General features: G+C 49.7%; 9 protein-coding genes across 19 annotated transcripts in view; 4 read left to right on the plus strand and 5 right to left on the minus strand.

Annotated features, from left to right (window-relative positions):
- The first annotated feature begins 9,027 nt into the window (after positions 1 to 9,027).
- Positions 9,028 to 21,231, plus strand: Aars2 (alanyl-tRNA synthetase 2, mitochondrial). 3 transcript variants are annotated; one of them, XM_005318619.5, is made up of 22 exons: positions 9,028 to 9,296; positions 10,274 to 10,465; positions 11,196 to 11,341; positions 11,538 to 11,705; positions 12,361 to 12,505; positions 14,393 to 14,538; positions 14,709 to 14,817; positions 15,166 to 15,204; positions 15,303 to 15,414; positions 15,865 to 15,998; positions 16,432 to 16,576; positions 16,793 to 16,965; positions 17,084 to 17,197; positions 17,296 to 17,436; positions 18,067 to 18,204; positions 18,305 to 18,414; positions 18,564 to 18,672; positions 18,973 to 19,095; positions 19,315 to 19,425; positions 19,990 to 20,073; positions 20,183 to 20,293; positions 20,667 to 21,231. In XM_005318619.5, the coding sequence occupies exons 1-22, from the start codon at positions 9,054 to 9,056 to the stop codon at positions 20,829 to 20,831; spliced, it is 2,958 nt and encodes a 985-aa protein (XP_005318676.2). In that variant the 5' UTR covers positions 9,028 to 9,053; the 3' UTR covers positions 20,832 to 21,231. The 3 variants fall into 3 exon arrangements, 2 of the variants coding, with proteins under 2 accessions (XP_005318676.2, XP_077876071.1); XR_013425134.1 differs by lacking the exon at positions 18,305 to 18,414 and having other exon boundaries at positions 20,667 to 20,696; XM_078019945.1 differs by lacking the exons at positions 18,305 to 18,414; positions 20,667 to 21,231 and having other exon boundaries at positions 20,183 to 20,364.
- A 2,267-nt stretch (positions 21,232 to 23,498) lies between these two features.
- On the plus strand, positions 23,499 to 49,126 carry Drc5 (dynein regulatory complex subunit 5). The gene is made up of 6 exons (XM_005318863.4): positions 23,499 to 23,699; positions 26,103 to 26,151; positions 32,118 to 32,547; positions 33,564 to 34,132; positions 39,117 to 39,566; positions 41,461 to 49,126. Exons 3-6 carry the CDS (start codon positions 32,211 to 32,213, stop codon positions 41,668 to 41,670), a joined length of 1,566 nt encoding a protein of 521 aa, XP_005318920.2. The 5' UTR covers positions 23,499 to 23,699; positions 26,103 to 26,151; positions 32,118 to 32,210; the 3' UTR covers positions 41,671 to 49,126.
- Tmem151b (transmembrane protein 151B) lies at positions 42,405 to 50,824 on the minus strand. The gene is made up of 4 exons (XM_078019946.1): positions 50,805 to 50,824; positions 50,453 to 50,707; positions 47,568 to 48,008; positions 42,405 to 46,409 (listed from the first exon to the last, which is right to left on the minus strand). Exons 2-4 carry the CDS (start codon positions 50,567 to 50,569, stop codon positions 45,282 to 45,284), a joined length of 1,686 nt encoding a protein of 561 aa, XP_077876072.1. The 5' UTR covers positions 50,570 to 50,707; positions 50,805 to 50,824; the 3' UTR covers positions 42,405 to 45,281.
- Positions 50,825 to 55,250: 4,426 nt separating this feature from the next.
- Nfkbie (NFKB inhibitor epsilon) lies at positions 55,251 to 62,309 on the plus strand. Its single transcript, XM_005318865.5, has 6 exons — positions 55,251 to 55,897; positions 58,214 to 58,316; positions 59,006 to 59,228; positions 60,267 to 60,355; positions 60,512 to 60,751; positions 61,617 to 62,309. Exons 1-6 carry the CDS (start codon positions 55,530 to 55,532, stop codon positions 61,680 to 61,682), a joined length of 1,089 nt encoding a protein of 362 aa, XP_005318922.3. The 5' UTR covers positions 55,251 to 55,529; the 3' UTR covers positions 61,683 to 62,309.
- Positions 62,310 to 63,512: 1,203 nt separating this feature from the next.
- Positions 63,513 to 66,976, plus strand: Slc35b2 (solute carrier family 35 member B2). Of its 6 annotated transcripts, none has more exons than XM_013355744.4 (4): positions 63,513 to 63,670; positions 64,183 to 64,379; positions 64,568 to 64,722; positions 65,497 to 66,976. In XM_013355744.4, the coding sequence occupies exons 1-4, from the start codon at positions 63,660 to 63,662 to the stop codon at positions 66,433 to 66,435; spliced, it is 1,302 nt and encodes a 433-aa protein (XP_013211198.1). In that variant the 5' UTR covers positions 63,513 to 63,659; the 3' UTR covers positions 66,436 to 66,976. The 6 variants fall into 6 exon arrangements, with proteins under 6 accessions (XP_013211198.1, XP_040138665.1, XP_005318677.1 ...); XM_005318620.5 differs by having other exon boundaries at positions 63,517 to 63,670; positions 64,186 to 64,379; XM_040282731.2 differs by lacking the exon at positions 64,568 to 64,722.
- A 135-nt stretch (positions 66,977 to 67,111) lies between these two features.
- Positions 67,112 to 73,696, minus strand: Hsp90ab1 (heat shock protein 90 alpha family class B member 1). The gene is made up of 12 exons (XM_005318621.5): positions 73,536 to 73,696; positions 72,049 to 72,195; positions 71,503 to 71,709; positions 71,243 to 71,402; positions 70,747 to 70,880; positions 70,312 to 70,620; positions 69,703 to 69,868; positions 69,311 to 69,501; positions 68,947 to 69,094; positions 68,556 to 68,824; positions 67,617 to 67,950; positions 67,112 to 67,494 (listed from the first exon to the last, which is right to left on the minus strand). The coding sequence occupies exons 2-12, from the start codon at positions 72,193 to 72,195 to the stop codon at positions 67,385 to 67,387; spliced, it is 2,175 nt and encodes a 724-aa protein (XP_005318678.2). The 5' UTR covers positions 73,536 to 73,696; the 3' UTR covers positions 67,112 to 67,384.
- A 10,162-nt stretch (positions 73,697 to 83,858) lies between these two features.
- Slc29a1 (solute carrier family 29 member 1 (Augustine blood group)) lies at positions 83,859 to 99,478 on the minus strand. Of its 4 annotated transcripts, none has more exons than XM_013355805.4 (13): positions 99,184 to 99,478; positions 92,268 to 92,353; positions 90,326 to 90,407; positions 89,997 to 90,199; positions 89,777 to 89,916; positions 89,267 to 89,401; positions 89,073 to 89,170; positions 88,856 to 88,934; positions 88,297 to 88,421; positions 87,775 to 87,883; positions 87,463 to 87,548; positions 86,932 to 87,131; positions 83,859 to 86,582 (listed from the first exon to the last, which is right to left on the minus strand). In XM_013355805.4, exons 1-13 carry the CDS (start codon positions 99,205 to 99,207, stop codon positions 86,471 to 86,473), a joined length of 1,479 nt encoding a protein of 492 aa, XP_013211259.2. In that variant the 5' UTR covers positions 99,208 to 99,478; the 3' UTR covers positions 83,859 to 86,470. The 4 variants fall into 4 exon arrangements, with proteins under 4 accessions (XP_013211259.2, XP_040138661.2, XP_013211260.2 ...); XM_040282727.2 differs by having other exon boundaries at positions 99,275 to 99,476; XM_013355806.3 differs by lacking the exon at positions 99,184 to 99,478 and adding an exon at positions 95,715 to 95,811.
- An 811-nt stretch (positions 99,479 to 100,289) lies between these two features.
- Positions 100,290 to 101,855, minus strand: Mymx (myomixer, myoblast fusion factor). Its single transcript, XM_078018592.1, has one exon. The coding sequence runs from the start codon at positions 100,942 to 100,944 to the stop codon at positions 100,690 to 100,692; it is 255 nt and encodes an 84-aa protein (XP_077874718.1). The 5' UTR covers positions 100,945 to 101,855; the 3' UTR covers positions 100,290 to 100,689.
- Positions 101,856 to 125,389: 23,534 nt separating this feature from the next.
- Capn11 (calpain 11) overlaps positions 125,390 to 137,392 on the minus strand; it is a 12,188-nt gene continuing 185 nt past the window's right edge. Inside the window, exons 1-21 of the mRNA XM_005318866.5 lie at positions 137,074 to 137,392; positions 136,674 to 136,743; positions 134,964 to 135,082; positions 133,515 to 133,648; positions 133,270 to 133,438; positions 131,202 to 131,285; positions 131,023 to 131,108; positions 130,735 to 130,809; positions 130,430 to 130,590; positions 130,067 to 130,242; positions 128,861 to 128,872; positions 128,339 to 128,550; positions 127,998 to 128,037; positions 127,834 to 127,899; positions 127,692 to 127,749; positions 127,531 to 127,592; positions 127,024 to 127,092; positions 126,556 to 126,634; positions 126,345 to 126,461; positions 125,930 to 125,988; positions 125,390 to 125,813 (exon numbers count right to left, since the gene is read on the minus strand). The exon at positions 137,074 to 137,392 is cut by the window's right edge and continues 185 nt beyond it. Of these exons, the coding sequence (XP_005318923.1) occupies positions 125,790 to 125,813; positions 125,930 to 125,988; positions 126,345 to 126,461; positions 126,556 to 126,634; positions 127,024 to 127,092; positions 127,531 to 127,592; positions 127,692 to 127,749; positions 127,834 to 127,899; positions 127,998 to 128,037; positions 128,339 to 128,550; positions 128,861 to 128,872; positions 130,067 to 130,242; positions 130,430 to 130,590; positions 130,735 to 130,809; positions 131,023 to 131,108; positions 131,202 to 131,285; positions 133,270 to 133,438; positions 133,515 to 133,648; positions 134,964 to 135,082; positions 136,674 to 136,743; positions 137,074 to 137,301 (2,100 nt within the window). The 5' untranslated portion in view covers positions 137,302 to 137,392 and the 3' untranslated portion in view covers positions 125,390 to 125,789. The remainder of the gene's footprint in view (positions 125,814 to 125,929; positions 125,989 to 126,344; positions 126,462 to 126,555; positions 126,635 to 127,023; positions 127,093 to 127,530; positions 127,593 to 127,691; positions 127,750 to 127,833; positions 127,900 to 127,997; positions 128,038 to 128,338; positions 128,551 to 128,860; positions 128,873 to 130,066; positions 130,243 to 130,429; positions 130,591 to 130,734; positions 130,810 to 131,022; positions 131,109 to 131,201; positions 131,286 to 133,269; positions 133,439 to 133,514; positions 133,649 to 134,963; positions 135,083 to 136,673; positions 136,744 to 137,073) is intronic.

Consider the following 137,392-nt stretch of genomic DNA (forward strand, 5'->3'; position numbering starts at 1 on the left):
CTCAGGAAGCCAAAACAGGAGGATCACAAGTTTGAGGCCAGCCTGAGCAATTTAGCAAGACCCTGTCTCAAAATAAAATAAAAAGGAGATGCAGCTCGGTGGTCAAGTGCCTGAGTTTAATCTCTAGTAACACACACACACACACACACACACACACACACAAATAATAATAATAATACATAAATAAACCAAACTAAATAATAAAGTGTACATTCAATAATATTTTTTTACATCACAATGTTCTGCAACTACCACCTCTCTCTGGTCTTAAAACATTTCCATTGCCTGAGCCCAAGAGTTCAAGGTCAGCCTGGGCAATGTAGCAAGATTCCAAAATAAAACTCCATATCCATCAGGCAGCACTCCCCGTTCTCTCCCTCAGCACCTGGCAACCACCAATCTGCTGCCTCTGTTCCTTTGCCTATTCTAAACACTTCATATAAATGGAATCATGAATATGTGCCTTTTTCTCTCTGTTTTTTTTCATGTTTCCAAGGCTCATCCATATGAAAGCACATATCAGTGCTGCATTTGTTTTTATGATTCACAAATCCTGTTGAATGTATATACATACCTTGTTTATCCATCCATCCACTCCTGGGCATGTGGGTTGTACCAGCTTTATAATGAAGAGTGCAGTGCCATTATCTGCATTATTATTATTATTATTATTATTATGGGGGGATATCAGGGATTGAACTCAGGGCACTCACACATCCCCAGCCCTATTTTGTATTTTATTTGGTGACAGGGTCTCAATGAGTTGCTTAGCACCCCGATTTTGCTGAGGCTGGCTTTGAACTCGAAATCCTCCTGCCTCAGCCCCGCCAAGCCACTGGGATTACAGGCGTGTGCCACCGCACCCGGTTCACTGCATTATTTTTGAGCAGTTGTCCAAAGCAATAATTTTCAAGTGTTTAGTTTCAGGTCATACTCCTAAAAAGTACTGAAGACCCCCATGAGCTTCTATGTGGGTTATATCTACTAGAAATTAAACTGAAAAGCTTAAACTACTTCTTTTTAATTAACTAAAATAAAATGATAAAGCCATTTCATGTTAACCAAAATAATGCATTTTTATAAAAAATAACTAGATTTTCCAAAAAAAATTAACTCTTTTGCATTTTTGCAAATCTTTTTAATGTCTAGCTTAATAAAAGACACATGGATTCTCATATCTGCTTGTGCAATCTGTTGCCATATGTTCTTTGGTTGACATATGTGAAGAAAATTCAGCCTCACACAGATATGCATTTGGAAAAGGGAGGACTTTGCAGACCTCCTGAATGGGTTTCAAGGACTGCCCCCACAAAGTCCTTGTACCATACTCTAAGAGCTTCCGCTTAACGTTGACATTGTACAGAAGTGCACTGTGGGGGTTTGGTCCATGGACCACAGATAGAGAGTGGCCCCATAAAATTCTAATGGAGTCAAGAAATTCCCATTGTATAGTGATGTCGAAATTAGTAGTGATGTTGATGTCAACAAATCTACTGGTTGCCTATATATTATGAACAGTAGTACATAATGTTCGATGATGATAATGAATGACTATACTACTAGCTTATATATTTTACTATACTATACTTTGATCATTAGGATGTACTCCTGTTACTTATTTTATTTTACATTTACTATAAAACAGTATGCCATGTTATATTAGCAGCAGTCTCATACATCCCCGACCCGATTTGCATTTTTTATAGTGAACAGCTACATATGTCATCTTGCATATATTCAAGTATATCTGAAGGAGACATTCCTAAAAGTGAAATTGCTGGCTCAGAGAATATGCATTTCACTTTTTTTCCCCTCTCAATACTGGGAACTGAACCCAGGAGTACTCTACCACTGAGCTACATTCCCAGCCCTGTTTATTTTATCTTATTTTTGAAACAGGGTCTTGGTAAATTGCTTAGGTTGGCCTAGAACTTGTGATCCTTCTGCCTCGGCCTTCTTGAGTCAGGGATTACAGATGTGCACTACTTTACCTTGCTATCTTCTCTCTTGGCTGTATCCTGAGGCCACATCAAGGAACCAACCCTACAGTCTAGGTTTGGGTAAGCACATTTTAAACAATGACAAAATCTCCTAACAATGCATTTGTCAACTGTATCCTCATTAAGCAACATGTGACTATATCCCCTTAAGTCTTTGGAATCTACCTCAAGTTAATACACCACTTCACATAAAATGTAAGAACTTTGCAAACATCACAGTTTCATTCACCACCCCCATTCTTCCTGTTGTCACTATATATATATTACATAACATAAAGGGGAAGAAGGAGAAACAGAACAAGTGTAAGATTCTTATGATTCACACAGTTAAGTATATTTTAAATAAGTTGATGGATAAAGGATAGCCTTTCTATTTATACACATTTTCTCATTTCTGGTGTTTTTCATTCCTTCCTAAAGATTCAGCTTCCTATTTGATAGGGATTTAGTTGTTGGTTTGGGGTTTGAGTTCTGTTTTTTGATTTTGGGGGTTTAACCCAGGAACACTTAATCACTGAGCCACATCCCCAATCCCCAGCCCTTTTTCATTTTGAGACAGGGTCTCACTAAATTTCTCAGAGCCTTGCTAAGTTGCTGAGGCTGGCCTCAAACGTGTGATCCTCCTGCCTCAGCCTCATGAGTCGATAGGATTATTAGTGTGTGCCACCACACTCAGTTTATCTGACAGTATTTCTTATCAGTAGGAAGAACTCCCTTATGGTATTGTCTCTTGGCTATAACTCTTTTAATTCTTTTTCCTGTTCACTTCTGTTTGTTTGTTTTTTTAACTCTTAATTTTTTTTCTGAGTTTTTAAATCTAGTCATCCATGAAAGAGGTATTTGCTGGTTATAGATTCAGTGTTGACAGATTTTTTTTCTTTCACCCCTTTAAAGAAACCTTTTAACTGTCTTCTGGTCTCTAATGTTCCTGATGTCTAGCTCACTTAAAGATGAAGTCTTCCTCTTGCTAAAATAGCAATTACCTCTTTTACATAATTTTTTTCCGGCAGTGTTGGAAATTGAACCTAGGGCCTTGTGCATGCTATAAAAGCACTCTACCAGTGAACCCTATACTCAGTCCATAATTTTTAAATGTTATAGAGTAACAGTCTCTTACCTCTTCTCTCCACCTTAAAAAAAATAGTAGCCTGTTTTCTCAGGCCCTTCTACAGGAGTCTCCTCTTCCAGCTCCCCAAGAAATAGATCAGAACCTGACCCTCCTCCCTTCTCCTTCATCTCACTTTCTCTGGAAGACCTTACCTCCTCCAGGGCCATGGATGTGCTCGTAACTCTGGAATCTATAGCTGCAGCCTGATCTTGCCTCTATCTGTGCTCTGGGTTTTTATATCCAACATCAGGAGGCATCTGCCCCTAGATGTGTAGTTTCAAACTTAACATGGTCAAAGCCAACTCAGTTTCCCTTCCATAGTCCTGCTCCTTCCCCAGGCTTTCCAGTCTCCAGACGAACAGCATCATCATCCACCAAATGACCCAAACCAGGAACTTAGTCTTTTCCTCTTTCCCTGAATCCACTTACAGTACTACCTCCCATTTCTCATGTCCGTTCTGTCTATCACCTCTCTCCTAGACATCAGCAACATCCTAATGGGTTTCCTGCTTTCCCCCCACCCCCACAGTCATTCTCCCTCAGTGGAATGATCTTTCAATGGCATAAATAAGATCATATTTTCCCCTATTTAAAATCCTCTAATAAAGCATTTTATCTGGAAATACATTAGTTTCCCCTTATCTATAGGGAATTTGTTCCAAGACCCCCACTGAATGCCCAAGACCATAGATCATACTGAACCCTATATACACTATATGTTTTCTTCCTATGACAATCTTTCACGTTTTCACTTAAAGGAAGCATTTTGTGGTTTCTCATTGGCATATCAGAATTGTTGGCATCACTAGTCTTGCAATTTGGTGCCATTATTAAATAAAATAAAAAGGGATGGGGATGTAACTCAGTGGTAGAGTATTTGCTTAGCATGTGTGAGACCCTGGGTTCAATTCCCAGCACTGAAAAAAAAAGTTATTTGAACACAAACACTGCAATATCACAACAATCAATCTAACCACCAAGATGGTTTCTAAGTGGTTAATGGGCAGGTAGAATATAGAGTGTGGATACATTGGACAAAGGAATGAGTCATGTCCTGCACAGGATGGAATAGTTTAGCAAGAGATTACATCATGCTACTCAGGAAGGCATGCAATTTAAAACATACAAAGTGTTTATTTCTGGAATTTTCCATCTAATATTTTCGGACCATGGTTAACCACAAATAATAAAGCCACAGAAAGTGAAACTAATGGTAAAGTTGGACTACTGTATATATTCTCTACAAAAATCTATGAACAATGATTAACACATAGCAAAAAGCATCCCAGGTACCTAGATTATAGTTTTGAAATACTATTAGATTATATTTTGAAATACTATTCCAAGCCTAGGAATACACAAAATAAGCCAGAAATATCTTGCCATGACAAAAAGCAAGGCAATCTACCAGACTATTAGAATCATATCAAAAAGACTCAGCAGCCAAATCAAAGAAGTCTCCACTGACCAATAATGGGATAATTTAAGCTTAACAGAGCTAGTAATTGCAATGGATTAAAACCATCAAACATATTGAAACCAACATGTTCTAAATGATGTTGGAAATATAATAGCTCACTTTTGAAGGGTAATAGGAAACAAATTTATTATCTCAAACACTGGTAAGTAAAGGGGGAAAATCAAACATTCAGTCTTTTCTACATTAACTGTACCCCTAGTTAACAAATAATAGCTCAGGGAAAGCATCTCTTTATAAAAGATTCCAACTAATAAAAAAAATATGAAAGAAATAGAATACCACCATATTGAAACCTCTAATGAATTCAAAGATACAGGCATTATGCTATCAGTGGCTGATAAGCCTACAGAAAGACAGACAACCAAACATTAATGTACCTTCTGGGGAAACAGCATCTAAAGTTTTGCTAAAAAGGCCCAAACCTGTGTCCAACAAATCTCTAGATCCAGGTGCTAATTTGTATGAAATAGCGAAAACAAAGAACATGTAGAATGTGAGCTGAATGTTGAATAAACAGAAAGCAAAAGCTCAGAACTGGGAAACTGTATAGGTCGAGCCTCCCTTTAAAGAAAAGAAGAAGATGGAGTAAGAATCTACAGCATGAAAGACTTAAAACACATATCAACTTTTTGGGGGGAAGAATAAATGGGCAAGACCATAACACCTAAGGATATGCACTTGGGTGAGTGACAAAATTATAAATAAATGCAAAGCGGTGGTTACTATGAAAGTCACCTTTGGGAGGAGGAAGGTGATTGGGGTTGGGGCAGAAGCAATGGAGGGCCCCTTGGATAGCTGCCAAGTTCTAGTTCATGACCTGGGTGGTGGATACAAAGTTGTTGGGGTCGGGGAGGGAGTACCATTGAGTGCTAAGGATTAAACCCACAACCTAGAGCAGATAAGCAAGCCCTGAGCTACATTCACAGTCAAGATGTATGCTTTTCTAACAATTAAGTTATACATTTGTTTCAGTTGGTTTTCTACATGTTTTATTATGACTTATAAATGAGTTTTTAAAACCCACCTCTAATGGAGAGATCAGCAAACATTTTTAAATATTTTAGGTTTTGCAAGTCAAAAGAGGCAAAAGAGTGAATACTATGTAAGTACTTATATAACTATCTAAAATGCAATTATTTTCAAGTAGTTTTAAATTATTTTTAAATGCATAAGGATAAACTCAAAGCATTCCGACCCTCGAAGATCCAAAAGCCTTGAATGCCGGGTCTCTGCTGTCTAGCACCCGCCAGTCAAGAGCTCCCAGCACTAAGTTGTCTGGGGAGAGTGACCCTCCCCTCCGCTGCTAGACAGCAACATCCTCCGCGTTTCTAAGCAACTGGCGGAGAGGAGCGAGCACGCACGCGCAGGAGCTCCAGCCTCCACCACCGGCTCAAAGAGAGCGCCACCCCCCAAAGGAGAGAACCTAGGGGTCCCTGAGCCTTAGAAATCCAGAACTGGCAAAGGCACCCTTCTTAAAGCCGAAATCCAGATTCTCCCCTTAAGCCCTCTACTACATCCTTGTCACTCAAGGTATGATCTAGTAGACCAGCAGCAGCAGACCTGGGAACATTCGAGAAATACAAGAACCTGCTAGAATCAGACAGGAACCTTTCTTACCTGCCAAACCAGAACCCCACCCCAGACCTCAGTGTCTGCATTTTTAACAAGATCCTAGGAGATCCACATGCGTCTTAACGTTTGACAGGTGTTGTTTCACAGTCCACATAAGGCAATGCTATAATAAACACATCAAACAAGGAACACCTTTTATAGGTTAAACTTTTAACCTAGACACTAAAGGATCGCTTTTATGATTTATAAAAAGAAGGTTCCGAAGCTGGGTTCCCTATACTGAGCATGGGTGAAAAGTATCCTCTGTCCATCAGTCCAGGACAGAATATACCACTGCACTCTGATTTCTGCTTTCAAAGCCAAAGGACAGTTTCTACTCCCAGAATGAATGTATCGCTTCTTTAAACAAGGTGAAAGGGGGGGGGGCTCAAAATATGAGTGCTTGCACCTGGCAGGATAAGTAGGTCAAATGGCAACATAAGAGAAATCTCAAGACTGAGGGAAGACACAGCACACTGTCTTTAACAAGAATAGAGGCAGCACCCAACATGGTGCTCACAAAATGCAGCTGAAGAGCCCCCAGAAAACAGACCTCATTTTAAACTGCAAAAATGAAATTCCTGCAAACGCTAAGACAGTGGCTCTGTACTCCCGAGAAATGTTCCCACATTGCTAACTTCCCTGTCTGATGAGTTCTCTCCCCCTCCATCTGTCTTGGGAAGCTGCAGACCTTGAGTTTTACTTCCTCATCAGATGATGGTGGCAAGTCAGAATAGACACATTCCAGTGCTAACAGAATCACTTTGTTTCACCAAGAAATCCTAAACAGAAGTGATTCACCAAAGAACACCACATTTATAGAAAAGAAAATGATCATATTTTTTTAAAGGCCAGGACAAAATTAAAAGAAACAATTAAACAGAAAGCAATTTTAAAATAATTTTTATTTTATTCTTTTTAAATATTTATTTTTTAGTTGCAGTTGGACATAATTTGTTTTATTTATTTACTTTTATGAGGTGCTGAGGATTGAACCCAGGGCCTCAAACATACTAGGCGAGCACTCTACCACTGAGCCATAACCTCAGCCCCTAAAAATAATTTTTTAAATACATGATACATATTATAACATAGATGAACCTTAAAAACATCATGCTAAGTGAAAAAAATTAGTTACAAAAGAGCTCGTATATGATTCCACTTATATAAAATGTCCAGAATTTGAAAATCCATATATATATGTGGGGGGAGATTGGTGGTTAATGGCCAAAGAATGCCAGCTTTGTTTTGGAAGTAATGAAAATGTTCTAAAAGTGATTTGCAGTAATGTTGCACAATTCTGTGAACATACTAAAAGTTATTTGTGTACTTAAAATGGGTGAATTGTATGGTGTGTATATTTCAATAAAGCTGCTTTTTTTTTTTTTTTTAATTCATGGTACCACACAAGATACAGGCAAGTCTAAAACATGGAGTTCCTACTATAACACAAAGACTCTCTGAGCACGATCTGGAAAAAAGTAGAGGCCCTGCTATATTTATCCGGGGAAACACTCCCATCTCAGTTTGGGAAAGAATTTCACAGTTTTTTCAAGGTCATCAATCTCACAGAAATCCCCAGCTGGTTTTAGGTTCCTGTTCCAGACACACTGGAAAAACCAAAACAGGCAAAGCACTTAACAAAACAGCACCTTTAACCTACGTGGGCTACATGAGAAACAGAATCATGGTCTAGACATGATGGGCTCTGTCAGAAAACAAAGTTGAGGATTCTCTATTGCTATAGAAACTCAAGTCCAAAATAGACTACACAGGAAATGGTTTCAAAAGGCCCCCAAAAAACAACTCACAAAGAATGGTGGCCAAAAGAACCCCTTCCTCTATAGCCAAGGCCTTCTTTGTCAGCTCTGCTAACCTTAATGGGCCTTAACCTTGACCCAGTCTCTGTTTAATTTCCCAAACCTACAGCAGAGGTCATCATGAGAAGCCTTGTGAGGAGTCCGCCTGCACCCACAAGGATCTGTGTTGGCCTTACAGTCACAGCTGTTACAATGGAGAGAAAGACACAAGGGGAGTTGGGAAAGATGCCTCTTGCCCTGAAGCAAAATATACAAAACTCCAGGGCATCTGGGAGCCTTTGGAGATCAATCTCTGCAGCTTTCAGCCAACAGCTTTGTTCTGACCTGGTGACCTGGATTCTCTCTTATCCCCAGGCAAATTAAAAGACCAAACGTTATTAAGCAATTAATAATGAAGCAGATGCTGTTTGCCTTCTGTGTCTCTGACAGAAACCTGCTCCAAAAGGCCTACTTCAGTCTCTAAGGAGAAAATGACCATCTCCAATGCCAAGGGCAAAGGGAATTGGCAAGTGCCTAGAACTGTGCCTGGCACATAGTATTCAATGCCCCTTGAATGAATGCTGATATTCCCTTGGCATTCTGTACCTTCTTCCCTCGGCCTGGAAAAATACACAGCACACACACGCAAAACTGAATCTACACCTCTTCATTGTAACCCCATTTATAACCTTGCAAAATCTAAAAGCATAATATATATATTTTATATATATATATATAATATGCTAGAATATAGATTTCAGAAGGCTGGACATTTTATTAATTTTGTTACTAAAATACCTAAGCGCCTAAATCAATGAATAACTCATAGGAGGCGCGTTCTTGATAAATATTTGTTTTATGCTAAGTGAATCGAGGGCCCACTGTATGCCAGGCGCTGTGCTATTCCAACTTCTGCAGCGTCCCCTTCCTTCCCAACCACTTCCACCTCGGCAGAGGCTGCCCTGAGTCCTCCTGTCGCCAGAGGCCGCTGCAGGAAAAGCACGATTCCTTTCACGTCACTCTTTGATCCCTTGAGGCCGCTGCCCAGAGCTACGATGGCGGCGCCGGTGGCAGCTGTAGCCCGGCGGCTGCGGCGGCCCATTCGAAGGTCGCCCGCATGGCAAGGCCCCAGCCGTCGGCCAGCCTCCACCAAGCCGCCTCCAGCCCAGAGCTCCGCCGTGAGGGACGCCTTCCTGAGCTTCTTCCGGGATCGCCACGGCCACCGCCTAGTACCCTCTGCCTCGGTGCGGCCCCGCGGCGACCCGAGTCTGCTGTTCGTCAACGCGGGCATGAACCAGGTGGGGGCGGGGCCGTACTCATCAGGGGCGGAGTTCGTGAGTTTGCCCGGAAAAAGGCGCCGCGAGATTGGGCAAAAGAAGTGAGGGGTGGGGCTCACGGCTTTGGGGAAAAGGGGCGGGGCGAAGTTGGATGACGCGTTGGGGCGGAGCTTACACCTAGATAGAGATTGGGGAGGGCTTGACTGGTCAGGGGCGGGGTTTTTAGTCTCAGAATGGCAGGTGTGGAATCCAGCGGAGTTATGAATAAAGATAACTTGACCGTTAATGTTTATTGAGCACCAGCTGTGTTCTCGGTAATGTTTTCTATTGTTTGATTTTGAGCAACACTTACTCTTTCTAGACTTCGTTGTTCTCATCTATAACTTGAGGATCGGGTTGGAAGTTTACTTTAAAAGCCGACTAAATGCTGATAGTTTGGACAGTGCCCAGAACCAGTTTTGTTTTGTTTCTTGTTTGTTTTGGTATTGAGGATGGAACCCAGGGATGCTTAACCCCTGAGCCACATCTCCAACCCCCCCCCCTTTTTTTTTTAATTTTGAGACAGGGTGTCCTTAAGTTGCTTAGGGCCTTATTAAATTTCCCAGGCTGGACTTGAACCTGTGATCCTCCTGCCTCCAGCTTCCAAGTTGCTGGGATTACAGGCATGTGCCACCGCACCTGGCCTGTGATCAGTTTTGTTCCCTTAAGTTACTGAGTGTGTTTGAAGACGCTGAGATAAAGGCATCACCTTTCAGTGCACTGTCTCCAGCCACGGTACATTTATCGTTCTTGATTATTTTACTAGTAGAGGGTCCCTAGCTGTGCTTCACACACACCAGAGATGGCTGCCACAGGCTCCCAGGTTGTCTTCCTAGGCCAAGACCACACTGTGCTCTCAAGGTCACAATTGGCCTTCAGTCTGAACAGCTTTTGCTATGTCCACTCCCCACTTTTCCCTTCTAAGCAGTTATCTGCCTTCTCCCTTCACATGCTTCTAGTTCAAGCCCATCTTCCTGGGCACTGTGGATCCTCGAAGTGAGATGGCAGGCTACCGGCGTGTGGCCAACAGCCAGAAATGTGTGCGAGCTGGAGGTCGCCATAATGATCTGGCAGATGTGGGCCGAGACCTTTCCCATCACACCTTCTTTGAGATGCTTGGCAATTGGGCCTTCAGGGGTGAATATTTTAAGGTGAGTCTCTAGGAAGTTCTGGAGTTAAGAAAGGATCAGAATAGGAAAGGCAGCAGAATACAACATATTGAGTATGTCAATATGTAAATCAATGGAAGTGTAACTGATGTGATTCTGCAAGCTGTATACGGGGTAAAATGGGAGTTCATAACCCACTTGAATCAAAATGTGAAATATGATATATCAAGAACTATGTAATGTTTTGAACAACCAACAATAAAAAAAAAAAAAAAAGAAAAGAATCAGAGTTAAGAAAAGATCAGACCTGATCCAGAAAGAGGCCAAGGTGAACTCTACCTTCCCTCCCTGTCTTCTTAGGCAGGGCCTCATACTAGATGTAGAGGCAAAGTGCTGGATAAACAGGTATAATGGGACTACACCTCATTTCCCTAATTGGATTGTTTCCATGCCCTCCAGGGACTGTACCTCTCATCTAGTGGATGTGTTTACATTATCGTATGAATAAATGGCCAGACAGCAGTGCTAAGGTGCTAACTGGAATTAAAAGTCACCACAGACTAGGGTGGGTAGAGGATTTCATGAAAAAGTGGGATTCATTCTAGAACTTGAAAGAAGGCAGGCAGATGAACAGGGAAACTCTCTGGACAGGAAAAAAAAATAAACTTCAGAGTCAGAAATGGTCTTGATTTATTCCAGAAACAAGATAGGCAACGGAAATGGTTTTGTCTTCACCTAAGATCTGAATCCCCCCCGCCCTCTTCTGCTGCAGGAAGAGGCTTGCAGCATGGCCTGGGAACTTCTGACTCAAGTCTATGGGATTCCTGAAGATAGGCTTTGGGTCTCCTACTTTGGTGGAGATCCCAAAACAGGACTGGACCCAGACCTGGAGAGCAGGGACATCTGGCTCAGCTTAGGGTAAGTCAGTCCCCTCTTTATATTCATTCATGGAGGGAAATTAAACTGGAAAACAGACTGCCAGCATAGGTCCTTAGTCTCAGGGTCAGCCCTGTTCCTCTTCTTGCTGAGTTGGGACTTGGAGGAGGGAATCTCATGACAAAAGTGTCTCAGCTTCTGAATCTATCTCCCACCACTTACTTGGCTTTCTCCCCAGGGTGCCTGCCAACCGTGTACTTTCCTTTGGACCACAGGAGAACTTCTGGGAGATGGGGGACACTGGCCCTTGTGGGCCCTGTACTGAGATCCACTATGACCTGGCTGGTGGGGTGGGAGCCCCTCAGCTGGTGGAACTTTGGAATTTGGTATTCATGCAGCACAACAGGTAATGGGATGCTGAAGCAGGAGAATTCTCGGCTAGAGGTTAAAAAGGTGGCAGTCAGGGGCTGGGATTGTGGCTCAGTGGTAGAGTGCTTGCCTAGCATGTGTGAGGCACTGGGTTTGATTCTCATCGACACATATAAATAAATGAATAAAATAAAGGCTCATCAACATCTAAAAAAAATATTTTTAAATAAAGGTAGTAGTCTGAAGACTCATCCACTTTTTATAAAAACACACACTTAAAAGGCACTTAGTATGTATCAGACATATTTTTAAATACTTTTCAGATAATGAATGATTCAATCCTAGTCTTTGTCCATGCCAATTTAAACTAGTCTCTGGTCTGTTTGGATACAATGGAGTTGAACTTAATGCTCTTCAAGATTTTCTTCTAGCCTTGACATGTATTTCTAAAGGCAAAAAATTCTTTCCTACTGGGGGATGTCTGGGTCCAGGCAACGGTGAGGGTAGAGTTAGTACCGTATAAGAAAGGACAGGACTCAAGGCCACTGTCATGTCCACTGGGTGGGGGTGGGGGGCAGAAGTATCCTGTTCCTCCCAGTGTTAACTTCCTTGGACTTCTCCTTACTCCACCTGGGCATCTGCCTCGAACCTGTATCCTGATTAACCTCATCTTGTACATCTTCCCTGGTCAGAGAGGCCGATGGAAGCCTACAGCCCCTGCCCCATCGGCACGTGGACACAGGAATGGGCCTGGAAAGGCTGGTGGCGGTGTTGCAAGGCAGGTGCTCCACCTATGACACTGACCTCTTCTCCCCACTTCTTCATGCCATTCACCAGGTGAGCCTACCTCTGCCCTTCCAGAAGCTCTCTGACCTGCTTGTCACTAGCGCTCAGCCCCACTGGCTTGTCATCTTTGTTGAGAATTCAGAGTATTTCCAACACCAACACGTGGGGACAATAACCAGCCAAGAATCCCAGGGTTTCAAACATGAGGCTGAGATTCACTGTTCCTTGATGTTGCTTCTAACTCCTTCCTTCCTTCAAACACTGAGTTGAGGCCTACTTTGTGTTGAGTCCTTTGTGCTTGGTACAGAGGATACAGCCATAAACAGAGAGATCGCAGAGATTACCCGCTAGTATGAAAGACAATAAATAAATATATGAACAAATAAGATTATAGGTTACAAATTGTAAACAAGTGATAAACATGGCTGATAGTAATCAAGGGGGATACCAAGGAATACTAGATGAGGTATGTGGAAAAAGCTCACTAGAGATGACCTTTGAACTGAAACCTAAAAGAGGAGTCAGCAACAGGAAGTTTATTATTTCAGGCTGAGGGTACAGCTGGTACCAAATCCTTGAGGCAGGAAAAGGCTTGACATGTACCAGGGACCAAAGACGGGCAGCCTGCTAAAGTAGAGTCACAGGAGATGTAACTGGCCACGTGTCAGTTAGATTTTTGCTATATAATAAAATACCCAAATGTTCCTTGACTTATAACTGCCATTGAGCTCATGAGTCTGAGGCAGGCTGTTTGTTGGTTAGCTGGGTCATTCTTTTGGTCTTGTGTGAGGTCACCATACATCTGTGCTCAACTATGAGGCAGCTCTGTTTCGGGGTTTGGCTGACTTCCAGTTGGGGTGAATGGGCTGTATGTCCATCATCATCCAGCTGGCTAGCTCAGGCTTGTTCACATCACAGTTCCGCAAGGTTCCGGGAAGGAAAGCAGAAGTGTAGGCTTGGGATGGTGTCCTTTTCACTATATTCCATTGACCAGAGCAAGTCACAAGGCCAGCTTCAGACGCAATGGAGAAATCGATTCTGTCCTTCCATGGGAAGTAGCTGTAGTTTCATCACAAAGTGCTGTGTGCTCGGGAAAGGACTGTTTTAGCAAACAACCCATCGCAGAGAAGAAAGCAGGAGTCAAATCTTGTGAGGCCTTGAAGTCCAAAGTGAGGCTTTTATTCCACCTGTGGTGAAAAGGACTGGGGTGTGGAGTTACAGGTCCCAGATACGCACGCTTCTGAAGGGCCACTCTTGTTGCTGTGTGGATCACGGGCTAAAGGGTGATAAGAGTAATGGCCAAGAAACAGTTAGGAGGCCATTAGCAGGCCAGTCAAGACACCATGGGGCACAACGAAGGTGGCAGCAGCGGAAATAGAAAAAGCAGATTGATTGGGGAGTTCTCATGGAGGTAGAAGAAAAGGACCCGCTGAGGGATCAGATAGGGAGGGGCAGGGTTAATGACTTGCCAGTAGTGAGTGACAGGGCTGTTTACTGTTTTGAGGAAGCCTGGGGAAGGGGTGGAATCCAGCGAGCACTCCCATGTGTAGATTGTAAGGCCTGCTTCAGAGGTCAGATCTGCACCTGATGAGTTCTGTGGCCTGTGTCCCTTAGCTCCTCTGAGCCTCAGTTTCCTCTTTTTAAAGGTAATAATACCTCTTGAACAGGGCTATTTGTAGGATGATGTCATTTTTCAATGAGGCACCCAGTTCTGAGAGTAGAAATTCAGTAAGTGATCACAGCCATGATCACTGTTAATGCTGATGTAAGCCCCATGTAGGCAGGACTAGCTCTCATTCACCTGGGTAGCTTCTCCAGAAGCCCACTCTGGAAGTGGGTGACTGTAGGGCTGAGGGCTGATGCTGTGGAATCAATGAAGAACATCTACCTGGGCAGATCAGGCAGGGCCAACAGCATGTTTCCTCTCCTGTTTTCCAGAGCTGTGGGGCACCCCCTTACTCAGGCCGGGTAGGAGCAGCAGACGAGGGACGCATAGACACAGCATATCGCGTGGTGGCTGACCACATCCGCACACTCAGTGTCTGCATTGCTGATGGCGTCTCCCCAGGAATGTCAGGTGCCCCGTGAGTCTGGAAGGGCTCCACAGAGTGGCAGGAGCTATTGGGGGCTACAGGGCAAGGAGGGAAGGACATGGAACAGTGGGTCAGGTGGAGAGCACAAGACAAATGGGGGACAGGGCTTACTGTGATCAGGGGCTGCTGGGGGCTCATATCTGGGCTCTGAACCCCGCTAGGTTGGTTCTTCGTCAGATTCTTCGGCGAGCTGTGCGCTTCTCCACGGAGGTCTTACGGGCACCACCTGGCTTCCTGGGCAGCTTGGTGCCAGTGGTGGTGGAGACACTGGTAAGGCCTCCCTAGGCCCTGAAAGACCCTACGACTGAGCCCAGCTAGTACCCCTGAGCCTGGGTCCCCAGGGTTCCTCATCCTAAGTGTCCAGCCCAGCATCCTCTCTGCCAGAGTTGCTTACAAGAGGCAAGGAGGCTGCCTGAGGGTCCTGGCCCAGGCCACTGAGCCTTTGACCTTAGGGTTCCCTTCTGCCTCTATTCCCAACCCACAGGACAACCAGTGGCCTATATATGTCCCTTCCCCTGTCCCTCAGAGGGCTTGAGCCTCCAGGGCAGTTGTCCTCAGGGAGGCCTAAGGTGGGCTGGCTGCCCATCAGGCCTCCTCAGCCCTCTTTACCTTTCCTAGGGGAACGCTTATCCTGAACTGCAGAAGAACGCGGCACAGGTACTAGATTCGGGTGGAGAGGGAGGGACGATGGGAGATTGTGGAGAGAGATCCCCCTCCAAGGAGACCCAGCTCCACTCCTGCCCTGCCCTGTTCAGATAGCCAACCTAGTGTCAGAGGATGAGGCCGCTTTCCTGGCCTCCCTGCAGCGGGGCCGGCAGATCATTGACCAAGCTCTGAGGCGCCTGGGACCTTCTGATTTGTTCCCTGGTGAGTAAGGTACCTAGCTGGAGTGTGAGGAGTTCCCAGACACTCCAAGGTAGGGAGGGGAAGGAGCTCTGGGCCAGTCCTGTGGCTCCTGTCCACATCCTGCCTCCCTGTGCCTCCTCTCCTGTCCCCACAGCAGTCAACTCACTCCACGTCTCCCTACCCTGCATTACCCAGCCAGCCCTGCCTCATGTCCCTCTGATCCAAGGGGGCCTGCATGCTTAGGCGGAGCCTCCCCACTCCTCTAAATACCCCAGCTCCAGCCTTGGAAATGAAGCTTGAAGGTGACCCCTCATTGAGGAGTCCCTTGTACAGGGAGGGGGCACTTGTGCTTGGCACATGGTTGTCTCTATGTGCTTAGAAAAGCCCTGGCCCCTTACTTCTCCCTTATGTCTCTCCCCTTCCTTTGCTGTACCTCTGTCCTCCTCAACACTCTGTCCTCCTTCCTTAAAGCCGAAGTGGCCTGGTCCTTATCACTCTCTGGGGACCTGGGGCTCCCCCTGGACCTGGTGGAGCTGATGCTGCAGGAGAAGGGAGTGAAGCTGGACTTTGCAGGGCTGGAACGACTGGCCCAGGAGGAGGCCCAGGTACAGCTGGGGCACCCCCGTTCTGGTTCTCTTGGGACATGTCAGCCTCTTCCCCAGCCCTGAGTTCCTGGGGCAAGATCTATAGCTATTGAGAAGAATCCAGAGGCTGAGATAGTCTGTCCCCTCATCCATGGGAATGATGGAACAGAAAGCTCAGCCCCTGCTCAGAGCCTATGGAGAAGAACTCTAGCTGGCAGTAAGCTGAACGGAGAAGAAGAGGAGAGGCCAGAACAGCATCCTAGAGAGGGGGCTCCAGGGGTGGTGTGTAGGAAGGCCCGGCCCAAGGAGCCTGCGTGAGGGAGGGTCCACCAGCCAACCAAGCCCTGAGGTCTTATTCCATACCCCTCTGCAGAGTCCGTGGGGACAGGGCTTTCCAAGGCACAAGTCCCATGGCATTCTCTGTACTTGTTTCTTTCATGCATGGGTCCTACAGCACCGGGCTCAGCGCACTGAGCCAGAGCAAGAGCAAGGACTGTACCTCAATATCCATGCACTGGGGGAGCTGCAACGCCAAGGGGTGCCCCCAACCGACGACAGCCCCAAGTATAGCTACTCCCTGCAACCTGATGGGGGTTATGGTGAGAGCCTGGACCCAAGCCGGTGGCCACAAGCTTGCCTGACCATGATTGGGGAGGACATCAAAGATGATGGCTCCCAGCCCTTATGCATTCCCCAGGCTAGACACCAGGGGTCGCTGCGGCCCCAGCCTGGTGCCTGCTGGCCTCAAGTCACAGACCCACATTCCACATCCCCAGCCACGGCCTACCACAGATAACCCTTCTGCACCCTGGCAGAGTTTGGAACCTGTGAGGCCCAGGTATTGCGGCTGTATGCAGAGGACGGGACAGCTGTGGCTTCTGTGGGGGCAGGCCAGCGTTGTGGCTTCCTCCTGGACAGGACCAACTTCTATGCTGAACAGGGGGGTCAGGCTTCTGACCGAGGCTACCTGGTGCGGGCGGGACAGCAGGTGAGTGTTCCCCACCCTAGGCTAACTTCTGTGGAGGCAGACCTAAGCCTGGATGGGGGCCAAAGGGAGGGAGAAGACACAAGCAACGCTCCCGCATCTTGGCCCTGCTCTCCCTCAGGATGTGCTGTTCCCTGTGGCCCGGGCCCAAGTCTTCGGGGGCTTTGTCCTGCATGAGGCAGTGGCCCCTGAATGCCTGCAAGTGGGGGACCAGGTGCAGCTTCATGTGGATAAGGTAAGGACCCCAGCCCAGTTATGCTCAATATCTGTGACCCCTTCAACCTCCCCAGGCCCCATCCTCACTCAGGAGCCTGAATGACAAAAGCGTTACAGGCCTGGCGTCTGGGCTGCATGGAGAAGCACACGGCCACCCACCTCCTGAGCTGGGCTCTGCGGCAAACCTTGGGCCCCCACACAGAGCAGCGGGGCTCCCATCTCAATCCAGAACGACTGCGCTTTGATGTGGCCACCCAGGTGAGCCAGGCACAGGAAGACAGGCTTTATATAAAGCAAGTGGTTTAGAGAAAGACAGTCCAGTGTGCCGGGATTGACCAGACTAGACAGTGGGCCTCTCCCAGCTCTGATGTTGGGTTCTGCAGGCTGCAGCTAGGGACACTCCCTTCACCTCCAGCCACCCACCTACCTTATTCCCACTGTCACCCTAGCTATTCTTCTTTACATTGGGCTGCCTTTTCCCTTCTCTGTTCCCCTTCTCCCTCTCTACCCATCAGCTCTAATCCTTCCACCAAAATGCACTCATTGACGACTCCCAGTCCTACCTGCTGACCCCTTGCTCCTGTAGTGCCCTCAGCTATATTTCTCTCCCATTGGGCCTCTTGTAAGTTTTCTAAGGACAGAAGTTGCTATTTTCATCAACTTCTGATGCCCAGTGAAAGGGCTGCAGCTTCCAGTAGGCCCAACTCCCAGGTGGCCTTCTAAGGAAGATAATTATTCCTCTACCAACGTTTATGGAGAACCTATTATGTGCCAGCCACTGTTATAGAACCTGGGGATAGTTCAGTGAACATCAACTGCTCCTTAATGCATTAGTTACAAGGATAAGGCTAATGCCTGTTTCCATGTCCATTTCCCCCAACCCTCCAGGTCCCACTGACCCCAGAGCAGCTCCGGAGAATAGAAGATACTGTGCAGGAAGCCGTGGGGCAGGACGAGGCTGTATACATGGAGGAGGTACCTCTGGCACTCACTGCCCACATCCCTGGCCTGCGCTGTCTGGATGAGGTCAGTTGATGGAGATGGCCTGCTCCCTTCAGTCATATCCAGAAGGCTTCCTCCTTGTCCTTTACAGGCAATTATAGGCCTGTCCCCTCTTAACCCTCAGGTGTACCCAGACCCAGTGCGGGTGGTGTCCGTGGGGGTACCCGTGGCCCGTGCATTGGACCCCGCCTCCCAGGCTGCACTGCAGACCTCCGTGGAGCTCTGCTGTGGGACGTGAGTCTCTCTCTGCTGCCCTGACCCGGGGCCCTAGATCTTTACCTTTCTATGGTCTTTGGAGCCACCACACCTCCACTTGGGCCTCAGGCTTCTCCCTTCTCTCCAATAATCCCTTCTGACTTTGTCCTGCCTCCTCCTTCCCATAGGCACCTGCTACGCACAGGGGATGTGGGGGACCTGGTTATCATTGGAGAGCACCAGCTCACCAAAGGCACCACTCGTCTGCTGGCCGTCACCGGGGAGCAGGCCAAGCAGGTCAGTGCACCAGTAGGCCCAGGAGACTCCAGGTGTGGACAGGGAGGGCAGGGGACACACACAGCCAACACTGCTGGGCTCAGGGATGCCCCACAGTGGAACCAATGTTCATATTCGCACACTGGTGTGGCCAGGCCAGCTGTTGGCAACTGGCACCTGGTAAGATTATTTGGTGCTATTACCTTGATGAGCTCTTGGCTGTTAAATATTTCTAATTTGACCTTGACCAGCTGCAAGCCCCTGTCCTAGGGAGGTGACAGTAAGCCTGGAAGCTCTGACCATCTTGTCTCCTCTCTGCAGGCCCGAGAAGTGGGCCAGAGCCTCACCCAGGAGGTGGAAGCAGCCACAGAGCGGCTGAGTCGGGGCACCCAGGACCTGGGGGAGGCACAGCGGCTATCCAAGGACATGGGACGGCTCACGGAGGTAGGGACCATCCCCATAAGGGAGCTGTTTCCCACCTTCTCTTGGTCCTGTTCCCTTCCCGGGCTTCCCTGGACCCTTCCAGTCTCTACCCAGCACTCCAGTTGGTTTGGGCTCCAGGGGTTTGTCTGCAGGGAGGGTGAGGTGTCCGCCCCATCCCTGCTGCTCCCTGCCTCAGAGGCATGACCCGGGGAAAGGGTAAAATGACACACCCTGGCACAGGCTGTGGACACTGCCACGATGCCCCAATGGCAGCGGCGGGAGCTTCAGGCCACATTGAAGGTGCTCCAGCGTCGCGCCAACACAGCCATCCGCAAGCTGGAGATGGGCCAGGTAAGAGGGGGTGTGGCCACGCCCCTGTGAACCCCAAGAAGCTTTCCCCTAAAAAGGCTGGGGTGGTGGGAGGCAAGTCAAAGCCTATGCAGGGACAAAGGGGAAGGGGCTGGTGACCACTGCTTCCTTCACCTGCCAGCCAGGAGCCATCTCAAACTGTGTCCCCATTTTTCTCTCTGCTAAACTGTCTTTCCCCCAGCTTTTCCTCCAGGAAACCTAACTTGATTAACACCATTGAACCTGCATTGCCCTGTGACTGTCATTCCCCTCCTGGTCCATCTGTGCTCAGCCTTCCTCCTGTCACCTTCAGTGACTTATTTGTAGGGGCCTAGAGCTATGATGAAAGGGAAGAGGCAAGGCAGGCGGGAAGGACGTAGGTGGAGCACAAAAAATGAGGACATCCTTGGCAGAGCCCCTGCTGCCACCACCACTCAGAGCTGATGACCTTCACTGAGGGAGGGCACAGAAGCACATGGGGATCTGGACTGGGGCTTAATTCTGAGGTGGGATGATGGGAAATCTGGCTCTCAGCTTGACCCCTCTACTGTCCTTCTTGCCTCACAGGCTGCAAAGAAATCCGAGGAGCTGCTCAAGAGGCACACGAAGGGGCCTCTGATAGTGGACACAGTCCCTGCTGAGTCCCTATCAGTGAGTGCTGGCACTGGGGGCTGCCTCAGGGCCCGAGGAGGACACGGTCCTGGCTGGGAGGTATCTGAGAGTCTAGGAAGCTAGGCAATCCCCTGTGTCCTCTCACCAGGTGCTGGTGAAGGTGGTGCGGCAGCTGTGCGCACAGGCCCCCAGCACATCCGTGCTCCTTCTCAGCCCCCAGCCAGTGGGCAACGTGCTGTGTGCCTGTCAGGTGGCTCAGGTAAGGGAAGCGGGAGAGCACCCCACCCCTGGCAGCTCCTAGTCCAGCTCTCTGATTCTGTATCTTTTATTCCTCCCAGACAAGAAGGTCAGGGCTGAGTGGAGGTGCCTAGGGGACATCCCAGAATGGGCATAGGGCAGTTTCCTTTTCCCTAAAGATAGCCCTTTGCTGCCCCAGAAGACACTGTGGGACTCCCTAATCCCCACCCCTCCCAGGCTCACTTCCCTGCACCAAGTCACAGATGGTCATCAGCCTCTGCCCACAGCTATAGAGGGGCTGCTGGTCACCAGGATGCCACTCTTGCGGGTCCGCTGAGTGGAGGCTGGCAGCGAGGGCTGCTGTGTATCCCTTCCCCTTCTGATTCTGTCCTCAGGGTGCCACACCCACCTTCACGGCAGAGGGATGGGCGCTGGCCGTGTGCAGCCACATGGGGGGCAAGGCCTGGGGCTCTCGAGTGGTGGCCCAGGGCACTGGAAGCACCACAGACCTGGAAGCTGCCCTCAGGACAGCCCGAACCTATGCCCTTAACCAGCTCTGACCCAGGTCCACCCTGGCACCCATATGGACTAAAGGCATGCAGCTGGCACCCCGAAAGGGCCAGCAGAACCTCCAGTAAGCTGAAGCAGAGAGGATTCGAGGCTGGAGGCCAAGTGGCTGAGCGGAATTGGGCCACCTCTTCTGGGCCCTGCATGACACGAGGAGACGTGGGCCAGGGGAAGCAGAAGTGGGCCCAGAGACACACCATCCCCACCCAATGTGAAGACATGAGCTGTTGTGGCTGTGATTGCTTATTAAAAAGTACTTCACAGGCTGGGGATGTGGCTCAAGCAGTAGCGCGCTCGCCTGGCATGCGTGAGACCTGGGTTTGATCCTCAGCACCACATACAAAGATGTTATGTCCGCCAAAAACTAAAAAATAAATATTAAAATTCTCTCTCTCTCTCTCTCTCTCTCTCTCTCTCTTTAAAAAAAAAAAAAAAAAAAAGTACTTCACAAAGGATAGGAAGCTCTGGAAGTTTCTTCTACTTAAAACAATGTCCAGTGCTTGCCTCACATGCACAAGGCCCCTGGCTTCAATCCCTAGCACCATCAAAAATTTTTTTTCTTCCCAGCATGGCATTGGTGCCCCATCACCAGTCCGACCACTCACACAGAGCAGAAAGGCCACACAGGATCCCAGTCTGGACCATCCTCATCCTCAGAGTGCTCAGACAGGTCCTGAATGGTGGGCTTAGCTGGGTGCCAACTAAGGGCTTCCTGGCTATCGGAATCTAGAAGTGTCATATGTGAAAGTCATGACAGCAGAGCCAACCCTCTCAGTGACTTCTTGTTTTAGTTCAGGTCCTGCTGACTTGTTGAGAACACTGAGCAACGGGAGCTGCTCAATCATTGAGACCGTGGCAAGCACCAGACAGTTTCTGCTTGGAAGCAAGTTTCAGACTTGCTTTTAGTGGGAGAAATAGGCAAGAAAGAGAAACAAGAGCCAGGTACAGTGACACAGGCCTGTAATCCCAGCTTCTCAAAAGATTTAGGTAGGAGGAGGGCAAGTGTGAGGCCAGCCTGGGCAATTTAGTAAGACCCTATAACAAATTAAAAAGGGCTGAGGATGTAGCTCAGAATTAGAAAACCTGCCTGGCATGTGTGAGTCCCCGAGTTCAGTCTCCAGCACAGAAAAAAAAGAAGAGGGTGTTAGACAGTGATGAAACTAAAGTGAGACTGGGGGTTAGGAGGGTGGGGTGGCATTACTGCCTCACCTTCAGGTGGCATCCGAGCTGGGAGCCCGAGGTGAGAGTAAGAACCCCACAGAAGTCTGAGACAAGTGTTCCAGGCAGAGGGCAGCCAGTGCAGGCCCCTGCAGTGGGGTGAAGAGGCCAGTGCCACTGAGCAGGGAGCTGGGACAGTAGGTGAGAGGTCAGAGAGAGCATGGGGTCAGACCAACCACAGGCTTTTTAAAACCAGTTACACAGCACCTGCCCCAGCCAGAGCTGAAGCAAACAGCTGCCCAGAGCTGGAGGAGGTCAGGGGCTGGAGGGATGGCCTCCTCCCCACCCCAGTATGAGTTCACCCTGCTCCAAGCCAGGCACTAGAACTGCCTGTTCCCAAATCCTGTTGCAAGATGAAAAACAGAACCTCTGTGGACCCATCTTCAGTGCAGGGATCCCCTGGCTACCAGATTTTGGGGTTGTCTAGTTTAAAAAAAAAAAAAAAAGTGTTGGAATGCAGGGTGTCATTCCTGGCACAGTGTCTCATTCTGATTGAGTCATGATGATTTGTGGGTAAACCCATGCAGGGCTTGAAGGGGCTGATAGCCCTGGTGCCTGACTTTGGACTGCATAGCTGTACCTTAGGAGTGTCCCAGCTGCTCCTGTTCATTGATGCTCACCACAGGCCCAGCTCCTCCCTGGGCACCGCAGTGCATTGTGGTATTCCCATTCTATTGATAGTGGAGCATCTGAGATATTCATTTACCCAAGGTAACTAAGTGACAGTAATCCACAGAGTTGAAGTTAAAGCTGAATTTGGCCTTCATGAGACACCACCCCCACTAGGCTGCCTCTCCCCTCCAGAAATATGTTTTTCTTTTTGGTTTCTTTTGTTTGTTTGTTTTTTAAGTAGCCAGCCCCTTGGAGATCAGGGACACCAACCACATTGGTCATTCCAGGTCCGGAAGTGGGGGTGGCACTCAGCTTGGGGCTGGGAAGGCCTAGATGCTTCCTGCCGGGGGGGGGGGGGGGGGGGGGGGGGGGGGGGGGGGGGGGGGGCCTGTTTACATCTTGGAGAAAGGTGTGGGTCTGCAGGAAGCCTTGAGGAAGCTCAGTGACTCCTGGGGGTGCCCAGAAAGAGCCTTCCCATCCTCGCTTTCCACCATGCTTTTCCTGATCCACCTCCCCGCCCGACCCCAACCTTTTCATACAACGGTATCCAGAGGCCAAAGCACCCATTGCAAGAGCTCTGCCGTCACCTCTCCACACAAAAAGTCCACCCATTCCCAAACTCGCCCCCAGAAGCACCAGGCCTCGCCCAAGGTCACGGAGCTCCCGCTACCAACCGCCCCACGCAGCCGATTCCCCAGGAAGCCCCAGGGCGACCAGCGAGCCGCGTGCCCGCCCGCAGGACCACCGTGGGGGCCGCCCCCTGCGCTCCCCACATCTCGCTCTTCGACGGCCGCACGGCCCGCCCCCTGGCGACGCAGGCGTCCCTAACGACCCTGCGGCCAGTGAGGGCGAGTGCCCGGCCTGCGGAGCTGGAGAGGGACCTCTGGGAGAGGGGACACCCACCCAGGGCTCCCCGATCGATCCTACGCACGGGAGCGGGGCCCAGAAGCCCCTGGGGCTCCAGCGCCCTCCTCACACACAGCCCATCGCCTCGGCCCCACACTTCCAGCAGCGGGGAAGCGCTGGTCCAGGTCGGCACGTACTGCTCTGTCCCCACCCTACCCGGGTCCCCTCGCGGGGATCCGCCCCTACTTCTCCGTCCTACGCCCTACCCCGTCACTATTTGCAAACTGGCCCCAAGGCCTGGGGTCCCCGTGAGGGGAGTGGGGAACTGTGGGAATAGGAGGGGGAAGGTGAGACATCGGGTAGGTGGCGAGGGACAGCATTCCTAAGTCCTGGGGCCCCAGTCCTCTTAGAAAGACTGTCCCTTCATCCCCAGCGGGAGGGCTGCAACCCTGCAGCTCCAGAAGCTTCCCTCCTGGTTTCCCTTGGTTACCGAAGAGAAGCCAGAGCCTCTTCACCCCAGGTAGGATGAGGGAGGGACCCGCTGGCCTTTGGAGCCAAGCTTCCCTACCGCGGTGTCTGAGGGAAGATGAGGATGAGGGATGGGGAGAGGAGCCTCCCCCTGGAGTCCTTTCTGAGACAACAGGCCTTAGTGAGCCCAAGCTGGGGGAGGGGTCCCAGAGCTTATGAACCCGCTGTTTCACTGAGACAAAGACCAAGCCTGGGCTCTGTCAGAGAAACTCTTTTTCCCTTCTTCTTGTGACTCCACAAACTGGGAATTCCCAACTGGGAATTCAGGAGTGACATCCTAAGGTGAGACATGGTGGCCATGAAAGAGGTCAAGGCAGGTGTGGGCCAAAGCCCAGGCCCCTGAAGAGGGCAATCCTCAGGGAATCCTGGTGTGAGGTTGTGGTGGGGTAGGGACTAAGAAGGCAGAGGACGCTGAGCAGGAAGAGCCACAGGGGCTCTAGCAGGCAGGCCATCACAGCTGGGGCACCTCCAGGGGCTGATAGAGGGCTGGACACCTCTGTTTCTAGTTCAGAGGAAGGGATGCAAGGACAGTTGAGGACCAGGGTGTGAGGAGCCAGGTGAGGAAGCTCCCCCACAATGTCATCTACTTCCCATTTGGGCAGTGGGAAGAACCTCTGCCTGGAGCGGTTGAATTTACCTGGGGACTTGAGAAACGACAGAGAAGGTCCAAGACTTCCCCTGTGAGGAGAGAATGTGCTAGAGACTGAGGCATCGACTCCCCGGTCTGTGAGGAACAAGGGCCCTGCATGAGTCATGGGGCGGGAGAGTCAAAAGAGGCAGGCAGGGTTCCAGCTTGGGGGAGGCTTCAGAGTCCAGCAGTGAATGGAGACAAGGAGGCCTGGGCTGCCTAGGTCAGCACCTAAGTGGGTAACCCTGGGTTCCATGCTAGTGACGAGAACTCGTGAGCTAGAGAAGGCGGGAGGCCAACAGGGCAAGTGCTGTCAATCACCAGGTTGGGATCAATCCAGCACCTCATGGGAGGAGAGGGAGCACTGGACAGACAGAAATTCAGACCTCAGCCCTCACTATCTAGGGGACAGCAAATAACTGAAACTTTCTGAGCTTTAGTTTCATTTGTGAAATGGAGATGATAGTGTTTTAATAATAACAATCCTCTGTAATATATTTGAGGAGTGAATAAATTACATAGGTGAGGCATCTGGCATCTTTGTCATAGTATCCACACGTGCCCCCAGTGCTGTTTCTTGGCCTGGCACTCTGAAATGTCACACACACACATTAACTGCTTAGTCCTCTAGATAATCCCATGAAGGGAAGTGTTGCCACCTCCATTTTACAGATAAAGAAACTGAGGCTTAGTGGGGTTAAATGTCCCACAGATGCAAGGGACAGAGTAGGGATGTGATTTGAGGCCCAGCATCCGAACTTTGGGCCAGTTGTGTGCTCCTGCATGCTATTAAGTACCTACAATTCAAAAAATGATGGTTCTATCTAGATAAGGATATGGTTTCCAGAACAAGCCATCAAAAAACTGGGGTAGTACTTTTGTTTCCTGTGCTTACGCATGTTAAGAATGGACCCTTGAGGTTATGACCTAGTGTGTCCCTTTGTGATTTCGGGATCCTGACTAAGGACATATTCTAAGGACAAAGAGTGGGGGCCTGGAGAGGGTTGGCCTTTCCCCAGGGATCATGGTCCTGGGTTGGCAGTGCTTGATGTTGGAGACTTCAATACATGAAGCCCACCTTGCCTGTGAGGCAGGCCCCAGAGAAAGATGAAAGTCCACAGCACACCCCCCACCCTCCTCTCTCCTCCTCCAAGGGCATCCCTTAGATGGGGACACCAACTGTGCCCCAAGAGCCACCCTGCTGGTAGCTCTGACCTCTCTGGAATGTCAGAGAGGATTCCTGCCCAGAGTCAGGAACATGCTTCCAGGCTTCACTCTGGGATCCCCTGACTGCCCCAGAGGCTCCCTAAGGAGATGAGGCTCCAGAGAGGAACTTGAGCCCTTTCGGGGACTGTCCTCTCCTCTGGGGACCTTGAACTCTCTGGGTTTCCCCCTAGGCCCTCAACTAATGGGTGTCTATCCATCCCTGCAGGCTCCCAGGGAAGACAGTGCTGCTCACTGACACCCTCAGCTGCAGACTGGTGAGTCCAGGCCAGACTGAGGCCAACCTGTGAAGTAGGTGGCTATGGCAGGCCTCCCGCCTCCAGCTCCTGTGGTCCCTCCACCATTCTCCTCTCGGTGGGACATTCCCTTCCCCTTTTCTAATGGGGCTCTGAAATTCATTCACACTGAGATGTAGATTTTTTTTTTTTTTGGCAGTACTAGGGATCAGAGAGGTAGCTCTTATATAAACATGGATGTCCCTCTTATTGTATATGTTACATAGAATGTGCCACTCTCCTGGGTGTCCTAGAGCCAGTCATTCCCTGTTCTGCCATCAGTGTCTTCTGTAAAATGAGGATGAAGTTACCACCCCGCCTGCATCCTGGGATGGTGGAAGACTCAGATCTGAGTTCCCGAGGGACCTTGTAACTGTCGGGTGCTGAACAGCTGTGGGTTGCTGATACCGCCTCAGGCTGGCAGAGCTTGGATGTGACAGTGACAGTGCAGCGTGTTGTGTGATGTGGAGAGGAAGGGGTCCCAGGAGTTAGACATTTGGTCCCTCTCTGCTCCCCCACTGAACTATTTCATCTACCAATTTAGGACTTTTTTTCCCATCGTTTCATTCACCAAATTGTGAGCTTAGCAAAAGACAGGACCCCCTGGTCACAGAAGCCCAACTCTTAGCGACTGCAAAGAAGACTGCCAAGTTAGGTCTGAGAGCTGCAGGAACTGTGAGGAACCAGGCCGTTCTGGGTGCCTTGGGGACAGAGATGGGGACTGAAGTTCTGGTGCCCTGGACCCACCCTTCCTTTCTGCTGCCTCCCCCAGGCTTCCTTCCCTCCTGCTCCAGCAGCGGGGGCTCCAGATCCTTCAAGGACATGTCCTTCTGGCTGCCTCCACTTGGACAAATCCTAAGAAGGGCTCTGATTGGCTGGCATCAGGCAGCCAGCCCAGAACCAATTGCTCTGGCCAATAGGAATCTCCTCTTGGTCAGAATCTATTCTTAGAAGCAAGTGGGACAGCCAATAGCAGCTCCCCCATGGCAGGCCTGGCTGGGTGAGGGACGGGAGACAAAGGAGTAGGAAGCAGCCCCACACCTTGAGGAGCTGGGTCTGGCCTGGGTGTGGGGAGAGAGGGTAGGCAACTTGTCACTGAAGGGACACAGGTTCTGGGAGGCTGGGGCTCTGACAAAAGCTCTGACTAGAAAGTCTGGGGGGAAAGATGCTGGGGTTCAGATTCTGTGAACCATGAATAGTCTTCTTCCTGGATCAAGGTGGCAGGAACAGTGTTTTAGGCCCAGGGAACAGCCTGAGCAAAGGCAGGGAAGTGTGAAGTAGCCCACAGCGTCCCAGATACCGAGAGGAGTTTATTGCCAGGTGTGGAGGTGCACTTCTGTAATCCCAACGACACTGGAGACTGAGGCAGGAGGATGGAAAGTTTGAGGTCAGCCTGGGCAACTTATCTCAAAATAAAAAACAAAAGGGGCTGCAGGTGTAGCTCAGTGGTACAGTGTCCCTGGGTTGGGTCCCAGTACCAACAGGAAAAAAACAAAAAAGAGTTTATTTCAGAGAGCACCCACTAGTCAGTTGTGCAGGGAGGAGCTGAGGAGGCTGACTTCCGCCCATGTGCAGCATGAAACACCAAAGGCCTTACACAGAGACCTGGGTCAGGGTTAGATGTAAGAGCACCAGCCAGAGGCCAGGTGCCCAACAGCTGAAGTTATGATGTGTTGGACAAGGAGTCCCTGAGCAGAGGCAGCAGCAGGAAAGGCTCAGAGGTGCTGGTGCTGGAGGTGAGGTAGAGTCAGCAACCAGAGGTGGGGCCTGCAGGAGGCTGGCGCCCAGTTCTGCTATCTAGATGGATGGAACCTGAAGGAGCTGGGAAGCTTTCCTGCCTGAGCCTGGGAACTCAGAGGAGGGATGTGAGCTGGGACCCGGAACAGGAGTGAGGATGGCAGAACCCTGAGGGCCCTCAGCCTGGGAGGGGGGCGGGCAGAGCGCCAGAAACCTGTGATGGAGACTTCTGAAGTGAACTGTCAGAGCAGTGGGAGGGCCAGGTGGTGGTGACCAAGGGCAGGGGGCAGATACCTGGCCTGCCGAGGCAGGAGCTGCGCTTCATGCTGTCTTCACAAGAGCCACATCAGGACAAGGAGTTGGTTTTGCTCATTAACCTTTTAAGTATATTTTTGTTTGCTCTATTGTTAGTTTTTTAAAAAGATTTTTAAGCTGGGCACAGTGTTGCACACCTGTAATCCCAGTGGCTCAGGAGGCTGAGGCAGGAGGATCGAAAGTTTGAGGCCAGTTTCAGCAATTTATCCATGCCCTAAGCAACTACTTAATGAGACCCTTTCTCTAAATAAAACATAGAAAGGACTTGGGGTGCTGGTGTTGTGGCTCAGTGGTAGAGTGTTTGCCTGGCATGCATGGGGTACTGGGTTCGATCCTCAACACCACATAAAAATAAAATAAAGACATTGTGTCCACCTGAAACTAAAAAATAAATATTAAAAAAAAAAAAGGACTGGGATGTGGCTCAGTGGTTAAGCACCCTTGGGTTCAATCTCTAGTAACAAATATATGTATACATATATATTTTGGGTTTTTTTTAATATTTATTTTTTAGGTGTAGATTGGCACAACACAATGCCTTTATTTGTATGTGGTGCTGAGGATTGAATCCAGGTCCCACCCGTGCTAGGTGAGTGCTCTACCGCTGAGCCACAATCCCAGCCCATGTATACATATATTTTTAAAAAATATTTGGAAACATTTAAAAACTAAAATCTTGCTTCGAAAAATCCTCTGTGTCTGATAATAAGGTATTCTGCCAAAAATTTTCATAAAGTCTAATTTTTAGAAGAGTTGATTAAGTGAAAATTATTATGCAGTTAATGTCTTCAACATTTGCCTTAAAATGACATTAGACCCGTGGCCTTGCTGTTTCTGTAAACACGGAAGGTGGCAGGGCCTATTTCTATTCCAGCCCTGCAGGTGGCAGCCTCCCAGAGTCAGGCTCCGCCCCTTCCTTCTGAAGAGTTGGCCAGGGCCCTGGGGAGCCTTGGTGGGTCCCTTGCCTCACGCCACAGCAGGGGCAGACTATAGCCCCCCAACAGCAGCGAGAGTTGTCTGGACCAGGCCTTAGGAAAAGCTGCCCATTCCTGAGAGAGTGGGCTACAGGCCGTAAGCCTAGGGCTGTCCTGTCCCCAAGGGCATCTCACCTGGCCCAGGTAGGATTCCTCGAGGTGTGTCCCCCCCCCAAGGAAGGAGCAAGGCCTGCCTCCCAGAATAGTGAGGCCGGGTGGCATTGTGAGTAATGACAGATGCACCTCCCCCAAGACAATGCCCACAAGTAGCCCCGGTGCTTCCTCTGCCCAGCCCAGTCCTGCTTGGCTGAGAAGTGTCCCAGACAAGGGGAAGGGCAGAATGTTTTAAACTAGAACCTTAGAAAGAGCCCAGGAGTCCAGATGCAGGGCTGGCAGTGGCGGGGCTGACCTGTTAACCTGTCACCTCTGACTCCCTTCCATTACCTATCTCCTGCTTGCATCTAGCCCCCAACACCACCACTGCCCCTTGTCCTTCATCTCTCCCTGGAAATAGAAAAGGGCACTCATTCAAAGGTGCCAGGTCAGCATCCCTGCCTTCCATAGTATCTCTAACACCCCTCCAGCACCCTTTTCAATTTTCATCAATATTCAGCAAGTATTATCACAGAGGAATCTCTACAGTAGTCTTCTTAGGAAGATATTAGTATCCCATTTTACAGATAAGGAAAACTGAAGTTCAGATAGGGTAAGTAACTTGGCCAAGGTTACACAGCAACCAGCAAAGCCAGAAATGCAAAGTCAGACCCCTGCCTCCACACAACACCTGCTTCCAGCCCCACCCTCTGTCTGAGAAGCCATTAGCCAAAAGGCTGGATGGACCCAATCTGGAAATTTGCATTTGATCTGCATGAGGGGTGTCACAATGCATAAATATCTTCCCTACACTGGCCCTGTCCCCAACCCCCTCTCAGCCAGGCTTTTCCTCCTTGAGATGCCTGGCAGGCTTGGGGAGCACCATCTGGTTCCTCCCTCTGCCAAGGACGCGTTTGTTGGATCAGAATGTTCCTTCCCGCCGGACGCTGCACAGTGCACTGGGTCAGGGCGCCACCGGAGGGGGAACTGCCCCAGGAGCAGCCAGCGCTGGGGCAGCCGGTCTCCATCTGCAGGTCTCAGGACAGGGGCGCCCCGCAGCAAGGTTGGAGGAGTGGGCGCACGCCTTCTGTCTTCAGCCCCAGATTTAGCTGCCTTCTCCCCTCCCACGCCAGCCCACTGCTGTCTGGAGAACCAGAAGACTGGGCGGAGGCTGAAGGGAGGGGCCAGAGCTGGAGCCCCTGGCAGGGAGGAGGTGGAGAGCCTGGCGGCCTGGGCAGGCGTGTGTGCGGCTCCTCTCTCCTGTCTCAACCCGCCCTGCCGGGCCCTCAACAGTCTCAGACACTCAGTGCTCCTATGGAGTATCAGATTCTGAAAACTGGGTATAAAAACAATGGGGGGGGGTGTGCCAGGGATTGAACTCAGGGGCACTTGACCACTGAGCCACACCCCAGCCCTATTTTGTATTTTATTTAGAGACACGGTCTCACTGAGTTGCCTAGCCCCTTGCTGTTGCTGAGGCTGGCTTTGAACTTGTGATCCTCCTGCCTCAGCCTCCCAAGCCACTGGGATTACAAGCATGCACCACAGCACGGGCTAAAAACATATTTTTAATAGTTTTGTTGATTACATATTTAAATGGCAAAATTGTGGACATACTGATTTAAATGCAAGATTAATTTCACCTTTTTTTTAAACTTTTTTTTTTTTTTTGCCATGCTGTGGATAGTAGGCAAGCACTCAACCACTGAGCTACACCTCCAACCCTCTTATGGACATAATATCTTTATTTTGTTTATTTATCTTTTATGTAGTGCTGAGGATCGAACCTAGGGCCTCACATTGTGTGAGGCAAGCGCTCTGCCACTGAGCCACAACCTCAGCCCAGCCCTCTTTACTTTTTGAATAGGGGTATTAGAAAATTTAAAATAGCAAACATGGCTTGCATTTGGGGTCACCTTGTTTTTCTGTTGGTCATACTATTCTCAGCCCAGTCCTCAGGGTCAGGCAGTTACTATTCTTTCTGTGCAATGTTTAATGCACAGAGCTGTTCTGAACTAAGTGGTTCTTTTGCAGACCTCCGTCTTTTAGCAATACACACTGAATCCCCGCACCTTCGGAGGCACAGTACATGTAGGGTTCAGGTTATGAACTTAATAAAATGAATTCATTATTTATAAACTGTGTGACGTTGAACAAATCAATTAGCTTCTCTGTACCTCAGTTTCTCATCAGAATCATGGGGAAAATACAAGTACCTATACCTAGAAAACTTTTGTAAGGATGAATTAATATACATTAAAAAACTGAAGCTGGGCACAGTGTCACACACCTGTAATCCCAGCAGCTCAGGAGGCTGAGGCAGGAGGATCACAAATTCAAAGGCAGCCTTAGCAACTTAGCAAGGCCCTAAGCAACTCAGCAAGACCCTGACTCTAAATAAAATGTATTTTAAAAGGGGGTGCTAGGATTTGGCTCAGTGGATAAGAGCCCCTGGGTTCAATCCCCTGTACCAAAAAAAAAAAAAAAGAGTGGGTGTATAGCAATGACTGTAATTCCTGTGTAACTATTATTATCTAAAAATTTGGGCTGCTCCTTGCTACAGTTCCATGTATTAGACAATATACAATACCTCTTTGTATTATTTTATTCACTCCTCCAAATAATCCTATTGGTCCTGTAACCCTTATTTCACAGGGTAAAATTTCATTTAACCTCTCTGAAACTCAGAGAGGTCCAGTAATTGGCCCAAGGCCACACTGGGATTTATACCTGGATCTACTCCACTCCAGACCCTGACAGCTAAGCACCACTCTGCTGAGATCCTCCAAAGTAACACCTGTACCCCTCCCTCCCATTCTTTTGCTCTAGGTCCCCATCTGAACCAAGGACCGGCCAGTCTGAGAAGTTTCCTGTTGCAAGGTCACCAAGGGGCTTTGTGTTCCTTCCTTGCCACGCCCCAGCATGCAGGGCACCCTAACACCACCATTAGTGTCCGTCCCCAGCCAGTCTACATCCTCCAACCAGGGCCCGCCGCCCACTGCAAGCCAGATTTCAAACGTAGGCCCACAGCCTTCGAAGACCTTGTCCCCCTCAGGCCCACAGCCTTCGAAGACCGTGTCCTCCTCAGGACCACAGCCTTCGAAGACCGTGTCCTCCTCAGGCCCACTCCCAGCAAAGAGCAAGCCCACAAATGTGCGTCACATGCGCCGGATCATCGCTGAGGATGCTGAGTGGTCACTGGCCATTGTGCCCCTCCTCACAGAGCTCTGCATTCAGCACATCATCAAGAACTTCGAGAGTGAGCCTGCCCAGCTTGGGCTTGGGAGGGCAGGAGCAGACCAGGAGGGAGGCAGGAGTGGAGGCTTCCTGGTGTGGAGACCCCCAGAAGCAAGGTCCTGGGGCAGTCTGCACCCGCTGGTAGCATCCTCCTAGCTGTTGGGCACTTCCCTTTCACCAGGCACCCAGACAATATCTGGTGCTGCCTCACTTTCGGGCCCCACCAGACTCCCACCCACACAGCAGCACCCCCACCCCCTCCACAGCAACCACCCCCCCACACAGCAAACCCCCACCCCTGCGTCCTTTCCCAGTCTTGTCCACACTCTCCAGCAAAACCTGACCTGAACCAAATTCACCTCCTCCTCTGGAAGGCCCTCCCTGGTTAACCCCTCCTCCCAGATGGAGTCTCCCATGGTTTGTGTGGGTTCCTCCTCATTTGTTCTGTACCCTCTGATCCCAAAATTTTAATCTTTTCCAAAGAGGACTGCCAGCCCCTCCCATAGCAGGGGGGCTCTCTGAGGACAGGAGCATCATTTGCCTCCAGCAACTACTGCCACCTGGCCTCATTTACTGTGGCCCTCTGCTGGCTGGAATGTCAACTCTGAGGGGGAGGGGCTTCATCATGTTTATATTTCCAGCGCTTAGAAAGTGTCTGGCACATAGTAGGTACTAAAGCAAATATATTTGCTTTCAAATAAATGAATCAGGTCAGACTGGGAGTCAGGAGTTATCTCCTCCATCTGAAGAGGTTGTCATGGAGGATTGGAGTGGAGATTTATCCTGGACCTGGGTTCCCTGAGCCCAGATACTGAGCTGTCCAGCTGCAGGCAGGGAATATTCTCGGGCTGTGACTTCTCATCTCCCCTCCCATTGAGCCTCCTAGAGCAAAGGCTGTCCCTCCTTTCGGAGTGGAGCTCCCCAAGGGCAAAGAGGGTCTTTCCTTTCCTCAGTGCCCCCAGGAAAGCCAACCCCAGGGAACCATGTTGTCATATCCCCAACACTGAGACCCCTGTTTTCCTTCCTCTACTCCCCAAGAAAACCCTATCCTGAAGCAGCTGCTCCCAGAGCACCAGCAGAAGGTCTTGAACCACCTGTCCCCTGATCTGCCGCTGGCTGTGACCGCCAACTTGATCGAGGATGAGAACTACTGGCGTCGCTGCTGCACCAAGCGCTGGCCTGTGTGCCACGTGTCCAAGCATGGCGGCAGCTGGAAACACATGTTCTTCGAGAGGCACTTGGAGAACTTGCTGAAGCACTTCATCCCGGGTACCACGGACCCCAGCGTCATCCTCGACTTGCTGCCCCTCTGCAGGAACTACGTGCGCAGGATCCGTGTGGATCAGTTCCTTCCACCCGTGCAGCTCCCAACCTCGCCGCTGACCCGGGAGCCGTCCGAGTCGGAAAGCGAGGTGGAGTCGGAGGAGCCCACCATGGACCACTACCAGCTGGGCGATCTGGTGGCCGGCCTGATCCACCTGGAGGAGCTGGACCTGGTGTACGGCGTCAAAGACTGTGGCATGAACTTCGAGTGGAACCTCTTCCTTTTCACCTACCGAGACTGTCACTCCTTGGCGGCCACCATCAAGGCATGCCACACCCTTAAGGTACCACCTGCCCCCTGCGTAGCCCCACCTCCTCTCCCCAGTGTCTTCCGGATTCCCTCCTCTCCCTTCTCTACTACCATCTGCTTCTTCCCAGTTTTATTTTTTTTCCCATACATCCACCTAGGAGTTTGGGGGGCATTTGCTGGGGTGCTGGGGATTGGACCCAGGGCCTCAGGCAGGCATGCTAAGCACAGGCTCAGACCCCCAGACCCAGACTTGACTGTTTTTTAAAATGCATCTTGCACCAAGCGACTAGTTTCAGGGTATGTAGATGAAGGAGACTCAGTTCGCCAGCCAGTTAGTCATCCTACAAACATCTGCGCTCCAGACCCTGTCCCAGGTGCTGAAGATCCAGAGAGCAAAATTATACTATTTGTACCCTCTGCAGCTAACAGTCTGGAGGGATGAATGGCACTAATGAGCAATCATATAAATGTAAAATTGTAACTAGACGAACCGTTGCCAAATTTAGCGATTAGAAATACAGGATGTCCAGTTAAATCTGAATTTCAGAAAAATAACAAATTTTTTAGAAGCTATGTCCCAAATATTCCATGGGACATACTCGTTCATCTGAAATTTAAACTGAACGGGGCATCCTGTTTTAGTGCTTTTTGTTTGCCTTGTTTGTTTGTTTGTTGGACTGTTGGACTGTTAGAAATCAAACCCAAGGTCTCTTGCCCACTAAACACCTGCTCTACCACTGAGCTACCCCCACCGGGCCATCTTGTATTGCCTCTGGCAACCCTAAACTGGGATGAAATGTATGCTTTTTAAAAAAAAAAAAGGCATTCTTAAAAAAAAATCTTTATTTATTTATTTATTTATTTATGCGGTGCTGAGGATTGAACCCTGTGCCTCACACATGCTAGGCAAGTGCTCTATCACTGAGCTACAGCCCCAGCCCACAGAAAAGACATTCTTATGAGAGATTATAAAAGGGACATTTGACCTTGTTCAGGAAGGCTACCCTGAGAAAATGTCACTTGTGTAGAGATTATAAGGAAGAGTGGGAGTTATAGTCTTGAGGAAAGAGACAAGCTCACTCCGGGCAGAGGGAGCAGCACATACAGGCCCCTGGGCATGGTCAATATAGCTAATTCCAGGGCCTGAAGAGAAGGCCCTGTGGCTGGAGCCATGAATATGGGGGAACAGGGATGGGGTAAAGAGAGAGCCAATCAGTGGCTGGAATCACTGGGGGAAGAAAGCCTTGTCAAGGAATCTATCTTTATCCTGAGGAGCTCTGGGGCACCATCTGGATCAGTCAGCTTTCTGTTGCTATACCAAAATATCTGAGGCTGGGTACTTTATGAAGAAAAGAGGTGGAGGCTGAGGATATAGCTCAGTGGTTGAGTGCTTGCCTGGCATGCATGGGGGTGGGGAAAAAGTGTATTGGGTTCACAATTTTGGTGGCTGAAGGGTCCATACAGCATGACACCACCCCTTGTTTTTCCTCTCCACAATGTGGTAGAGAAGCAGAAAAGGAAACAGGTAAGGAAGAAACCAAGCGCATGGGGTGGTCTCACTTTATAACAACCTGCTCTTATGGGGTCCCAGGAGAACTACATTAATCTCTTCTGAGGGAAGCACTCTCGGTGACCCCACCACCATCCACTAGGCTCCGCCTCCTAAAGGTTCACTACACTAGTGATGAAGTCTCCAACACAATGAGGACAAACCATAGCACTATCTGAGGGTGTCAGTCTAAAGGATGCTCATGTTATTGGATCGTACCTATGAAAAGATGACCATGTTTGGGAAGGAGAATGGGAAGGGCAACAGTGGACATGGCAGGTGACCTGGGAGACCACTGCCAAACACAGATGAAATGAGGGTAGTTTGAACCATGGAAGTGTCTGCAGAGGTGGGGAGATTCAAGAGGTACGTAGGCAGTATGATCAATAGGGCTAGGGTTAGGGTTAGGGTTAGGGTTAGGTCTCGCTGGCCTCAGAAGGATGTAGAAGAGAAGGAAGCAGCAGGAGACATCAAGGATTCTCGCTCCTGAGACCAGATGGTTGGAGGGGGCTGCAGGCAGAGACAGGGGATCCGGGACCCCTGTCTTGAGGGGGACCCCTGTTTTGAGTTCCAGTGTGAGACATCCTAGAGCAGGGGTCATCTTGTTAGTTGGATAGAGGGTCCGACACTCAGCTGAGGAGTCTGAATTGAACATGGAAACGGGTGCCGTGTTCTCAACATGGCTGGTGAAGGCCTGCATTTGGATGGAGTCTCATAAGGGAGAACCAAGCGTGAGGAAAGGAGAGACTTGGCATGTGGTGTTGACGGCAAGAGCTTGCAGGCAGGTAGAGGGGGAGATGGCATTGTGTCACGGAGCGACAGAGGCACGTGTTTCAAGTAGAGGGAATGAGCAATGGGGTAGGGTGCAGCCAAGGACTGGCCTTTGCAAACCTGGACGTCCCTGAGAGGAGGTTCAGAGGCGTTCCAGGAGCACAAGCTGTGAGCGTGGTTCATGGGGAGAGTGGGAAGTGAGAAAGGGGGCAGCTGAGACCAGCTTCTTGGAGAACTCCACTGGGAAGCAGAGATGAGGAGAGCGGTGATAGATGAGGGCTTTGGGTTTTCTTAAGAAACTTGCATGTTTAGAATGAAAGCAAGGCCCCATCCACCTGCATTAAAAGGGGAAAATGCAGAAGAAAGGTACCAGTAGGACTGTGTAACTACAAGTCCCACCATTGTGTGTGTGCAACTATAATGCACCAATTTAAAAAAAGTAGAAAAAATTAAAAAGATAGTTTTAGAGGAAGAATAAGGAAGAGGAGGAGAAAAAGAAGGGGAGGAGGGGGAGAGGGAAGAGGAAGAGTTTAGGCAGCTGAGGATGGAGGATAGCAAGTTTGAGGCTAGCCTCAGCAAATTAGTGAGGCCCTAAACAATTTAAAAACAGCTGGAGGACCAGGCAAGGTGGCGAATGCCTGTAATCCCAGCGGCTTGGGAGGCTGAGGCAGGAGGATCACAAATTCAAAGCCAGCCTCAGCAACAGCGAGGTGCTAAACAACTCAGTGAGATCCTGAGGATGTGGCTCAGGTTGAGTGCCCCTGAGTTCAATCCTTGGTACCCCCCCCAAAAAAAAAAAAAAAAAAAACAGCTGGCGGGGGAGAAGTCCAGGTCCATGGATCAGGGAAAATTCTGAAAAGGCAAGAACAGTGGGACCTAGCACTGATGTGAGGCAGTTGGCCTTGGGCAGTGGAAATGAGGATGTGGTGAGGAGCAGTGGGTGTGTGTTTGATATCAGATATAGGATCCCATTTAGTTGCTGAGAAGTCAGGAGAGTCCACAAGTTGAAAGGGAGTTCTGTAGGGAGGCCCCTTGGAGTCTGAGGTTGGAAAAGGTTAAAATAGTTATTGTAGCCAGGCACGATGGTGCATGCTTGCAATTCCAGGGGTTTAGAAGGCTGAGGATGGAGGACAGCAAGTTCAAGGTCAGCCTCAGCAATTTATTGAGGCCTGAGCAACTCAAAAACATCTGGGCTGTAGCTCAGTGGTAAAACGCCCCTAGGTTCAGTCCCCTGGTACCTAATAATAATAATAATAACAACAACAATAATTGTTGTAAAGCTGGGTATGGTGACTTATGCCTGTAACCCAGGAACTCAAGAGGCTGAGGCAGGAGGATCACGAATTCAAGGCCAGCTTGGGCAACTTATTGAGATCTTGTCTCAAAATGAAAAGTGCTGGGGATGCAACTCAATGGTAGAGAGCCTCTGGGTTCAATCCCTGGTACCAAGCAATATTTATAAGTAAAATAAAATAAAATAATCATTGTAGATTATGAGAGAGTTTGTTGTCCAGAGAAGTAAAGTTGCATAGGTACACAGCACTGAAGGCCTGCTGGTGGAGCCAGTGATACCAATCAGTCCCATCAGGTGACATTTTCCATTCTGTTTGTTGACTGGGCACAGGCATGCAGAAAATAGAGAGCGAGGCTGATCCAGATTCCGGGCTTCATCAGGTAAATGCAATAAAAATACAAGAGGATTTTAACCAAGCTTTAACCTGGCTAAGAGGGCAGTAAAGGAAGGAAAGAATTAAAAGGTAGAGAGAGAGAGGCCAGCCACAGAGAAGTCTGAAGGGAGACAGAGGATAGGGACCAGCCAGTGGGAAGCAGAGGGTGGGGCTCCTATCCACAACATTCATAATATTATCCCCACCATCTTCCTTTTATTTTTTATTTTTTTATTGATTAAAAAAATAAGCAACAGCAGAATGCATTACAATTCTTATTACACAAATACAGAACAATTTTTTATATCTCTGGTTGTACCTTTTATTTTTTCATTCCATTATTTAGTGTTTCTCACCCTCCCTTCCCACTTCCTGTCTCCCCAGCTAACCTCTTTCAAGAGTTCCTGTCCTTAGGGTTGGCAGTGTAGTTCAATGGTAGAGCATGTGTCTAGCAAGAGCCAGGCCCTAAGTTCCATTCCCAGCAGTAAAACAAAACAAAGCAGCTCAGCCGTGGTGCCGCCTGTAATCCCAGCAGCTCGAAGGCTGAGGCAGGAGGGACTATGAGTTCAAAGCCAGCCTGAGCAATTTAGCAAAGCCCTAAGCAACTTAGTGAGACCCTGTCTCTAACTAAAATGTAAGAAAGGGCTGGGGACGTGGATCAGTGCTTAAGAGCCCCTGGATTCAATCCCCAGTACCCCCCCACACACAAAAAAAATGAAAATTAACAAAGGGATGGGGATTAAAAAGGGAGGATGGGGATGTAGCTCAGTGGTAGAGCACCAGTAGGTTCAATCCCCAGTATTGGGAAAAATTAAAAAAAAGGAATAACATGTCCCTCTGCCACCTACCACCAATTCTGTACCACTAGGTAGACCTGTCCTGTCCAAGAACCAGCTGGGTGGCCAATACCAGTGGAACAGAGTCTCAAACCTCCTCGTAACTACCTTTGGTACCTTCTCTACCTGCAAAAGCGGGGCAGGTGGGCAGCCTGCCCTGTTGGCAGGTGCTATAGACCCTCCACCTACCCGCAGATCTTCAGGCTGACTCGAAGCAAGGTGGATGATGAGAAGGCCCGCATCCTGATCCGCAGCCTGCTTGACCACCCAGCCCTCAGGGAGCTGGACCTGTCGCACAACCTCATTGGGGACCGTGGTGCACGTGCTGCTGCAAAGCTGCTCAGCCACAGCCGCCTGCGCGTGCTTAACCTGGCCAACAACCAAGTGCGTGGGCCGGGCGCACAGTCGTTGGCTCACGCCCTGGCGCACAACACCAACCTCATTTCCCTCAACCTACGCCTCAACTGCCTGGAAGATGAGGGCGGCCAGGCACTTGCCCATGCCTTGCAGACCAACAAGTGCCTTACCACACTGAACCTTGGTGGCAATGAGTTGTCGGAGCCCACAGCCACGCTCCTCGCCCAGGTGCTTGCCATCAACACCACGCTCACCAGCATTAACCTGTCCTGCAACCACATCGGGCTGGTGAGTCCTCTCTTTTGGGGCAGGCAGAGGGTGAGTGTGGAATCCACTTACCATGGGAAACCTAGCACAGTGGTGCAGGCCTGTAATCCTAGCAACTCAGGAGGCTGAGGTAAGAGGATTACAAGTTCAAGGCCAGCCTCAGCAACACGGCTAGGCCCTAAGCAATTTAGCAAGACCCTGTCTCTAAAAAATATGAAAGGCTGGGGTGATAAAGCAACCCTGGGTTGCCTTTATCACTAAAAAGACAAAACAAAACCCAACTGCCATGGGACCCTTGCAGGACAAGTATCGAGAGGTTATAGATGGGGGCTGGTGGTATGACTCAGTGGTGGGGCATTTGCCTAGCATGAATGAGGCTCTGGTTTGATCCCCAGCACTGCAAAAAAAAAAAAAAAAAAAAAGAAAAGAAAAAGAAAGAAAAAGAAGAAGAAGAAATCACAGCTTGAATTACTACACTCTGCACTGAATATGCATACATACTATGCTATAATATATGCATATGCAATAATATTCAATATTTTTCCTTTAATCTTTAAATCTATATAATCAAATGGGGGGTTGTTTTGTTTTGTTTTGTTTTTTGCTCTGTTTTGACAAAGCTGGGGTTCAAGCCTACCACTATATTTCCAACCCAGCCTGAGTCCTTTCTGACAGTGCTTCTCAAACTTCCTTGACCAAGTCCTGGAATAAGAAATACAAGTTACAGGGCTGGGGTTGTGGCTCAGTGATAGAGTGCTTTCCTGGCACATGTGAGGCACTAGGTTTGATCTTCAGCACCACATAAAAAATAAATACATAAAAATAAAGGTATTGAGTCATGTACAACTAAAAAAATATTTTAAAAATATGCAAGTTACATCCAGGTTTGGTGACACATGCCTGTAACTTCAGTGACTTGGGAGGCTGAGGCAGGAGGATTGCAAATTTCAGGTCAGTCTCAGCAACTCAGCTAGACTCTGATTCAAAATAAAAATTGAAAAAGGACTAGAGATATATATAGCTCAGCATCTCTGGATTTAATCCCCAGTACCAAAAAGAAAGTGGAAATTCAAGTTTCGTGAACACCCAGTGGACATGCACAAAAACATAATATCATTGAAATTCATATTTACTGTCTGTGATTTACCCTATTTTCCTTTAGATTCTATTTTATTTATTTTTTAAAATGCTTCTGTGACCCATTAAATTGACTTCACAACACACTATTGGGATACAACCACAGAACAGCAATATTCCACCTCCCAAGGTGTCATTCTTTCATATGAACCTTCCATGAGAACAACCTTGCACTCTCGCCCACTATGCCTGTCAGGCATGCACCATGTGCACCATAGATATGCTCTTGGCTGCAAGTAACAGAAAACTGAGCCAGGAAGTGACTTAAACAGGAGGAATATTTAGGATCTCACATAACCAGAAGCCCCAGATCCTGGAGCTGACAAATCCCTCCATTCAGTGCCTCTGCTTTGCCCAACCCAGTCCCATGGCCATGGCCTCTCTGATGCTCCCAAGATGGCAGCTGAAGTTTTAACATCTCATATGGGGACATGCCCAGAGGCAGTAAAGGGGAGAGCACTGTTCCTCTCTCCTTTTTTTATTTTTGTCACCCTGCCCAACTTCCCCCTCACATCTCCCTAGACAGAATAGTCCCACATGTCCAAGACCTACCCAGATGCTAGACATCCAAGTTTTTCAAATCACTGAGACTGAAAAATAAATTTAGGGATCTTGACCACCATTTTTCAGGTAGAATGGGACCGAACGGGTCAGCATGCATAGATAGGTTAAGTATGGCTTTGTGAAATTGTTTCAGTTATATCCATATTAAAATATGTGTGTGCATGTGATCCTGGGTGATGATGAAAATGACCCTTCCCTTTTCCTACTGTCCCAGGATGGTGGCAAGCAGCTCCTGGAAGGCATGTCAGACAACAAGACCCTCCTGGAATTTGACCTCCGCCTATCAGATGTAGCCCAGGAGAGCGAGTACCTCATTGGCCAGGCCCTCTGTGCCAACCGGGAAGCTGCCCGTCAGCGGACCTTGAATCCTGGCTATTTGACGTCTCCCATCATTGCCAATGACCCTGATCATTCTGTGGAATAAGAGGGGGGACAGGGACCTGACTTGGGTCATTACCTCAGCTCCATCCAGAATTTCATGCTTTTGCTGGGCACTCTGCTGCAGATGTCACAGTGGTTCAGAGGAAGGGGGAGGGGAGACCAATCCTTGAAGTGAGTGATAGAGGGTCATAGGCAAACTGATGGGAGGTGGGGAGGGGAACTGGGATAGAGAAAGAAGAGGTATAAAGCAGACACCTAGTTTGGGGACCCAGAAAAAGGATTACTGGACCCCACGAATAACCAACTCCTTCCAGCAATAGGTAAGGCAGAGAGGACTCTGAGGACTGTGCCTGATTAGATTTTCTCCTGTGAGGGCTGCCCACCTCCCTGGCTCACCACTCCCATATTCCTCTCTGCTGCGCAGACCCGTAACCTTCAAGTACATACACACATTCTCTCCCTCTTCCTCTCTCTCACTCTCTCCTTTTCCCTCTCCTTCTCTCTCCCCTCTGGCTACAGCAGAATCATGTCTGGCTCTTTCTGCCACCTTCCTGTTGCCTGATTCTATAAGGTCGGGTTCTATAGGTCACACCATCCCCTAATCCCCAACTCTCAACTTGAGAAGGGGACAATGGGTGACAGGAGCTCAGACCTCCCTTGAGTAGGCAATCAGAGAATGACTGCTGGTGAAGTGTGATATTACTCCTGCCATCCACCCCAGGGAGCTTCTTGCAGGAGAAAGGAGATAGGGAAGGAGCGCACACTGGGAAAGAGAGGTCAGTGAGTCATCCGCAACTTTATTATCCACCAGTTTGATTTGTACAATCTTTGCGCTTGGATATCCACAACAGAAAGGCCACAGTGTGATGCACCCAATTGACAGAGACCTGTCTTCTCCCCAGCCAGGCCCAGCCCACCCCACAAGCCCTTGTCCCCAGGACCATGGAGCCTTCCAGGTGCTCTCCATGAATCCCCAGTACTCTGTGGCTGCCCAACCTGGGACCAAACCCACAGGAATCACATCAGCCCATGGGGCCACAAGAGGATCTGACTGATGGATTCAGGCTGAGCTTCATCCTCCATTCTCTTTGAGCTGAGTGGCCCAGAGCCTCCAAATCCATGTCCCCATAGGGCGGGCCATGGGCTCTAACCACAATCCAGGAGTGCCTGCCTTCTAACAAACAGGCGCTGAACAGAGCACCAAAGGGGGCTTGGGAGTGACTGCAGCATGTGCCTGTCTGGGCCACCTAAAGTCCTTCCATGCCTGACACCCTCTGACAGTTCCGGAGTGCAAACGTGTAGGTGTGAGGGTAGGTGTGTGTGTAGCCACAGCTGCTAGCAGAGGTTCTAATTAGAGAAACAAGAACATTCAGTGTAAAGTTTAATTTTAGAGATTAATTAATTTTCTGGTTTTCGTTTTCCCTGGCAATCAATAAAGTCACCAAGAAAATAGACCAAAGAATTGGTTTCTCTCTAAGTCTGTGCGTGTGTGGGAGCTGAGTCTGTGTGAGAAGACCTAGGCAGAAATGGTCCATTCAGGGGAAAAGTATAACAGGGCTCCTCTTCCCATCTTCTGAGGCCAGGCTGTGGTCTCAGGACTGGGCCTGAGGGAGGAGCCAAGTACCTCCAGCCTTGGAGCCACAAGGTGGCCAGGATGACCCCATATGAGGACAGGACATCCATGTGCCAGGCCAAGAACTGGGGCCTGAGGCCACAACTCACCACCTGTACCTCACAGATGTCCATTCAGAGGAAAAGAGGGTGTTCCTGCTTCCAGATCCCTGAGAAGCACAGACTCAGGGTCCAGGCAGGTTTCATACTGGCAGGCAGGTGAACATTGATGCCCAGGAAAACTCAGTGGGCAGCTGTTCCCTTCTGCCCAAACCTCTCCCTCTCTGACATCCCCTCCCTCCTCACTCAGCTATCTATGTAATTGGAAAGTTCAACTCCTTAATGAGCCATGGGCTATGATGTCTCCACAATTTGTCCATTCCCTCCACCCCCATTTCCTCCTGGGAAGGAGGGAAAGGGAGCCAGGGTGATGTTGCATAGGTGGAGGCCACACCCCTCTATAGGGCAGGCCTGGCTGGGCTGGAAGAATATGGGAGAGACTGGAGGTGGAGATCTGATGGCTGAGGCAAAGCAAGAAGCAGCAGGGGTGGGCCGTGCCTGGGTGGCCCCAGGGAATCCTGTCTAGGCTGAAAAGTGAGCTCAACCCTGGGATGCTAAATCTGCCGGGAAAACCTTAGCCAGGGCAGTTGGGAGGGCATGGGTTGTACAAGACATGCACACTGACACACACTGGAGTGGAAGAGCACAGGGGGAGAGAAGTTGGTGTCAGAGCTTTAGGGGAACAGGACAGGAGGCCAGCGCCTTAGGGCAGTGGCAGGATGCCCTTCCGAAGACCCTGGAACACACAGCAGGGCTTCAGCTTGTGGGATAGAGGAAGATGGAGTGGTCAGGCAAGATTCAGAGAATTCCTGCCTCTAACTCTGCCACTGGAATTGAGTATTTCTCCAGCTGGGACTTATGACACCATCCTCAGCCCCAGAGAGGTGTGTAAAAGGGGCAAGCACATTCCACTCCTCCGCATGGTTCTGGGGGAGGAAAGGGCTGCCACCCAGGCACCCCTATCTTTAGAGGTCCTTTCACTGTACCCTCGGCTGCCCTCTGCTCTTTAATTCTTCTGCTTGACACACAAGTATCTCGTGGTCTCTCCACTTAGTCACTCACCCTGGCCAGCTCTAATGAGTATTGCCAGGGTGGCACCTGAGTCTCTCTAAAGGGAGCACCCGCCCAGAACCCAGGTGAGGAGGTTGCTGCTGGGAGGCTGCGGGAGTTTCCAGAGAGGACTGAGACGTTCTGCCCTCTATGGCTCCCCTCCCCTCCCCCCTGCACCCTGGCAACAGCTCTTCAGAGCCAGGGATGAGTGACGTAGGTGTGGTGAGCACAGTCCCTCCAGGATCTGGCTCCTGGGGCTCAGTGAGATAAACAACAGCGGAGGGAGTGGCAGAAAGGAAACCCCAAGCTTTGGGGCCAGCGCCAAGAAAAGGACAGCAACATTTCCACGACGTGGAGATGGAGTATTGGGGCTGCCACCTGGCCCTGGCCTCAGACCCGCTGAATTCATTAGCTGGTTGGAAGCCAGCCCTCGGGTTCACCAAACCACCGCCCCCTCAATAGAGGCCTCAGTGGGGCCATGAAACGGAAGAAGGAAAGCCCCAACTGCCCTTCCCCGCAGCCTCTACACCTCCCAGCTGCACTGCCAGAGCTGCTCCCTTGAGAGGAGGCCCAACAGCACAGTTGCCAAATAACAGTCAGGAGACCCGTTGACAGGCTGGACGGGAAATCTCGAATGTGCGTGTAGGAGGAGGAGGCATCTCCTTAGGAACTTGAGTGGGGCTGGAAGAGCGACTCTGCCCAGGTGGGTGGGATTTCAGAAGAGGTGCTGATCCCCTCCCACCCTGCTGTCTCTTTGTAGAGGGAAGGCAGGGGTCTCAGTCCCACCTGGGACGGTCTGGGCGCTCTCCCTTTACCCGCTTCCCGCTGTAACCCGCCCAGCCTCAGTCATCGTGTCTCCCCCTGCTGCACGCAGGGAGCCCAGGCGGCAAGGGGCAGGAGGGAGGACATTGTGGGCCTCTCCAGGGCTGGAGGTCACAGTGAGGTCTCCACGCAGGAGCCGTGGCGGTGCAGCGGCCGATGGCTGTGGCCCAGACACCCCTCCTGCCTGTGGACGATGAGGACTGGAAAGTAGAGGGCGTCGTGATAGGGCGGCGGCGGGCCAGCCTCCTCCTCGTCGTCGTCTTCGTCGTCCCCCATGCTGGCCTGGCTCGACAGCCGCGTCTGCTCCGTGGGGCAGCTCGCTTCGTTGACGCTCCCGCTCCGGCTGCGCCACAGACAGCTGCGTCGGGAACCGTAGAGACGGCCGAGCGAGAAGCGACTGCCCCCGCAGCCCGCGCCTCCGCCGGGCCCAGGGCCGGCCCGCGGGCTGGCGCATATGCTCAGCGCGCTGCGTGAGAAGATGGACGAGCTGCTGACCGCGCGCTGGCAGTGCTCGCAGCTGCGCCGGTATGGGGCCACTCCCGCCGCGCCCGGGCCGCCTACCCCGCCGTAGCGGCAGGTGGGCGCGAAGCCACCGCCCGCCGCCCCGCTGCAGCGCGTGCCCAGCCCCGCCAGGTCCATGAGCACCGCCTCCGAGTAGCTGGGCACTAGCTGCTGGTTGGAGCGAATGTGCCATTCAAGCTCCGTGCTGTCCACCGTGTTGACGCGCGGCAGGCGGTGGGTAAGCGGGGGCAGGAGCTCGTCGCTGGGGCTGAGGCCGCCGCCAGCGCTGCTAGCCGAGCCCGGGCCCTCCAGACCGAAGAGCTTCTCCACGTGGTAGTGCGCGTAGGCCGTGCGGTACTCAGCCAGCACGCGAAGGGGCCACGACAGCGTGAGTAGCGCCGCAGCCCAGAAGGCCGACGAGCAGGCGTACCAGGGCGGCCTGGTTGGGTCCGGGAAGGCCACCATGAACTCTCGAAAGTCCACGTTCTTGAGGTGCATGCCCTCGCGCGCCTCCATATAGTCGTCCAGGCCCTCGTTCTCCGCAAAGAAGCGCGCGCGCTGGCACAGGTAGGCGTTCTCAGCCTCCACGCTGGCAAAGCTGAAGCACTTGGTGAAGCGCAGCCTCGTAGCGGGCGCGCCCTCCAGCCCCACCAGCGCCTTAGACACGTCTCGGACGCCACAGCGCGCATAGTCGAACTCGGCCTCTGCTACATGCGTGTTGACACGCTCGTGGTAGACCTGCAGCACGGGGAGGCGGCTGGAGTCCCCAAGAGCCGGTGCCACGGTGCCCTCCTCTATCTGCTCCTGCTGGCCCTCCCGACCACCCGTTTGTCCCATTGCTGTTCTTGTTGCCTGGTCCATCCCTAAGCCTGTCCCGTTTTAAGCAGCGGCAGGAGCAGGGAGATCTTACCGTCTTGGCTATGGAAACACTGAGCTCTTTGCTTAATCAGTGAGTTAAGAGATGAGATTGGACTACAGTCAACCCTCCCTGACTGCATTCAGTAAGCTCTGCTTCCTCTTGATCCCTGGTTTGTCTGATCCTTTTCTCACTGCCTGCGCTGCTCCTCACCACCACAAGCTGCCTCCCCGTCTTCATTTTTACATGTGTTTCCAAATGGGTATCCAAAGGAGCCCGGGAAGAACCCCTCTGTCACTAGGCTCCCCATTCTGGCCTTACTTATCACTCAACCTCCTTCTTTCCTCTCATAGGTCCCAGGCTTTTGTCTACTCATCCCAATTCTGAAACAGAGGTCACCAGCACCACAACTCCTCCAGGACCTCACAAGGTCTAATTCTCAAAGTGGTGATTGTTTTGTGGACTCTCCATAAATTCCCCCACACCATCCTCTGGGATGAGTAGCACCTGGGAATCCAAGCACCTGGTTTTGAGTCTATCACTCGGGAGTTGCAAACCTTGGGCCAGTTTCTAAGCTTAGGTCTCCTTACCTGTGAAAGAGAACTCAGTGGCAGTCACCTCACTGAACAGGTGAGCACATGCTGTGAGACTGGACCTGTGAAGTCATCTGTAGCCAATAAGCACTGAATAGTATAAACCTTGGAACAGACAGCTTGGGGCTGACTCCCATCTCGTCCACATGCTAGCTAAGTGACCTTGAACAAGTTATTTAAGCTCATGGGGTCTTGGCCTCCTCATCTGTAAGATGGGGACATACCTTCCTCATAGACTTGCTCTGAGTATTAAAAAAATGCTTTAATATTTGTAAAGTACTCAGAGCCTGGCTCTTTCTGCGTTTGCTATTATTAAGTTATTCTTACCACCCTCTTATTGCAGCACCCATTTGAGCTCACAGCTGCCTTGTGCTCTTTCACACACAGGTGCAAGTCTGAGCACCCTCTCCCATCTTGAATGGTCTGCTCTCCCCTCCAGCCTCTCACCTGGGTAGTAGTGTAGGCATCTCCGTTGCGGTATCTGGTGACCTGACGGGTTCGACGGACATAGTGATAGCTGATGGCCTTCCACCAGATGCAGGGTGTGGCCTGCTGCATGCGGCCCACACGCTCCCGCACGCTGCTCACATCAACACGGTGCTGCAGCTCATGGCGAGCTTGGCAGTGCCAACACTCCACCAGGTAGACGGCGTACAACATGAGCAGGAAGGCCAGGGGGATGTAGACATAGCCGTTGGAGCAGGGGCTGTCATGGTACATGAGGCTGTTGCCCTGGTAGGCGCTGCTGAAGGTGAGGCGGGTCACTGTGGTGACATGGCACCAGGCCACTGCCCCCAGGCAGCCGTACATGAGCAGCGAGAGCAGGAGGCACTTCCAGTGGGACTCACGGCAGAGGGACTTTGTGAAAGAGGGCTGGATGGGACGCTGCTGCTCAGATGGGCAGGGAGGGGGTCAAGATGAGTGGGAAGTCAGACAGAGTGGCAGGACCCAGCAAAGAGATGGATGTAGGAATGGAGGGGAAGAGACCAGCATCAGAGACACAGACAAGGGTGTAGGGAGAAAACATAAGACCGAAATGGGAACCACAGACCAGAGATAAACACAGAAGTGATCCAGAGAGAGCCACAAGGACAGTAAAAGGGACCAGAATGCCAATACAGGAAAGTGTGGAGAGACACCCCAAGAGGCAGAGAGGGATCAAAACCAGAAATGGAGGCCCAGGAAGCAAAGACACAGATGGATAGGATGGCACCCAGAGAGAGAGAGTGCAAAGACAGACACAAAGATGGTAATGAAACAGGAGGAGGTGTGGATGGGGAAGAAGGGAGGACAGACAGATAGGCATCAGCAAAGGTAGGACGCCAGCCTAGACCCCTTCCAGGTGTTCCAGGAAAGGGGGGAGGGACCCACGTCACCACCTACTTATCAGGTGGGGGCCCTGACTTTTTTTGGGGTGTATTGGGGATTGAACTCAGGGGCACTCGACCACTGAGCCACATCCCCAGCCCTATTTTGTATTTTATTTAGAGACAGAGTCTCAATGGGTTGCTTAGCACCTCGTTTTTGCTGAAGCTGGTCTTGAACTCTCAATCTTCCTGCCTCAGCCTCCCGAATCACTGGGATTACAGGCGTGTGCCACTGCACCCGGCTGGGCCCTTACTTCTTGCAGATATTTTCAGTCTAGGTTCTAGAGGAGCCACTCCCCTTTAACCAATCCAACTCCTTAACAATCAGTCTAATACTTCTTTGGAGGAGGATCCAGAAGAAAGCCCAGGCCCCCTTCTGGATTCCTCCAATGAGTCTTCCTGCTACACCCTATTATTGTTTCCCTCTGTTCTAGGATGAGAAGGAGGGGAAGGGGTCCCTAAGCAAAAGGCAGTCCAAAGGGAGGTATTCAAAAAGGCAGAGTTGGGGCCAGGGTTATGGCTCAGTGGTAGAGCACTTGCCTAGCATGCATGAGGCACTGGGTTTGATCCCTAGCACCACATGAAAATAAACAAATAAAATAAAGGTATTGTGTCCATCTACAACTAAAAAAAAAATTTTTTTTTTTTTTAAAGGCAGAGTCATGTGGCTAGGGAAAGAATGGGATCAGGGGATATGGGGCAGGAGTAGGAAGAAAGACATTTGAAACCCAGCCATTTGTCACAGAAAACAGTTTTTAGTGCTCCCTTAAAGCATTTGGCACATTCTGTCCCATGGTTGGCCCAGTGAGTTGTTTACATGTCTGAGCCTCCTCTAGACTGAGCACCCCTGAGGGCAGGGCCCATGCCTAATTCTTTGCATCCTGGATGCCTACCATGGTGCTGGCACTCAGCAGTCATGTAATATATGACCTCTTGCTGGAATCCTGACTTGTCCCTTCAGTTCTGCAGGCCTAACTTGGAGGCCAGCCAGGAAAAGGAAAAAAGGGGTGGAAAGAAAGAGCATAGTAACAAGCAGCAGGCCCTGGACTTAGTATGGACAGGTAGGTGGAATAGGAAATAGCACACAGCATGTACCTATAAGAGCACATACCTATGTGTGCCTTTTGGAAGCCTTGTCTCTGGGAGTGTGTGCATACGTGCACCTTTGTGCCAACCTGGCTATGTGCTTGTCCCAGTGTGGGCACAACCAGAAGGAGCTCTACCTATAGTTCTGTCCCTCTTGCTGAGCTCCTGGTCTAGTGCAGTGTGCATGTATGTGCATAAGTGTGCATGAGAGGCCCACGGTGGGGGGGGGGCTGCTTCTGGTAATTTCCTCAGTTTCTTTGTCTCCAGTTTCAGAAGACTACCCTATGGCCCTCAACTAGGGATATGCTTAGTACCAAGACTCTGAAGGATTCTTGAGCTTAGGGACCCCTAGGGAAAGGAGCAGAGGGTTGGGAGATAGGGTGCTCCCCACATACACATTCATACCCCTGTGACCCCAGGAGGTACAGCTTCCATACACATCTGAACTTCCCAGGGCCCTAGCCTAGGTAACCTCACCATTTCCCTAAGGTGCCTTCCTGACTCTGAAGCCCCTATAAAGTCCCCCTTCATGGCCATCAAGAGAGCATGCCCTCTGTAAGATAGGATCCCACCACCATGCTCACCCCACCCTGGGATAGCCTACTCCCCGGCTCCAGCCCCGGGGTCCGCGAGGCCCCGCCCCAGGCCCCTCCCACTGCCCAGGACCCCCTGGCCCCGCCCCCGGTGCGGCCCCCTCCTCGCCACCGCGGACAGCTCCGGCCGCCAGGTGGGGGCGGCGGCGCCGGACTGCGGCTGTGGCGGCCGGCTCGGGGTGCGGGGCGCCGGCCGCGCTGCGGCGGAACCGCGGGGGCCGCGCACGGCGGGGGGGATGGGGACCAGGCCGCGGCAGCGCCCGGGGAAGGGGCCGCTGGCTCTCACCTCCTCTCGGGCGGGGCCCTCGTCCGCCGCTGCCATGGGCTCCTCCGGGACCCCCGAGCCGCCACCGCCGCCGCCGCCGCCGGCGCTCTCTCCCGCGGCCGAGCCAGGGGGGGACATGGCGTAGAGGGGGCGCGTCGAGCTCAAGACCTCCCGGGGGGCTGCCAGGGGCTGGGGGCATCCTGCGCTGGCCCTGGGGAAGGGGTGGGAGGGGGCGGAGCCCTCACTGCTCCCCACCCCCCGACGGGGGGAGGGGGCCTGGAAAGGGCACCGGGGGTAAGGGGATGGGGGCCGGGGTTGGGGGGCAGGCTAGAGGGGCCGGGCTGGGGGGGCCGGGGCCGGGGGCGGGTGTCACCTTGAGGCCCTCGCGGCGCCGCTCCGCCTCCCGCCCGCTCCCGCCGCCGCCTTTTGTCTGAACGGAGCTGGAGCCAGCGCGCCCCCCCTCTTCCTCCCAGCGCAGCCCAGCCCCGCCCTCGGCCCCCCAAACTCCGCCTTCCTCAAGCCTTCCTAATAACCACCCCGCAAAGAGGAGAAGCAACAGGGGCTCCGCGCACCCCTTCCCCGGTCCCAGCCCTGCTCTCCACACCTCCCTCCTGTCCGCCCGCCCATCCTGGGAAGATCTTTGCCGCAACTCCTCTCCTGTCCTCCGTGGAGGGGGCGCCCGAGGGTCAACCAATACCCCTCCCGAGCCGGCTCCCGCAAGTTCCCTAAGGTGCGGGGGGGGGGGGGGGGGAGGAAAATGAGACTTGGTATCATAAAGATCCTTATTAGTTGCATCATAAAGGGTTAAGGCAAGAGCCAAACTTCAAACGATGGAATAGGGTGAAAGGGGAGAGAATGAGGCTAGTTGTAAGAAAAGGACTAACAGAGGACAGAGGAGAGGACATTGGAACCGGCCTTCACTGAACCTTCTTCCTCCCTTAGAAGAACAGCCCCAGAAAAGCAGTGAAGTATGTACAATGCCCTAGGCTGGAGGTCAAGGAAACTTGAGTTCTAATTGTTAATCTTGGCTCTGCCATTAGAGAGTTGTCTGACCTTGGGCAAGTGCCTTTCCCTCTCTCAGCCTTTATTTTTTCATCAGTCCAGTGAGAATATTGACTAGATAATCTCTAAGGCTTCTGGTCTGTGGGTGTAGGAGGCAGAATCACAGACCACAAACCAGGTTGAGTGACTGCAGCCAGCCTGCCCCCACCCCATGTTGTCCATCTCACATTGCTTTTCCCTACACCGGGTAGGACAGTTAAGGAAGGGAACTGACATTCATTCATTCATTCATGCATTCCTGGATGGATGTATCCATTCAATAAACAAGTATTAGGCAGCCAATGTGTGCCCTGTATAAAATGAAACACAATTTCCTACCCTCCAGGAACTTGAAGTTTACAGGGACTAAAGGACATGGAAACCAATCATTATGATAGGATGTAATATCATAATGCATAATGCATGATCAATTTGTTCATTTCCAGTCACTGGGGGATCCTACTTTGTGTCATTAGGGTCCTTGACACCCAGTAACTGTTCTTATTTATCCTCAAGGAACCAAGGCAGAAGGAGAGCAAGTGACTAACCTGTCATCTGCTAACACTCAACCAAGCTAGCTAGTCCTAGAATTCAGATCTTTCCTGTTCAAAAATTCAGGGGAAGCCAGGCACAGTGGCACATGCTTGTAATCTCACCTACTTAGGAGACTGAGGCAGGAGGCCACAAGTTCAAGGTCAGCCTCAACAATTCAGTGAGACCATCTCAAACTAAAAACTGAAAAGGGCTGGGAATGTAGCTAGTGATAAAGCACCTCTGGGTCAATCCCCAATACAAAAAAAAAAAAAAAGTAATTCATAGCAAAGCCTGGATATCTGATCTCTGGGTGTAGGATACAAGCAAATCTATGTGCAGGGGCTATTCCTGCACCTCATCTGGGGCAGAAGAAGCACTTCCTCCACCTGGTCTTGCCTCCGTTTTCCCTTCTCAGGCAAGGTGAGGTTCCATCACTTCAGAACCATCCAACCTGAATGATCCTTTCCAGGTTGGTGAGTGCATTCTCCCTGCCCAAGTAGAGAAGGGTGTGGTACTGAAGAGGTGGGGCCTCTCTTCACTCCTGTGGCAGAGGACAGAATCTCTTGGTGGCTATTCCAATGTCTTACACCCATGCTTTTTGGGTGATTTCAGCCCATTCAGACTGAAATCAGGACTCCAGTCCTCCATGCAGACAAAGAGCCAAGGTCCTAACACAGCCTTCCTAACCTGCAGGATTCTTCACTTCCCCATATAGGTGTTTATAATCTTCCTTCTGACACCTACCCCACTGCCTTTCCACCTCCCATCCAAGAGCCTTTGGAGGAAAAATAATCCAACTCCTTTTGGCCAATGCCACAGCTCCCAAGACACAAAATACCACCTTGCCTTCTCCATTCACACACACTACCCTTCCCTTGAAGCTCCAGGAAAAGGGTAGTGAGGGGGGATGGTGGGATGAGCCAGCTGACCAGCTGGTCACCATGGAAACTAGAACTGTTTCCCAAGATGAGCCTGGCTAGGGTGGGCAGAGATGGGGAGTGAAGGCAGGACAAAGGGAACCAGAGAACTCAGCAGAGGGAGAGAAAGACTTCAGGGGCCTAGCCTCCGGCAAGACTGTTACTGAGGAGCAAAGTCAGGGCCGTGAACACGCTATAACCTGAGTCGAAGTTCCTAGGGCATCTTTCCAAATAACACCGCCATGGTCCCTTTCCCCATTCTTGGAATGACAGGGGGGCTTCCTGTCAGAGTGCAGGTTCTAGTGCTGGTGGCAGTACGTGACTCGATGCTGACCTCATGTGGCCATGAAAGGGGCTGATACACACCTGTTATGGCTCAGGGCCAGACATCTAGCTGGGTTGGGGTGGGTTTTTCTTTAAATTTGGCCTCTGTGTCAATTAGAAGGGTGGTCACTGAACTCTCTTGAGTTCTGTATCCCTGAACATGGCTCAGATGCCATCCACGCATGGCTTAGATCTTGACAAAGGAAGACAGTTTCACTGAAATGAATTTCAAGGTTTGAGTTAAGTCAGAAGAACCCAGCATTGCATTTCCTGACCTTTGAAACTTGGGCAATTCAACTCACTCGTCTGGCCCTCAGCTTCCCAACATTAAAATGGGGGTGATAGTACCGGATTTTGAACCTGTCTGTTCTAGGTCTGGAGTTTATACTTTTGCTCTAGACTTTGAGGATGGGAGAGAAGCATGCAGGGGAGGAGATTAAGAATATCTGAAATCACACTGACCCAAGGGAAGGAGAGGGGTTGGGGATTTTGGTAATGTCTTGTTTGTTTTCAGGGTTGTTCACCTGTTGGGCAAGCACTCTACCACTGAGTATACCCCAGCATCCCCAAGGGAAGGAGATGCCTCAGTTTCCTTGGGCTTTTCCCTCATGACTCCTCTCTGCCTCATGCTCAAGACATCCTCCCCATTTTAGTCCTCCACGTGGATGGAGAACAGTGGATAAGAGCAGGCCCTTCTCTTCCCCTATCTACCCTTTTCCCTTCCCATTTTCAGCTCAAAAGAAATGCTCCCTCATCTCACCCCACTGAATAACTGTCCCACCGTGTGTCTCCCAACACTGTTCTGTGTCCTGTCTTAACACAACCACCTTGAGTTGCAATTGCCAGGAAGTTTTTTTGAAAGCTGGGACTTTGGGATTTTCTTGGTGGGGGCGGGGGAATTGTTGGTTATTACTGTGATGGTTGGTTTTGTTCCCAGAAGAGATAACAATGTCAGGCATATAGCAGAAGCTCTATACATAATGTCAAATGAGTGAATGGATGGATGCATAAAATGAGGTTGGTGAGAAGTGGGGAGAGCTGGTTAGGAGCCACCTCACCCCAGCTTCCTTCCTCCCAGCCAGAGATGAAAAAAAAAAGCTGTTACCTTCGGGATGATCCTCTGAGACCATTGCTAACCCAAGGTCAGTGGCCCTTGGAGTCCCAGGAAGTAGCATGAAAGGAGCAAACTATGACCAGTGGCATGGAACTCACCTGGGAGATGTTCTCCCATGGCCTCTGTGGGCCCAAGGAAAGCAGGAACTGGGAAGAAAATATGTTTGGGGGCTGAGACTGAGGAAATGGAAGGGGCCTCAGCAGTGTGTCTGGGGCCTCTCTACCCTGGCCCTACCTTGAGGAACTAAATTTCCCTGACCATTGGGGGTGGCCAGATACTATAACCACTCAAGGTCAGTGCTCGCCTTGTGAGGAAGAAGAAACCCATGAGCACTCTGCCTGTTAAACAAGTCTGCCTGAGAAACCCCATTTAATAAAAACATATTCTCCTGCCCAATTCTATGTGATCTGGAGAAATGACTCTCTATGTGGGACTACAGGGAAGAATTTCTTCTCTAATAATAATGGATCCCTTTTCTACCTATACTCCTGAACTTGGAAAGATGAAAAAGCAAGAAAAATAGAGAGAAATAAGCTGAGAATAGGAAGCAGTGCTTCCCAGCCCACCACCAATGTGCTTTCCCCACAAGACTCCCACTTGTGCAGAAAATTAATATTCCTTCAAAACAAAGAAACCGAAGGAAGAAAAGAATGACTGCATGGAATTAATGAATGGAATAAAGGAGGAAGGGGGAAAGAGTGAGAGAATGAACGAATGAATGAATGAATGAATGAATGATGAATAGGCAAATTAATCCACGAAGGAGTGAGTCAGGGCGGGTAACCATGGACTCTGAACTTACGCACAGAGGCGGCAAGGGGGATTCCGGAGGGGCGGGGCCTTTGCCCGGAAGCGCCGTCAGGGGCGGGACCCTGGGTGGGGCCATCCCAGTGCGGCCACTTCTTTGGCCCGAGTGGGCGGGGCGAGAGGGAGGACCCAATTGGACTGCCCAGCTGCCCAGAGTAAACCGCTGCCGTGGACCGGGTCGACGCTGCTAACTTCGTCCGCGCTTTTCGTCCACTCTTTGCGCCCGCACAACCTGGAACCGAGGCAACTGAGAGCCCAGCGCTGTCTTTACCAGGCGGACCCGCAACCCGGAAAGGCCGCGCGGCGTAGCCCGGAGACCGATCCTGCTCGAACCCGGCCCCAGCGGGCTGGCGCCGCGGGCATGTCGGAGGCGCGGAAGGGGCCGGACGAGGCGGATGAGAGCCAGTGTGACTCCGGCATAGAGTCTCTACGCTCTCTGCGTTCCCTACCGGAGCCCACCCCGGCCACAGGCTCCAGGCCCTCGGACGGCTGCAGCCCCCAGCCCTGGACCCATCCTCCGAGTTCCTCCAAGGAGCCGCGGGAAAAGGAAGACGGGGACGGGGAGCGGGCTGACTCCACTTATGACTCCTCCTCGCTCACCGAGCCCTTGCCCTTGCTGGGGGATCCTGAGGCTGAGGACCCAGCCCCAGGATCGTCACTGCCCTCCGCGAGGGCGCTGAGCCCTCAGCAGCTCGAAGCATTCACTTATATCTCTGAGGACGGAGACACGTGAGTATGGGGGCTAGGCTGAGATGGAATACTAACTCTGGGCTTTCCAGGAGCTGCAACTGTCCAGGTACCCCACCACTACCCCCAGAGTACACCCCAAGGAACCCCCACGGTAGAAGGGACAGTCCCCACTCTCTTCCAAACTCCCTACTTAACTCTTAGCCCACTTTTGTACTCTAGCAAGGTCCAGACCAGAGGACTTGTCATCATTTATTTGCCGTCTTTTTGGGAAATGATTAGAGTAAGCACATTTCTTACCCAGGCACCTGGAACCCCAGCTAGTATCTTGGAAATCTACCAATAACCCACCCCTGGGAAGAGAAAATTCCCCTGACCAGTCCAGTTTTTTTTTTTTTTAACTTGCTGGGGGAGGGGGCATCCGTGTTTGCTCAATATCTGGGATTCCCAGCTCCTGACCTCAGAATGCCCTGTCTCAAGGAAAAAGAGACACCAGTTACAGGTTGCCATTCAGTGCCAGGAAGCTTGGGATGGGGGTGCTGGCAGGGTGCAGGGTTGGGACTGGCCCTGAGAAGAAGAGAGTGACTAGGCTGGGGCCAGAGTGCCCAGGCAGACAGGGGACTGGCTGCCCCAGCTTACTTCCTCCTTTACTGAGAAAGGGGAAGTGAGGGCTGAAGTCAGCCCCCAACACCCTTCATTCCTGAGCACCCCAAATCCTCCCTACTGTTCTGTCTTACCCCCTCATTCTATTCTTCTTCTCCCAGGCCCAGAGGGAGTTTGATGGGCACTGGGCCAGGGGACAGCTGAAGTTACAAGTGATTGTGTGGGATGGGATGGTCAGTTGAGGACTTGAAAAGAAGAAAACACTGGCAGCTGGGATTTGGGGGTGAGAAATGGGAGAGGAGGGTTGGAGTCCCAGATCAGAGATGCTGGAATGAATAGGCATAGGGGAGGCGGGGGTGCCTGTTCTGACCTGCTTTTTGGAGATGCAGAAGTTGTAATCTTGGGTGGATGTTGACAAAGTTATCCTCTGGACCCAGTGAGTGGGAGAGGAGAGATCCTAGGGCTTTTGTACTCTGTACCTAGATCACTACCCCAGAATCCAAGGTTTCAGGGGCTTCATGCAAGATATCTATGGCTGACCTTTGATCCAGTGAATGGGACTTCTGATACTTCCCTCTTTCATTGGCCTCTCAGCCTCAGCTTTTACCATATCTAGTTAGAGACAGGTGGTGTGTGTGTCTGAGAGAGAGAGAGAGAGATGTGCAAGGACTCCCCAGCAGGTCCCTCAAGAGAAGGTGGGCATTTTCCTCCCTTGGAGGTGGTTGGGCTTTGGGAGGTGTGGAAGTGGGAAGAGGAAGTGGGAGGAGGGGAGACTGAGGGAGAGAGGGAGGTGGCTGCAGGAATGTGACCCAGAGAGCAGGCCCTGGCCGAGGGGATTTCCAGAGCGGTTCCTCCCTCCCTCGTCACTCTCTCCTGGGCCTCTCCTGCCGCTTGCCTGCAGCCAAAGCCTGCCCCCTCTCCTGCCTGAGCAGCCCCCTGCCCAGCCCAGATGGGCCTTTTAGCCAAGATGTGCCCCTCACTAATGCTGCAAGGCAGTTGTCCAGGCCGAAATCCTCCAGCTCCGGCTTTCATTTTCCCCACCTGATGTGGGGAAACCCCGAGACTGGAACTTCCCTTGCCCGATGCTCCCCCTTACCTCGAGGTTAAGACTCTTGTCCCCTTTATCAAACAGACCTTTTCTGCATTGCACAGATCTCCTCTTAGAAGTGCACAGGGCCACTAATCAGGCCCCGTCTGGCTTGTGCCGTCTGAGGAGTGGCCCTCATGACTCCCTTAGGAAGGGCAGCAGAACAAAATGCTGTCTCCTGCCTGTCTTCCAAGAGCTTCTGTCTCCCTCCCTTGGAATGCATAACACTGAGTTACTGGGGGGAACCCCACATCTGCCTCCTCCTGTCCTCCCTGTTGTGGGGAGGTGGGGAGCTCAGTCCTGGAAACCCCCTCTGCACCACTCCCGCGGCTTTCAGTTTGGCTTTGAGCTGCAGCTGGCTTCGCAGGGCCCTGGGGGCAGGGGGGAGCGGGGTGTGGGCAGGCTGGACAGGAAGGCCCTTGTCCTGTCAGCACCCTGCCTACGTGCCCACCCAGCCAAGGCCCTCCTCAAGGCCACCAGTGGGAATGTGGGCCTCCATCCCCAGAATCCTGCCATTCCACATCAACCCTCACTTCCTGGCCCAAACTCATCTCCTGCACCTACCTTTCAGGTTGCTAATTAGAGGGTAACACAGTCCCTCTAAACCCAAGACCCCAGTCACCCTCTCTGGCCTGGGCCCTGACCCCAGGCACTCCCCTGCTCCCCAGGCTGGTCCACCTGGCAGTGATTCACGAGGTCCCAGAGGTGCTGTTCTATTGCCTGGCTTTGCTGCCCCAGGAGGTCTTGGACATTCAGAACAACCTTTACCAGGTAGGTAGAAGGAAGAGTCTGTGTCCATAGTAGCCATCCCCAGAAGCCACACCAGGGTTCTTAGGCTGCTCATTTGGGACCTATATGCCAGATGCTGGGCTTGAAGTGGAGAATGCAGAGATGAGTAAGACCCAGCCTCTGCCCACAGGGCACAGTCTGGTCTGGAGGACCCAGTGTAAATGCCTAATTATACATCATGATGACAAACGGTGTGAGAAAGACTCATACTTGCTACTGTTGGGTCCAGTGTCTTTATGGAACAGGCAGAGAAGGCTTAGTACAGGAGGTGACATCTGAATGAAGACTTAAGGAAGGAAGGAGTTTGCCTGGGGAGACTGCCTAGTGCCAATTCCTGCAGCCTAACCCCAGGGGGTAGCATAGGTCTCCCTAGAAGGTGAGTGACTGGACTCTGATCCCACATGTTCTTTCTCTAGGAGTTGAGCAGACCTATGAGAAGAATACGGGGTCATTTCCCTCACTCTGCTTCCAGAACTGGGGTCCTAAGAACTTGGTGGTAGGGTGATAGAGGGAAGGACTTGCTAGTACTTTCTTAGAAGACCAGGGCTATGGCCTTTGTAAGCTGCTCTCAAAGAAAATGATGGCATCTGGATATTGCCTTAGCATCTAGCATGGTCCCAGAGGTGGGAGCATGCTGCAGTAGCTGACTGACCCTCTGTTTGTGCCTGCAGACAGCACTCCATCTGGCTGTTCATCTGGACCAGCCGGGTGCAGTTCAGGCCCTGGTGCTGAAGGGGGCCAGCCGGGTGCTACAGGATCGGCATGGTGACACAGCCCTACATGTGGCATGCCAGCGCCAGCATCTGGCCTGTGCCCGCTGCCTGCTAGAGGGGCAGCCAGAGCCAGGCAGAGGAACATCTCACTCCCTGGACCTCCAGCTGCAAAACTGGCAAGGTTTGGGTAGCCCCAGGGCCTTTGGGGAAGAGGAGAGGGCAGGAAACAGGGACCCCACTCCTAGGAAAGGGGGATACCCAGCTTGTCTGTTGATGTTCCTCCAGCTCTAAGCACCTAGACACTTAGTACATCTTTGCTAGATGAAGGAATAGATGATGGATGAATGATTTGATTCAGAATTGACCCAACACCTACTGAGTGTTGAGCAGAAATCTAAGTTTTGTCCTTAAAATATATAGTTTAATAGAGATTAAATGAACTCCTTCATTCATTCAACAGAAATGTCCTGAGTGCCTTTCTGTGTGCCAGATTCTACCCCAGTAGCTCAGCTCCCATCTGAAAACAAAAATGAGAAAGATAGAGATGGACAATAAATATAAGAAGTGAATTATATAATATGTTAGAAGGAAGTAAGTGCTATGGTAGAGGGAGTAGAGCAGAGGGAGGGGAACTGGAATGTTTGGGGGGGGGAGGTTGATGTGATTTTTAAAAAAACGGTAGTCAGGAAAGGCCAGGGTAATTTGAACAAAAACTTGAAGGAGATAAAGGATGTATATTTGAATCTGAATCTCTAGTATAAGCAGAGAGTGGGGGAGGGAGAGTTATAGACCAGAAAGGAGATAAGCAAAGAAAGGCGGGGCACACAGAAGGAAGTGGCCCCTGGAGAGAGTCTGGGGCTTGAGGATCCCCAGATGGCTCCTCGGAGAAATCTGGATTGAGCTTGAAGGCAAGTAGAGTTCTAGAGTATTTGTGGGCTTGAGGGGTATGTGCCCTGGAGGAGGGTGTGTTTGGGGGCTGTCATTCAGCAGCCTGACCCCTGAAGCATGAAAGTTTCAATAACATGACTGAAAGGTGGAAACTTGCAGTTCCTTTCCCCTCAGACTTTTGAGGGGGTTTTCGGGGTTGCATTTTAAGAGTCCTGTGATTAAAGGCATTGAGTGGGCAGGAGTCCCTTGGGGCTGAGGGTTAGGGAGGTCCCTGAAGAGAGTGAAAGAGAGCTCTGAATGCCAATCAGTGTCCCTACCCACCTTACCCCAGGTCTGGCCTGTCTTCACATTGCCACTCTGCAGAGGAACCAGCCTCTCATAGAACTACTGCTTCAGAATGGAGCTGACATTGATGCCCAGGTGAGGTAACCCATCAAGGCACTGCCTGCTCATGGCACCTGACCCAGCCTTGCCCCTGCAAGTTCCCCTACCCCACCTGGCAAGTGGTGCCTCTGCTCTCCTCCCAGATCCCACTGCCACTTCAGGGCCTTGGCTGACATCCTTATGCCTTTCCAGGAGGGCACCAGTGGGAAGACAGCATTGCATCTAGCTGTGGAAACCCAGGAGCGGAGCCTGGTACAGTTCCTACTCCAGGCTGGTGCTCAGGTAGATGCCCGCATGCTCAATGGGTGTACACCGCTGCATCTGGCAGCTGGACGGGGCCTCAGTGGCATCTCATCCACTCTGTGTGAGGCCGGCGCTGACTCCCTGCTGCTGAATGTGGAAGATGAGACACCGCAGGACCTGGCTGAGGATGTACGAGGCATAAACTTCTCCATTCTGGTTCCAGGGCCTCTCACACCCATAGCAGAGATAGGGACTGTCAGTAGTTGGAAGGACCAGAGAGTTAGGAGTCTTGGGGTACATCCGGGACTCTGCCACTTACCAACCAGTCATGCAACCATGGACCAACCTTTATCCCTCTCCAAACCGGTTTCCTTAGTTGATCAGGACCAAGAGCCCCAACTTTATACTCCTACAGGGGCTCCACAACTAGCGTGAATCAGTAAAGCTGGCCAGGTATATGACCAGCGAGTGGTGAGGCCTGGGAGAGAGCAGAGAGCCATACCTCGGGGTCTCTCCTTGGCTCCAGCAAATGCTTAGGCATAGGAATGTAGGCCCCATGTTTCTAGGTCTTGGAAATTTTCAAGAGGTGAAACCCAGGTTTTCTGTATAGTCTTCCTGTTTTTAAATGTTAAGTATAAAACAAATGTTCAGAATGTTGTGCCCCCCACAACAAAAATAGATCCAGATCTATATCATCTTTTATTTTTTAAAATTTAGATATCCTTAGTTGTAGGTGGACGCAATACCTTTATTTTAGTTTTATGTGTGCTGAGGATGGAAGCCAGGCGAGTGCTCTACCACTCAGCCCCAGCCCCAGCCCCCGCCCCCAGAGCTAGATCATCTTTAATGTCCCTCCTAGCTTGGATATTCTGGCATCATTTTAGAGATTGAAGGCTCTGCCATGTCAGGAGGCCTTCATTAGTATAAAGATGTATTCCCTCAAGTTCTTCAACTCTGGTGAGGAGGGAGTGGCCCAACAAGTTTCCCTAGGTTTCCTCCACTACTGACTTTTCTCATGGCCACTGATCTTGCTTCTCTCTATTCTCTTTCTCAGCCCCTTATTCTTTTGCCCTTCGATGACCTGAAGATCTCCGGGAAGCCACTGATGTGTGTTGACTAAAGCCAGGACAGGAAACTGGGGCCACTGTTGCTGCAACCTGGGCCCAGTGTGCCCTTCTGGTGCCCTAGGGACTACTGAAGCCAGAGCCTGGAGCCAGTATGGTTCTGAGTGAGAAAAGAGATTGCAGGTCAGAGAGAGCCAGGCTGGAAGAAAGAGCTTCCCAGGTGGACTGGATGGAGATTCTTGAGAGGCGCCTAAGCCCCAGGCATCCTGGGTGAAGTCTCTTTACCTCTCTTGGAGATGGCAGGGCTCTCATTTCTACCTGTCGGGTCAGTTTGAAACTGCCAACCAGTGGGAAAATGTGGAGGCTTCTGAGTGAGGAGAGACTGAAATAGAAGAAGCAGGGCCCTGAGGGGTCCCACCTTACTGCTATTGAAGATTCCAAAACACTCTTGTCTAAAAACTTTTAACAGAAGGCCCTGAACTGAGCCTTTGAGAAGGGGACATTGCAGTAACATAACACTAAAGTAGCAGAGACTTTTTTAAAGTGTTTTCCTCCTACCCGGGTGCAGTGGTACAAACCTCAGAGGCTGAAGCAGGAGGATCACCAGTTTGAGACCAGCCTCAGCAATTTAGCAAGACCCTGTCTCAAAATTAAAGAAAAAAATAAAAAAGGTGGGGAATACAGCTGGTAGAGCACCCCTGGTTCAATCCCCAGTGTTAAAGGGTTGGGGGGGTCATCCCTTCTAGAGTTGTTTTGTGCATGTGCATAGGCAGATCTGCTCTGTGACCTTTTGATAAAAGCAAAGAGAAGAAAATTATCCCCTGGGTGTGATAAGGAGCTAATAGTCCTCAGGCTTGTCGCTGTCCAGTGCAGACCCTTGTCCTTTTGTGGAAATGAGGGATGAAGAGAGAGGAAGAGGAATGAGAAGACACAGGCCCTGGAGGCTGCCATCTGGAGTAGCCAGAAGAGGCTAGGCACCAGAAACCTGCAACTTTTTACATATTTTATACCAGTGAGGCCTACATTGGCATGAAGAAAGGAGGAATAAACCAACATGGTCTCTGACTTTTAGAGCTTATAGTGAGACAGCCTCACTCATAAACATTAAAATCATAAATATCCAAATATAATTACAAAGTGCAGTGGGTGCTGTGAAGGGAAACACGAGGAGGAAAGAGGACAGTAAAGTGGGTGAGAGACCTTTCTTTGGATGTTCCAGGGACGCCTCTGAGGAGAGTCATCTCATTGGGACATAGGATGAGTAAGTGATGGGGTAGAGCATTTGGGTGGGGGAAAGCCTTTGGAGAATTAGAGGAACTGAGAACAGACCAGCGAGGCTCTACAGGGCCTGGGTAAGTGGGCGAGGAAGATGGGTCAGTTAGGTCATGCGGAGCCTCAGTGGTCACGGGGACGAGGGGGACAGAATTACTGGCCCAACCAAAGAAGGAAGGAGACATCTTCATCCTGTCAGAACATGGGAGAACTAGTGGGGTGTGTTGCTTCTGAGCCCAGCGATTTAGGAGGCTGAGAGAGGCGGATCCAAGTTCAAGAGCAGCCTGGCCAATTTAGTAAGACCCTGAGTTAAATCCCTAGTACCAAAAAAAAAAAAAAAAAAAGTTGAAGAATGACATAAAGGGGTAGTATTTGGGACACAGAGACTCGACGTCCCAGTCCACAAGAGGGCAGTGGTCACCCTTATTCCCAGGATAATGAGGACTGAGAGCGACGACACCCGGGGGAGGCGTCGCTCCTGGGCTGGGGCTCTGGGCTCCTCCGCCCAAAAGCAGCCCAACCTCTTGGAACCCAGCTTCGTCTGCCTCCAGGCCGCGCGGGGGCGCTGTAGCCCATCGCGGCCGGGGCGCTGCGTGGTAGCGGCAGGGGGCGGCGGGGGGCGGCCTCCGGGAGGGAGGCGCCAAGAGCGCGGCACTTCCGCTAGCCGCCCGCTCGCTGGCTGCTAGCGGAGGCGGCGGAGGGTGCGCGCGGCCCGGGGACTCGCATTCCCCGGTCCCCCTCCGCCCCACGCGGCCCGGGTCATGGACACCAGGTGGGAGGACTAGGGCAGCGGTAGCGCACATGATCGAGCCCCTGGGCCACGTGATCGCCGCTTTTCGGCACTGGGGGCCGGGTGGGGTCCCAGCCGCCAGGCAGCCGGCCCGCGTGGCGCTGCACGGAGCCGTGCTGACGGGGGCGCGGCGTGAGCTTGTGCTCCTTGAGGGACTTGGGGGAGTGAGGAGAGAAGGAGCTGGGGACCTTGGCGGTCCGGAAACGTGGGAGGCGGGATGGGGGGAGGGGGAGCTGTCTCTGGCCAGAGCAGCCTGGGCGCGCTGGAGGGAACAGAGGGGACCTGTGTGACCAGAGAGGCGGGTCCGCCCCCGGGGAGGGAGGAGGCCCTGCCTGCCCGCCCCGCGCCTAACCCCCCAAGACAGAGAGAGGCTCTTTGTCCCGCTGGGCTTTAGCGGAGGGGGCGGGGAGAAGACGAGGCACTTATGTGCGGTCCCCTTCTTTGGGCCAGGGGGCTGGAGGACTGCATTCTAATTCTTATGTCCGCGCTCCCAGCAGGTGGTGGGCAGTGGTGGTACTGGCTGCGCTCCCTTCCCTGGGTGCTGGTGGGGAGACTCCTGAAGCCCCTCCGGAGTCATGGACCCAGCTGTGGTTCTTTCGCTTTTTGGTGAATGCTGCTGGCTATGCCACCTTTATGGTACCTGGCTACTTCCTGGTGCATTACTTCAGGAGGAAAAACTACCTGGAAACAGGTGTGTGGAGAGAGGGTGGGGAAGAGGGCTAGGTGTGAATTGCAGGTGTTGGTTCAAACCAGAATGTGACTTGGAAAGGGAAGGAGGGGGGAGGCCAATAGGCTGGACAGCAGGGCAGGTTGGCTGCTCTGGGGAAGTTGAGTTGCTGTGGAGGAGGTTTGGGACTTGACTATATGTGTCTTCTTCAGGCAGGGGTCTCTGCTACCCCCTGGTGAAAGCTTGTGTGTTTGGCAATGAGCCTAAGGCCTCTGATGAGGTTCCCCTGGCTCCACGGACAGAGACAGTGGAGACCACCCCCACTTGGCAGGCCCTGAAGCTGCTCTTCTGTACCTTGGGGCTCCAGGTAGGTAGGCAGGCAAGCTCTGCTTCTTGTCCTGGATTGAGCTCAGTGGGCAGGGACTTGTGAACTCAGTTTTCATTCTGTCCATCTCAAAGGTTTGCGGGTCTGTGTGTTATGTGTCCCTTTCTCTCAGACACACAGAGCACTATCTTCAAAATGTTTGGAGGAAGCAGTGACTTTCCTTTCTTCATCCTCTCTGCTTCTCCAGCATTGATACTGCAAGTAACAATGCACTATTGTTTTATGATGTCTAGAGCAGAAGAGGGCTCATCTCTTTTCCAAGATTTTGGTGACATCTATTGTGCTGTTATCATACTTCCCTCTCTCCTGATGTGCTTCATACACTGTAAACCCACTGATAAAAAAGATTGGGGAAGCCATTCAGTACTACATGAGAAAGGGGTCCTAAGGCACTGTGTGGAATTTTAGAGTGGGTACTAGTCCCCTTTTTTGGAGCATGTTGAACTATATAGGAGTCAAACTCTGTCTTTTTGCCTCCCTGAGTTTGAAAGTAGGTAAGAGAACACTTTGGATGGAGCTAACTAGTATTCTCATACTGTGGGAGCAAACAGGGTCCAGGGAGTTCTAAAGCATGTGTTAATGTTTTTCACCACAGTGAATTTTCTACAAGGTAAATCCAGACTTGGGAGAGGAAATTTCTACTGCAGAAGAACACACATACTGTCCTTTGTCATTGAGAATTATCCTGAGGAAAAGGGAAGTTAAGATCTACTTTTTCCTTCTCTTATTGTCTCCTGTCTACCCTCCCCAACCCAGGTGTTCTACCTTACTTGGGGTGTGCTGCAGGAAAGAGTGATGACCCGAAGCTATGGGGCTACAGCCACATCACCAGGTGAGCGCTTCACGGACTCACAGTTCCTGGTGCTAATGAATCGTGTGTTGGCACTGATTGTGGCTGGCCTCTACTGCCTCCTCTGCAAGCAACCTCGACATGGGGCACCCATGTACCGGTACTCCTTTGCCAGCCTGTCAAATGTGCTAAGTAGCTGGTGCCAGTATGAAGCTCTCAAGTTCATCAGTTTCCCCACCCAGGTGCTGGCCAAGGCTTCTAAAGTGATCCCTGTCATGCTGATGGGAAAGCTGGTGTCTCGACGCAGCTATGAACACTGGGAATACCTAACAGCTGGACTTATCTCCATCGGGGTCAGCATGTTTTTGCTGTCCAGTGGACCAGAGCCCCGTAGCTCCCCAGCCACCACACTCTCAGGCCTCATCTTATTGGCAGGCTACATCGCTTTTGACAGCTTCACCTCAAACTGGCAGGATGCCCTGTTTGCCTATAAGATGTCATCAGTGCAGATGATGTTTGGGGTCAATTTCTTCTCCTGCCTCTTCACAGTAATCTCGTTGCTACAGCAGGGGGCCCTCCTGGAGGGGACCCGCTTCATGGGGCGACACAGTGAGTTTGCCGCCCATGCCTTGCTACTGTCTGTCTGTTCCGCATGTGGCCAGCTCTTCATCTTCTACACCATTGGGCAGTTTGGGGCTGCTGTTTTCACCATCATCATGACCCTCCGTCAGGCCATTGCCATCCTTCTTTCTTGCCTCCTCTATGGCCACACTGTCACTGTGGTGGGTGGGCTAGGGGTAGCTGTGGTCTTTGCTGCCCTTCTGCTCAGAGTTTATGCCCGAGGCCGGCTAAAACAACGGGGAAAGAAGGCTGTACCTATGGAGTCTCCAGTACAGAAGGTCTGAAAAGATAAGGACCTGAGAGGTGAAATGTAATAGGACCCTCAACATACTTTCAGAGGTGCTGGCTCAAGGGCAAAATATGGGTTTTCTCATTATCATAAACCAGCTCTGCAGCTGGGGATGGGGAGCCCAGAAGGTATCTTCCCTTTTGCCTTAAGCCACCATCCTCCAGTAGGCAAGTTGAGCCTCAGGGTAGAAGGAGGTCTTGGGGTATGGAGGTGTAAAGGGAAAGCTCCATCAAGCTTTTAGTAGTTTTGACCCACTTGGTGGCTCTGCTACCAGCAACTTATCTGCTTGCCCCCTACCTTCTATATACTCTCATTTCTTACTGTTGAGAGAAGCACAAGTATTGTAGGGTCCAAATGCTGCTTCCCCAGGAGGGCAAGTAAAGATGGTAGTGCCAAGGGAGGTGAATGAAGAGCCCTGCTCAACATAACTATGCCCTTGGGGTCCTAGGCTCTGCTCCATGAGCCAATTATAGGTTTTGGTACTTCGGGAAATGTCACTTTTTGCTCTTATAATTTTATTAAATTGCTGCAATGGACTTGGTTCTGTGTTTTGGTTGCCTTAAGTGACTGAAATGAGAATGTACATATATTTCAAACTAGCATATAACCCAGGTAAACAGCCAGTTTTTATGAAGCAGCAATATCATCCACTTTACAAGGGAGAGCAGAACTGTATAAAACTGCATCTTCTTTATTTTGCATACTTTAATTGTGGAACAAAATAAAACAAAAACACAATACAACATCCAACCCTGCAGCCAAACTAGGTAGGGGATGGAGGGCTTGAGGCCCTTATTTCCTGCCTTAATTAAGATGCCAAGGACAGGAGAAAAAAACACTATTACACCAATCAGCAGAGGAAGCCAGGTGGGAGAGGGCCACTCAAGGCTACTGTGGGAGCCATGGGGAAACTATACAGAGGGCAGATTTCTCAGTAGCAACTCCTAATCTACTTCTTCCATGCGAGATGCATCCTCATCACCCTCGAGAGGGGGTATCTCATCAGGAACAGCACTGCTGGGTTCCTCTGCTGTCACTTCATCTTCATCAATGCCTAAATGTAAAAAAAAAAAAAAAAGGCCCAGTGAGATGTGAACTGAAGAGCATTAAACAAAATCTGTTCAAAAGGTCAGTTCCAGAACTTGCCCCCACATCAAATCAGTCCACGGTGCCTACCTAGGCCTAGCTTTATCATGCGGTAGATGCGATTGGAGTGGGTCTGGGGATCCTCAAGTGAGAAGCCAGAAGAGAGCAGCGCAGTTTCAAATAGCAGCACCACCAGGTCCTTGACAGCCTTGTCATTTTTATCTGCCTCTGCCTTTTGCCGCAATGTCTCCACAATGGGGTGATCAGGGTTGATCTCCAGGTGCTTTTTGGCCATCATGTAGCCCATTGTGGAGTTGTCTCGAAGTGCCTGGGCCTTCATAATCCGCTCCATATTGGCTGTCCAGCCATAGGTGCTGGTAACAATGCAGCAGGGTGAAGACACGAGCCTATTGGAGATTGTCACCTGTAGACAGTTAAAAAAATTTTTAGTGGAGCATGGTGCAAACCCGTAGTCCTGACTCTTCCAAGAGACTTAAGGCAGGAGAATCACTCCAACTGAGGAGTTTGAAGACTGCCTGAGAAGCACAAGGAGACCCTCTCTTAATAAACAAACAAAAAAACCCCTTAGGTTTAGATTGGATCATCTGAAAGGTAAAAATTATGGTCCATATTCTTTTAAGTTTCTATGTTCCCAAACACAGGAATTAATACCTAATCTCCATCAAATTTTGTATAATGGACTAAGAGAAATAAGACCTTGCTGAGCCAGGCAGGTGGCACATGCCTATAATTCCAGCCACTTGAGAGGCTGAGGCAGAATAATGAGAGTTCAAAGCCAGCTTCAGCAAAACAAAGCACTAAGCAACTCAGTGAGATCCCGTCTCTAAATAAAATACAACACAGAAGTGGGGATGTGGCTCAGTGGTGCAGGACCCTCAGTATGGTACTCACAAAAATGGGGGGGGGGCTTAAACAGAGTAAACCTCCTAATCAGCAACATTAAATTCTGAAAACAGCAGCCCCCAAAGAGAGATTACAAAAATGTATCATAGTCCCCAAACTTCTCACCTTCTCAACCTTTTTATCCAAGATTTCTTTCATAAGCTTGCAAAGGTTCTCAAATTTCGCCTTGCTCTCCTCCATTTTCTTTTTTTCCTCCTCATCCTCAGGTAGCTCCAGGCCTTCCTTGGTCACAGAGACCAGGCTCTTCCCATCAAACTCCTTGAGTTGCTGTACACAGTACTCATCAATAGGCTCAGTCATATATACTACCTCAAAGCCACGCTTCCGCACACGCTCCACAAAAGCAGAGTTGGCCACCTGCTCTTTGCTTTCACCTGTAAGGTTATTTAATGTGACTTAGTGACCAAAAGGATTTACACTGCCAGTTTCCAGTTAGCCCTGATGTCCATCCAACCCCAATTAGGAGGCTTTGATCAGACTTAAGGTTTTAACTCACCAGTAATGTAATAGATGGACTTCTGTGTCTCCTTCATGCGAGAGACATACTCTGACAGAGAAGTCATCTCATCTCCAGACTGAGAGGTGTGATAGCGCAGCAGCTCAGAAAGGCGTCGCCGATTAGTAGAATCTTCATGGATTCCAAGCTTAAGGGTAGGAGGAAACAAAATAATCCACCTTAACAGATAATATCCTTCCTCTCCAATAAATGAGGAAATACACTCTCATTAGTAAGAAAGTGGTCAAGACCAACCTCAGCCAACATAGTGACATCCTATCACAAAAATAAAAAGGGCTGAGCTTAGTGGTAAAGGGCCCCCCAAAAAATAAATGTCAAAGGGAATAAGCATTTGCCTCTATACCTTAAGATTTTTAGAGAATGCCTCATAGAATTTTTTGTAGTTCTCCTTGTCTTCTGCCAACTCAGAGAAGAGCTCAAGGCACTTCTTCACGATGTTTTTGCGAATAACTTTCAAGATTTTGCTCTGCTGGAGCATTTCTCGGGAGATATTCAGGGGCAGATCCTCAGAGTCAACAACACCACGAATAAAATCTGCAATCAAATGGCAGAAAATTCAATACAAACAACTAGACCCAAACTGGTCACCCAGATTCAAGCAGAAGGCTCTTTTGCTCCCTGAACCTTCACTTACTATTACCCTCCTCAGACTATAATCCCAGGAGAACACTGCAGATCTCAAACTGCAGATCTCAAAAGACTTTACCCCCTATAACAGACACAGGAGACACTCACTGAGATACTCTGGTATCAGCTCATCACAACTGTCCATGATGAACACACGACGGACATAGAGTTTGATGTTGTTCTTCTTCTTCTTGTTCTCAAAGAGGTCAAAGGGAGCCCGCCGAGGGATGAACAGCAATGCCCTGAATTCCAACTGACCTTCTACAGAGAAGTGCTAGGAGAAAAACCCAACATTTCAGGACAAGAGTGCTTTTCAGTCACACCAAAGCATCTACAACTGGAATGCTACATACCTGAAGAGCCTCCATAAGGAGAAAAAAAAAAAGACCCTGAACCCTAAAGCCAATAAATCTTACATTGTCCTAGCTATATATAATCTTGTTGAATTAAGAGAACAGTTCTCCAGTCAGAACCCGGTTATGTGTAAGGCTGCCATTGACATTATCCAGATTTCTATTAAAAGACAAAAGCGAAGTCATTCGGGAGAACAGAATCTCTCTACTGTGGCAGGGTCACTAGTAAGTGAACTCATGTGGCTCCATGACTCTCAGTCTCAGCTACCAACCAGTTGGGCAAGTTCACTGTGGACTCTACTATCTACCAATACACACTTCTACCTGTTTCTCTCCAGCTGAGCCCACATATAAGGTTTCTCACCTTGACTGCCAGGTGGTCTTCCCAATCATTGGTTAGGCTCTTGTAGAATTCTCCATATTCTTCCTGAGTGATGTCATCAGGGTTTCTGGTCCAAATGGGCTTGGTCTTGTTCAGTTCTTCTTGATCAATATATTTCTCCTTAATCTTCTTTGTTTTCTTCTTCTTATCCTTACTAGTGTCATCCTCCTCATCTGAGCCCACATCTTCAATCTTGGGTTTCTCCTCATCATCTTTATCTTCCTCTTCTTTCTCACCTTTCTCTTCCTCTGCCTCATCATCACTGATTTCCTTCTCTCGTTCCTTCTCCAACTAAAGTACCAAACATAGTGGTTAAGTGTGAAAAACACAACACCAGGAAAACAAAGCCAGGGACCACAAAACTCCACAACCACAGACACTCAGTGCAGATGGGCTGCCAGCCTGGTTGGTACTCACATAAAGGGTGATTGGATAGCCTATGAACTGTGAGTGCTTCTTCACCACTTCTTTGACACGCCTCTCCTCCAAGTACTCTGTCTGGTCTTCTTTGAGGTGGAGAATGACTTTAGTACCCCGGCCAATGGGCTCACCTAGAAGAATCAATCAATCACAATAAAGTATAAAGCTGTGAGGCTAAAAGCATCAATGATTTTAAAAGAAACTCTCCATGCCGGGAGCAGTAGTGCACACCAAAAATCGAGGAGGATTATGAATTCAAAGCTACCCTCAGCAAAAGCGAGGCACTAAGAAACTCGGTGAGACCCTATCTCTAAACACAAAATAGGCTAGGGATGTGACTCAGTGGTTGAGTGCCCAAGTTTAATCCCAAGTACCCAAAAAAAAGAAAAAAAAAAAAAGAAAAAGAAACTGCTCCACAAATACCATACTCAAGATTTCTATCTTTTCTTCCAGAATTCTAACCCAGCTATTTCCATATGGAAAGCCAACTCACCATGATCAGCCCGCACAGTGAAAGATCCCCCAGCAGAAGACTCCCAAGCATACTGTTCATCATCATTATGCTTTGTGATCACAACCACTTTCTCTGCCACTAGATAAGCAGAATAAAATCCAACACCAAATTGCCCAATCATGGATATGTCTGCACCAGCCTGCCAAAGAATATTTTTAAAAATCAAATATGAGATTTGAAACAGCAAGACAAAAAAAAATCCTAAATTTTAATATGTGCATAGATGGAGTGCTACATACCTGAAGAGCCTCCATAAATGCTTTAGTTCCAGACTTGGCAATGGTTCCCAAGTTGTTTATGAGATCAGCCTTGGTCATGCCAATGCCTGTGTCCACCAAAGTCAGAGTCCTTTCCTGAGGGTTGGGGATTATGTCAATTTTCAGCTCTTTACCACTGTCCAACTTGGAAGGGTCTGTCAGGCTCTCATATCGAATCTTGTCCAAGGCCTGTAAACATGAAATGACACATTTTTTTTATAGTCCATCTCTTCACCCCCCTACCCCACCCCACCCGCGCAAATCTTGGTTTTCTACTTCCATATAGCCTCAATTCTGCTATCCCTTAGATCTTCAGACCAACAGTTACATTATCCACTTCTTGGTGTCTTCCAAGTGTGATAGCCACCCAGAATACGTCAAATCTTTTTGGAACAGCTGCTGATTTATCTCAAACAGTTGCAGCTCCCACCACTTCAATCTATCCCTTCTCCCTCTTCTGAAGTGCTCTAAAGAGTGTGTGTGGGGGAGTCACACAACACTACTGTGGGGACTTGTTCAAACTCTTACATCAGAAGCATTAGAGATCAATTCCCGAAGGAAAATTTCCTTGTTGGAATAAAAGGTATTGATGATGAGAGACATGAGTTGGGCAATTTCTGCCTGAAAGGCAAACGTCTCCACCTCCTCCTCTCCATGGTGCACTTCCTCAGGCATCTAAAATAAAGATGATCAACAGTTACAAAGGAACACACATGCAATGGCTCCATACTTAAGAATCCTCAAGGTTCATGGGTTCAATTAAAACCTTAAGAGGTTGGAGTTCAAACTGCCTTGCGCAGAGTACTGTCTATTCCCAAGAAACTGAAAACACCATTTCTTTCAAGATGTTAGGCTACACACTAAATGAAAAGCCAACTCAGGAAAAACCTAAATCCTTCAACCAAATGCGAAAGTCAGACATTTTTTGTAAGATTATCTCAGGGCCCAGCCTCGGCACCATCGGGTACCTTGTGAGAAATTCAGATTACTGGGGGGCATCACAGGTATCTTGAGAACGTCAAGTAACCCCCATGTACATTTTGATGTGAAAACAGTCTTTTTTTTTTAATTAGGAGAGGACAAATCGAGCAAAAGGAGCCCCGATTTTTAACAGCTGCCCCTTAGTATCTCCAAGGTCCACCAAATGTGCTGTTCCACTCTGCAGGGAAGGATAACCTGAGATCGATGGGGTAGCCGCCCAAAGGGCAATTAAAGCAGGACAAAGAATCTAAGAGGAAAAGCTCCACCGTCATTGCTAACAGGGCATATAACTAAGATGGTGGCCAAAGCCGTCGCCCGACCCTCGTCACTGCCGGACGTGCGTCGGCCGAGGCCATGCGAGGAGGGGGCGCCGCCGTGCACCCTCCCATCGCCCCAGCATCCGGGCAACGGGGCGGGGCGCCAGGCTCCAGAAGCTTCCAGAACAATCTCAGCTCTCGGGGAGGAGCGGGGGAGGGACCCATGAATCTTCCAGCGCCTCCCCCGCCCCTCCTCCTTCACCGGGACTGCAAGAGAATCTCGAAAAATCGCGGTGGTCCCCAGCAGACTGAGGACTCAAGACCTTCCTCCCTCGTGGCACACCCTCACACAATCTGTAATAATTGGAAAACGCTTCCAGCGAGACAGGTGACAAAGCCAACCAGGCTGGGCTGTGCTGAGTCACCCAGCGCACGCGAGGCCCCACCACGCTCCGGCCCCCGACAGCCGCGTCCGGAAGTGGGCAGCAAACATGGCAGCGTCCCGTACCGGCGCGGCCACCACGTGCGGCCGCCGACCCCCCCCCCCCCGGCCGCGCTCCGCCACCCCTCTCGCCCAAGACTGGTCGCCGCCTGGAGAGCGCCCCGCCGCCCAAGCACAATAGACGAAACTCAAGAACCTGAACGTACCACCCCGAAAACTAGCTTTCCCACAGGCCGCCCCAGCACGGCGGCGACTGGCCTTCAAAAGGTCAGAGGGTCAAACACCGCAGACGAGCCCCCGCAGGAGAAAAGCCGGACAGAAGACTGCGGCCTTACCTTGAGAGAGAAAGGACTGCGAGTGTTAAGAAAAGGGTGGGCCCGAAGAGTGTGCGACTCGCTCGCAAGACCTAGGCAGCGTGGGGGTGACTCAAGAGAGCTACCGTGTGCCCCCAGTCGCTCTATATAAGGCGAAGCACGGTCCGGGCGCCCTCCCCTGGATCCCTCCGCCTTAAAGGAGGGCGCCTGTCCGCTGGCACCTGCCGCCGCCCGCCCACCTGACGTCATGGCCAGAAATCAAGGACGGGGCGGGGAGGAGCCCGAGCAGCCCGCCTCCGGCTCTGCTTCCAGATGGAGTATCGGTCCGTTCACCCGTTTGCTTCCTTTCTCAGCCCCGTGTCTGCAGATCGGGAACATGACCCCACCAGGATGAGGAATCGGGAGTGTTCTTAGGGCCTAAACAGCGGGTCTACGGTCGAGGATCCCATCAACTCCGTAAAACCCTCTGAACTGGTATTTATACACTCAAGAGGCCGGGCCTCTGTGGACATGGAAAGGAAAAGAGACAGCTAATCATCCCCACTGCCCTTCCTAAAGCTGATCTTCCTAGAGTCTCTCCTACACATCTCACGTCCAGATCACGGACGATGTGGCATTCAGGGTCCAACTTTAAGCACCCCCGAGACCCCCCCACTCTCGCGGGAGCAGCAGAAAGGCCGGCAGCTAAGGGCGGGGCGTAGTTCCGATTCAGGGAGGGCGCGGGGTCCGGGCCAGAGGGGGACTCTTTGCCTGCATGCGGCGGAAGGAGCGGCAGCAGCGGTCATGCGGCACTTCCAGCAGTTTCCAAGCCTGTCTCAGCGGGCCCACCCCCGCCGCCCCCACCGCCGCGAGGCTCCGCCTCTCCCGCTGCGGTGTCTGAGGTGCTAGTTTAGCGGCGTGTTTGTCCCTGTCGCATTTACTGTGGCTGTCGCCTGCTGGATCCTCTCTCCACGCGGGGCGTTGAGGGAGTATTACCTCGGGGATGGGATAGGCGTAAAGATCCCCCGGATCGGTCACACAGCGCATAGGCAGCTGGGGTGGCTCTGCGGGCAGCTCTCAGTGACCGCTTCGCTACCGGAAGGACCTTCCTAGCCTCTGCGTTCACGAAAGTACACAAAGCTTAGGGACATATGCACCCCCTACACGGGCACGTCAAGCTGTTTCTCCAGCAGCTTTGGGGTTTCTCTCTCTTCCCTCTTGCAGCTGCTTGGATCTGTGAGGATGGGGGTCTCCAGGGACATCAACGAAGCTGCAGGAGTCCTAGGAGATAGTTTGAAGATGGTGGCCGGAGGGCGGGCCTGCACCAAGTTCTCTTCAGCCCCCTGGAGCCCGAGCCCTTTAGGCTTTGAGCCTGCCTGTGCCAGCGCTCCAACTGGCAAGCTGTCCTTGCCTTTCCAAGGTGTCATCTGGAAGCCTGACGTATTTAGGAGAGAATAGCCCCCTTCTCCGAGGACTGTTAGATGTCCAAGTGTTTTATTCTTAACCCACTCTGTCTACACCTGGAATACTTGAAAAGGTTACCCCCACCACCTTCCTCACCCATCTTGGCACATGGTACACCTTCCCTAATACACCTTAGTTATTGTTGAATTCTGATGAACAAATGAGGATCCTTGATTTCTTCTTCCTTACTCCATTTAATCAACCCCACCATCTCCACTCCCATTTTACCTTCTTGGTCTGTAAGAAGCCCATGGTTGGACGAAGTCAATGAATGTGGAAAGGGGCACTGGATGTTTCTGCCAGGAGAGCCCCACGGTGCTCTATTCCTGATCAGAATCTCAAGCCAAGAGCTGGGGAGGTAGCTCAATGGTAGAGCGTTTGCCTAGCATGCGTGAAGCCCTTGGCCCATAGGTTTGATTCCAAGAACCATAAAAAATAAATAAAAATCTCAAGTCAGGGGCTGGGGATGTGGCTCAAGCGGTAGCGCACTCGCCTGGCATGTGTGCGGCCGGGTTCGATCCTCAGCACCACATACAAAAGATGTTGTGTCCACCGAAAACTAAAAAATAAATATTAAAAATTCTAAAAAAAAAAAAAAAATCTCAAGTCAGCCAGGGCACGTTGGCACATGATGTAATTCCAGCAATTTCCGAGCTCAGATGGAGAAGCACAAGGAGGAAGCCAACCTTTGCAACTTAGTGAGACCCTGTCTCAAAATACAAAATAAAAAAAAAGAGCTGGGGCTAATCAGGGTGGTGGTACAAGCTTGTAATCCCAACAGTTTGCGAGGAGAGGCAAGAGATTTACAAATTCGAGGCCAGCTTCACCAATTTAGTGAAATCCTGTCTCAAAATAAAAAGGACTGGGCTTGTGACTCAGGAGTAGTAAAAAGCACCCGGGGTTAAATCCCCAGTACCAAAAAAGAAAGGTGGGGGAGGGGAGTGGCTAGGGAGGCTGTAGCTCAATGGTAAAGTGGCCCCTCCCACCTCGTCCTTTTTAAAGCTCAGTACCAAAAAAAAAAAAAAAAAAAAATCCCAAACCAAAGCTAGTAGTACATGTAGTCCCAGCATTTCAGGAGGCTGAGCCTCTGCAAATCTTGAAGTGTGAGACCAGCCTGGGCAACACAGTAGGACACAATTAAAAAAACAAAAAAGAGCAAACCTCAAGTCAGGAGAAGCCTCCCTCAACATGCCCTCTCCCTCTGAGCAAAATGGTCCTAGCTAATAAAAAATCATTGCCTGGGCTGGTGGTTTAGCTCTGTGGTAGAGTGCTTGAACCAGGCCCTGAGTTTCATGATTTGCCAAGAGCAGTCAGGACATCTCACTGACCTGTGAGCAGGTGAAAGTGAGTTTGCACATTTATGACTAGGAAAATAAAGGCGTCAGTGACTGACCACCTGGTCACTCAGCTCAGAGCCCTTCCCACTCCAGAAGTGGAATGGGAAATATGGTCTCCCCTCCCAGGACCTAGGTCCAGAGCAGATCAGGAACTATTCCTGTAAATGGGCTTCTCCTGAGTTGAACACATAGCATTGTCAGGACTAGAGACTCCTCAGAGATTTCCTGAGGACTTTTTTTTTTTAATATTTATTTTTTAGTTATAGTTGGACACAATGTCTTTATTTATTTATTTTTATGTAGTGCTGGGGAACGAGCCCAGGGCCTAACCCATGCTAGGCAAGTGCTTTACCACTGAGCCACAACCCTAGCCCCTGAGGACTTTCTAAATTGGGAAAATTTCAAATCATACCAGTACAGAAATTCCATTTTTTTCTTTTTTCTTTTCCCTCCCCCCTCCATTTTTTTCTTTGAGGAAGCCTTCCAGGAGACCTCTGCCTGTGCTCACAAGCTTTATCCCTCTTGACTCATTGACCCTAAGCCCCCACCCTGAGTTCTGCCTGGGGATATAAAGCTACATACACCGGGCAGGGAGCCCTCAGCCCTTCAGGGCTGTGGCCAGCTGAGTGTGAACCCTGGAGGTATAGGAGAAACAGCAGAGACCCCAGTCAACCTGGTAAAGAAGGCAGGCTTATGGCCACGGCTAGCCAGGCCAAGGTACAGATCTGCTCCCGGGAGAAGGAAAAGCATGGAAAGGCACAAACACCAACAAAGGTACCATAGCTCAGGAATCTTTGAGTGAGTAAGAGCTGCTGAGAGTGGCCCCAAAGGTGAGGATCAGGTCTCCCTGCTGAGAAACTATAACCTTAAGGGTGAGGGAGACCACTAAGAGCGTCTTTAAAGACAGGTTTCAAACACCTTAGTTCTGTTGAACCCTTATTCCCAACAGCACTTACAACCATAGAGTTTCTCAAGATATCCCTTATTCCTGATCAGGTCCAACCTGCAGTTGGAGGGTGGTCCCTGAAGCAGGAATTGACAAACCAACTCCTGCAGCTAGGGGTACTGTTGCTTGTTTTTCTATGTGGGCAAAGAATGGTTCTAATTTTTTTGTACTGGAGATTGAACTCAGGGGCATTCAATCAGGAGCCACATCCCCAGCCCTATTTTGTATTTTATTTAGAGACATGGTCTCAATGAATTACTTAGTGCCTCACTGTTGCTGAGGCTGGCTTTGAACTCGAGATCCTCTGTCTCAGTCTCCTGAGCCAATGGCATTACAGGCATGCACCACCACACTCAGCTGGTTTCTATATTTTCTTTTTAAAAATTACATTTATAATTCTACCTTTTGTTTTGCAGTGCTAGGGCTAGGAATAAACCCAGGGCCTTGGGCATGCTAGGCAACCACTGAGCCTCAGCCCCAGCCCAGATTTTTACATTTTTCAATGGTTGGGGGGGAAAAATCAAAAATATTATTTTGACAAGTGAAAATTATATATGAAGTCTGAATTTCAGTGTCGATAAAGCACAGCTACACTCCTCCTTTGCCTATATTTTGTCTTTGACTGCTTTTGTTTTCATAATAGAGCTGGCAAACCATTTACTCTTACCATTTTCCCCCCATGGTGCTGGGGATCAAACCCAGGGCCTTGTGCATGCAAAACAAGCTGAGCTACATCCCCAGCCCGTACTCTTACCTTTTCCAGAAAAGGTTTGCAGACCCCCAAGGCAGCTAAAGCTAAATGAAGTCTTGAAGAAGCACAGTCAGCCTGGGCAGGAGAATTCTGGGAGGCCACTGAGCTGAGTGAGATAAGGCTCAAGGCATGAAGAAAACCACTGGGGGCATTCGGGATCCCATGACAGAGGCATGAGATATGGATCTTGAACCCCCAGAACAAGTAACTTCCCAAGTTCATTGCCTGTCAGATGTGTCCTGTCACATTCTAGGCCTCCAGATTTGTTTGTTTTTTCTTCTTTCTTTGAGGTGTTGGGGATAGACCCAGGGATTCTCCCATGCCTAGCAAGAGCTGGACCACCAGGCTGCTCCTCCATCCCCTCCCCAGTTCCTAGATCTCTGAATTCCTCAGGAAATATCCTGAATTGACACCTTTCCAAGCCAATGAGATTGACAGATAGGTTCAAGACAACTGGGTAGGTGTGTACAACCAGCATGGTCACCTGTTTTCACATTCCTCAAGGACATCCCTCACTTTCACTTTATTGCTAGTACTTTTTTTTTTTGGTACCAGGGATTGAACTCAGGGGCACTCAACCACTGAGCCACATCCTGAGCCCTATTTTGTATTTTATTTAGAGACAGGGCCTCACTGAGTTGCTTAGTGCCTTGCTGTAACTGAGGCTGGCTTTGACTGCCTCTGAGCCGCTGGGATTATAGGCATGTGTCATTGCACCCAGCCTGGTTTGGCTCTGATGCCATGGCAAATGGAAATTTTTGTTCATTTTCTGTTTCTCATAGAACTCAAAAAAATCGATTTTTTTTTTGTTTATTGCTCCAGTAACTTGATAACCTTATTAAATTTTAATTTATCAATTTCTTGGGTGTGTTTTTAGATGGAAACATGTAGGAACACAGTTTGATTTCTCCTTCCCTTTCTAATTCTTGTCTGCCTTTTTTTGGGGGGGGGAGGGGCTACTGGGGATTTAACCCAGGGGCACTTTACCACTGAGCTACATCCCCCACCTTTTTCATTTTATATTTTCAGCCAAGGTCTCACTAAGTTATTTAGGGCCTCACTAAATAGCTGAGGCTGGCCTCAAACTTGCAATCCTTCTGTCTCAGCCTCCTGAGCTTCTGAGATTACATACAGGCACTACCACACTTGGCTGATTCTGATATCTCTTATTTCTTGTTTTATTGCATCATCTAGGACCCACTGAATAATGATGTGGAAGCTGTGCTTCTGGGCATCCCTGATAAGAAAAGCAGTGCTTCTAACATTTCACCATTGAATATAACACTTGGTCTTTCTTTTCCCAACTTTCTGTGAATTTTAATCTGAGAAAATATTGCATTTTCTGTGTCTACTGAATGTTTTCAGTAGACATTTTAATCCCCTTAAATCATTAATTTCTTAATAAACTTTCTAATATTAGACTGGCATGACCTGTTTCTTTGAAGTTTTGTAGAACTCATCCTCCCACCCTGAAAAACTACCTAGGTCTCTTATTTTCCATATGGAAGCATTTTAATTAAGGATTCAATTTTTTAAAATGACTTATTTGAGTCAATTGTTTAATATTTTTTAAAAGAGAGAAAGAATTTTTTAATATTTATTTTTTAGTTTTTGGTGGACACAGTATCTTTATTTTATTTTTATGTGGTGCTGAGGATCGATCCCAGTGCCCTTCGCATGCCAGGCGAGTGTGCTACCGCTTAAGCCACATCCCCAGCCCTATATAATAATTTTTCTAATAGTAGGGGATAGGAAAGGTAGCAGAATACAACAGTCACTAATATACCATTATGTAAAAATGTGAGTATGTAACAGAAGTGAGTCTGTATTATGTATTTGGGGAGTTCAAAACCCAATTGAGTCGAATGTATGAAAGATGATATGTCTTGAGCTCTGTAATGTTTTGAACAATCAATTAAAAAAAAATAATAATTTTTCTAGATATTACTTTTTTTTTTTTTTTTCAAGACAGGATCTCACCACTCTTGTCCAAGCTGGTCTTGAATTCATTCTCAGGCTTAGCTTCCTGAATAGCTGGGACTGTGAGTGTGCGTTATCATACACCTGGTTTGGATGTTTCTTTTTGTGTGTGTGGAGGTAGGTACCAGGATTGAACTCATGTGCACTTGACCACATCCCCAGCCAACTTTTGTATTTTATTTAGAGACAGGTCTCACTGAGTTGCTTAGCACCTCACTTTTTACTGAACTGGCTTTGAACTCGTGCTCTTCCTGCCTCAGCCTCCTGAGCCACCGGGATTATAGGTGTGTACTACCGTGCCTGGCCTGGTTTGGATGTTTCTTTTTTTTACATATATAATTTTTTTTTAAAGAGAGAGAGAGAATTTTTTTTAATATTTATTTTTTAGTTCTCGGTGGACACAACATCTTTGTTGGTATGTGGTGCTGAGGATCGAACCCGGACCGCTCGCACACCAGGCGAGCGCGCTACCGCTTGAGCCACATCCCCAGCCCCTGGATGTTTATTGAAAGTTTTTTGTTTTTGTTTTCTTGGTGCTGGGTATCAAACACAGGGCCTAATGCCTGCTAGGCAAACCTTCTGCCACTGAACCGTACCACAGTTCTCTGCTCCTACTTATTTTGGGTCAGTTTCATTGTTCTCTATTTTCCAACTTTAATACTTAGTGCATTTAAATTTAGCCTTTCCTCCTTTCTAACATAAGGATTTAAGGGTACATATTTCTCAAGAATTATATTAGCCACACCCCACAAAATTCAATATATTGCATAGTATTTATTATGATTCAGTTTTAAAGATTTTCTGGTATCTTCTTTGATCAATGTAGAAGTGTTTTAAATTTTCAATTTTTTACATTATCCTTTATGTAGTAGACAATGTTTATGAATGTTATACTGGCTTTTTTGTTTTGAGACTTGATTTGTTACCTTGAATATGGTTAGTACTTATAAATCCTTGAGAAAAAAATAGATACTATCTTGTTGTTGGGTTCAATGTATTAAATCAAATGCACTGTGTTGTTCAAAATAACCAACACAAAAAAATGTCTGAAGTTTGCACAGAACAAATCTTGGAGGAGCAGCTGAAGACAGCGAGAGGAGGCAGAGGTGGGAAGAGGAGAGGAAGAGGGATAGAATGTGGGGCTAGGGCGGGGAGTACACCTCTGGATTGGAGAAGTGAGGATGCCTGTTTTAGACAGGTTGTGGGATACCAAAGAGAGAGGTCTGCAGGCAGAGGGACACATGGAGAGACCTGGGCTGGACTGGTAGGGCTAGACACCATCAAGCTGATGGCTAATGTCAAGGACAAGAACAAAATCACTTAGGGCAATGCGGAGCCATTCTTGAATTACAAACCAGGCATCTTTGGTAATCTGCTCTATTAATACACATGTGACTGTGTCTCACCTTTTCAAGGGCCCAAGGGTTGTGACTAAGTCTTGCCTGCCTGCCTGCCATTGCCAGCCAGCCCAAGGTTTGTCTTGGGCTTTGTTCAGTGTTCCAGGCCCTCATTTGAGTAAGAAGGTAAAACATTACCCCAATCTGTTTGTCTCAGATTGCCTCAGGGGAAGGCACAAAGGCAGGTGGCCCTGAAAACAATCCTGACCTACTTAATGTTCTACCTGTCACCTGTCCTGTCTCAGGCAGCCGGCACACCTTTTCAATATGCAGGTCTCAACTAACTGTATTTCTCAACTATTCACTGGACCCATGCCTGACTGGTTCACTTCCACCCAGATAAGGGACAAGTAGGGCTGTGACAGTGCTGCTGGGTGATGAGGAAATCTGGGTGTGGGGGTGAGGTTAGGCATCAGTGACTTTGTTGGTATCATCTGGAAGGTTGCCATGAAAGTTCAGTATCCCGGAGGCTTGGGACTCCTGGGAATGTGAACGGACTCGACTCTCTGGGATGTTTCAGAGATGGGAGGTAGCAGACCACACCTGCAGTATGGTGCCATGGGATGGATCCCTTGTGTTTTTTTGTCTCCTTTGCTGCTTGGTAATTCATTGGGGGATGGGGAGTGCAAGGAGACAGACTGATTTAGTTTACAGGTTTTTTTTTTTTTTTCATCCTTCAACCTTTCAAACTTGGTTTTCCAGAGTGACATGGGCATAGCACTAGTCAGCACTTTGTAGAGCTATTGGGGGAGCAGATGAAACAATGCGCCAGACAGAGTACAGAGCCGTGGTGAAAGCCACGCTGCGATTCAGATCTGAGTGGACTCTCGCAGGGCAAGTGTCACTATTCCTGCTTTACACATGAGGGGCTATGAGACGGAAAGGGTCAGTTCAACAGCCCAGACGAGCAGGAGCGCGTGGGCTGCCCTCTAGTCACTTGCGCGCTGGGTGACGTCACCCTCCACCCCTCCCCGAGGGGCGGGGCGTTGGTCGGGCTGTTCCCACCCTGCTTCAGGCCCCAAACGTGCAGTGAGGTTTCCCAGCTGATCCGAGGCCAGCAGGCCCTCAGGCGGTAGTTCACGCTGGAAATGGCTAGGCTAGGGAAGAATGGCTTGATTCTCAAGCTCCAAGGTCCTGGAACTGTGGAAGAGGGTAATGAATGGCACGGGGGAAGAGCAGAGTGGCCTAGACAAGAGACCCCCGCCATGCTTAGGCTTATCCTAGTGACCATGGCACCTTGTGGCTCTGGGGACCTCATCTCCTATATCTAGATTCTGCTTCCTTAACAAGTCCATACATATACCGACCTCCCCTTTTAAGGAAAGGAGCCAGAGCCACAGAGAATGCGTGGCAGGCCCAGAACAGAACCCCAGGCTCTGAATCCAAACACTATGGCCCTCTTGTTTGGCAAAAGGCCTAGGAGAGGGCAGCTTCTTGGGCAGAGGCCTTCATGGGCCACACTGACCCACTCACCCACTTAGCACTCATAGCAGCCTGGAGCTGGAACGCCAACTTGTCCCTTTGCAGGGAGCACAACACAGCCAAGGCTAGAGAGGGTTGAGTGGGCACAGCCAGGCCTGAGAGCACCAGGCAAAGGCCAGTTCATGTGCACAGGCTGCAGGAACCAGCCAGGACACAAGGCCACTGATGGACTGGGTTGGAACTCTGCCCATTTCTATGCTCAGTACCAGTGCATCCCAGGAATCAGATAACCCCCTAGGGGCTGCATGGACACTGCCAATCTGGCCTCTATCAGATCTGCTGGCTGGCCCCTCCAAAAGACAGCTACTCTTCCTGTATGTGGACTCAGGTTTCAGGCGGGGCCAACAAGCCAGACAGCAATACTGTCTCTTTAAAAGTGACTCTGCATTTCTCTGCTCAGGTTCATTTTGAATTACTATTATAGTTTAACCCTGAGAACAATTTGGGTTTTGTTTTCCCAAGAATTAGGGGTCTCCTATCATTCCACCCCTCATACTCACCTACACCATGCTCTTTCCACATTCTCCTCAAAAAATAAACATATTCCAAATTGTTGGTTAGACCTCAGGCTTCATTTCTATTTTCAAAATGGATGCTGATTTTACTAGAGCTGTTTTTCAAGAGTGTTCAAGGCCTCAACATTTCACCATAAGACTAAAAAGAGACACTTCTGTGTAGCAGTGGCAGCCCCTAGGAAGGATGACAGACCATTTGGAGCAGAAATGTCAGGTGATGGGCAGTATCAAGTCATGGCAGGAAGGGATACCTGGCAGATTTTCCAGCTCTGCCCTCCCTTCCTCTTGGAAACAGAGAGGAAAGTGGTGAGAGCCAAGAGCACCCCGCCTCCTACTACCAGGCTCCCCCAGTGTAGTGTTGCTTGCAGAGTGCCCACTTGTGGTCAGAATCTGACACTGCACCTAGTTGCCAATTTTGGCATTTACATTAAGATTTTCTTTTCAGAAAAGATATTCCAGTAATTTCCTTTAACATCGGTTTAAGTACAGAAAATGGGTATAGCCTTCTCTTTATTTGAACCATTGCTGGGATTGGGAGGAACCTACATAACATGCCAGGGCATGGACGATGAGCACCACCACATAGCTGGAGTCAGGCATGTGGAGAAGATGAAACTACAGATATCACAGGGACACAAGCAGATGCAGTGCAGCAAAATTTCCCAAGTACCTCTGGGAGCTAGGCACAGCATTTTGAAGTTGAAAACCCAAAACATGAGTCAAACAGACCTAACTTCAAAAACATGGTGGTCTTGTAGCTGGACAAAGAAAAGTACATAAGCCACTATGGTATGTGCCTAAAATCCCAGCTATGTGGGAGGCTGAGGCAGGAAGAATCCAAATTCAAGGTCAGCCTGGGGAACTCAGTAAGACCCTGCTCAAAATAAAGACTAGAGATGTAGCTCAGTGATAGAGCACTTGTCCAGCAAACACAAGGCTTGTGTTCAATCCCCAGTCGCAGGGAGAAAAAAGATAAAAACATAATAGTGAGATAGGTACATGCTCCAGAGCAAGGAATGAACACACCCCTAAATTGGTTTTCAGATTCTTTCTTTCTTTCTTCTTCTTTTTCTTTCTTTCTTTTCTTTTTTTTTTTTTTTTGGTTAGTACCAGGAATGGAACCCAGGAACACTGTAACTCTGAACTACCTTTTTAAATTTTGAGTCAGGGTCTCATTGAATTGCCAAGGCTGGCCTTGAACTTGTGATCTTCCTGCCTCAACCACCCCAGTGCTTGGATTACAGGTATGCACCACCATGCCTGGCCTTAGATTATTCTTGTGGCCACATTTGGGATGGATCAGAGAAGACCTGGGACTTGGTCCCAAAAGGCCAGGTAGGGAAGTGGTAAAGGGTCCTCTGGAAGAAATACAGGTGGTGGGGGGAGGGGCTGGCCTTAAGGAAGATCCAATAGGGATCCAATAGGGATATGGGGTTTGGGTACAATGGGGAAAGCAGGGAGGCCTGAGGGCAAGCAGAGGAGAAAGATCTCAGGTCTGTAGGTTCAGTTTGCATCACATCAGGTACATCACATCAGGAGGAAGAATCCTAAGCAACCAGCAGCTTGAACCAGATTGGAAGGAAGACTTTGTCTACCTTCACCTCAGATACATACTCTAGTTTGACAAATTAGCACCTGGACTTCAGTTCCCACTAAGATGGTATACTTAACAACCCCATTAGGGCTTGAGCTCATGGAAGAGTGAAAAATAAGCTAACAGAATTTAGTGAGGCCTGAAGCCTTCAATTAAAAAAAAAACTCCCATAAGAGAGGAAGTTCTGCCAGAGGTGCCAACTCAGTAGCAATGTGCTGGTCAGAGATCAGTGAACAGACAGCCCAGGCAGGGCAGCAAAACCTCCTGCCTTTCTGAGACTCATACCCAAGTGCTGGGGCTGGAGGGTCACCATGACTAGAGGATTGCACTTCCCTCTAGCCAGGCAGTTATTCTTGGGCAGGGGTCTCAGTAGTGAGAACCCCTTCACTGAGACTCTCACAGTCCCATTCCAAACCACCCCTCCTTAGGCTAGAGTCTGGGCTGAGAAGGAAGAAGTCCAGCTTCAATATGAGGGACACATAGGCTCCTTGTTCCCCAGGAAGTCTGGCAGGCCAAGCTTTTAGTGTCAGGGCTGGGTGCCAGGCAGGGGAGAACCCTCAGGCCTCAGCCTCTTCCTGCCCAGTGATGTAGGAGTGCCGCCAAGAGCTGGGGGTGGAGCTGGCCAGTTTTTCAGAGTTCATTGCAGGGACTGAGGACAGAGTTGGGGGGGTGGGCAGCAGTTAAGACCAAGAAAAGACAAGAAGCTGTCTCTGTCTCCAGCCTTGTGAAAGGAGAAATGAAGCAACAAAGAAAAAACTTGGCTTTTCTGTCTGGGCCACAGTTGGGGTGTCCTGGCTGGAGGCCTGTCCCTCCCCTGTGGGCCCAGCAGGGGTCACTACAGCTCCTCTGAGGCCCAACCCCTCAGGCCTACAGCTGGGTCCTGCTCATCCCTCCAGACCCATACTTCCTATCTTCTACCATGCCAAGGCCTTAAGCTGTCGCCTGAGGACACAGGGAGGCACAGAGAGGAAAAAAAAAATTGTTTTTAATTTAATCAGAGAGCCTCTGAAGGCACCTGGTTTCTGTTGAGTATAAAAAAAAAGGCAATAAAATAGCATCTAATATAGTGTGCATGATGGGTAGGGATGGGTGAAGGGCAGGGGAAAGGGACAGGGAGAAAGGGGAGGAAGCACGTGGGGAGAAAGGAGGGAGGGGAAATATCAGATCAGACCATACAACGGTCAGTCTTGGCCCCCCAGCCACCCCTGGTGTAGGCAGATAGAAACAAAACACTTATACACGCTCTCTGAGCCCAGGAGCCTCACCTGCCTTGCAGGGACCAGTCAGCCATCAGTCAGAGGCCACGCCCCTCCTGTCTGACCCTCAAGCCCAGTGTTCTCAGTGTCCATCAGAGGCTCCCTCCCCAGGGCCTGGACATCCAGGCCCCACACAGGGCATAAGAAAGCAGAAGTTGGCTTTAAAAGAAGAGAAAACCTTCAGACTACCCTGCTCATCCTTGGCAAAAGGGGCAGGTGGCAGGCCAGCAGTGCAGTCCTTCTGTCCATCCATGGTCACACAATTGCCCGAAGCAGGAAGGAGAGGACAGCCCCCAGTGCCAGGCCCAGACACAAAAAGAAGTTCATGATGGCTCCCGCGGTCTCCGCCTCAGCCGGCTTGACTTTCCTAAAGGAGGGAAGGAAGACGACCCAGGGCTGACTGCCCAGCCCCGGCCCCAGCCACAGTCCCCAGTATCTGGGGTAGGGAGACCGATCTGTCCTCCTTTCCTAACCCCAACCTGTTTCTGCCTCTTTGGGGACTGTGTACTGGGGGGGTGTCTTCCATGCTGCCACAACAGGTCCTTCCCATAGCTCCACCTAAGCAGCCTGGGCACCTCAGCCCTTACCACGGCTCTCGAGCCCCTCCCCGGCGGCCATCAGCTTCAGCACCAGAAAGTCTCCTTTTGCCCTCTTTCTCTCTACTGAGGGTCCCCGCTTAGAGCTCTAGACCCTGACAAATGCCTGGCCCCACTCACTTGGGCCCGAAGCACATGCAGAGGCTGGCGAGGTAGCCGTTGGAGAAGGCGAAGGAGGCCATGAAGAAGATGTACCAGGCGTCATGCTTGAAGACCACAGCCAGGTAGCGACGGGGATGGACGTTACACAGCAGTAGCAGTGGCACAAACACCAGCCGCGCAACCACCAGGCTCGGCAGCCAGCAGCTGTCCTTCCCAGGCTGCAGGGACAGGGCGATGCCTCAGCCAGGCTGAGCCCTGGGTTCCATTTAAAGACCCTGGGGACTGGACTGGCCACTAAGCCTGGTTACCTTTAGGGGGCCATTGATTAGGAGCGCCCTGTGGAGTGCTGGGATGTTCTACAACTTGATTTGGGTAGGTGCACACACACACACACACACACACACACGTTAAGTTGTACACGTAAGACTTATACACTTAATTATATATAAATTATGTCTGGATCTTTAAAAAAAAAAAAAGGCCCCTTTTCTGGGTCTCAGGCTGGACTCCTTTTTCCCACAGGGGACCAATATCCCTTCCTCCACTTACCCACATGAAAACAGCTGTAAGGCTCCGGCCCAACCAGTCAAAGATATTGAAAGTCAAGAAACAGGACACAGGAATGAAGTAATCTCCTGGAAGAGGAGGGGGAGGAGTAAGGGAAGAGAAACAGACAAGCAACTCCGGCCCTCACTGGCCCTCGCCTTCCCCAACCATACAGAAAGAAAAGATGCTTCCAGCGCAGGGAAGGACAAATGGACCCAGAAAGGTCTGCCTGGGTAGAAGGCAATCCAGGCTCGCTCAACTTCATTCCCAGTCCTGCCTGAGACCCTATGTGTCGGGAAGCTGCAGTGTTCTCACCCCAGGCGCTGGTGCCTGCGATGCTGGATTTGACCTCAGCAGTCACAGCAGGGAATAACCCAATGGTGATCGTGAAGTTGAAGCAGACAGAGAGGGCCAGGACTGAGATCTAGAGAAAAGGAATAAGATTCAGTCAGCTTTTTCTTTTTTTGGTTTTGGGGATTGAACCCATGGACACTCTGCCACTGAGCTACATCCCCCAACCCTTTTTATCCTTTATTTTTAGACAGGGTCTTGCTAAGTTTCTGAGGGTGGCCTTGAACTTGTGATCCTCCTGCTTTAGCCTCCAAAGTCATTGGGATTGAGTGTGCCCCACCACACACCTGGCTTCTCTGGATCCCTGTCTTCATGGTGGTTTGCATTAAAGAACCAAGAAAATACACATGCACGTGTGCACATGTAAGAATCCAGGAATGTGACAAGTCTCGGGTCAAAAAGGGAACTAGAGGAAAGGGAGAGGGAGGGAGCAAAAAGAAAGAAAAGAGGTGAGGGACAGAGGGTAAGAAGCCCTGCCCCACATACATTTTTGAGGATGGCTCCAATAGAGGGGTTTCTGCTGGTAGCCTGAGAATTGGGGGTTGAGATCCCGGACTCCTCTTTGCTCGCTCTTGGCTCCTCTCCTGGCAGGTGACAGGTTGTAGAAGAATCTTGAGTTGTGGGAAGGATGGAGGAAAAGACAGGGTTAGCTACAGTGGACGTAGCTTTACCTGGACCATAGCCATACCCTAACTCTTAGCTAAGACCTCCCTTCCAAATCCCCAGGGCTTGAGCCCCCCACCCAGGGATTAACCATTCCCAGGGCCTTCAGGTCATGTGACTCCCTACCCCAAATCAGAAACTGCTTCCTGGCGCCTTCAGTCCACATGCCTGGGGCATCAGGGTCATAGGATCTCCCCACATTTTAACATTCCCAGCCCTCATTTCCTACGGTCCCCCTACCTCCACCCCTGGTTGCTCTGTCCTCCACTGGCTCATGGCTGCCAGCTAATACAGTGTGTCCATTCTTGTCCCCTCTGCTCATGTTCATGCTGCTCCTGCCTGGCATGCCGCCCGCCCCCGCTGCTTCCTTTGGCTACGAGACCTTTACTGATGAGGTCCAACTTGGTTTCCTGCTCCCCAGGCCCCTCAAGCTTGAGCTGCTGGTAGTAGCGGTAGAACTCCTATGGAGCAAGGGAGACAGGGAGGCAGAGTCAGAGGCATTGCTGGAACTCCTGCCTCCCCCAGTTTCAGTTCCAGACTCTTGGTCTAGACCCTGAACCTCCCCACCCACCAAACCCCAGATCCCTCCATTTGCTCACCAGCCTGGGCAGACCCAGGTAACAGATGATAGCCAAAATGACAACCACACAGGCTGTGATAAAATAGCCAAAGGCACTTTCTGACAGCTCTGAGCCACCTGGGATAGACAAGGTCTGTGATCAGAGAGAGGCCGCATCCCTTCTCCCCCACACCCCCTCCCCCGGGCCATAGGCAAGTGAACGTTAGGACTCACTGGCAATGGCGCAGATCATGGCCACTGAGGCGAAGAGGCCTGCCAGGCCCTGGCCACTCATGATGGGGGCTGTGTAGCTGGCGGGCAGGAGGCCAGCCAGACCAAACAGGCTGCCCTGCAGGATGGCGCCAAATGCTGGGGAACAGGATGAGTATCAGCAAGGGATGGTGGGGCTGGCAGTCAAGGGTCCAAAGGAAAATAAGGCCCTGTGATTCCTGCTTGCTACCAGTGAGGCATTATTTTTTTGTAGTTTTTTTTTTTTTTTAGTTGAACGAAATACATTTGAACACAATACCTTTATTTTTTAAAATTTTTATGTGGTGCTGAGGATCAAACCCAGCGCCCCACACGTGCTAGGTGAGCCTCTACTGCTGAGCCACAACCCCAGCCCCTCCCAGTGAGGTTTCATGCTGAGCTTCTCTCTGCCTCACACCCAGCCCAGCCCAGGCAGGTTCAAGCCTTTGAACCCAAACTGCTCATGACAATCGTCCGCTCCCGGCCCAAGCTTACAATTAATGAGTATGATCTTGATCATGGTGAAGACGAAGAAAGGCAGAGCATCCAGCTGCACCTTCACCAGGATGGCAGTGACCAGGAATACCAGCAGGATGGCCACTAGGCTGCCTGGGATCCGTACAGACTGGGGGATCCTACAGGAGAGGCCCCGGGTAGCAATGAGGGGTGGGCAGGAGGCAGTAATGGCAGCGCTGGGGCAGAGGTAGGTACTCACCTCTGATGCAAGAAGGAGTTAAGGCAGGAGAAGAGCAGCAGTGGCAGCATGGCACACAAGGTCATGACATTGTTGAAGATGGCACTGAGAGACCTCTGTTCTGGTAAGGGTGCTGTGGGGACAGCTGGGTCCTGTATCTCCTTGCTCAATACAGCAACATTCAAGGACACATTCTGAGACATGTCCAAGCGGTTTGTGAAATACTGCAAGGGTTGAAGATAAAATGTTGAAACCTCTGTCCCTTCCTATGCCCAAATGCACATACCCAGGCCCTGGAAGCCCAGAGGACATGCCCCCATGGAACCCAGTTCCCCCCCACCCCGTCTCACCTTAGTGGCTGTCATGAAAAAATTCCAGGGGAGCAGTGTCCCCAAGCCCAGCATGAAGAAGATAAGCCAGACAGCTTTGTATCTGGGATGGGAGGAAAGAGAAGCCAAGTGACCCTCCATCCTACCCACCCTTCCAGGTCAACCTGAGACCCCTTCCTCCCTGCCCTCAATCTCTTCAGTTCTCCCAGGGAATATGTGGAGTCCAAGGACCCAGGACTGAATGGCATGGCTGATAGGACCTTGGTTCTCAGCCTTCAAACACTCAGGGGATCCTGCAGGCTGGGAACCAGTGTGACCCACATATCCGGAGATGGTTTTGAAAATCCTGCTGAAGGGCTGGTGTGGGCGGGAGAGTGAGAAAACAAAGGGCGAGGAGTCTTCTGCTCCCACCAGGCTGGCTGTCTGGAAGTGAGTGTGCATCTGGGCAGGAACTGTATGGTTCCCCAAAGAGGATTCTGAGGTCAAGAAGCTCCCAGACCATTCTGGATCTAGCAGAACAGGAGGGTGGGGTGCCTGGGAGGCAGGGAAGGAGAGAGCTACTGCTGTTGTTTTTTTTCCCCCTGGTCCAGACAGAACTGGTTTTATAGGTCATACTACCAAAGGCAGGCCAAGAGGTCTGCAGCTACTGGACGTCATCTGGACAATCATCTGGGCCCGGTATAAATAAAGGCCATCCGGCTCCAGCCAGGCCAGTATTTAATTATGTAGGCCTTACCTACAAGCTTAGCAACCTGGTGCACCAGGGTCACTAAGGCCCATGGCTATCTCCAGATATGTGTGTCATACCCTCTCAGCAGCCAAGACTCACATTCTTCAGAGTTGACCCAAGGCACTGAGGAGGAGGCCTGGCCACGGGGTAGGGGAACATCATACACCTCATATGGAGAGGGTCTTGGTGAGTGTCCCATATAGATAGATCTGAGCTATGACAAATGCAGTCCCCAAAGCCTTCATATCCCCCTTGAAGTAAACATGCTAAAGGGTTGATTTGGAGGCCCATAATGAAGGGCAAAACTCCCAGGCAAGGTCATACAGGACAGAGGGTCAGAGGTGGGGTGGGAAGACAGGTGGTGAAGAGGGGAGAGGGCTTCAGGGAATCACCGCAGAAGAGGGGGCCAGGCTGGGGCACCGTGCTGCCTGGGAAGGAGAGGAAGCACCTGGGCCTGTACTTCAATTCTCTCCCCTGCATACAGCCCTGTGAAGTGGATGTGCTTATCTGTTTCACAGGTGGGGAAACGGTCTCCAAGAGACCAAGTTAAAAGACCCCACAAAGTGGCCTGGTTCCATAAACTCTGGCACAGAAAGAAAAGAAGGTAGGCAGGGGAAATGTAAGGGGGGGTGTGGTGGCCCGAGGCAGAGTGAAGGACAGCCTGAAGCCTGGCCAAAGTGTGGCAGGGCTTCATCAACACTGTCATGTCCCACACCACTGTAGAGCTCAAACCCATACAGCCTCTCCCTCCAAAACTCCTCCTCGTAATTGCTACGGCAGCTCTAACTTGAGGGAGTTCACAGGCTCTAGAAGTGGGAAGGTCATATCTAGGACCAGGGTGGGGTGGGGTAATCTGAGGCACAGGCCCTAGGGTAGTCCTGAGGGACAGGGAGGTTTTGCCAGATGTGCTCTGGAATGAGGGGTATTGCCAAGTATCTCCCCAGTGGTGGCGCAAGGGGACAGAAGCTGTGGGACTAGCTGGAGAGCAATACTGGAAACACTGACAGGCCAGACAAGCTGCTGCCACCTTGTGCCCCCCTGCAGACTCCCCTGCCAGACCCAGCCAAGACATGCATGGTTCCCAGCCCAAAGCAAACCTGACTTAGAGCTACCTGGCCGGAAGGCCATCCTGTGGTGGCAATTCCAAATTCCAAGGAACACTGCCCCCACCACCCTGGAGACCCATTCCCTTGATCCCTAGCCCAGGTCCCCTCCCCTGCCCCCAGTACCTACCTGTCTTGAGGCTGGTGACTGGTGGTGGTCATGGTGCTGTTGTTCTCAGTTGCGCCTGGCTGACGGCTCCCTCCCTCTGACGCTTGCTGGGGGCAGAAGCAATGGGAGGCCCTGCTTCCACCAAGCCCTCCTCAGACTCTTGTGGGGAGGAGGGGACGAGGCAGACAGAGCAGGCAAGTGGAGAGTCCCACAGGATTCCCTCTGGGTCCTGCCCCTCAGGACCACTCGGATAGACCCTCTGGCCCAGCAGGCCAGTCTGATGGGGCCCCTATGGCTGTTCAGCCTCCACCTGGCTCCCGGCCTGGCCGCTGCCACCGCTATTTTTATCCAGCAGCCGAAGCAGTTTATAAGCTGGGAAACAGGAGGGTGGAGAGCAGGAAAGAAGGAGGAGGAAGCATGATTGAGAGAGAGGGAAAGATAGTCAAAGACAGAGAAGAGATGAGAAGGGTCAGAGGCTGTGCTGACAATGGAAGGTGAGCTGGAGGACAGGAACAAAGTGGAGGGGACAGCCAGAGGCAGGGGGAGCAAGGCACAGAACAAAAAACAAACAAATCTGCAGAGGCCCCAGGCCCCCTCCGCAAGTCTGATCTGTCAATTTACCCAGGAGCCCCTGGATTCAAGGACAGAGTAGGCTTTGTGGAGCCTGTCCCCTACTGAAAGCACCCCAGACTGGCCTCTCTCCTAGGGGCATCTTAAACCTTTCTTTTCAACCACTGCCCAGAGGCTTCCTAATTCCCAGCCAGATTTCCAGGGAAATATTTCACAAAGGGTATGGGGATGTGACCCTTCTCACAACCCAGACCAGCCACTCTGACCCCCAGTACTGGCCCAAAGGTCATCCCATCCCCCTGTGAGTTCCACTCTAGGCCGCTGTTTTCTTCTCCTTTCTGAGATTGGCCTTAAAGGGAAGATTGGAGGGGTAGGGGCTCAGACACAGACCCAAACTGCTGAGTCCCAAAGCTCCCAGCCACCGGCCTCTCTGTGCCTCACTTGTGTAGGAGGAGGCTCCCTGGCACCAGAAGGTTAAACAGCTTTCCATTAGATGGCCTGGGAGGCCCTGCTGGCATGCACTGGCCCACCCTCCAGGTGAGCCTAGCTCTGGAACCAGGTGTGCTGCTGTCTGGAGGCCGGCCTTCTGCTCCCTGTCCAGGCACTTGCTCACTAACAGAAGGGGAGAACAGAAGGGGCCTGGGCAGCCCCTAGGAGGGGGTCCTAAGGCAGGCTGGGCAGCACACCTTGTCCACATGGTCCTGAAGGAGGGCCTAGAGTGAAAAAGGTGGTATGGGGCAAAGCAGGAGAGGACCCCCCTGGCCTCATGGGCCTCTTTCTGAGAAGCCTTATGAGCACAAAAGCAAACCCAGGAGATAAAAGGCCCAGAGCTGCAGGGGAGATAAGATTGCAAGGGGAGCCCCCTGCACCTGAAGGTCACAGCAGTGACAGCAGGGGACTCTGAGATCCTCCATGGGCTTTTTCACCCCTTCCTGGATAAATTCTAGACTCCACAGATCTTCCTCATCCCTCAGTCTAAAGCTGGGTCGCAGGGGTGGGGGCATACCTCCAAATGGAGGTGGAAGGCTTCTTCTTCCAATCCTCTTTCAACAAATATTTACTAAGGACCTCAGTATGCAACCAGGCATTGTTGCTAGGCACTGGGGACAGAGTGGCAAACAATAGTATTGATGTCTTCTAGAGGGATAAGGACAAGAGGGCTCTGCTGGAGTGGAGGAAGGACTCAGGTTTTTCATCTGTACCAGGGAGGGACCCCGCCATCTCTCACCTCCACAGAGCCCGTGTTCCACCCCACCCCCCACAGGAAGGACTCCTGGCAGAATAGCCCCCTCCCCTTAGCAAAGTGCATTAGGCTTGGGGAAATGTCTATTTTTGTCCTCTTTCCCAGCCCGGCCCCTGTTCTACACAGTCCCCACCCCAGTCCTGGGTGCCCTGCAATTCCACTGGGCACCCCTCCACCCACCCCTGCCCACATCTTTACATTCCACTGGCCAGCTTAGGTGTTCTGTTCTTGTCAGGTTTTGCCCAGCAGCAACCAGGGATCTGATACCAGCTCAGACCATCTGGTGTCCCAGGGCCATGCCTTGGCCTGTCAAGTCTTGAAAGCAGCCACAAAACGGAGCCCCTCCCTGCCCCTAGGTTCCTAACACCTCTCTTAACCCAACTTTCAGGCATACCTTTGTGCTACATCAAATCTCCATTCCCCAGGGTGCCCTATAGGCCAGTCACTACTGCAGATCCCCTCTTTCTCTCAACTATCCAGAAGCTAGTTCTAGATTGTTTCCGATGAGCAGATGGGCCAGGTGGGATTCAGAGATGTTGGGTCACTTGCCCAAGTTCACTGAGTAGGTGAATGGGGAGCCAGGATTCAAACTCAATGCTCATTTCATTCTAGGTTCCTTTCTGGCTGGGCAGGGAGGTATAAAGACTGATTCCCAAATGTCCCTGTAGACTGGGGAAGGGAGGGGGTCTCTGCTCCAATTAAAGGGAAAAAAACAGGCCTATAATCCCATCTACTGGGGAGGCTGGGACAGGAGGTTGGCAAGTTTGAGGCCACCCTTGGCAATTTAGCGCAACTCTGTTAAAAAAAAAAATGGCTGAGGATGAAGATCAATGGTAGAACACCCCTGGGTTCAATCCCCAGTCAACCCCCATAAATATAAATAAATAAATAGAAGAATAAAGTGGGGGCCCAGATCATTCCCAGCCTGACATGTTTGTCAGAGGTAGGGTACCTCATCTCCATCCCATCACATATTTACATTCAGGCATGAAGAACTCACAGACAGGAGGACAAGTCCGAGGGTCTGGAGGTTACTGAGATGAGTGAGCCAAGGGTCGGTACAGGTTTGGGGAGAGATCCCTAGGATGGTGAGGGCCCATTGCTGCTCTCCCCCGAGGATAAAGCCCGGCGTTTGCTATCCTTGTCTCTCATTTACTCTGTAAGTAAATGTGGACGCGCCAGGAACGGGGGGGGGGGGGGGGGGGGGAATCAGGGACAAGAATTTGGCCAATAAAAGGGATACTTAAAGGGACAGCTCCCCTACCTCCATCTGCGTCGCCCCCGTCCCCATTCCCCTCACTGCAAACACGGTGTCCTGGCCCCTCCCATGTCTTGAAGACAATCGACCAGGATTAACTGTCCCCTCGCCTGCGTCTTATGGAGGTCCGCGAGGCAACAGCAGCTTTTAGGCCCGGGAGCCAGGCCACCCATGCCCCACTCCGGTGGTGGTCCCCACAGAAATCCCCAGCGCCCAGAGCCTGGGTGTGCCACGTGCTGCGCGCTCTGCACGAGTCAGGCCAGGGAAGCGGGGGACAGGCGACGGTCGCCAGGCCGCGGAGCTGTTTGGCCTGGCCTCCCTCCCTCGTGGCAAGCTGGACGCGCCACCCCACGCCCGGCCGTCCCCGGCACGCGCCCACCCAAGGCCCTCGGCGCACCTGCCGGAGAAGAACTCCTCCGCGCGGAGACCTGGGCGCTTTCTCTGCAGCTTCCCGCGCCCGCAGGAGAGCTTTCAAACCCGCCCTCCGCTGAGCCCGCCCCCGGCCCGCGCCAGCCACCACCTCCCGCTACCCCGCCGGCCTCGCCCCGCCCCCCGCCCCCCGCCCCCAGGGTCTCCCGCTTAGCAGATCTGCGCGCGCCGGGACCTGCACCAGGACACCCTGCGTCCCAGGGCCATCTGGTCGCATTATTTCTTAGGGCCACACTAACCCAGCCCGTTATTAGGCGTGTGGGCCTGGAGGGCACAGCTCCACACTAGGAGCCCCTAGTCCCTTCCGCGTCGAGGCTGTGCAAAGTCCCATTCGTTCCATCCCAGGGACTTTTCACAGGCCCGGACGCCCCCACCACCAGGATCCGCCAGGCTCAGCTGAGGTGTTCCGTTATCCCGCCCCAAACCCCGCCCACGCCGCTACACTACACAGAGCCTCTTTTCTTTCCAGTGTCCCACCTTTTCCAGTTTAGATCCCTTCTCCTTTCGTTTCAATAAGACTTCTGTCCCTTTCACCCACTCCCTTGTGGGATTCTTAGGACTCAATCATTTGTGACCTGGGTGGTGGGTTTTTCTACCCATGACACATACACATGGCCATAGGTCCATAAACATCATGCCACCCACAGCTCTGACTTGAAGGGATGAGTGTCTCTGTCTCTGTCTCTTGTCTCTGTGTAGGGGAGAGAGGCAGAGTCCTCGCCCCCCTCATGATCTACCGTTTCTAAATCGAGCACTTTGGAAAACTGAGGCACTGCTGGGAATGGAAGAGAAAGCCAGGAAGAGCCCAACATCCTGCACAAATCCTATTGTCCCAGAGACGATATAGGTCAGAGGTGGAATCCTTGCTGAGCTCCATATCCTTCTCTGGCTGATGGGGTCCGTGTTGAGGAGGGGTCCACCATGTACCTCCAAGGGAGGAGCAGGGATTCCTTTTTGTTCTTGTTGGAAAGTAAATCAGGGGGTCATTCTCTGCCCCTACCTCAGTGCTCAGTGCTTTAGGACTATCCAAAGGTTGGAAGTGTCCTGGGGAGAGAAAATTCAACCTAGACTGCTTACCCCACCCTCAATCACCCCAGAGGCCTGTCCCCTGGAGAAGTCATACACACTAATTAACAATTAGCGCCTGGGTGCCCAGCAGCTCAGGAGGTTGAGGCAGGAGAATAGTGAGTTTGAAGCCAGGTTTGGCAGCTTATGGAGGTTCTAATCAGCTTAGCAAGGTTATAATCAACTTATTGAGACCCTGTCTCTAAATGAAATACAAAAAAGGGCTCAGTGGTTGAGCGCCCCTGGGTTCAATCCCTGGTACCAATAAAATAACATCAAACAATTAGTGGTACTAAAATCATAGGGACACTGCAAAATCATACCTCTCCCCAAGAAAGCCTGGGCCCTGAGGAGGGAGGGGTTTTATATAGGGCAGTGGGTAGAGCTGTCCCCAGCCTTACAGCTCTGGTGGAGATGATACACATCTTCCCCACAGCAGGAAGCAAACAGAGGGCAGGAAGATGGGGTGGGTGGTATTTTTCTAGGCACTGTCCCTTGGCTTTTGAGTGGCTCATGTCTGTCCACAACCTTGGGTTCCTACCCTCATGTTTGTCCGGTCTCTCTCTCTTCCTCACCTTGCTATTGCCTCCCCTTCTCCTTGGCCCCCTGCCTCACTCCCACCTTCCTTTCTGGCTCTGGCCCTGTGGGGGTGGCAGGACTGGTGGTCAGTATCCGCCAGGCACAGCCAGGCTCGGGGGTTAGTGGCTGCAGTTGTGTGCAAAGGGGGCTGGAAGTATAAGGAAACAGGAGGAAGTGGTGAGGGTCCCCAGGAAACCAGACTAGGGAAGGTTGGTTCCTCTCCCCATCCCCATGGGGCCTGGCCTGCTCAAGGGATGGCAACAGCCAGGCCTATTATTGTTGGAGAGAAGTCTATTTGGCACACACCCTGCCTGGGCCAGGGCCAGACCCATACCCATCAGGGTACCCTTCCCAGACAGAGAAGGTGGCTGGGTGTCCACGCCCTCTGCTGGACAGCCTTCGGAGGCCCACTAACACAGGTCTGTGCCTGGAGATTTTCTAGCTAAATTAGTCAGTCCTCTGCCCAGTCTTGTGGTTCTCTCCCTTCATGGAATCAGATCTCAGTCACAGGGAATGGAGGGGAACTTTGGTCCTTCAGACCCCCATATCCCACCTTATTCCCTATTCCACTGGGGACTGTGGCATACTCCAGACTCCTTCCTCCCCTGGGTTACTTGTAAGCATGCCTCACCACCAGCACACAGCCCTCTCTCTCCAGGCCTGTGTCCTCTCAGCTGTCATCAACAAGCCATCTGTGTTTGCTGGAAATGTGTTTGCTGAGCCCTGGGGGGGGGGGGTTATCACTAGAACATGTGTCATGTTCTCAGTTGTGTTTGTGATTGTCTTCATGGCCTTTGTGGCAGGGCTGGTTCTAGAGTGAGGACAGTGAGATGCTACCTAAGACACCAAATTTAAGAGATGCCAAAATCATCATCATCATCATCATCATCATCATCATGATAAATTGTAATGCAAAGTGGAATTTTGGTTTGTTTGAAAGTGTTGGGTATCAGCTGGGTGCAATGATGCAGGCCTGTAATCCCAGCTACTAGGGAGACTGAGGCAGGAGGAAGGCAAGTTCCAGGACAGTCCAGGCAACTTAGAGAAGCCTTGTCTCAAAATTAAAAAAATAAAAAGGGCTGGGGATGTAGCTCAGTGATAGAGCGCTCCTGGTTCAATTCCCAGTACTAGGAAAGAAAGAAGAAAGGAGAGGAAGCAAGAGAAAGAAAAGAAAGGCAAAGAAAAGACAAGATCGACTATGTGCTGGGGTTCATGAACATGACCCTGAACATACTAGGGACACCACTGAGCTACACTTCAGCCCTAGTGCAATGATCAAAAACCAAATTTAGAGCTGGGGTTGTGGCTCAGCGGTAGAGCGCTCGCCTAGCATGTGGAGGCCCTGGGTTCCATCCTCAGCACCACACAAAAATAACTAAAATAAAGGTATTGTGTCCAACTACAACTAAAAAATTTTTTAAAAACCCAAATTTAATAAAAAGAATCAATGATTAATACAACGTCGAATTTTTAAATAAAGACAAGTGTGTACAAAGAGTGGGTTTTAGGTCTGGGTTCAAGAAGAATTAAGTCTTTGTTCACTGGGTCTGCTCAGGCCCCCGACTTCTGCTCTAGGCAGATCTCTGACCTCGGGCAATTGTAAATTGCTGAGATCAAGGAAGAGGGGGAGTCACCTTCAAACTCCCAGAAAACTACCCTCCCTTCCAGAAACCGCAGATTAGAATCCATAGAAGATCAGACTGCAGAAGCAGCGTGAGAACGGCGCAGAGCCCGCCCCTGCCCGGCGCGCGCCTCGTGCTCCCCCGCCGCCCCCGCCGCCGTTCCCTGCGCACCTGCTGAGACTTTGGCGGGGGCATCCGGACTTGGCACAGAGGACGGAAATTCCCAGGCCGGCGGATCCGGGATCCCTCCGGGCCTCCTTACCTCCGGCCTGAGGCTATGGCCATGGCCCCAGAGCGCTGCCCGCGCCGGGGTGGACCGGGTCTTTGCCGCCGGGCGGGAGGTTTGCAACTGGCGATTGCGGCGCCCGCCCAGCGATCCGCGGCAGGCTCTCAGTCCCGCCTGGCGCCGTTCGCCGCTCGAGGGCGCAGAGCGTTTCGGGACGCCGGCGGTGAGGGAGGCTCAGTGGGAGGGGCTCGTGGGCCCAGGCAGAGCGGCCAGCGTTCCGAAGGGACAGGGTTAGGGAACCAGGGACTCAGACCCCCTTTACTCCGCCCCTCCCCCAGGTCGTCTTCTCGAGTGGCGAGAACAAGTGGATGACCTCCTCGGGAAGCGACTGGGGCGGGGAGAGTCCTACTGGAGTGAGGGTGCACAGCCTTGGTGTCGCTTCTCTGGACAAGGGATTGAATGGGGATCCCGAGAGGAACCTGTATTCATCACTGTCCCCCCTCTCAACCAGAGCCCAAGACTCAGGGAAATGGGATTATTGCATGGAAACCATAAACAAATCATCCGGAGGCTGGGATGCAAATGTGCCTGACAACTCTTACACACACATCCCCAGTTACCTCCTTTGGGGGAAGGGAGAATAAGGAGTTGATTTTTTTTCAGGCTTCCCCCTCCCCATTTTTTTATAGGTCCTTGAAGTCCTACATTTTTACACTGCCCCGCCTTCCAGTGGCTACCCGCAGGGTCGCTTAGCAAACAAGTCTCCCGCTTCTCACCATCTTTAGCTGAGATGACTCCAAAATGACTCAAACGGTTTTTCCTCCCTCTGTGAGCTAGCAGCCAACCTTCCTCTAAAATAGACCCAGACCATAACTAGGGGAAGTGTGACCTTCTGGGCAAAGTTAGACACTATAAACAACTTCAAGGTTTTGAAGACTGAGGTGGACAAGGAAACAAACAGCCAAAGGAAGCCTCCCAGTGATCCTCTCCTCCAGCCCCCTCCCCACCTGCCACCCACTGAGGAGTAGGTGACAAAACTTTCAAAGAAGCATCCCAAGAATTCAACAAATATTTATTAAGCACTTGCTTTGTGATGGGCTTTAGGAACAGTGCTGCCTCCAAAGGCAACCAAAATCATATTTTAAGGTAGGTAGGTCCCAAGTCTGGAAGACCAACAGTCTGGATTCAAGTATCACCTCTTAGATAAATTGTCCCCATTTACCAGGAGGTGAGGTCTCCTCTCCTCTGAGGTCAGAGATTGTTAGCAGAGGTCTTTGAGAAGAATTGCAGGAGGAGGAAGGGGCAGTGATCAATTGTCTGTGAGACATGTCTGCTGGGAGGGGGAGGCCTTCAGGTCAGATCCCCACTGGACTGCCCAGTGCAGGCTGCTTTAGTGCTGTTGCCAGAACTACTCCTACTCCAGGCTATGGCTGCTGCCAGGACGTGTGGCCTCACTTCTGGGGGCCTAACCTCTCCCTTCTCTCCGGGCGGTCCACTCTGGAGGTCTCCCCAGCATCTGGCGGGTGTCGCTGGCTGAGGATGAACAACAAACAGCCTAGAAGAGCCTCTCGAACATCCTGGGAGCTCAGGCGACGGGCCAACCGACGCAGCAAGGGCAGGAGGTGCTGGCGGGCCAGGCGGGCAGCAGGAAGCAGCAGACGGGTCAGCAGCCCTCGCAGCAGCAGTGGGAGCAGCGGGGCAGGCATGGCGAGCTCGGTGCTGCGAAGGCAACGGAGGCTCTAACCTTGTGCTTCCTGCTCCCACCTCACCTGCCAAAAGCATGGGTGAACAGGAGTGTCCCCTCTCTTCAGTTTACACCTTCCTGCTTCCCAGTTGTGGGTTGCTTTTCCCTTTCTCTTAGCAAGGTAGCTGGTAGAGGGGGTTTCACCACAGCACAGATGGGGAGAGAAAAACTGGAGCTAGAACTCACAGCCAGCCCTTCCCTGTCTCCAGGGGCTCTACTGTTCCTGGGACCCCTTCCATCCCCCTGATATTCCCCAATCTTTAATCCTCAATCCAGCAGTTCTTCCCCAGGCAATTCTAATTTTTCTTTCGGGGAGTTCTTGATCCACCCAGACCTGCAATCCTTAATACCCTGGCCCCCTACACCCACCGATCAGTTCAGCTCTCACCAGTCAGGACTGCTGCTCAGAATCAGTCTCTGGCTGGATCTTCCTGCAGTGGAGACAGCCTAGCTGGATGCAACACTGGGTAACCCCATCCAGCTCAGCCCCAGCCACCCAGCTCAGCTTGCCTAGGTGGGGGAAACAATGGAGAGACAGCTGTGTTCTGGCAGCTGGTACATGGAGGGGAGCAGGCAGCTGGGCTGATCCCCTTTTCCAGTTTGGAAGGAAAAGGAAGGAGGGAGCATGTGCAGGAATTCCCCTTGCTGGGTACAAGCCTCAGAGTTGGAATTCAAACAGCACTTGCTAATTGTGTGGCCTTAAGCACACTGACTCTTCTGGGCTCCAGTCCCCTTATCTGCTACCTCAATGGCTGGGAGGAACTGAGAGGAGGAACTGAACAGGACAATGTAGGACACCTACATGTCCAAACCTCAGATACAGTAAAACAGCCCCCCGGACACATTTATTAACACCAGATCTGTTCCAGTGGACAAGACAGGGAAACCAGGACCTGGTGGGAGCAGGCCCTCTCCTGGGGGCAGAGGAGTGAAGACAGTCCATTTCATAGCTGGGCACATTTGGATACAGTCGGGTGACATTTGTACTCAAAGATGGAGGAGGGACCTAATTCAGGTCCCTTTTCTCCACCTATTTTTCCCCCTTGTTATGAATCCATAAGGTAGCCAGGTGTATCTCATTGGGTTTATAGACAGGCTTTTTGTTTGTTTTTGTTTTTAAATACTTCATTCTCCTATTTTGAAAATTGTTATAAGTCCTGCCTTTCTGGATTCAGATGAGATAATGGCCTTGACGTATTATAAAAACTTCAAGGTCTTGAGACTATGATCACGTATCAGCACCCCACCAGCAGCTGCTGTTAGCATCATTGTCATCTCCATCACCATCCAAGACCTTGAAGAAAGAAAACTTACAAGGTCAGAAAGGACTGTCTACTTCTATGTGGAACAAGCAGGGGTGAGAAGCAAGAAAGTGCACATTCATAGGCAGAGTCTTCTTATAGTTGCTTCCAGAGGAAGTTTCATGGTCATGTATTTATCCCAGGGCTGTGGGTAGGACACATCGAATACATGTGTATACCAATACAGAGATCATGATCTCAATTCTCAAGACCACGGTGCAGCGAAGCAACAATTATAACCAATGGATAACCATTGAGGAACTAAGGTTCAGGGTAGTTAAGTACCTTATCCAAAGTCAGACATTGGGTAAATAGCCTCATTTCCTTCTAGAACTGCCCTTTTCCCAAATTGTGTCTTTCCAATTGCTTTAGCCAAAATCTTGGAAATTATCCTGAACTCCTCTTTTCCTATCACAGTTCTCCATTCATATGAGCAAATTCTGATGACTCCACTTTGAAAATATTCAGAATCTGTAGCTGGAGGTGTAGCTCAGTGGTGGAATGCTTACCTATCATGCTTGAGATCCTGGGTTTGATCCCTAGCAAGCGCACGCGCACACACGCACACACTTTTGAGGCTAGAAAACTAAAGATTTGTCATATGACTTTGCAGTATCTATAGATTTAGGTGATTTTACCCGGAGGCTCCCCAAACACACTGAGGTTCCTGGGCCTGATACAATTGTAGAAAGAAACCACGTATTTAAGGCACCAGAGTAGTTTAGCCAGTCACACCCAAGGGCTTTCATTGGTTTCTTCTTTTTTTTTTTTTTTTTAGCATCTTTATTTTATTTTTATGTGGTGCTGAGGATCGAAACTAGCGCCCTGCGCATGCCAGGTGAGTGCGTTACTGCTTGAGCCACATCCCCAGCCCTTTAATTGGCTTCTTAAACTCAACTTTAGTTCCTTAAAACAATTTGGTCATAAATGGCCCTAGTCATATTTTCAAATGTGACATTCTAGTTAAAGGCTTGCTAATACTGCAATATTTCCAACTGTGTCCTAGAAGAAACAGGTTTTTTTTTTTTTTAAGAGAGAGTGAGAGAAGAGAGAGAGAGAATTATTTTTAATATTTATTTTTTTCAGTTTTCAGCCGACACAACATCTTTGTTGGTATGTGGTGCTGAGGATCGAACCCGGGCCGCACGCATGCCAGGCGAGCGCGCTACCGCTTGAGCCACATCCCCAGCTCCAAGAAACAGGTTCTTATTGAACTTATACAAATACCTGTTCTGTCATGAAAATAAGAACATTCACTAAAAATTTCTGAATTCTGGAAAGATCAATTAGGGAGAAATAGGAAATGTTTAATTTAAGTTTACAAAGAGTGTACTTTACCAAACTACTGAAAAAGTTTCCTTAGATTCAGTCAAAAACCTGTACTTTTCAGAGTCCATTTCATAAATCTCGAAGGCAGATTTATAGGGTTATAGTTGCTCACAAAAGCTTTAGGAAACATCAGAATAAAATAATATCTGTCTGTGGATAATAAAATCCTTAAAATGGCCACAATTTAAGATCTGATGAGGGCTAGGGTTATGGCTTAGTGGTAGAGCACTTGTCTAACACGTGCGAGGCACTTGGTTCAATCCTCAGCACCACGTAAAATATAAATAAGCAAATAAAGTTAAATAAATGAAGCTATTGTGTCCATCTACTGCTAAAAATATATATTTTTTTAAAATCTGATGAGCCAGGCACGGTGGCACACACTTGTCATCCCAGCGTCTTGGAAGGCTGAGGCAGGAGGATCGCAACTTCAAAGCCAGCCTCAGCAACTTAGTGAGGCAAGAAGCAACTCAGTGAGACCCTGTCTTAAAAAAAGTGGGGCTGGGGACGTGGCTCAGTGGCTTAGTGAACCTGAGTTCAATCCTTGGTACAAATAAAATTCTAATGAAAGTTCATTATAATGAAGTTGACAAGTAAATTTTATAATTTCTGTAGCATACAATATTTTAAGAAAACTAGCATTGGGGCTGGGGATGTGGCTCAAGCGGTAGCTAGCTCTCCTGGCATGCGTGCGGCCCGGGTTCGATTCTCAGCACCACATACAAAGATGTTGTGTCTGCCAAAAACTGAAAAATAAATATCAAAAAAAAATTAAAAAAAAAAGATAACTAGCATTATGACTGATATGTAATATAGCTCATTACACCAGGATGTATCAGATTACTAGAAACTTCATACAACTTCTAGAATACTTATGTTAATAACACTCATCTATACTTATTACCTACAGAAGGCTTAGTGAGCATCACTTATTTGAGGATGCTCCCCATATAATTTAACATCAGATAAGCCTAAAATAAAGGGCTGAGGATGTGGTTTAGTGGTTAAGCTGCCCTGGGCTTAATTCCTAGTACCAAAAAAATTTTTTTTTAGAACTTTCCATTAAATGAAGTCACAGATCATTGTGAAGCAATAACAGAGTGAAAGACAAATACAGAAAGTTACATGATGATGTAAAAACTTTTAAAACTGAAAACACTCCGTTTTTTGGGGTTTTGATTTTTATGTGGTGCTGGGGATAGAACCCAGGGCCCCAAATATGGTAGGCAACAAATCCACCTCCAAGCTACCCCTCCAGTCTTTCAAACTTATTAATTAAAAAAAAAACCTAATGAGCCAGGTGCAGTGGTGCAAGCCTGTAATCCCAGTGGTTTGGGAGACTGACACAGGAGGATAGGGAGTTCAAAGCCAGCCTCAGCAAAAAAGCTAAGCAGCTCAGTGAGACCCTGTCTCTAAATAAAATACAAAATAGCACTGGGGATGTGGCTCAGTGGTTGAGTGCCCTGAGTTCAATTCCCAGTACCATAACAAAATAAAACTAATGAAGACCATAGGAAGCACAGGAAATTATCTTGATAAAACAGATTTTCCCCCTTAGGCAGATTATTTAAGAGATACCTTCGCAATCTTTTATCAAGAACCAAACAGTCAGGGCTCCAAAGACAAAATAATGATTAGGAGATGGAAACATTAACTATCCTGATTGAATCTGCACACATTGTATATATGTGGGTAATTATCACACTGTACCTCATAAGCATGTACAATTAACAATAATAAAAATAAAGAAAAAAGTGAAAGAGCACACCACTGCTTCCAGGAAAACTTGTCATTTCCTTACTCCACACATACTGGAGATTGAACCAAGGGACGCTCTATCCACCCAGCCCTTTTTATTTTTTTATTCTGAGGCACAGTCTAAGTTGCTGAGACTGGCCATAAACTTGGATTTCCTCCTACCTCAGCCTCTCAAGCAGCTAGGTTTATGAGCATGCACCATTACGTCTGGCTTGTTTCTTAGTTTTAACTCAGTTTTATGACTGTAAATATTTAGTTAAGATAAAAAAAACTTGGGAGCTAGAGGTGCAGCTTTGCTGTAGGGCATTTGCCTAGCTTAATCCTCAGCACCAAAAAAAGACAAGAAGTTATTTGACTAGTAAACCTAGTAGAATAAAAGTTGTGTGTCTGCATTGTATTAATGCTGACAACTCTGGAGGCATATCCATTTTTACAAAACCAACAATACTTGTTTGCCATAGATTATCCAAGGCAGGTGAATTTAAAAAGAGCATCGAGCCAGCCTCTGTGACCGTGATGTACACTTATAACTCTAGCTACTTGGGAGGATGAGGTGGAAGGATCACTTGAGCCCAGGAGTTAGAGACTGACCAGACTTAGCAACATGTTGAGTCCATGTCTAAAAAAGAAACAAAAGCCAGGCTTGGTGGTGCATGCCTGTAATACCAGTGGCTCCAGAGGCTAAGGCAGGAGGATTGCAAGTTCAAAGCAGCCTCAGTAATTTAGTGAGGTCCTAAGCAACTTAGCGAGACTCTGTCTCTAAATAAGATATAAAAAAGAGCAGGGTTGTGGTTCAGTGGTTTAGCACCCCTGGGTTCAATTTCCGGTACCCCCCACCCCCCAAAAAAAAGCATTGGGAGATTGTTTGTATTTCTAAGAGAATATTTAATTTATATATGTGCTTATATTTAAACAATTTAAATAGAGTTCTTTTACAATTAATTTTGGCAACACATAAGAAAAACTTTGTACCTGGCAAATGGAACAAGTTAAGATTACCTACCCAGATAACTAAAGCTTTTAACTATTTGTGGAAAATATTTAAAATTTTGCATTTGACCAATTTCTAAATCATCTTCTCCCCATTCCACTCTACCTCTTTCTCTCTTTTTCAATCAAGGGACCAATAAAGACTCAATGAGACTTTTATTACTTAAGACTGATAAGTTTTTTATGGCTTAATCACAGATTTGTAAGTTATCTCAAAGAGGGCACAAAAATACAGCCCTTCCAAGATCCAGAGCCACTCCCAAAGACAGTCCCCTGAGAGTTGGCAACAGGCCATAGGACACTAGCTGAGGATAGATAAAACCAATCCCCATTTTTGTAAGCCATGTTTTGACAAAAAAAAATAATAAGATAAAACGTTATCTTTCCATGGAAGGGTAAAGATCAAATGGGTATACTAAGTCCAAGAGTCACAATTCAAACTACTTCTCATAAATATCTTTGTCCTGCCCCGGCCCCAACTGTCTTCACATCCCCCTAAAGTCTGCTTGTCATAAGGGATGATTCTAAGATAAAACAGAGCAGGAATTTTCTATCTCAAAGATACAGAAGAAGAAGAAGGGCTGGGGATATAGCTCAGTTGGTAGAGTGCTTGCCTAGCATGCACAAGGTCCTGGGTTCAATCCCTCGCCCTAAAAAAAAAAAAAAAAAAAAAAAAAGAGGAAATATGGGGGCACATTTGCCTATTATCAGACATCATTTTGGGGGGAATCCCTGAGTCTCTTAAAGTTCAAGTGACTAAAGGCTGGAATGGGTATAAGAAGGGGTTCACAGAGCCTGTTCACAGGTGTCTACCAATGAGTAGCAAGGTGTTGTGGATTTATTAAAAAGCAGAAGAGACTTAAAGAGCCCTGGAAGCAGGAATTTTAAGGGACAGCACAGTGTGCCTTCCTGCTCAACCTTTAGTTGCTTCTGCCAATTTAACTGAGACGTCTTAGGCCTGGGGATGATGCCACTGGGCAAGCACTCTAATCCTTTAGGAAAACAGTTTGGAAGTTTAAAACAGGCAGCTGGTGATTTAAGCAGCTTTCTTGGTGGAGCTGAGGAAATTGGAGCTCAGCTCATTCCATTCAAATGGAAATTTTCCCATCTGAAAAGATGGCACCAGGTTTTGAGGAGGAGAGGGAGCCAAAAAATTTTCTGGCCATCCAGGGATAGGGAGTCAAGGGTAAAGATAGGAGAATGGTGAAGAGGGATTTATGGTGGATTTGGATTTCAACTTTTGTTCTAACTTTGATTTCTGTGGGGTTTTTTGTTTGTTTTGTTTTTTAAATCTTGTTAAGGGAATCTGTAAGGCTCACTTTTGCATTATTTTGTGTCTTCTGTTGATTTGATCTTCTCATGGTACCAGTAAGCCAGTTGCTTAGCATGAGAATTTCAATTTTTTTTGTGTGTGTGTGGTGCTGGGGATTGAACCCAGGGCCTTGTACATGTGAGGCAAGCACTTTACCAACTGAGCTATATCCCTAGCCTCCAATATTTTTTTTTTCCAAATGTGACCCATTTATTTATTCAAGGAACAATACAAACCAGTAAACCTTTTCATGCAAAGACCTGGAGATAACTTTCTAGGCTTACAATAAATCTTTACTATGGAGGTAATTGGTGCTCCTGAAGTTGAAGCCCTCATGATATGAAAAAATTCACTCCCAGAGACAGACTAAGAAAAAAAAAAAGATTTTCATGGCCATTAATTAAGAATTAAGACTAATATTTGTGAAATGGCATCCCTAGTCTTCAACAGAGTGTCCAGTCACAAACCTGCTAATCTGTGACACTGGGCAAGAGCTACTTGGATGAGTCTTTTTTAGCACTAACTAAGCAATGAAGTTTGAGATGATATTTGCCACTTAGGGACTGGGGGGACCTCTTATTACGATAAACTCTCCTGAGAGCTGGTATGGTCAGATAAAGAGAAGGCTACTTGTCACTTTATGATGAGTCTCCCAACTTATTAGACTAACTGCCTGAAGCGAGTTAATATTGGTACCCCCAACCAGTGAAATCTAGAGAGAGCATCCTCAATGGTTACAAAGCCAAATTCTCAGGATATAAAACAAAAAGAGAATCTTAATCTATGATGTCATTCTTCTTATGATAAAGGGTGCAAAAGATGGAGACAAAAGAAAATACTGGTCTTCTTTAGAGGGAAAGAATCAGAAAACAATAGTATATATATACACACCAAAACAACAAACAAACAAACAAAATACCCAGGACAGGACATGGTGGCACATGCCTGTAATACCAAGGGTTTGTAAGGCTAAGGCAAAAGGATCAAGAGTTCAAAGCCAGCCTCAGCAACCAAGCAACTTGGTGAGACCTTGTCTCTAAATAAAATATAAAAAAGGGCTGGGGATGAGGCTCAATAATTAAGAGCCCCTGGGTTTAAAACCAGCAACAAAAAATAAACAAACAAACAAGCACAAAGGGCTGGGGGTGTGGTTTAGTGGTAGAGTGCTTGCCTACCATGCTGGAAGCCCTGGGTTGTATGGACAGCACCACACACACACACACACCCCAAAGTCTCTATACAAGGACTAGTTATAACACAAATGTTTTCTAAATTTAGAAAGGAGAAAAGACAAGGAGACTCTTACCACTCTCACTTTGTAGACAAAGATGGAGGAACCTTATGTGGTAAGAATCTTGTCTTCAGCTGGCTTTCTGTCAGGGGTCCCGGCATTCTGCTTCTGCTTCAGTTTTGGAGTGGCCAGGTCCATCAGTAAGGTCTCTTTGTGGTCACCAAAATGTAGAGGAGGATAACCACTACTTGCTTCTGCACTTCTAGGTTCTTTGGTCGGTCTGCAAATTAAATTGACATAAGGCTTATTGACATAGGAGACAAAATATTGTAATCTTGTATGTCTGCTTAGAGTCCCATTAAAAATATAAGACTCTGGGGCTGGGGCTGGGGCTCAGTGGTAGCACACTTGCCTGGCATGTGTGAGGCACTGGCTTCGATTCTCAGCACCACATATAAATGCATAAATAAAATAAAGGTCTAACAACAACTAATATATATATATATATATATATATATATATATATATATATATATATATTAAGAGGCCTGGGGATATAGCTCAGTTGGTAGAGTGCTTGCCTCTGCATGCACAAGGCCCTAGGTTCAATCTCCACCTCCAAAAAATAAAAAATAATAAGATCCTATGACGCAGTCAGATGATGGAGACTTCTATACCATCCAGAGCTTCAGAAGAACCAAGGCTTGGAACTTCTGGGGTGTGATAGAGATAAATTATGGGTGGGTGGGTGGGCTGGAGTTGTAGCTCAGTGGTAGAGAGCTTGCCTAGCATGTGTGAAGCACTGGATTCATTCCGCAGCACCACATAAAAATAAATAAAGACATTGGGTCCAGATACAACTAAAAATAAAAAAAAATAAAAATAAATTATGGGAGGAGGAAAGGAGGTAATGGGTGATGAATAGAGGTTTCCTTGTTGTGTCCACAGAATCCTCTAGGGGCAGGGGTAGAAGTTGTCAGGAGCAGCTCTCTCCCTGGTCCACACCCCTTTACTGATATAAATAGATATAAATTTTCTTTATACAAGGGCCAGGTTTCAAAGACAGTCTTGTAGTCTGCAGTTTTTTGAAATCATCAATATGCCAAAGAGTCATATACACAGGGTGGTCTCTTACAGTCATATTTTGGGGGTGTATACTGAGCCCCAACAACAGGGGCTACCATTGTTTCTGCCTTCAAGGCTTTTTTTCTTTTTCTTTTGGTTCCTGGGGATTGAACTCAGGAGTGCTTAACCACTGAGCCTCATCCCCAGCCCTTTTTTGGGCATTTTATTCAGAGACTGTTCTCACTGAGTTGCTTAGCGCCTCACTAAATTGCTGATTCTGATGATCCTCTTACCTCAGACTCCTGAGCCGCTGGGATTACAGGCGTGCACCACAGAGCCTCTTTATCCAGGTACAGGGCTCCTTCTCTCATCCCCTTCAAGTCTTTGCCTAAGTGTTACCCAACCATCCTATTTAAATATACACTCCACCCCCTCCTTCTGTCCCCATCTCCCCTCATCTTTCTCCGTCTCCACAGCAAATCACTGTCTGTCATGTTAGATGCTTAGCTTTCTTATCTTGTTCATTATCTGCCTCCCGCACCAGAATGTGAGTTTCAGTATAGTAGATTCTTGTCTGCTGCTGGATCTCCATTGCTTGGCAGTTAACATTTATTGTAAGAATAAAGAACTGAAATTCTGCTTGAGGATCCAATACTGGACCTGTTTGCCCCAGAGCCTGTGCCCCTGGGGCTCCATCAATCCAAACACTTTCCTAGGATGTGTGGGAGCCTTGTGTTACACAAATAGCTAGAGAGAGCCTTTGGGGAACAGGAAGAACACACAGAGCCAAAGAGGAAGAAAGGCAGGCCTAATGGTTCCCTCCAAGGAACCCAGGAGACCCCATCAAACACTGGCTCAGATCTGTGATGACTGTGACTTTGGCTAAGTTCCACTAGCTTCCCAGCCTCAGTTTTTCTCTTATTTTCTATTTTATTTAGAGACAGGGTCTCACTGAGTTGCTTAGTGCCTCCCTTTTGCTGAGGCTGGCTTTGAACTCAGTGCTCCTCCTGCCTCAGCCTCCTGATTATAGGCATGCGCCACCGCTCCTGGTCCAGGCTCAGTTTTCATAACTGGGATCTCTGGATCCTGGGCCTGAGCCAACTATCCTGCCCTATGACACTGCCTCTTGTAACTAATGAGGGATTCCAGGGGCCTGAGCAGGCAAAACAGGTAAAGGAAATAGGCTATTGTCTCTGGTAACAAGGAGGAACTGCAGCAGGGGTTAGTAGAGGGGTGGGGGCAGTGGCTGGGTTCAAGGAATGGGTCTAGGCTTAGCTTCTATCCCCCTCCCCTGGCCCCCTCCTGTGTCCATCTCCTTCCCATTCTTACCTGGATTAACCCCACCTGAATCCTCTTGGCCTGCCCCAAACAGTTCTCCTAAGACAGAGAACCAAGGGCTGTACTGAGAATTTCCTGGAAAGATAACCATCCTGGCTGTCTTCAAAGCTGCCAGGGAGCAGTTTCTTCTAGTTCCTGGTTCAGTCTTGTGCAATGGGCCTGAACTTCCCTAACCTCTGTCTTCCATGTTCTGCTGGGGGTGGGTAGACAACCTTGAGGAAATTGACCAGACCTTCTGTTTCCTCAAGGTCAATTAAAAATAAAAATGGGAGCTGGGCACAGTGACACACGCCTGCAACCCCAGCAACTTGGGAGGCTGAAGCAGGAAGATCACGAGTTCGAGGCCAGTCTGGGAAATGTAGCAAGACCTTGTCTTAAACTAAAATAGAAAGGACTTGGAACCCAGCTCAGAGATAGGGCACTCCTGGGTTCCATTCCAAGTGAAAAACCAGCCTCTGCCTCAGAGCAAAGCCTGTTCAAGGAAGGACATCACCTTTGTCCTTGGAGAGACCCACAGATCACTCCTAGGCACATTCCCACCCTGCTTTAAGTTGTTTATCTACAAATAACAGGAGAGATCTGCTGCACTCGGTGTCCCTGACTCAGTCAGCCTTGGTGGGGATCCATAGCAACCCCCTAGCAGCCACCAATCAGCATGAGACAGGGAAATACCTGGGATGCCAGATAACAGTAGTTTATGGTGTTGGGAAACCTCGTAGTTCAGCAGGAATACCCCTCTTGGCTTAAACCAATCAGTTCAAATGAATCCCCCCTCTTGTAGTACCAATCACTCCTACCCAACTTGTTCCCGCCAGTGAATGTGCTAATCATGTTTTAGAGTTGTTATTTGATTTTCCCGTGGTGTGTGATGATTTGCTAAGAGATGCTATGATGTATGTGGGGGTCCCTGCCTTCTCCAAAGACTGTATAAAACTGCTGCAAACCCTGGACTCGAGGTCTCTCAGCGTCACCACTTGCTGTGTGCGTGCAGAGGACTGAGCTAGCTCGCAATAAACACCTCTTTGCTGCTTACATCAATCTTGGGTCTCTGGTGGTCTTTTGGGGGTTGCGAATTTGAGCATAACACCAGTACCAAAAAAAAAACAATAAAAAAAAGGTGTCTGGGTTTCAACCTGTGAAGTTGAGGTCTTAGAGCTAGACACACTAAGTGACCCTGAAATCCACTTCCCTTGTCCATTCTTCAGGTCCTCAGGGCCATTCAGAAGCATTCTGGAGACTCCTACCACCCTTATATGCAAGCATCAGTTACAAGGGCCATTCATATTGACAACAAGCATTAAGTACCTACTGCATGCCAGGCCTGTGGAGGTACTGTGGCAGTGATAAAAAAGCTTAATGCCCCAAGAGTCAGCAGGGTGACAGCTCACGGGTAAAAGTGAGGATGGGGTGATGAGACCTAATGGCTTCTTGCTGGAACCAGGAGCACTGGGGTTTCTGCTCATCTCACTCCTGTCTGCATGCCCCTACCCAGGGGTTCCAGAGCACTCCATTACATGCCTCTGCCAAGACCAGCTTATATATATATATATATGAGTACCAACCTGCAAAGCTGGTTGCATGTGTTTCTGTGTTGGTCACTTAGCCCTGGATTCACGTGCTGGCTCTGGGACCCTCTCTAGGGCTTCCCCGAATGCCTGATAGGCTGTACAGTGCACAGCTAGAGATAGATGTGGCTTTCTGGAACTGTCTATATGGTGGTCCTCCTCCCTAAAGTAGGAATTATAATACCTACCTTCCATGAGATTAAGAAGTGGGAAGAACACAAGACTCAGAGTTTGGTCTCTAGAAGGTATCCAGGAAACATGAATTTCCATCCATCTTTCCAGTTGTGACCTCCCAGTACACCCCTATGTCTGAGGCCAGATGGATGAGCTGCTTCTTGGAGGCCTGACACAGATGTCCTGCTGCTCAGGAGCAGCCGCATGGACCAGAGGTTGGGGCTCAGTTAATGTTTGAAGGGTTGATGGAGACCTGAGAGACCTTGGCTCGGGTTCAACACTGGCCTGGAGCTTCTCTGGAACTCAGCCCTGACCTGGAGTCCTTCTTGTCTGTGGGAGGTTGAGGATGGTGCTGAACCCCAAATAAGGAGCTCTGCAGGGAGCCAGGGAGGTCTCAATTCTCCCAGGGAGGCCTCATCAGGTCCTGGAGAGCCAGGAGAGCTGTTGCTAAGCAGTAGATGTGGAAAGCTTTGTGCAGGAAACTGAGCTGCCTGGTATAGGCAGTGTGGGCAGACGCAAGGGCAGAATACTCACTCAGGAACTGGTAGCTTGTCCCTGTGGCTTAGCACAATACCTTTGTGCTTCAGACAATCTGAAACCATCTACCCAAGTGAGGGTATGGTAACCCTCTGAGGTCTGAGTGCAACAACTGAGAGATCAGACTTTCCTCCAATGATGCTCACCAGTTAATTCCAGGCAGCGACAGACCCACAAGCAGATGATCAGGCAGCAGGACCCAAACTAGACATGCTCATAAGACATGAGTAAAAGGAGTCAGGAAAGCGGATGTTGCCCGAAGGGTTAACTAGAGCTGGCAGATGGGGCCCTTCCTTATTCATAGGAACAGTTGCCCTGACCAGGGGAAGGGAGGTGGCCCTGGAGGAGAGCCTGTATAGAATGCAGCCCATTGTCCCCACTCAAACAGTTGTCACTCCCCTCCCTAGAAGCAGCTGGCAGGACTCAAGGGTGAGGTGTGAACCCTACACCCTCTGGCAATGCCTCACAGGGGACAGTCAGCTGTTGGGGCAGGACAGCTGCTCCCTCCCGGGACAGTGGGAGAGAGGGTGGTGAGGGGTAGAGGAGGAGGTAAGGAAGGACATGCCTTGAAACTCCGTGTGGGGAAGGACAGCAACAAAAACCACAGGCCCCAGGGGGAAAAAAAATCTAACAAAGATTGAGCAAGAGCTGGAGAAAGCAAACACATTTTTATAGAGGGACCAAAAGAGAAGACTTAAATACACGGGTGGATGTGCCAGGATGATGGTCAGGAGAGATTCATGTGATAAATGAAGTAAAGATGTTTGTTTTGGGGCTGGGGCTGTAGCTCAGCGGCAGAGCGTTTGCCAAGCATGGCACTGGGTTTGATCCTCAGCACCACATAAAAATAAACAAATTATATAAAGACATTCTGTCCATCTACTACTATAAATTTTTTTTTTTAGATGTTTGTTTTCCCCCAAGTTATCTAGAATTCAATGTGATTCCAATCAAGGACCTAACAGTGTTTTGTTTTCTTTTCTTTCTGGAAAGAAAGGCGATCATAAAATTAATTAATTAATTAATTTATTTATTTATATTTTTAAATTGTCAATAGAGTTTTATTTTTTATTTATTGATATGTGATGCTGAGAATCGAACCCAGAGCCTCACACATGCTAGGCAAGCGCTCTGCCACTGAGCCACATCCCCAGCCTTCATAAAATTTATATGGAAGAAGTCAAGGTCAAGAATAGCTAGGTTGGGGGATGGGGATGTGGCTCAAGTGGTAGCGCGCTCGCCTGGCATGCGTGCAGCCCGGGTTCGATCCTCAGCACCACATACCAACAAAGATGTTGTGTCCACCGAGAACTAAAAAATAAATATTAAAAATTCTCTCTCTCTCTCTCTCCCTCTCACTCTCTCTTTAAAAAAAAAAAAAGAATAGCTAGGTTGGCTCAGTAGTAGAGTGCTTGTTTTGCATGTGTGAGGCACTAGGTTCAATTCTCAGCACCACATATAAATAAATGAATAAAATAAAGGTCCATAAAAAAAAAAAAAAAGAATAGCCAGGTTGGGCTGGGGTTATGGCTTAGAGGTAGAGAGCTTGCCCAGCACATGTGAGGCACTGGGTTGGATCCTCAGCACTAAATAAATAAACAAACAAACAAACAAATAACAAAGGTATTGTGTCTATCTACAACTTAAAAAAAAAAAAAATAGCCAGGTCAATACTGAAGAAGAAAAAGAGGGACCTGGCCTGAGGATGCCAATTTGGACAAATTGTAATATGGGAAATAAAACTGTGTGGAAGGTGGCAAGAATAGGCACAGGGGTTAAGGAATAGAAGGATCAAAAAAAGACCTAAGAAGGTGAGGCAGAGGGGGACTTGCCAGGCTGTGAAGAAGGGACATACATGGCCAGATGTGGGGCAAAGACTGTTGGCCATACACGAGGGTAGGGAATGGTGAGGTTTGACCCTCTGGCACATCAACTCCAAAACTTCTGATGGCACTAGAGACTTTAATATAACAAGTAAAACTACAAAAAATAGAAACTGAGCATTAGGAATTCGGAAGAGCACAGAATTGTTTGTTTTATAGATTTTTACAATTTTTTTGTTATAGTAATTTTTTATTTTTATTTTTTTATTTTTTGGTACCAGGGATTGAACTCAGGGGCACATCCCCAGCCCTTTTTGTATTTTATTTAGAGACAGGGTCTCACTGAGTTGCTTAGGGCCTTGCTGAATTGCTGAAGCTGGCTTTGAACTTTTGATCCTCCTGCCTCAGCTTCCCAAGCCCCTGGGGTTACAGGTGTGTGCCACTATGTCCAGCTGTTATAGTAATTGTCAAAGCTATTAGAAGAGTCTAATGAACACCCATGTATATGCATCACCTGTTTCAATAGTAAATCAGCAACTTTCAATTGCTAAAAAAGACATATACAATCCTCAACATGGGGGAAAAAACAACAACAACAAAAAAGACACTACAAAGTGAAATGACAACCTTCCACAGGCTGGGAAGAGAGATGTGCAATCCACATAACTGAAAAAGATTTAGTATTGCTGGGGCACATGCCTATAATCCTAGCGGCTTGGGAGGTACAGAAAAAGAAAAAAAATTAGTATCAATATAAGTGAAAATCTTTTATAATCAATAAGAAAAAACAAAGAACAAAGTGCTGTGGCTGTGGCTCAGTGGTAGAGCACTTGCCTGGCATGTGTGAGGCACTGGGTTTGATTCTCAGCAACGCATATAAATAAACAAAATAAAGGTCCATTGACAACAATAATAAAAAAAATTCTCTTAAAAAAAAAAAGGAAAAAAATGAAAACAAAAATGAATCCTATGAACAAAAGATCAGAGGAGGCCTGAAAAGGAACCAGGAGAGATCCATCATCATGAAAAGCTGTTCACCCACATAGGTCAGTGGGGAAATGCACATTTACCCAGAGCAACTATCACTTTGCACCCTGGGAGGCGGAACCTCATGGAGTACTGGAGGGAGAGCTAAATGGCACAATCCTTTAGAGGGCAATTTGGCAATCTCTGACCAACCTGGAAATGCAAGTTTATCTTCCGCTTTCTCCCTCCCTTTCCTTCCTAGGCTTCCACAAGTCCCAGCCCCCCCTCCCCGCTGCAGAAAGGCAGTGAGGCCCAGCAGGTAGGAGGGGTGGTGCTGGGTGAAAGGCTGTCTGACTTCAGCTGTCCCTGAGCATCCTCCTTCCTCCTCAGTCTCATCTTGGGTGTCCAGAGCCAGTCCCTTTCTTTCCCCCCCTCTCTCCTCTGGCCTCCAAAAGCAGGAGTTTTTTGTTTTCTTTCACAGGAATGTGAGAGCCTACCAGAGATGGGCAGCATCAGAGAGTGGGAACAGGATGAACCAGGAGGGGAAACTGGCGATCCAGGGGAGCACAGACTTCTCCCCAAACCATGGCCCAGAATAACCATGGTACCCACTCAACCTCTCCTCATTTCTCTTCTCGTGCCCTTTGTGAGTTTGATGGAGGCCCCTACTCAGTCTGGTCTCTTCCCATCTCACCTCATGTCTCTCTTGGTGACAAAATTCTGAAAATATAAGCTGGATGAGGTGGTGCACCCTGTAATCTCAGATACTCAGGAGGCGGAGGCTGAAAGTTTGAGGCTATCTGGGTAAACTTAGTGAGACCCAGTCTCAAAATAAATTGGATTTTTAAAAAGAACCAGGGATGTAGCTCGGTGTAGGGTGCTTGTCTAGAATGCATGAGGCCCTAGGTTCAATCCTCAGTACTGAGGGAAAAAAAAAATCTGAGAATCTGAAGACAAAGAATAAAATCTCATCCTAAGACTGATAAAGACCTGGAATGGTGGCTTGGGGAATGTGCATTTTTTCAAACCATTGATGGTAAGTGCATGACAATCATGACAACTTCTGTGGGTTTTTTTTTTTGGGGGGGGATTGAACTCAGGGGCACTTGACTACTAAGCCACATCCCCAGCCGACTTTTGTATTTTATTTAGAGACAGGGTCTCACTGAGTTGCCTCACTTTTGCTGAGTTTGGCTTTGAACTCGTGCTGTGTCTCAGCGTCCTGAGCCACTGGGATTATAGGCATGGGCCACCGCGCCTGGCTGAACTTCTGTTTTTAGTTCAACTGCTGAGTATTTGTTTGATTTGAATCTAATAATATGAATAATGAAGAACAGAAAATATGGGCATATAGCTACATTTTGAACCTTTCTCCATTCTTGAAATTAAATTTGTGGTACATTACCATTTTTATGTAACCATGCTGGGGGAGTTGGTTGTGTGCCAGGTTTTTTTGTTTGTTTGTTTGTTTTGGTATCAGGAATTGAACCCAGGAGCTCTTAACCACCGAGCCACATCCCCAGCCCTTTTTATTTATATATATATATTTTTAGGGTCTTGCTAACTTCTGATCCTCCTACCTCTGCCTCCTGAGTAACTGGAGAGGTTACAGGTGTGTGCCACCACACCCAGCTGTGTCAGTTTATATTAGAGAGGGAAGCTTTGTGACCAAATAATACTAAGAGCTTTATTTAAGGACAGTCCAAGGTGGTGGTTAAGCAAACAGAGTGTGGAAGTGTCACAGGAAAGCAGGGGGCTGAAACTCCAAACCTCGGATCTTGTGTTCCGATGAAAGAAAATTCAAAGCCAGACACCAAAAGCCATGCAAGAGAACTTTATTAGAAATGAAAGTGAGGTGAACATAAAGTAAAAGAAAAGTGAGGCTTAAGCAAAAAGCACTCTCGAGAGAGACAGTGGGCCATCTCCCAGCAGAGAACGACAAAGGAGACAATGTTGTCCCCAAATTTTATTACTGTTTGGTGTCTCCCAGGAGGACTGAGGACCACCTTCTGTACTCTCTGCCAATCAGGCGTTCAACCCCTCCTTCACCTTGGGTGGTGACGTTGTTGACCTTAGTCGGTCGTCTCTGGAATGGTCATGGTGGCCATCCCATTTAGGGGGGCTTCATCAACAATCAATCCCATGTTAATGTGGGCACTGGGATCAATAGGTGGTCAGAAGTTACCCTAGTGCCCTGTGATACTCTCTTTATAATGAACCCAATTCCTCATATTCTTTCATGAAGTTACTATTTACAAGTATATGATGCATTTGGTCCTTATAACTTTCCCCTGAGTTCTCTTCCTTTTCCTGAGTACTCTTCTCTGACAGAAGAGGGTTGCAGGAAGACAGCGGTGGTAGAGGGGGTTGCACATTAGACTGGGGTGGGTTCCAGTTCCAGCCTTAGTCCTGAGGGAGACAACCTGGATGCAAAGCTTTGTAGGTCCAACCTTCCCTCAATAGATGCACTCAGCATTCACTGGGTGCAGGCTCTTGAAATACAAATGTCAATGAAGTGCCGATGTCCATATGTCCATGGAAAGACAGTCCTGCTCTCCATGTGTGGTCAGTATGGGCAACAGAGAATGAAACCGGAAGTTACAATATGGAGCCACCACTCTGGGGGCAAAGGGAGTGTTTCAGGCACTTAAGGAACGGGGCAAGGGGCCTAGGGTTGTGAGGAAGGTCAGCTACCAAGCTGGGGCCAGAAGGAGGAGTGGCTGGGGAGAGAGGAGGGCCTCTTAGAGGTCTCCAGGAGGAAAGGAGCAGGTTCCCTGAGGATGGGGGAGGTCAGGTAGGATGTAAGCTACCTCCCTCCCATGCCATGGGGGAGACGAGTCCAGAAGAACCTGAGCAAAAGAGGAGGCCAGTGAGGGTCCACCTCAGGAACTGCCTAGTGGGCCTGAGGCCTGGGCCAGGAACAATGCTGGGACGGACTTTGGAAGGCCCTCCTGATGGGTGGCACTAAAGAACCCGGGAAACCAGGATCCTTTGGGGCAGGGTGATAAACTCAGGCTCTCAACAAGGTGATTCTGAAGGCTCCTGAGATCTGGAGTTTGGTGTCTGTCAGGGAGGGGGTCCCGGATAGAGGGGGAGACTGCTGTGGGCTGAGCGGGCAGGACCTGCTTCAGGAGGCAGAACACGCCCAGGGAGCAATCCAGCAGGCGGGAAGGTGGAGCTGTAGACTTCCAAAGGGCCTGAGCAAGCTTAAGAAATTTATTGTGTAAATAAATACACACAGTGACGCCCACACACCCAGGAAGTGGGAGGTGGGATTAAATGTGCTCTGGTTTTCTTTTGAGTGCTTTTCTGTATTTTCTATGTAATCAGAAGAACATGACAAATGCTATTTACACAAAAAGAGAGTTTTTAGTCTAGAATCAAATGTCACCATGAGGTCAAATGTCCCCAGGAAGATGTGGATCTGGAAGGTCTTTGTGATGTGGCTCTGAGAGGGGACAGGTGGCTTGGGGAGAGCAGCTCTGCTGGAGTAGAGGGACAGAGTCCAGGTGGCAGGCATTAAAAATCTAGCAGAAAGATCAATGACAAAGAAAACACTTGAAATCCTGTGGCAGACAAAGGTCTAATCTTTCTAAAATAGAATAGCTCCTAGAATTTTAGGAGGAAAACCAAAAAAAGCCTGCAATGAAAATGGGCAAAGAACAAAAAGAGACACTTCATGGAAAACAAACTGCAAGCCAAAGCAAAATGGGAATAGTGTTCAGTTTCACTCACAATAAGAGCAAAGCAAATTACAGCTATGCTGAGACACCATTTTTCTTTTATCAGATTGGAAATATGGAAAAATTTGATCATTCACGTGTTTTTGAGGTTGTGGGGAAACAGGCAGACTCAGCTTGCTGGGGCCTACAAATTGGTACTGTCTGTATGAAGAATTTAATATTTATTATGATTACGGATGTATATACTCTTCAGCACAATAATCCCATTTTCAGGAATTTGTCCTATAGAAATATGTGCACAGGGATACAATGACATGTATGATGCTATATATATTGTTATTCATTGTTTAATAATGTGAAAACTACTAAATAAATGATGAGGTTTCCATACAGTGGAATACCATGCGGCTATAAAAATGATGAGGGGCTGAGATGTAGCTTGGTGATAGAGTGCTTGCCCAGCTGTGTTAGGCTCTGGGTTTGATTCCCAACACCACAAAAAAGTAAAATAAAAAATAGAAATAATGAGGAAGCTCTCTACATGCTAATAGAAATATCACTAAGAGACATATTTTCATTGCTTTTTAAAATAAACTATTTTAGGGGCTGGGGATGTGGCTCAAGTGGTAGCGTGCTCACCTGGCATGCGCAGGGTGCTGGGTTCGATCCTCAGCATCACATAAAAAAAAATAATAAAGTTGTTGTGTCCACTGGAAAAATAAATAAATAAACTATTTTAGAATAGTTTTGGGTTTACAGAAAAGTTGTAAAGATTATATAGAATTTCTGCAGACCTCATGCCAACTTCCCCTATTTGTTGGAGAATGGTATTAGAAACCAATTACTAGACACTAGGTATGCTTGTTGCTATTGGAGAACTGTTGGTTTTAGGCCCTCTTAGCTACAGACTAAGGAAGTAGGTGTGGGGATATTAACCTGTGTATATACACAGGTCTACTACACATTTGTGTTGGGGGAGTGCTGGGGATTGAACCCAGGGCCTTGCATATGCTATGTAAGTGCTCTGCCACTGAACTATACCTCTAGCCCTTTTAAAAATTTTATAGTTTAGACAAGGTCTCAATACCAGTCACCTAGGTTGGGCTGGAATTTGCCATCCTCCTACCTTAGCCTCCTCCACACTGGGATTACAGGCACTCACCACTACACTCAGATTATCAATATTTGATATGTAAACATTTGTATCTGTACTAAGCTAAACAGGAGTTCATACTGATATCTCTTATCTAATCTGTTACCACATGGATTATTCAAGCCTCCTCCCATTATTAATTTGCAATGAGGAGAGAGAGAAAGAGACAGAGGTTAGAGGGAAAGAGTTATTTTAAATGAAAAAAGGAGCAACTATTGGCATAGCTTAGTGGTAGAGCATGCACTTAACAGGCATAAAAACCTGGGTTTGAATATCAGCATCTTCCCCCATAAACACACCCACAAAAGAAAGAAAAAAGGTGCCAACAGGTGTGTATGAAATCCTACCTTTTGTGCAAAGACGGTGGAGAAATAAGTATATATATTTATATATTTGTATTTGCATAGAGAAACTCTGGAAAGATGTGATACCATCTACCAGGAGAACTGATGACATGTTTATACAAAACATGCACAAAAATGTTTATAGTAGTGTTATTCAAAAGAGTGGTAGCAGTTGCCCACACCATATTACATAAAGACATAAACTGTACACTTAGAAACATTTAAAAAGCTTATGATCTGGACCCAGGCACTGTGGTGCAAGTTTATAATCCCAGTGGCTGGGGAGGCTGAGACAGGAGGATCACAAATTCAAAGCCAGCCTCAGCAAAAATGAGGTGCTAAGCAACTCAGTGAGACTCTAAGTAAAAAATACAAAAATAGGGCTGGGGATGTGGCTCAGTGGTTGAGTGCCCCTGAGTTCAAGCCCAGATACAAAAAAAAAAAAAAAAAAAAAAAGCTTATGATCTGGGCATGGGGGCCCACTCCTGTAATTCCAGCAACTCCAGAGGCTGAGACTGGAGGATCACAAATTCAAGGCTAGCCTTAGCAACTTATTGAGGCCCTCAGCAATTTAGTAAGACCTTGTCTTAAAAAAAAAAAAAAAATTAAGGGGCTGGGGCTGGGGATGTGGCTCAGTGGTAAAGTACACCAGAGTTCAATCCCCAGGACCACAAAACAAAACAAAATAAAAATTCCACTTGACCACTTGACTTTTTTTTTTTTTTCTACAGTTGGTGCTGTGTGGCATCTAGTTCTTGTGTCTAAATCTTGCATGATATTCCTTGGTTTCCCAGCACATCTGAGACCCTGCTTTTTTAAGAGGCCAGAGGATGAAGCTGTGGAGTTACTCTGAAGAAGGGAAGAGGTAAGGTTGAAGCCATTCTTCTGAGGCATCCCCAATCTTTTTAGTAAAATTGGAGGCTGAGGAGAGACCTCTGAGGGAAATGGGGCATGGGTGTGTGGGGCCGCAGAGGAGCAGCAGCTGTGGAGAATGGCAATGGCAGTTAGTCAGCACAAGTCGAAATTTGGACTGCAAGGGGCCCAGTCAACCAGGGTGGCTGTGGAGGAAGCAGACTGCATATTTTCGTGCTTCCCCAGAAGATCTCAGCTGCCCAGTACTGCAAGCAGAAGTCACCCACACCCAGGACAGGAGGGAAAAGCAGAAATGTGGGGCTGCCTGCCTGTGGTTATGGATTATCTGGAGAGAGGGAGGTCACAGTGGGAATGGCCTCCCAGGGCAGCTAGGCTGAAAAGAGAGGCAAGAGAAGTCCTGGATGGAGTCATTTCCACATTTTTCACTGTATTAAAGCCTCATATTTTATTTTCCATATTTTACATTGTATACATAGCTATTACTAATAATATAGAGTGCCAGTAAACACAAACATCAAGAGGAATTCTGTCATGGCATCTTGCTCATTTGACTTTGTATCATAAGCCTCATGCCATTTGTGTTGTTTAGTTCAATGACTTGATATTTTATAATGTATGTATGTATTTACAATTGAATGTTTAATTTTTCCTTTTCCTTTTTTTTTTTTAATTTCAGTAATAGGGATTGAACTCAGGAGTGCTTTACCTCCAAATTATATCCCAGTCCTTTTAAAAAATTCGAGACAAAATCTCCCTAAATTGCTGAGGCTGAACTTGAACTTGAAATCCTCCTGCCTCAGCCTCCTGAGTGACTGAGATTATGGCCATAAACCACCACGTTTGGCCAGTGTGACATTTCCATACAACATGTAATGAACAGATCAGGCTAATTGGAGAATTGCATGTAGGCAGAGGTAGAGCACCCCTGGGATCAAGCCCCAGTACCACCACCAAAAAAAAAAATCATATGTACCCCATAAATATATATAATTACCGTGTCAACTAAAAAATAAAAATATATTTAAAAAATTTTTTAAAGAAAAGTGACTCATAGTTCCGATTTGGGAGTTTTCTGCTTCCCTCCCTCCTGGTTTGAAGTTGGCATCATTTCATCCTAGGTCAAGGGGTCAGCATCTTCCTGGGGTTCTGGGACTGCTGGACATCTCCAAAGTTCAGAAGACGAAAGCCTGTAATCCCAGTGGCTCAGGAGGTGGAGGCAGGAGGATCTTGATTTCAGCAATAAGTGAGGCAATAAACAACTCATTGAGACCCTGTCTCTAACACACATACACACACACACACACACACACACACACACAGAGACAAGTTCAAGACTGTAGTTTCTAGTTTCTGGACCCCACTGCCCCACCCCCACACCTTTCTTCCTCAGGGAGAGAGCTCCTTAGACAATAGGGAAGATAAAGTGGGGAATCAAGCCTTTAAAAGGCGCTTAGTGTCATTTATCTGTCACAATGGAGGGAGGAAGGGGAGGAAAGGAAATGACTCCTGGAGAGGGGCGATGGCCAGTGATGAAGGACCGAGCGGGCGGCTTTCCACACAGGCTGATCAGGTTTGGTCTTTGCAGTCATGAAGGAGGCAGGGGCAGGGCATCTGTCACCAGCTCTAGGAGGAACGGAACTCCTGCAGGCCCCTCAGCGTTCCAGCGGAGGACCCAAGTTAGGACACCGTAGGCGGGAAGGTTTGGGCTCCCCTGGGCAGGAACGGTCTCTAATTCAAGGGAGTGTGGGAGCTGTTTCTACCAATGAATCTGAGACCCTCACACACCCAGACCCCAGTATCCCTGCCAGAGACCAGACGGGGAAGCCACCAGAGATCTGGAAAGACCGAAGTGGGGTCACAGAGCTGCAGTAGAGCCTGAGTCCTCTTACTATGACCGGAATCTGGGACTGGGGGGGGGGTTGGGGTGGGGTTTGCGGGTGCCTCTGCAGCAGAGACTCCAAGGTCAAAAACTAGAGATCCAAGGACCATCCCTCCGTTTGACGGGCAATACTTTTCCAACAACAATAATAACATTTGAATCTGAATACCTTTAAGGCAGGAATGGACACTCAGTCCTCACCCCTCCCAACCTCACACCCAGGAGGTACCTTTCACATCTCTGATCTGTCTGCTGGCTGCCACAGGTGTGGCATTTGAATTTTTGACTTGGAGACATGCAGTGCTACCTTGGGGACCCAAGGGAGAGAGGAGATGACAGAGGTGGCTCAAAGCCATGTGACCCCTAATTTTGCCAGCCCCTTCACAGCCCTCACTGGCAGCTGACAGTTCCCTGTGCCCCCACCCCAACGCTGCTCCACCATCCAGCATACTGTACAGTTCTTACCCTCAAGGACTGAAGCAAACTTCACATCCTGGACTACCGCCAATGCCAACAACGCCCCCTAGCCATTGCAACAGCTCATATTTCTAAGGGCTCTCCAGAGGTAAGGTGGTGTTATGGTTTCTATGTGAGGTTTCCCCCAAAAGCTCATGTGAGAGACAATGCAAGAAGGTTCAGAGGGGAAATGATTAGGTTGGGAGAGCCTTAAACTAATCAGTGAATTGATCCCTGATGGGATTAACTGAGTGGTAACTGGGGGCACATGGGGTGTGGCTGGAGCGGGTGGGTCATTGGGAGTGTGGGTACATATTTGGGGGTATATATTTGTATCTGGGGAGTGGGGTCTCCCTCCATGTTTTGTGATCACCATGTGAGCTGCTTCTCTCCAATACACTCTTCCGGCCATGATGTTCCACCTCACCTCCAGCCCTGAGGAATGGAGCCAGCCTTCTGTGGAGTCAGACCTCTGAAACTGTAGTCACAGCAGTGAAAAAGCTGGCTGAAACAGGTAGTATCTATCACCTTGCCGGGAGGGAGAGAGCTACAGGACACCTCTTTGGTGTTGGGGAAGTGACCTGAGCCCTGGCCAGTCTTTTCCTGGTATAGAAACACAGACATGGGGAAGCTAGTGGCATGTGCTCTTTATTACAATAACATCCACGGGTGAGGGAAAAGAGAGAGAAGCGATGCCACAGGAGGACTGGGTCAGCAGGCAGGTGAGTGGACAGAAAGCTGGAGGGCACCAAGCAGCTCAGGTGCCTTCCCTATTCTCGGCTGTCTCACACGGGGGAACAGGAGGAAGCCTAACTTAAGTTTTAATGAAATATACTGGGAGAAAATTTGATCCAGCTACTAGAAGCTGATGGGGGACAAAGAACCCCTCCGAGCAGGAAGAGCGAGAGTGGAGTAAACACGGCATCCGGGTCCAGCCGACCAGAGAGCTGAAGGCGGCAAGGGGCACCCCAACCTCCTCGGCCAGCACCCCCAGCTGGCAGAGGGAGGGAGCCAGGCTCCAGCAGAGTGCCTATATCAGGGTCATCACCAGCCACTGCAGAGAGAAGAGTAGACCAGCACGTGCAGGGGAGGCGGCCGAGTGGGCGGGGCCAGAGCCTGGTGGGTGGGGCCAGGGGCGGGGCCATCCCTTCCCACTCCTCCCCCGTGTACCTGCTCCAAGTCCAAACGAATATAGCCAGTATTCTTGGGATCCTTGGTGAGAAAGTACACTGTTCCAGGGAGGAGGCGGGAGAAAGAGGTCGAGGCGGTCAGTGGTTTAAAGGACCCACTTCCAACAAGGTCAGAAAATGCTTGCTGCCTTCGGGATAAATCCCCTAACCCAGTGAGGAAGGAATGATCACAACTTATACACCCTTGCTAGGAGCCAGACCTGGTTCTGAGTGCTCTCCACGGATCACCTCGTTTACTCTGCACCTCCATTCCAAGGGGGCAGTACCATTATCATCCGCATTTGATAGATGGGGAAATGGAGGCACAAAGTTCTAGCGCCAGCAAGGTGAGCTGGCATTGGAACTGGGGCCACGTGCATCTGGTATGGGGGTCGATGGGCAGGTGCTTAACTCACTGTACATGGCCTTCAGTTTCAGGAAGCAGCTGATGAAGTCATCAAAATCCACAAGCATGTCTTCATCTGCATACCTTGCCACCAGCACCTGCAGCACCTTGTTGTTCAGCTTAATGCCTGGGAGAGAGAAGAGGGGGGAGGGGCAGACTCCAGGGCTCTGGACAAGGCATCTGTGCTTCCAGTCCCTAACCCTTTCCTACCCACTGGCCACCTGCTTTCTCAATTGCCGAGCGCATCTCGTAGGAGTTCAAGTTGCCTGATTGATCCTCATCACACTCTTGGAAGATATCCTGAAGACAAATGTGGTAGGGCTATGTACATAGCATTGGTTGAAACCAAGAAATATTGCAGTACAGTTGGTTCATAATAGCTGCTCAAGATCTCCAGTCCTCCCACAATGACCTACCCTATGGGCTCCCAATATTATCTAGTGATTAAGGCACTAATTCCAAGCATTGCAGGAGGGCTCTGATACAGCAGCTTCAAGACTAGCTGGTACCTGGGCCATCCTGGTTATTAAACATTTTGACCAGCTCATACATTAGCACTCCAAGACCCTCTCCTGTCATATGCCCCTATGGTCAGAGGCTCCAATTCTAGTTTCATTCCTGCTAGTCCCCACTCCTCTAGAGGACACCCTTTCCTGATTCCAATAGACTGTCCTTCTAGGGCTCTTTACCGTCCATTTCTTGATTTTTTTCCACAGGACCTGGAACTCCAAAATCCCCATCTTTCCAGATTCATCTTTCTGGGTGGGAGTAGTCAAGGACAGCAGAAAAGGGACTGAGGAGTATATCTTGGGGCAGGGAAGCAGAGAGGCTCACTGCAGGGAGCCACTGAATGGTAAAAACACGCATCATTTTTTTGGTACCAGGGATTGAACCCAGAGGCACTTAACCACTGAGTTACATCTCCTGCCCTTTTTATTGATTTTTTTATTTTGAGACAGAGTCTTGCTCTTTGCTTAAAGGCCTTGCTCAGTTGCTGAGGCTGGCTTCAAATTTGCAATCCTCCTGCCTTAGCCTCCAGAGCTGCTGGGATTATAGGCATGGGCCACCAAGCCTGGCAGAATGGGCATCTTTTCTGTGGCTGGCCAGAGAGGTTGCCATCTCTGGGTCAGGCTTGGGGGTGGAGGACAGGGGTGGGAGAATACCAGACAGGTCCCACCCATTAGATAGGAAGATACATCCATGAGGTTGATCATACGGCGACAGGTATCCAAGCCAAAGCCCTTGATCTTGTATTTGACTGTGAGGGAAGGAAGAAAAGATGGAATGAATGGGATGTGGTTGAAGGTGGGGCAAACTATGTGGGGGAAGGGCTGTGAGGGTGGCAGTGGGGACTCACGTTTGAAAGCCGTTCTGTTGAGCAGTTTCTGTAGCTCATATTGGTCTATTTCCTTGTCCTAGGAAAGAGGAGGGGAAACTCCTGCTCCGGCCCCCTGAGCCTCCAGCCACACTCCTTCAGGCTCTCCCCATGGCTTTCTCACCTGGCCTGCCACTGTCTCAAACAAATTTATGAAGTCCTCATCTATGTCCTTCTTAGACGGGGTTTCCTGGGGGAAGGGAGTGGGAAAGGAACCCAGTCCAAAAAATTCTTTCATCTCTCCCATGTGGTTTCCTTCCAACCCCCAGTCCCACAGCCTCCCCTCACCTCCTGGAGAAGCTCTTCGTAGCTGAATCCATCCAGTTCCCTAGAAGAAAAGAGAGTGAAAGCTTAGGGGTTACCAGAAGTCGAGGAGACAGAGGTTTGCAGTGGGGTCTGGGGAAGGTCATGTTGCATATTCAAAGCAACATGGAACAGCTCAGAAGGATCTAGATTCTAGTTCTAGTTCTGGTTCTACTATTAACCGAGACTTCACCTCCTAATGCTTCAGTTTTCCTGACTATAAAATAGGGACAATGTAGAGGAGAACCAGACGACAGCTCCACAAGCTTTGATATCCTTCAGTTCTTGCTCAGGGGATCTAGAAGCAGTGAGGTATGGACCCTTACCAAGACTGGCTGTGCTTTTCAGTGAAGACCCGCAGCAGGAAGTCGGCTTCTTTGTGTGGCTCAAAGGTAGAGGGGACAATGATGTATTGTCCTGGAGGCAGCCGGAGGTGGTTGCTCACCTCCCGTGAGTTGATGAAGGTCTCTGAGAAGCCGTTGTCCTGATACTTCTTGAAGAAATCCTTCTTCAAGTGCACATCCTGGACGTTCTGAAACTATATGTGCCCTGGAGGTGGGTGCAGGACTGGCATGGGAGAGCAGAGAGAGAGGGTCCCCCAAAGCAAGCAGCCTGATGGGCAGGGTTGGGATTAGGTATCAACACCAACCAACCTGTTCTGGACATGGCCCAAAGACCATGCAACCCTGGTGTGGTCTCTTCTCTCCCCGACTCCCACCAGGGCCTGAAGGGGCTGGATCCTAACCCAGTGTTTCTCAGAGCATGTTACCAAATCCCACCCTTTGACACTACACATGCAGCGGGCAGGGGTTGCTGCCCAGGAACAAGCCCCATGTCTTCTTCTGTACCTCTTTTGGGACCTGGGAAAGAAAGAGAGAGGAGGTTCAGATTTTGAGAGTGATAAGGTCTGCAAAAGCCAGGTAGAGGGTATGGGTTTGTGTGTGTATGTATGTATGTATTGGGGGGGCTCTGATAGCATTAAGAATCCATTGTTGGGTTGGGGATATAGCTCAGTTGCTTGCCTCACATGCACAAGGCCCTGGGTTCAATCCCCAGCACCACCGCACACACACACACACACACACACACACACACACACAAAGAATCTATTGTATTTAGCTGGGTGCCACGGTGCCCACCTGTAATCCCATTGGCTCTGGAGGCCGAGGCAAGGAGGTTTACGAGTTCAAAACCAGCCTCAGCAACTTAGCAAGGCCCTAAGCAACTCAGCAAGACCCTGTCTCTATTAAATAAAGAACAAAAAAGGGCTGGGGATATGGCTTAGTGGTTAAGCGCCCCTGAGTTCAATGCCTGGTACCAAAAAACAAAACAAAACAAATAAAAACATCCATCATATTTGGATTGTGAAATACAGTTACATAATGTTTTTCCAAGGTAATTTTTTTTTGTATGTGTGTGTGTGTGTTGCTGAGGATTGAACCCAGAGTCCTGAGCATGCTAGGCAAGTGTTTACCACTGAGCTATATGCTTGTTTTTGAGTCAAAGTCTTGAAAATGTGGATTCAAGTGATCCTCCCACCTCAGCCTCCTGAGTAGCAGATGGCACATGCCACCACACCCAGCTCCAAATTTATAAACTTGTAAAAAGGTGAGTTAAATCGAGTTAAATTCAGTAGGATTCCAGGGGCAATGGCATGGGCCTGTAATCCCATGTACTCAGGAGGCTGAGGCAAGAGGATTGTGAGTTCAAAGCCAGCCTCAGCAAAAGTGAGGCACTAAGCAACTCACTGAAACCCTGTCTCTAAATAAAATACCAAATCGTGGTTTGTATACATAGTGGTTGGTACAAAACAGTGGATGGTACAAAATAGTGGATGTGGCTCAGTGGTCGAGCGCCACTGAGTTCAATCCCTGTATTCCCCCCCCCATCAAAATTAATTAATTAAAATCTGTGAAAAGAAAACAGCATCGGGAGAGCCATGGCTCTGGGGCGATGGAAACCTGGGCAGTTGGGCTGTGACCCTGAAGAAGGGCCTTCAAGGGAGGAGGCCAGAGGTGAGGGAGCAAGAGTAGCCTGACCCGCAGGGCACCCACTGGGAAGACGACAAAGCCAATGGTGTGCAGCTGCATTCCCTGGGGCCGCGCATGCCGCCAGTTCTTCTGCATCAGGGCCACCAGGCAGGTGCAGACTGGGTCTCCCTCAACGTCCTCCTCCAGGTCATCCTCCTCTGGTAGATAGATCTTAAACTGGGGGTTGGTCCAGAATGTGTCTGCGGAGGAAGTGGATCGGATGGTTTTGCTGGGACAGTGCCTGCCTCCCCTACTGGCAGATGTTGGGATCGATTGGGTTGACCCCTGACCTCATGCACCCTGGCCCCTGTGACCTTGCGCCCCGGGCCTGGGTTAGTGGTGAGTGTGGCTCACTGCTCGCTCCCTGCCCCGAGGCCCCTCACCTACCAGGGTGGTTCCTGCAGCCCCCCGCGGTGCTGCCCCTCCTCCAGCTGCCCTCGTAGAAGGTGGTGTGCCAGGAGCGCTTGTGGTCCCCAGAGAGCGCATCCGGGGTGAGGTTGCAGATCTCCAGGAGCGTGAAGTTGTTCATGAAGTCGTAGTAGGATATCCTGCAGGAGGGTGTCAGTGCATACCCACACCCGGGAGTGCAGAGGCCCCCCACGACCTCCCCACTGGAGGCACAGGGTGGAGGGAGGAGGGGAGCTAAGGGATGGGGCCCGGGGGAGTCGGGAGTGGACCAGAGACAAGCTCACCAGAACTCCCCATCCTCCTTCTTGTTCAGCAGCTGCTCCCGGAGCTTGGAATCCACCTCCTCCCACTCTCTGGACCTGCGGGACAGAAGGCGGCAGTAGGAGCCAGGTGGGCCAGCCTCCCCACTGGCCTCCCGCCCCTCCCCCTGAAGGTCTGCCTCCCCGGGTCCTGAGTCAGGAGGATGGAGTGCCTTCAGGGAGGGGCTTGCCCTGGCACACAGTCAGTCCCTCACTGCCTTACTCCTGAGCCTGCTGAGACCTCCATCCCCCACCTGGGTCACGGGCACCTACTCGTCACTCCAGGCTCCATTCCACTCAACCCGGCCCCAGGGATTCTGGATCCGAATCAGTGTTTCCATCCTGCCCTTGAAGCGGATCTAAGAGAGGCATGACAGGGCAGGGGCACGGGTTAGGAGAGAGGTGCCTTCCTTCCTGCTATCCTCAGGGTGGGGCTGGCTGCCAGGACTCACATCCTCAAGGCCGGTCACTGCATAAGCATGTCCTCTCACCAGCATTCTATGAGTCATGGATTCCATCTCACTGTCACTAGTGACCTACAGAGCAGAGGGGGAGAAAAGGCATTCAGGATCTGGACCGGGGCACCCCAAGAAAGGTGAGAACTCTCTGGGTTCTTTTTTTTGGTGCAGGGAATTGAATTCAAGGGTGCTTTATCACTGAGCCACATCCCCAGGGCTTTTTAATTTATTTTAATTTTTTATTTTGAGAAAAGGTCTTGCTAAGTTGCTTAGGGCCTCAATAATTTGCTGAGACTGGTCTTGAACTTGTGATCCTCCTGCCTCAGCCTCCTGAGTCGCTGGGATTACAGGCATGCCCCACCATGCCTGGCCCTTGGGTTCTTTTTTTTTTTCTTTCTTTAAAATTAAACTTTGTATTTTGAAGTAATGGTAGATTCACATACGGTTGTAAGAAATAACACACAGAGATAGAGTAACATCTTACAAAACTAGATAATGTCAAAACCAGAATGTTGACCTTGATGCAATCCATTAACCTTGCACGCTTTCCCTAGTTTTATTAGCTCTCACTGTGCAGTTTTCTCACGTGTGTGGTTTGGTGTGCCCACCACCATAGTCAAGTACTTCCGTAAAGTCAAGTACAGAACATTTCCCTCACTATAAGCAGCCCCTATGTTGCTTATAAACACACCCATCTCTTCTTCCCTAGCCAACAACAATCCAGAATTTATTCTCCAGTTCTAATATTTTGTCATTTCAAGAATGTCAAATAAATGGGGCTGGATGTGGTTGCTGTGTAATCCAGCAACTTTAGCAACTTGGGAAGCTGAGGCAGGAAGATCACAAGTTTTAGGCCAGCCTCAGAAACTTAGTGAGACCCTGACTCAATATAAAAAAAAATAATAATAAAAAGGATTGAGGAAGTAGCTTGGTGGTAAAGTGCCCTTGAGTTCAGTTCCCAGTGGGGAAAAAAAGAATGTCATGTAATGGAATCCCAGGATCAGTGTGTGACCTTCTGGAGTTGACTTGTTTTCATTCAGCTAATGCCCTAGAGAGCTAGCTTAGCTGTTACAGCTATCAATAGTTTGTTTCTTTTTATGGCTGAGTAGTATTTCATGGTGTGTAATCATCACAGGTTATCTAGCCATTTACCTGCTGAAGGACTAGTTTGATTGTCTTTTTTTACTACTAGGAATAAAGTTGCCATAAGCATCTGGGTAGGGGGCTTTGTGTGGACCCCAAATCTTAATTTCTCTGTGATAAATGACCAAGAATACAATTGCTGGGTCATATGGTAGCACTCTGGGTTCATTTTTTTTAAAAAATAGGTATTTGTTGGGTGCCTACTATATGGTAGGTCTTGTCTAAAGTCCCAGGGTCCAGCAGTGGATGATGACACAAATAAGGTCCCTGCCCACATGCAACGTGAGCACTGTGTGAAGATGGACTGTGAATAGATACATAGGTGAGCAAGACATTTCAGGCCACAATAAATGCTGAAGAAGAAAATCAGAACAAAGTAGAAGCCTTGTGTGGTGGCGCTTGCCTGTAATCCCAGTAGCTCAGGAGCCTGAGGCAGGAGGATCCAAAGTTCAAGACCAGCCTCAGCAACTTAGTGAGGCCCTAAGCAACTCAGTGAAAGCCTGTCTCAAACAACAACAACAACAACAAACTTGGTGAGGCCTAAGCAACTCAGCAAGACTCTGTCTCTAAATAAAAAATCAAGGCTGGGGTTATAGCTCAGCTGGTAGAGAGCTTGCATTGCATGCACAAGGCCCTGCGGTTCAATCCCCAGCACTGCCCCTCCCTCCCCAAAAATCAAAAGGTCTGGGAATATGGCTCAGTGGTTGAGCACCCCTGGGTTCAATCCCTGGTGGCCCCCTAAAACAAAACTAAGTAGAAAGTACATCAACTGGGAGTCATGGAAGGCTGACCCGAGAAGGGGACAGCTGAACTGAAAGGGGAGTGAGAAGGTATGCATACAAATAGCTGGGGAAATAGCTTTCTAGGTGAAAGCAGCAAGAGATGCAAAGGCCCTGAGGCAGGCCCAAGCTTGGCTTACTTCAATGGAGCAGCCCATGAGGGAGGATCGATCCATGGCCTTCCTAAAGAGCCTCAGCATGTTATCAGGGGGCCTCAAGAGATTGAGGCTCTGGGCCACTCCACCGGTGAAGTCCTCAAAGCCCTCCGTGGTGCTGCCCCCTGCCAGTGCTTCGTAAGACCCGCTCAGCCTGTGGGTACAGAGATGGGAGTGTGAGCACTTGGGGAGGGAGGGGAGGGATGCCCCCCTGTGGCCCGGGCACTTACTTGGCGTAAGCCTTCTCCAGCAGGGCGCTCCAGAACTCGGAGCGCTCCGAGGAGTGCACGAACACCAACTTGGCGTTCTTGGTGGGCAGCCGGTCATCCACCACCACGTCCGTCCACTGCCCAAACTGCCAGATCTGTGGGCACCAAGGTGGGCCTCAGTGGGGCAGGGGCATCGCTCAGCCCCCGGTCCCCAGCACCACACACACACACACACACACACACACACACACACCACACACACACACACACACACACACCCCACACACACCCCCCCCACACACACACACCCCACACACACACATACACCACACACACACACACACACACACACACACCCCACACACACACCACACACACACACACACACACACCACACACACACACCCCACACACACACACCACACACACACACACACCCCCCCCACACACACACACCACACACACACACACACACACCACACACACACACACACACACCACACACACACACACACACACACCACACACACACACCACACACACACACACCACACACACACACACACACACACACCACACACACACACACCACACACACACACACACACACACACCACACACACACACCACACACACACACACACACACACACACACACACACCACACACACACACACACACACGCCACGTGGGAATCCTGTCACCTGAGCGCCTCCTGGTGGCCAGGCCCAGTAACACACCAGCCACGGAGCCCCACTCCCTGCAAAGACTGAACAGTGGGGAAAAGACCTAGAAAATCTTGAATCCTCCTGACCCCCCCCAGCCTCCTCCCCGTCCTGCCTGGTCTCCAGGTCATTCCACCCGCTCTTGACCGAAGGGCCTCCTCTAAAAATAGGCAGCTTTGCCAGGATCTCTGAGATCTTAAAATCTCCTACTACTATTCTTAGAAATATTTTATGACATGGGTAATTGTCCAAATGTTACTAAGGGACAGATCACAAACATTAAGTGACGGAGATTACTGACATCACTCACACACACACACACACACACACACACCGCATACACAAATAATGAGGAGGAGAGAAAGACAAGGGAGAAGAACCATGAATTCATAACTATTTTCTTTGGGGGCTTAAACAATCAGCCGACGTGATTTCTTTCAGGAACAGTTTCACTTCTCTGATAATGAGGCCCAAAGCCATCCCAGTCATGTTATTTTTGAAAAAGAAAATAAAAGCCCACTCTTCAGGAGGCTGAGGCAGGAGGGTCATCAGTTAGAGGCCAACCTGGACAACTTAGCAAGACCCCAAAAGAAAAAAATAAGAGAACTGTCTGGAATTGTAGCCCAGGGGTAAAGTCCAGCCCCCAGACCATAATAAAATAAATATGCACCTACGAATTCTCTCTCCTTTGCTCCCCCCCACACACCTCCCACAAAGCAACTCTGGTTCTCACCCTGCTCCTCACCTGAAAATGGAAGATGCCTGCATAGTTTTTCCTGAAACTCTGTTCCCTGGGCACCACACGGTACAGCAGTTTGGGGTACGAGGTGAGGGAGCCAATGGCAGCCAGCAGCCAGCAGTCCCCTGGAAGGCAGGCAGGGCTTTTCCCCCTGAGCACCCACATGTGGGTGGATCCCCGAGTCCCTGCCCTGGGGGAGCAGGAACCTGGCCTTGGCACCTGGCTCCCAGCAGAGCCGCCCTTCCTCGGCCCCCTGTTCTGTTTTGGGAGAGAGTGACAAACCGGGGCCCTAAGCTTGTGTCTGGGGGAGTTCTGGGGGAGGTGGTTTTGTTCTGGGATCTTGCTCCCCTCCCTGGGACCTGCTTTCTTTGGGAGAGACTCAACACGCTCCTGTCCTCCACCACAGCCAGTCGCCCCTCCCACTGCTCCCTCCCACCCCATGAGCACACTGGTGTAGTGAGGAAGGTCTCAGCTGTCTCTCCCTCGTGTCACCCTCATTCTGTGGAGACCCGGAGGCTCCATCTGGACGCCAGTGAAGTCCCCAGGACTAGCTGTGCATGGGGCCCAAGGGCAGTGTGTGTGGCCTGAGGCTTGACTTCAATGGAGCCTGTGGGAGGACAGCACCATGAGTCACCCACTGCCATCTGCCTCTCGGGTTCAGCCCTCATTAGTGGGCCAGGAAGCAGGTGCCTGAGTGGGCCCCCAGGGCCAGGCTGAGCCGCCGAGGGCACCGGCAGAGCTCTGTGATCACCAGGGACCTCCCAGCTTTCTGGAGGGAGGCAGAGGGCAGGAAGGAAAGCTCAGTGTGCTGCAGACCCACCAGCACCAGGGTCTCCTCCTAGAACCAATGCCCCTGCAGCCCAGCGAGCTACAGAGCCAGCCGCGGGGCCCGAGGTCTCCTTGGACTCTACTATGGCCACACACCCCTTTTCTCTGCCACAAGTGGGGACAGACTTCATTCCTAGGGGAAGCCAACCCTGGTTTCATCCCTAAAGAGGGAACAGGGGGTTGGAGGAAACTTTGGAACAGGACCAGGCTTACGAAGGAAGACCTGTCCATGCAGCCTGAGGGTCAGTGGGTCAGATGGAGTCAGTGCTCTCTTATTTGAGGCCCTGGATTGAGCAGGCTGTAGCACCATCAGTGGTTGGAAAACCTGTCCACCAAAGTTTGGCTCTCCCTCCCTCAAAAGATGGTGCCTAATTCTCATCCTCTTGAATGTGTACCCGACTCAGGGCTTGCTTCTAACGAATGGAAGTCACACTGTGGGACTCCTGAGACTAGGTCCTAAGAGAGGCTAAGTTCCCTCCTTAGCCTCTCTTGGATCACTAACTTTGATCCCTTGCTGTGTGGACTCTCAAGCAAACCCATGAGGAGCCAAAAGGCAAGGCACTGAGCCTCCTGCTGGGTGAGGGCACCATCTTGGAAGCAGACCACCAGACTCAGGGAACCCTCAGAGGAACACAGCAAAGCTGATGACCTCAAGAGCGGCCCACTCAGAGCCGCTTAGCCATGCTGCTTTGGAATTCCTGACTCACAGAAACCTCGAGATAAGAAATGCCTCTTGATGTTTTTAACTCACTAAGCGTTGAATAGTTCATTATTATCAATACAGCACCCCCGACAGACCCCCAAACCCAGATTGCCGTAGGTATCCCCACCAACCCTCTCCCCGGCCTCTCTGCAGTGGAGACCAGCTTCCCCCTGCTCCCCACTCACCGAGTACCCCTTGGCAGATGTCTGTGGGGGAGACCCCATTTGCGATGAACTGGGGGTTGCTTGCAATATCCTGCAGTGAAGGAACAAAGGTGTCAGGGGGCCCAGGACACCTGCTGCCTGCCGCCCTCACACCTTGACTAGGGACTGGTGTTCCCTCCAAGTTCCAGGGGGATAGATGAGAGGAGGGAGGGGGAGGTGCAGGGCCCACGGGACATGGCTAGGCTGGGGTAGCGGAGCTTGGTGAGTGACCTCTCAAGGGTAACCTGTGGCCGAAGTGCATTCAGAACTGTCCCCAGCTCTGATGGAGGTGGAACCCAGGGGTCAGGATAAGGTGGTGTCGGGGACTGGAGATGATAAAAGTCCCCTCCCATGAGCCCACACCTCCCCCCACAGCGCCCACCTTGGGCCGCTGCCACAAGATGTTCTGGACACTCCTGGAGTTGGGGCCCAGATCCTTGAAGCCCAGGGAACTGGGTACTGCAGGGAATAGGGGGTCTTCAAACAGCTCGCCCATGCTAAGGCAGTCTGCTTGCAGCTCCTCAAAGTCCTGGTTTCTGTAGTTTTGGGCATTGTTGTGTTGGCCGAGTCCCTTGGCCTTGAGTCGGCTATGGCTTATGTGGGCAAACATGCCCTTGTTAATAAAATCGGTGTCTGCTCAATAATAAAAAGACAGATAACCTAATTATAAATGGAATTGGTATTTTTCAGAAGAGATACAA

The sequence above is a fragment of the Ictidomys tridecemlineatus genome, chromosome 8, assembly GCF_052094955.1.
Source record: "Ictidomys tridecemlineatus isolate mIctTri1 chromosome 8, mIctTri1.hap1, whole genome shotgun sequence".
NCBI classification, from domain to species: Eukaryota; Metazoa; Chordata; class Mammalia; order Rodentia; family Sciuridae; genus Ictidomys; species Ictidomys tridecemlineatus.

Excerpts from the sequence above, each read along its gene's own strand:
- Aars2 (XM_005318619.5), top strand. The coding sequence starts at position 9,054 with ATGGCGGCGCCGGTGGCAGCTGTAGCCCGGCGGCTGCGGCGGCCCATT. Across the intron at positions 9,297-10,273 it reads TCAACGCGGGCATGAACCAG|TTCAAGCCCATCTTCCTGGG; the intron begins GTGGGGGCGGGG and ends ACATGCTTCTAG. Across the intron at positions 10,466-11,195 it reads TCAGGGGTGAATATTTTAAG|GAAGAGGCTTGCAGCATGGC; the intron begins GTGAGTCTCTAG and ends CTTCTGCTGCAG.
- Drc5 (XM_005318863.4), top strand. The coding sequence starts at position 32,211 with ATGCAGGGCACCCTAACACCACCATTAGTGTCCGTCCCCAGCCAGTCT. Across the intron at positions 32,548-33,563 it reads CATCATCAAGAACTTCGAGA|AAAACCCTATCCTGAAGCAG; the intron begins GTGAGCCTGCCC and ends CTACTCCCCAAG. Across the intron at positions 34,133-39,116 it reads AGGCATGCCACACCCTTAAG|ATCTTCAGGCTGACTCGAAG; the intron begins GTACCACCTGCC and ends ACCTACCCGCAG.
- Tmem151b (XM_078019946.1), bottom strand. The coding sequence starts at position 50,569 with ATGTCCCCCCCTGGCTCGGCCGCGGGAGAGAGCGCCGGCGGCGGCGGC. Across the intron at positions 48,009-50,452 it reads AGGGCCCCGCCCGAGAGGAG|CAGCGTCCCATCCAGCCCTC; the intron begins GTGAGAGCCAGC and ends CCATCTGAGCAG. Across the intron at positions 46,410-47,567 it reads ATGCCTACACTACTACCCAG|GTCTACCACGAGCGTGTCAA; the intron begins GTGAGAGGCTGG and ends CCCGTGCTGCAG.
- Nfkbie (XM_005318865.5), top strand. The coding sequence starts at position 55,530 with ATGTCGGAGGCGCGGAAGGGGCCGGACGAGGCGGATGAGAGCCAGTGT. Across the intron at positions 55,898-58,213 it reads ATCTCTGAGGACGGAGACAC|GCTGGTCCACCTGGCAGTGA; the intron begins GTGAGTATGGGG and ends CCTGCTCCCCAG. Across the intron at positions 60,752-61,616 it reads CGCAGGACCTGGCTGAGGAT|CCCCTTATTCTTTTGCCCTT; the intron begins GTACGAGGCATA and ends TCTCTTTCTCAG.
- Slc35b2 (XM_013355744.4), top strand. Across the intron at positions 64,380-64,567 it reads GAAAAACTACCTGGAAACAG|GCAGGGGTCTCTGCTACCCC; the intron begins GTGTGTGGAGAG and ends TGTCTTCTTCAG. Across the intron at positions 64,723-65,496 it reads TCTGTACCTTGGGGCTCCAG|GTGTTCTACCTTACTTGGGG; the intron begins GTAGGTAGGCAG and ends TCCCCAACCCAG.
- Hsp90ab1 (XM_005318621.5), bottom strand. The coding sequence starts at position 72,195 with ATGCCTGAGGAAGTGCACCATGGAGAGGAGGAGGTGGAGACGTTTGCC. Across the intron at positions 70,621-70,746 it reads GCTATCCAATCACCCTTTAT|TTGGAGAAGGAACGAGAGAA; the intron begins GTGAGTACCAAC and ends TTGGTACTTTAG. Across the intron at positions 67,951-68,555 it reads TGGATAAAAAGGTTGAGAAG|GTGACAATCTCCAATAGGCT; the intron begins GTGAGAAGTTTG and ends AACTGTCTACAG.
- Slc29a1 (XM_013355805.4), bottom strand. The coding sequence starts at position 99,207 with ATGCCCCCGCCAAAGTCTCAGCAG. Across the intron at positions 89,917-89,996 it reads AACTCCTTCTTGCATCAGAG|GATCCCCCAGTCTGTACGGA; the intron begins GTGAGTACCTAC and ends CCTCTCCTGTAG. Across the intron at positions 87,549-87,774 it reads CGCAGGCACCAGCGCCTGGG|GAGATTACTTCATTCCTGTG; the intron begins GTGAGAACACTG and ends CTCCTCTTCCAG.
- Mymx (XM_078018592.1), bottom strand. The coding sequence starts at position 100,944 with ATGCCTGCCCCGCTGCTCCCACTGCTGCTGCGAGGGCTGCTGACCCGT.